Genomic DNA, 141,594 nt, shown 5'->3' on the forward strand with positions numbered 1-141,594 from the left:
ATTCAGGCTGAAAAAATTTCCTTCTGGTGACTTCAAAATAAAAACTGGAAATTCTTCCACTGAAATTATTCATTTTCAAATGGGATCTGTTTTATTATGTATTCTTTATTGAAAGCCAGCTTAGATCAGGTGACTATATTACCTGTATATGGTGAAAAATGTATCTGGAATAGGTAATTTGACATTAGAAAGTAATTTTTACATTTGAATAGGAAACAATTTTCTCCTTTTTGTTGATAACAAATGTTCACTGTTTATTTGAAATCTAATAAATCTCTATTCTGACCTCACCCACAGTTTGGCTACCACCATAGTTGAAACTGAAGCCTCAGCGGCAAAGGCCCTTTTCACGTTAGATCTCAAGATTATCTTTGAAGATTTCCCATGCTATTTGGATGGGTGAATATCATTAATGTGGAGCAGAAGAGGAACTGAAACTGAATAAAAGCTGCTCAGGTTGGTTAAATCTCTCTGTGTCTGAGGCCCAAAGCATCCCCCCCCCCCCCCGGAAGCCAGTAATAGCAACTCAATGCTGCCCCCTGATGTTTTCTCCTGGCCAAAATAACTTCAGATTCTGCTCTAAAATGGGCAGCCAAACATGTAAGTGGACTGACGTCACTAAAAATAACACTTTGAAATCACTGTTTGGATGCTTGAGAGCATTGACCAGTTCCGTTGCTTAACTGCTGTTTTAAATAACTTGGCCACTTCATCCCATTCTAATTTCCAGAATGGATTATTGTAATGTGTTCTATGTAGAGCTGCCTTTGAAGACAACTCAGGAACTACAATTGGTCCAAAATGCAGTGGCTGGGGATCCACTTAGATCTTCCATAACCCCTGGGACCTTCTGGCAAAAGGCAAGTAATGAATTAAAGTAGCAATAATAAGTATTCTGATCATTATTTATATTATTTTATTATATGTATTGTGTTTCAGTTTTACAACTTCTGTAAACCACCTGTGGATTTTTGGCTAAGTTGTGCAACTTTTAACTCTGTTTTTAAGTGGAAATTTTAGGTTTTCTTTCAAATCAAGAGACAAGACATCTGCACCAAAGTTAATGGAGCACAAGGTTTCTACATTAACGTTACCAAACGTGCCCATTTCCTGGGGACAGTCTACAAATCAGTCCCCATACAAAATCCACTGAAGTTGAAAAGTGTCCCTGGATTCATTGGGGGGGGGGGAAATCTGGTAACCTTATTCTACATGCAACTGGGGGGTGGGGAGTTGATTTGAGTTGGGCTGGGGTCTGAGCTTAGTTGAGGACAGTTCAGAATTGTGCTGGTTTCCATCCATAGAGCCCAAGGGTTGCTGGGTAAAGTGGCTCATAGTGTCCATGCATCTTCCTTGCCCCAGCAATGGTGCATGTGTTGTTAGAAGGCATTATGGCATGGTTAAAGAACAACAGCTAGCTGGGCTGAAACAGAGAGGGAGAGGGCTCCACCTTCTGGCTGACAGGAAATCCTCTCACCTGAACTAGGAAACCACACTGGGGTGTGCAAGTAGCTCAACCACAAAACCCTGAAGTGAGCTGAACAATGAAAGGTGCAAGCTAATACGTTCATTGTCCTGGATTCTTTTCAGATCAGATTCTGCGGTGGTTACTAGTGCTACCTAACCCCACTTTTGTGGTGACTGTGGGCTTTCAATTAGGGATAAATAATAGTGTTCATATCTCCCTTCTTTTCATGCATACATGGAGGTCTTACAGAACTGCCAATAAAGGCTTAAATTGTGGAAAGACCTTGGTGGCTGTTTCTGGGCACTCTGTCAGTGGAATGCTCGAGCCTCAAGGAAGGACATAGCTCATATAATCCGTTGAGATAATATTTCACTCCTAGTCACATCCCGGTTGTTACAGCTGAAGCCTACAAAAAGACTGAAAAGTTCTGGTTTGCATTGAATGCAAAATATTGATTAAAAACAGACAATCAGGACACGGTTTAACAATGCCTACAAGTCCCATAGCTTTCAGTGAAACTTCTGCATACTAAAATACACGCTGAATTTAATAAATGGGACTCTTCCCAGTATTGGGGACATTGGAGATTGGGATGATATGATCAAGGAAGAGAATGGCTTGACTGATGTACCAGATGGCCCACTTAGGAAGATGATCCATTAACTCAGAATAAACTCATTATCCCATTAAAAAGCAGGATTTTCAGTCCCTTGTTTTATAACTGTGATGAGTTGGCCTTGGTGTTTACACAGAATGGGCTGAATGATTAACTGTAAGCTATATGGACGCTATTAGGTCTGTTTGACAATCATAATGACCTAGGTTTGTTTGAGGAGCAGTATTGCCAAAGTGCTGGAGCTATTCCTGTACAAGGCGTTATGACAGCAGCACGACTGCTTTCGATCTTCTTGCTATATCGTATGGGACATGGGACATAGTCTGTTGCACTGGTAAAACAAAATCAGGCACAATTACTTTGTAATTGCTTCAAGGTATTTGATAAGCTGCTTTGCCTTAGCATAACCAATAATATATTCATGTAAATATTGGATGAAACTTGTAGTTAATCACATAGGACTTACATAGATCTTAAGAAGCAAATATCATGTCTGCTTGTATTGAAAGCCTCTGAAATGGATGTTGATTTGCATTTGCAAGGCAGCAATTCCACATTCATGCTCCCTATGCAATCTTTATACAAGTTACATAACAAAAATTCATTCCCTTCCTGGTTTATCCTCACAACCCAGTAAAGCAGGTTCAGCTGAGAGTGACTGAACCAAGGTTGGTTTCATAGTTAAGTGAGGATCTGAATGGCTCTACTTTTGGCATAAGACTTGAACCACTAGAACCACATCTGCTCAAATGTATACTGAGTTTCAATCAGCACTCAGCTCTCTAAGGAAGACCTCAGCTTTCCATGACATCAGAGCAGACAAGTCAATTGCATACTTCTGGGCTGTTGATTGTGGAACATGCTAGCAGGTTGTGAAAAGCGGCCTTTTTTCTATTGAAAATGCAGCTTTGAGTGGAAAATCTGCAATGTGATGTGCCATAATATTCCTAGCTCCACCCCCAGTTCTTGTGTTATCACTCTATTATGTTCCGACACCTTTGTGGTTGGGGTTGCAGGTTGAATAATAAGCTGGCTTGTGGACTGATGCAATCACATGACTCTGAATTCTAGGTGAAAAACAAGAATATTAGCTTTTCCAACTTTTACTTTCTTGCCCCAGCTAGCATGGCCAAGTCAGAGCTGTAGTCCAGCATAAACTGGAAGCAATAGTTTCCCTACAGTTTCTGGGACAGTGTAGTCCTTTGCCTCTTCCCTGTATTTACCAGCAAACTGATCAATTCAGCATAGCCTAGTCAAATCCAGTAACACTTTGCTCCAGACTATATTTCATCCCTCTGCAGATGCTTGGTCTTTAGAAATGCAAGTCTTGAGTTGCATAGCAATACTGGGCAGGTGGGAATTTCTCAGACAAGGGAAAAACCAAGTTAATTCAAGCACTTGAACTAGGGATGGGGTGTGTGTGTGTGTGTGTGTGTGTGTGTGTTTAGTAATTTGAGTTTATCAGGCAGCTTAAGGTAAAGTAAAGTATGCTACAGGTCTCCAGTTTTATTATTGATTTGCATGCTCAAGGTTGCACTCGTCCTCAACACTGAACTATTTTATCTTGGTTAATTCTTTGACTTTGCCACATTCCCATCTCTGAACTGCTGTTATAATATGAAATTGCTGAGCAGAAGCCAGCAATTGAAGGTCAAATGCTCTCAGTATTAAATGAAGTTAAACGAACTTCCTAGACGGTATAGGGTAAATGATTTCATATAGCAATTCTTATATAAGCAGTCTTGCTTTGAAAACTGTTAGGAATAATTCCATGTTAAGAGTAACATTTTGTATTTTAACTTACCAGCCATTTGTTCTATCCAAACACAGATGATCTGCTGTTTCTCCTAACTAGAGAAATCTTAATTCACTTCAAAGGAACAGTAATGCCACCTGGTGGTGGCTAACTCTACTGCAGGAAAAAACTTTACAATTGATTTATACCCTCCCACACAAAGAATACAGTGGTACCTTGGGTTACATACGCTTCAGGTTACAGACTCAGCTAACCCAGAAATAGTATCTCAGGTTAAGAACTTTGCTTCAGGATGAGAACAGAAATTGTGCTGCGACAGCAGCAGGAGGCCCCATTAGCCAAAGTGGTGCTTCAGGTTAAGAACAGTTTCAGGTTAAGAACGGACCTCCGCAACGAATTAAGTACTTAACCCGCGGTACCACTGTATTACTCAGAGTTTCTCATTCATAACCTGTAATCAGAGAGTGAACATCTGCAGTCAATATATCAAACTGTGGATGTTTGATGCCTATACACAATATTAATTATATTAATAATTTGCCAACTGGTACACAGAAATGAGTATACTTTACTCTGGGCCACAAAGTGAAAAAAGGGGACAAGGAACCTACAGAGACATAAAATATGACCTCCCAAGCTATTTTTTAAAAATAGACTAAAACTACCAAGTTTCAATTTAATCTTTGTTAACATTAGGACAGGACTTTATCCCAATTTCCATTACTTTGATAGCATCAATCACTTTTTAGAGTTTGGACACCCTTTTCTACATTTTTGAAGTATGCAGAGACCTTAAAAATACTTACTTTCTGGGCCAGACCACTTTTTAAAGAGTTTTTTTTTAAAAAAAGACCCACCATAGAACATCAGGAGTAATAATTATCAGAATTTTTCTCTCCTTACATGCTGTGATCCTGAAGAAAATCCCTCCCCTAAAGGAGATACTTGCATTTTGGAGAAAATTCCTGTTAGTGCCAAAAACTATTAGCCCCTTCCTGTGTACCTGATATTCTTTGCATTTTTTTGAAAAAACACCCTACATTAAATGCAAATACACATTTAACATGATGCCTTCATTGGGCCCTCTCTGCACCACAGTTCAGAGAAACAGAAGACTGGCTACCTTACTCACCCAAAGTAATGAGAATTTGTCCAACTAACAGCTGTCATCATCTTAATTTAAGGTATAAATTTGTATCATGTGTTTGTGCAAGTCCAAAGTATTAAGATAAATTTAAGTGGTTGTGTAGTAGACTGCGCTGACATAATGATCATTAAGTTATTCTCTTCTACCATTTACCAGATTGCAACTTACATTTGAATAACTTGAGCCTGTTTTTCCTTGACTGGCCTCATGTGACTCAAATCCCACTTATGCTGTGAACAATGAAATATAAATGATGAAAGACAGCTTTGGTTTCTTTTTTATTACATCAAATATCATACCAGCAGTATATAGCCTGCACAAAAATTAAGGTTGCACACCAAAATTCTTTAAATGTACAGTGCACTGATTTAGTCTCTTCGCAATGGAGTCATTTCTTCTTTAATTCCATCTTTTGTGATAATGCAGATTTTAAGTGCATCCCCAGTGTATACATCTCTTTCTGCAGCAGAAATAAAGACATCCTTGACTAACTGCAAAGCCTTCTCCAGAGACAAAGACACATGCTCCACATTCTGCAAGTTCTTGAGGCCAACCTTTCAAAAAGAAAGACATTTTAATTAACCTTTCTGTTCTCAGTTTCATTTGACAATTAAGATGAGGGCTACTTTGTTACAGGCCAGGTTTTGCCACTAAAAAAAATTAAATCAAAATAACATGTAAGGAAGTCATTTGGTAAATGATCACTACATTCATTTGGAGGCAGGGGCAGAATAAGGGAATAAATTAAAGGCCAAATTCGCACATTCACTTTGGCTGCAGTTGCTGGAAATCAACTCTTCATAAATGCCATGACATCAAAGTGTAAAGGTTACGGACAAATGATGATGAGATGACAACAGTTTCACATGTTCAAGGTAAGTGATGGATGCAAGCATTATCTGAATGCAGCTATGGCAAATAAAATAGTCATCCTCTCTGAATTAATAAAAAACAAACTGAAACAAGCACAAAGCACCAGTACAAATTGTTTCTTTTTTATTTAGGTGACCTTCTAATGCCTGTGGCATGATCATGCTTGGTCAGCCAGAGTAGCACTGCTTTATAGAATGGCAACTCTTTCAGGAACTCACAACCGAGCAAATGAAGTCCCCAGAGATGCTTATCAGCCCACCTGCTCACATAATACCTACATTAGTCATCAGTAGGCTAAGAGGAAAGAACCACCAAACTTGTCTAAAGCTATGTTGTCTGGGGTTCTGGAAGCAAATCCTAATGGTTCCAGGCTGCCAAGCAGGTAGCCATTTACAAGTTTGTTCTTGTGTATGGAAAATTAGTTTATTACTCTTAATTTTCTATCAGGTGAAAACTACTGTATGTCAAACATGGAGGCCATCAGAAGCACAGAAGAAACATTAAGTGCTTCAGAAACAATTCAACTACAATCAAACCTTGGTTCTTGAACAGCTTAGTTGGTGAACAAATCTGCTCCTGAACGCAGAAAACCCGGAAGTAAGTGTTCCAGTTTTCAAACGTTTTTCAGAAGCCAAACATCCGACACAGCTTCTGCTTCAGTGCAGGAAGCTCCTGCAGCCAATCGGAAGCCACGCCTTGGTTTTCAAATGGTTTTGGGAATCAAATGGACTTCCAGAATGGATTAAGTTTGAGAACCAAGGTTCCACTGTACTTCTATGTCTATGTAACCACTAACCAGAGAGTCATGTCTGAAATCTTACCTGGTTGTCCAGCAGAGGCTGCAGCATGGCACTAGCTGATCCACCAGCTTTGAAAGTATCTCTCTGGTAGGAGCCTACTGGATCAAAGCTGTACACTGCACCCTTTCCTTAAGAAGAAAAAGAAGCTGACGTTAGAATCACAAGCAACAACCATGAATAAGGTCTAATAGCTGGAGCAGACACGCACACAAAAGGCTATAGCAGCCACTTCAGTTTGGAACCAGATGATGTGGATTTGACAGAAAGAGTAATGAACTGTCATCTTAGATAAAAGTGGATGAGAAATTATATAGCTACCAAAGTATAACAAAATTAATCACACAATCCAAAAGAATGAACTCGAAACACAACCCAAAAGAATGAATTCCAAAAATCCAACAGGTATTGGCCCATTTCATATGCAACTCTAAGGCAAACCACAACTTGCCATGAATGAACATTGTGTGGGTTCCTGGAACAAAAAGTGCAGTTGCAGTGCTCCATCCCTGGCCCTGCTGCCACCATGCTACCTAGGGCTGAGCTATGATTTGTCTTAGCATTAAGTCTCAAGCTGTGCTTATGGTTTGTGGTAAACCATGAACTGTAAACCAAGAACAAACCTTAGTTTTCAGTTCATGATTTGTGTGGAGCATTTTAAATCAATGTACATTTTTTAAATCAATTTTTAAAACTATGGCCTGGTTCATACCTTATGCCAAGCCATTCTCTGCTTAGCCAATGTACGGTCGGTTTGAATGGAGGAGTGGCTACTCCAGACTGTTGCAGAGCAGTAGAAGGCTTGGGGCTTCATGGGCATGAATGTCATGGTTCCTGAAATTTGTTTTGATTGTGCAGATATAATTTCACGGCTATAATTCTACAGGATGTGTTGCTAGTGTGTGAAAACAAGCAAGATCCCAGGATCTCCAGGCATGCACCTCCAGATGGTGGAGACATCAGGCGCCATCCTGGAGCCCAGACATCTTCACTTTGTCACAAGCACCCGATAGCTAGGTGCAAAATACGTTTGGCGCCTAGCAAATTTTGAATGCTGCAAGAGAGACTTATATTTACTACTACTACTACTACTAATAATAATAATAATAATAATTTATTTATACCCCGCCCATCTGGCTGGGCTTCCCCAGCCACTCTGGGCGGCTTCCAAAAAATATTAAAATACTGTAATACATCAAACATTAAAAGCTTCCCTGTTTAGGGCTGCCTTCAGATGTCTTCTAAAAGTCTGGTAGTTGTTGTTCTCTTTGACATCTGGTGGGAGGGCGTTCCACAGGGTGGACGCCACTACCGAGAAGGCCCTCTGCCTGGTTGCCTGTAACTTGGCTTCTTGCAGTGAGGGAACCACCAGAAGGCCCTCAGTGTCCGGGTAAAACGATGGGGGTGGAGACGCTCCTTCAGATATACTGGAATTCAAATTAGACTTTACCTTCTTCATCTAATCCACCAATTATGTTGTAAACATAGTAAGGGAAGAATCTTCGAGAATACAGGATTGTAGAAAGCATGGCTGCAATAGCTCCAGCACTCATGGTCTTGTTATTGGAATGTTTGTACATCTGGAATCAAATGGCAAAATTGTTATAACAGAAACAAGTTCATGCTGAATGTTTCACTGAAATGAGCTGCAGAACAGGCAAGATGGTCAGATTCAGACTCCTACATAAGCAGGCTACTCTACTAACAGGCAAGAAAAACTAGTTATCATTAAAGGGTAAAGGAGTTCCTTAAAACATCTGGCAGCACCCAATGTTGTAACTGTACACTGGAACAGCCACATAAGTTTTATACACACCCCTAAGGTTAAAGAACAACAAAAACGCAAATTTGCTTTCTAATCCACAAGCTTCCACTGTTGTGCAGAGAAATTATATTTGATTCACCACTATGCCATAGGAATTTCTAAGCTTAAAACTATTTTCTTGGCAATTTTTTTTACTAGCGTTTGGCCGCCTCCATTTACAAACATATATAAATAAATATAATTTACCTTTAACCTTGCTTCAATAATTTTAGTAAGTGTAAGGCAGTCTCCATGAAATCCACTGCAACCAATGACCGTTGTATCTGTCCTGTACAAATGCAACATTAATATAATTTTAAGTAATCTTGACACGATGAATACTCTCAGATAAGATTTTTGTTAAAGTACCTTTAGTTGTCAATTATGACACGTATCAACTGTAAACAAAAACATCAAAGAATTCCTCTCATTCAAATTTTCATAAAGCAGTGTTGTACGAATTACAACTTTACTGCTTAACATGCAGAACCAGGACTGATTCAGTTGTGCATTGATACTGTTTTTATTCAACATGACGATAAGCAACTGTGCTCACTATCACATGGGCCCATGCAATTTGAATATAGTGCTACACACAACTGGAGCAATTATATGGAATGCATTCTTGTAAGATGTGATGGTGACGTACTAGCTGTGAAGGCCAAGTACAACTTACGTCTTCATAGGCCACATGCCACCACATACCAGTTGCTGGAGGCTTGTCAGCTTCTCAGAAGCATCTGGAAACACACGAACCTTTGGGTCTGATTTTGCAAAGCTTTGCTTACTGCTTACGTTTTTAACTCCATGTACTGGTGCCTGAGTGTACTTTGGTTCACTTGATACATTCTCCACCAGATCACAGGTTCTCGAAGACACCACAGAATCACATAAAGGAAAAGTGGCAGTAATGCACATCTGGACTAGCCCCAAGACTCTGCATAGCATATTATATAGCATATAGTAATTTGCACAAACCCTGCCATCTACAGAGAATACTATGGAGACAGTATTAACAAGTACCATCATCACAAAAGATCAACTGATGTTAATAGAAGGTTACAAGTCAAATGTTTATATCTAGGCAACTATTTAAGAACTGTTCTACTATAAAGCTAGCAACACAACCCTATGCAGAAGTAAGTCCTACTATGTTCAATGGGGCTCACTCCCAAGTAAGTGGATACATAGTATGCCAGCCTAAAACAATAAAACTAAGTCTACAATTCTATACCCACTTACCTAGGAGTATATCCTAATATGCTAAGAATGCATCCCCAGTTGGAACCTATGAGACATGTCTATTAAGAAAGCTAAAAGGCTATATATTTCATGCATCAAATTAAATGAGTTAATGCAAAAATGAGTGGTGAAGTTTGTGGTACTACTCATACCTAGCAAATTTCTTTTCTTTGCCCTGGAAAATTCTGAAGTAATATTATAGAAAACATTTTGGTTTTGTAGTCTGAAATGTCCATGATGTGCATAAGCATGTAATTGAGTGTTTTTCCTGTTTCACTTTAAAGAATATTACCCAAGAGAAGACATTGACAAAGTGAACCATGTTAGATAATGAAACTAAAACTACTTATTTAGAAAAGACTGGGCCTACCAATGTTCCAAGAGCTACTACAGCAGCACAATATTTTACTCGGAAGTAAATACTGCCATGTTCAATGGGGCTTACTCCATCGTAAGTGTACAGTGGTGCCTCGCAAGACGAAATTAATCCATTCCGCGAGTGTCTTCGTCTAGCAGTTTTTTCGTCTTGCGAAGCAACCCTATTAGCGGCTTAGCGCTATTAGCGGTTTAGCGGCTATTAGCGGTTTAGCGGCTATTAAAGGCATATCGGCTTAGCTGCTAAAAGGCTATTAGCGGCTTAGCGGCTTAGAAAAAGGGGGGGGGGAGCGAAAAATATCTCAAGACTCGCAAGACATTTTCGTCTTGCGAAGCAAGCCCATAGGGAAATGTGTCCTGCGAAGCAACTAAAAAACGGAAAACCCTTTCGTCTAGTGGGTTTTCCGTCTTGCGAGGCATTCATTTTGCGGGGCACCACTGTACTTAGGTTTGCAGCCCACGTGTACTCAAAAGCATGCCCTGAAACAACTTTTTGTGTACTTGAATAGCAGGCTCCCCCTCCGTTCCACACTGCAATGTGCTTTTAAACAGCTCTTTCATTTTCAAAAGCTGCTTGCCATGAAGGATGGAGGAACACAGCCAGAGAATTTCACCATTTTACCAGATGGCATATTAGATAAGATACAGCCATGTTAGGCAAAATCATTGTCAGCTAGTTATCATCCTTCTAGCTAAAAGTTTGAGATACTTGAGTTTATAAGAAATCAAATGAAGCTTATGGAAACACCAGGCTTCAGTGAAGTCCTGTTTCAAAAAGCAAAATTATAAAGAATTAAGTTAGCTGCAACAAAGACATGATGATCTTGATGATTATAGGGCAATTACAATTTTAGGTTCTCTCAAGTTAAACTTACAGTTTGTAGCATTTTGGACTGTCCCGGCTATGAATTGCATAGTCTTCACTCAGTCGGGTGTCTGAGGCAACAATAGAAAAGTCTTCACCAGCAATTGCCAATATAGTCCTTTAAGACAAAAAAAGGAACAAATGTTTCTGGGTACTTAGGATTTAGCAAACAATTCAGCTCAGCAACACAAAAACTAGAAATCCTACAAGTATTATAGATTTTGCTTTGTCGTTGTGATTGTTCCAATAAAAAACACATCTAACGAGTATTTGAAGACATAATTGCATAATGCATTGCAGTAATGCAACCTGCAGACTACCAGAGCATAGACAACAGAGGTTAGGCTATCTCTGTGCAGATAGGAGCACAGCTGGGCCATCAGATGAAGCTGATGTAAGCACTCTGTGTCACCAAGGCTACCTGAGCCTCAAGCGACAGCAATGGATTCAGGAATACCCCAAGTAAGGTACCCACTCTTTCAGCAGGAGTGTAATCCTGTCATTTATTGACTCTCGTCATTCTACCCTGAGTTATCGATCCACATTTATACCAGAGAATCAGATACAGGCAACCCCTGATTTGAACAGGGGTTGCATTCTGGGTCATTTGTGAATGTTAGTGGAGTGTGTGCAAGCATGCCACACTCCTGCCCAGATCCAAAAACAGCCTGCATATACGTGGTTGTGCATTCTTTGAAAGCACTCAAAACTGGAGTTTCACTGACATAGCAGCCAGATCTCAGCACTTTTGCTCAAAAACAGGATGCCAGACTAACAGAGAGTCTCCCCCCCCCCCCAAAAAAATCCCCTTGGTTATTGTTTTTCCTTAGTGCACTTGTACAACTGAAAAAATACTGACAGAACTCTGAATTAAAATAAAAAGAAAATCGGATATACGTAAGGTTAAGAGATGAAATACAACTGAGGGAATCGAGGAGGAGCCACCCTCACCAACGGGAAAACCTGAAAATCCATGAGAAAAAGGCTGGGCAGACTGGGAGGGTGGGATTAAAACTATTTTGTACAAGTCTTGATCTGGAAAAGCACACCGACTCTGTCGAGACCTTCGGGTGAGCATATGGAGGCCGTGATAACTGTGGGCTCTCACAGGAGGGCAGCGATTTGATGCTCTTGGTGATTGCATTCATCTTTAAAGCTGTCCTTAGTGTTTTAAACTTGGAAGCCGTCTTGAAGGGGGGGACGACGACTTTCTACGGCCCATAAGGCATAGCTGTCAACTTTTCCCTTTTCTTGCGAGGAATCCTATTCGGAATAAGGGAATTTCCCTTAAAAAAAGGGAAACGTAGCTGTGCCATAAGGTGGGGTCGGATTGTAATAAAACAAGCACGTCTCGAAGACATAAAAGCCAAACACTAGGAAGTAGGGCTGATCGCGTCCGCGAAGCAAAAACCGCCGTAATTTGGGCAGCCCGGACCGAGCAGCCGAGTACAAAAGGAGAGGACAGGAAGCGGTTGCCAGGCCGGCGGCCAGATACTCACCCGCCATTGAAGGTGTAAGGGGAGAAGCGGTGTTGCACCGCAGAGCCCTGCTTCGCCTCACAACCCAGGCCAAGCGCGGGCTCGGCGTAGCCTGCTGTCGACAGCATCGTTAGCTTCAGAAACCCCGCCGCTTCCCGGACTACTGCTGCTGCTGCTGTCTCACGGCAAAATGGCGTCTCCGGAAGGGAACCGGTTTCCCAAGCCCTCTCTGGGCGGGATCCTCGACGACTTCCGGCGTCGGCATCTGCACGTCACAGCGCCACCTGCAGGCGGGAGGCTGCTAGGACTCACAAGGGGGCAACGGAAGCGAAGGAGGGGGGATTCATTTCAAGCTTCAGACCCAAGCGCGCTTCCCGGGGAGAGAGGGCCTGAGGCGGCGGCGGCGGCGCTGGGGAGCCCGACTCCCATCCGCGCCAGCCAGCCTGGCCAATGTTCAGGAGTGAGGGCAGTTGAAAAGTGCAGCAACATCTTGCTTTCTCTTTCCCCAGTTTCGTGGGGGTTTTTTTTCTGCTTCTGCAGAAAAATAGGCTTGCAGTCAAACGGGAACACGGGAGTCATACACAGCACTGCGCTGAGGGTTGGAGGCCAGCGTAAGGGGGTCAGGAGCACCTTCGCTTTGCTTGGAATCCCTTCTTATCTGATCCTTGAGGCGTGCAGCAGGCGGCTTTGATCGCCGATGCCTCCTAGAGAGGAGCTGCGCTTGGCATCCCGATGCTCATACTCACCCCTCCTCCCCTTTATGCCCCTTTCCTCTTTGGGGCACGCCAGCCGCGCTCGGATTCTTTCGAACGCGCCTGCGCGTTCCTTCCGCTCATTTTTCTCCCCACCCCGCCTCCTGGCCGCTGTCGCCCTCAAGAAAGCTGGCGCCCGAGGTAACCGCCGAGCGGCGCAGCGGCTGCTTCGGATGACGCGAAAGAGGCGCGCCGCTCGATGAAGCGAGCGAAGGGGCACAGCTCGGCTCGGGAGAACTTCTGGAGCGGTAAGTTGCCGGTCCGCCAGTGTCGCCCTCGAGGGGAAGGGCAGCCCTGGGAAGGAGCCCAGAGCCGCTGGGCTGAGGGGGTCGGAGGAGGCGGCGCCGCTACGACTGTTCGTACCGCTACGGGCGGCAGGCAGGGCTTTCTCCTTCCCGCTCCCCCTTCCCGCCCTTCGGACCCGTAACGTCAGGACGAGGGTTTGGCGGGTCTGTGGGCCGCGAGTTGGGCCCGGTAGCCTCCCGCCCGCTTGCCTCGCTCCCGCTTTTCCCTCCAGCGGAAACGCGGCCGGCGGGGAGGGGCGCCCTTCTCGACACCTCTTTCCCGGCGGCTGCGGGATGGCCATGTCGCCGGTCTCCCGCCTCCGCCCGGCTGCGGTTTCTGCTGCCCGTGCGGTTTCCCAGTCCATGGGAACTAATGAGGAGGATCCTAGCTAGTGGCCCTAAGGTAGGTTGCTTCTTCTCGGCCACATGTGCTCCTCCTGCAGCTCCTCCCGATTCTGTGCATGCTCTCTGCTTGGAAGCAAGTCCCACTCCGCTGAATGGGGCTCTTGCACCGTTGTAGGAAGTGCTCAGAGGGAGAGAGGAGAATAATCACCTTTCTGGTTCTCTGCACGTTTTTCTGCAAGTCGTTTTGGCACACACGATTCCGAGAAGCACTCGATGATTCTGTGCAATTTAGGAAGCTGTCCTGGTCCTTTGCCATCCTAAAAATGTTTCGCAAGGAAGGGCCAGTGACATGTACGGTGGTTTGCTGCATTACTCTTTAACTAGTAGCAATGAGTCCAAAATGCCATAGTTTAACATACTTAATTGAAACAGGTTACATTTCCGTGGGCTCAAGATCACGGAATCATAGAATTGTAGGGTTGGAAGGGACACCGAGGATCATCTGGTCCAACTCCCTGCAGTGCCAGTCAGATGCACTGATCCATTGCGCCACAGAGATTGCTAGGCAGTTGTTGCTTAGGTTATAATCCTAAACTTACTGGCAGTTAAGTGCCATTTGAACTGTTGTAGTGTGTAATAGATATCAGTGAAACTCATCTATTGGGTGGTTGATGTCAGTCTCTTTAGAAAGATATTTAATTGTGAAACCTGCAGTGGGTACTTAACTGTCTTGAACTATTTCTCCAGCTCTTTCACATATATTCCTATACAAATATAACTTTCTCTAAACATATGAATAGAGGGAGCTGTAGACCACAAGGAGTGGTGATTGACTGTGCTCATTTTATAAGAGTTTATACATGTTTTTATTTCTGCTTAGATGTCAGTATTGTGTGTGTGCACTGTTAATGTATGTTGAATGTTTTTTGTATTTGATGAAAGTTATAAATAGAGGATGACAAAGTCAATTTGCAAACAGCTGTAATATGCAATGGTTGCACTCCTTTACACTCGCCTAATTCTTTCAATCTTAACGTGTTAAATGCTACCCACACTTATTATGTAGCAGTATAACAATAACTGTAGGTGTATCTGCAGCTGGAAAGATTATCCTGCTTTGACACTGATATATTTGTGGCATTTGGCAAGACTATTCTAATCCCTGGTGTAGTTCTGTGTCAGTGGAATAAAAATAGTGCTGTTTGGATGGCAGCCTTCAGTGAGTACTTCTATAAAACACTCCTTGAGGAAGCAAGGTTTGTATAGCTTCATTACTGAAGCAATATAGTCCATTCTGTAAAATAGCTTATTCAAAGTATTGATGTATGGAGGTGCTTCACAATGTTTCTGGGTTGTTTTTTACTAGGCCTTTAAGCTGTTGGTTTCTGGATAAAACAATCATTTCCTGGGATGTTGACAAATGATGCTACTAGACCGGGGTTTCCAGATTGCGGTCAGTGGACCACCAGTGGTCTGCGACATGTCTGCATTAATTACTCATACTGATTTTTATTTTTATTTTGCTGCCTTTATTTCTTATATTATATTAGATTGTATTACAACTTGAATTCTGTGGAGTTCAAATTGCAATAAAATACAGGCAAGGGGGAATAAATTAAAACACACACACACAAAATGCATAGTACCACACATTCCAGTTGCTACAGCAAGCAAAAAAATCATTAAGTGATCTGCCAAGGCCATAAATAATTTTCAAGTAGCCCATTGGCTGGGGTGGGGAAGCGCGGAATGGAAACCACTATACTAGACAGTGATGTTCTCGTGGTGTTCATAATCTAAGAGCAGCCATGCTGGAATCAAAGATCTGTGTACAGCAGCTTATTTTATCTAGTCACCAGCCAGATGCTTTTGGGAAGGCTGATGGAGGGCATGTAGGCATGTTGTCTCTTCTTCCAGGCCACTGTTATATTGCTGCCTCTCAGCCTGTATGATCCACATAGAAATGATTGGCTGATAGCCATTGATAGACTTGTCCCTCATAAACTACGGGTAGTTGAATCCTTCTTTAAAGCAAGCTGAGTTAATGCTGAGTTGTAGCAGTGAATTTCATTCAAGTACAGTACTAGTTTCTCATTTCACTGAATCTTCTTCCAATCAGTTTTTTTAAGGGTGTCCCAAACCCAAGTGTTAGGTGAACGAAATGAAATACACTCTTTCATTTTGTCCACACTATGCATACTTTTATAAATGTGTATTGTGCTGCACCTTTTACAGTTATACAATTTCTTCCCAAGATGCGACAATCAGAAACCTACACAGTAGTTCAAGTGAATATATGCAGCCATATACTTGTACCCATAAATTATAATATTGACAGTTTTTTAACTGACATTTAATATGCATACACGGAACATACGTTATTTCTTAATTCAATTTAAAGTACATTTGTTGTTGTATAGTCGTTTAGTCGTGTCTGACTCTTCGTGACCCCATGGCCCAGAACACGCCAGACACTTCTGTCTTCCACTGCCTCCCGCAGTTTGGCCAAACTCATGCTGGTAGCTTCGCGAACACTATCCAACCATCTCATCCTCTGTCGTCCCCTTCTCCTTGTGCCCTCCATCTTTCCCAACATCAGGGTCTTTTCCAGGGTGTCTTCTCTTCTCATGAGGTGGCCAAAGTATTGGAGCCTTAGCTTCACGATCTGTCCTTCTAGTGAGCACTCAGGGCTGATTTCCTTAAAAATAGATAGGTCTGATCTTCTTGCAGTCCATGGGACTCTCAAGAGTCTCCTCCAGCACCATAATTCAAAAGCATCAATTCTTTGGTGATCAGCCTTCTTTATGGTCCAGCTCTCACTTCCATACATCACTACTGGGAAAACCATAGGTTTAACTATACAAATCTTTGTTGGCAAGGTGATGTCTTTGCTTTTTAAGATGCTGTCTAGGTTTGCCATCGCTTTTCTCCCAAGAAGCAGGCATCTTTAAATTTCTTGGCTGCTGTTACCATCTGCAGTGATCATGGAGCCCAAGAAAGTAAAATCTCTCACTGCCTCCATTTCTTCCCCTTCTATTTGCCATGAGGTGATGGGCCCAGTGGCCATGATCTTCGTTTTTTTGATGTTGAGCTTCAAACCATATTTTGCGCTCTCCTCTTTCACCTTCATTAAAAAGTTCTTTAATTCCTCCTCACTTTCTGCCATCAAGGTTGTGTCATCTGCATATCTGAGGTTGTAGATATTTCTTCCGGCAATCTTAATTCCAGCTAGGGATTCATCCAGCCCAGCCTTTCGCATGATGAATTCTGCATATAAGTTAAATAAGCAGGGAGACAATATATAGCCTTGTCGTACTCCTTTCCCAATTTTGAACCAATCAGTTGTTCCATATCCAGTTCTAACTGTAGCTTCTTGTCCCACATAGAGATTTCTCAGGAGACAGATGAGGTGATCAGGCACTCCCATTTCTTTAAGAACTTGCCATAGTTTGCTGTGGTCGACACAGTCAAAGGCTTTTGCATAGTCAATGAAGCAGAAGTAGATGTCTTTCTGGAACTCTCTAGCTTTCTCCATAATCCAGGGCATGTTTGCAATTAATGTTAAAGCCAACATATTTCTACTTTCCTTTAGTAGGGAGTAGGTTTTATTGAAATCATTGGCCTTATTTCATAGTAAACAACCTTAGAATTGCATTTTTGCTCTCTTAAACTCACTCAGTTTTATTGTGCAGTTTTGATCTATTCTTTCCATGTAGGCGTTTTTGGAGTTTGCCAGCCTTTGGCCATAAGCAGTCATCAATAAACAATTATTAAGGGATAATGTTCTCTCAATACAGGTGCATGCACGTGACTTCTCAAAATAGTTTCACACTCAGTGATACAGCTAGACATTTTATTATTATGTTTCCTCACAATTTTTGATGTCTTATTTTATGTTCATTTCCAAATAACCCATAGCATGGATTTTTGCCTTTTTCTTTCCTGACATGCCCTGAGTTGGTTTCATTGAGCTGTGCAACACAACCCCAATATTTTTTCTGGTTAGACAACCAGCATTAGAAATGACACCTTAAACCTATGTTGTGGTTGCCACCACGGAATATCTAGGCACCATAGTTTTTTTTAGAATGAGACTTATTAATAATAATAATAATTCCATTTCTATGCCACTTTATATTTTAAAGAAAAAATCTCAAACAGGTTGATAACACATTAAAGCATCAACTAAAGCAATCCAGTATAAAGCAAATTCAAGTTTCAAGGAAAACATTTCAGATCCTTTTCTAACTGCTGCCTACTATTCAGCCAAGGGATATAATAATCAGTTTCAAGCTTTATTCCAAAAAGGATCTCTTGATGTAAAAGGTCACTGTCATGCCCCTTTTAGAGGAATGCTCTTTGAAGGGTGACCTTGAGCTCTCCAAGGCAAACATTCAGGAGAAGCATCCTGTATCAAGGGACTGCAAGGCAGAGCAGGGGGATGCAGGCACTTCAGGGGTCGCATCAACCCACCCTCCTCTCAAGTTAGCTAGCTATTTATTTCTATTTTCAGTGTGAAAAATGTTTATGTAATCTGATACTTATTATTTACTTGTTGCACTCCTGATTTTGGCTTTTTGCTTGTCCTGGCCAGGCTGGTGCAGTGGCTAGTATGTTGAGTTTGGACCTCCAAATCTTTTCTCAGATAATGAATGTCATCGAAAGAACTTGGGAATAACACTCTGTCTCAGCTGAAGCTCACCGTCTATGGGGTATACAAAGTAATAAAATAATAACCTCAGTTTGCTTATTACTTAACATTCTTTAAAAGTTCAGGTATGAACAGAATAGAAATTTTAAGTTGCAGTATTACTGGGTCAAAGAAGAAACCAAGTTGTAAGTACTTGATTTCTTTTTAGGTATCATTATTTTCCTTCCAAACTGAGCTATTTGGGTTGGGTAGCTAAACTGATCGTGTATTCTCCTTTGTCCTGCTTCAAAGGCAATTGTCATCACAGATCTCATCTGTCTGTTAGGCTTATGCTTTTTGCTTACTTCAAAAACCAATTTATTCAGTATGTGGGAGATCTGAAAGGGGATTTGTCATTGCAGATTCTTAGAACTGGCACCCAAAAGCTATTCTGCAAGCAGGCCCATGCATATAATACTGGAAGAAGCACACTTGACAGCATTGTTTGGACAACAGAAATACATTTTGTGACTATAAAATACAGCAGTGTTGTGTGTTTCTTAATTTTACTGCAAGGCATGCATTTCATTAAACTTGTTTCTCTCTTTCAGACTTATGATCCTCCTCTTAGACACTTGGAAGCTGAAGTCCTTTCAAATATGTCAAGACAGGCTGCATACCTTGTTGGGATGCTTTAGGAAGTGACTCTCAAGGCAGATGGTGTGAAACTGCTTTTCTGGACGGGGTTTCTGTAAATACTTGTCACTTGACTGGACACCGGACTGCTGCCATGGATCAAAACAACAGTTTACCACCCTACGCCCAGGGTTTAGCATCCCCTCAGGTAAAGATGTGCGAATTTTGCAGCTTATTAGGAAACACAGATTTCAAAATTATTTACCCAGTGAAAAGTGATGCAATGTTGTAGGCACTAGATCTTCCTCCTCTCATTATCTTTTTTCTCGGTGGGCTTGCTTCAAACTCTTTTGAATCACATCTTATCTATCTATCATCTATCTATCTATGCCTGCCTGCCAAGATTACAGGGTGGTTTTACCTCTCCCTTCTCACCACAGGCCGGAACATGCTCTGGCCCTACCTTTTGCTCTGCCTCTTCAGTGGCTTCAGTGAAAGGGTAGTTGGCAAAGGAGGCAAGAAATACCACTGGCCCTCATTACAGCCATTGCCCTAAGTGGCGGCATGCTTGCTGATGGAGCAGTCCCTGCCACAAACTTACTACAGCCTCCTTCAACGGTAGCCAAGAATGCTTTTCTTGGACCCTCTCTGTTTTTTTGACTCTCTGTAAGCCAGTTCCTTGGCAAGAGCTGAAAATATTGGAGGCACTTCTTCCCTTTTTCATTCTTGTGTATGCATGACATGTACAATTGAATTTATTTTAATTAGCTTCAACTAGTAATTCCCAAACTGTGTCCCAGGCATGGGGTACAGTGGTGCCCCGCAAGACGAATGCCTCGCAAGACAGAAAACCCGCTAGATGAAAGGGTTTTCCGTTTTTGAGTTGCTTCGCAGGACAAATTTCCCTATGGGCTTGCTTCGCAAGACGAAAATGTCTTGCGAGTCTTGAGATTTTTTTTCCGCTCCCCCCCCTTTTTCTAAGCCGCTAAGCCGCTAATAGTCTTTTAGCAGCTAAGCCGATAAGCCTTTAATAGCCGCTAATCCGCTAAGCCGCTAATAGGGTTGCTTCGCAAGACGAAAAAACCGCTAGACGAAGACACTCGCGGAACGGATTAATTTCGTCTTGCGAGGCACCACTGTATACTAGTGTGCCTTGAGAGATACATTTTGAAATAATAGATGCAATTCAGCACTGCACTCTTCTAGTTGTTCCACCTGCAAAAGCATTTCAGCTTGCTAGACAGAAAGATCCCACCTCTCTCTCCCAACCTCCCCAGAGCCAATGTTGGGGCACAAGGGGAAGTGGCGAGGAAGCACCATGATGCAAGCAGAAGTTCTTGTGCAGGGCTTCTGCTGATGGCACTGAGTAGGTGACTCCTGCCCAACTGCATGTTCTGAACCCAAAGCAGCTGCCCAGCAGGGGCTTCATTGCTTCATGTTTTTACTGCTCTGTTCTTCCCTTGATTTTATTTTGCTTTCTGGTGGGCATTCTCTAGTGGTGGGCAACTCCGACACCTCTCTACATTGTATTTGGATAATTCGGGCAGAAATATTTGGGACACTTACTTAGGAGCAAGCCTCACTGAACACAATTGGGCTTTCTTCTGAGTAAACATGCATAGGAATGTAGTGTCCGTCATCCCTGATGCAAAGACACAGAACTACCAGCCTCAGGGAAGGAATGCTGAAATGAAAGGGAAGCGCTCCTTTGAGTAGGTAGTTATTACTTTTACAGGTTCTGAAAATCAACCATTAAGGATATAAGAGCGCTGCATGCCTTTAATTTTAAGGGAAAGTTCCTCAGCCAGAGAGAAGCACTGACTTAAAAGTATCTCAGTGCTTATGAAAGCATATTTGAGAGCAATCCAGTTTTGATCTACCCCCCCCTTTCTTTATTATGGTAACTGAATGTCAATTTCAGTCCTATTATAAGAGTCCAAGTAAAATAAGGTGATAACAATGCCTTGGAGAATACACATGGTAATATACTCATTCTGGAGGATCCTAGCTACTGTTTCAGTGCAGTCCTGTGCACGTTTATTCAAAGGTAAAGCACACTGTGTCCAGTGGGTCTTACTCCCAGGTTAGTATGCATTGGATTGCACCGTTGGTATCAAAATAGAATTGGCTTTTTTAAAGCAACTTAACGAATACTTAATCCTCTTCTTGATGGTTCAAAAACATCTGTGGTCGGTAGCATTCTCTAATTCTCTTCTCTTTTTTTAGGGTGTGATGACTCCCGGCATCCCTATATTTAGTCCCATGATGCCCTATGGCACGGGGCTCACACCCCAACCTGTTCAAAGCACCAACAGTTTATCTATTCTGGAAGAGCAACAGAGGCAACAGCAGCAAGCAGCAGCACAACAGTCCACATCACAATCCACACAGGGTGCATCCGGTCAAACGCCGCAGCTCTTCCACTCACAGACACTTACTACAGCCCCTTTACCAGGAACCACACCTCTCTACCCCTCTCCGATGACCCCCATGACCCCAATAACTCCTGCAACACCTGCCTCTGAAAGCTCTGGGATTGTACCACAGCTACAGTGAGTGTGTAGTCTTCTCTTCTCCCTCCCGTGACCCTGCAATATTTTTAAATAGTGACTAAGCTCCTGTAACCTTCTGATCTTGGCTAGCAAATCTGTCTTTTTTGATTGACTAGGGCCAAGCAACTAGTGTTAAGCAGCAATAATAAAGTACCTTTTAATGGCAGCATCTTAACTAAAAACCTCTGAATAGTTGACATATCCCTCGCTTCTCGGACATCTCAAATAAGCCTCACAACATTTGCAAAAGATGCTCAGGCTTTAGCTCATGTTTTGGAATGTGGAACTTCTTAGGAATGTGACAGCTATAGAGTTCCTCTGCATGCCTGTGCTCTGAACTGGTTCACAGATGGGGAGTTCATGAGCACTCTCAATTGTTTGATTGTTCTTAGAGGCTATAAGGCAGGAGGTTCCCCTAATATGTTGACCATTAACTGTTAATGTACATCAATGTGGGACTGAGGGGGCTCCTGTCGTTTTACAATAGTTCAATTCTTTGTTGTGTTCAGAGACAATACGATAGCACCCTTCAAATATTTGTCACAGCTTTGATGGACCAAATGTATTTCCTGCTGTTCCAGAGGGTAGGACCCAAATCAATGGGTTCACTGTGCGAAAATGAAACAGTTCATTGGGGTGTAGTAGACTTTCCTTTGTTGGAGATTGAGTGTGTGTGTGTGTGTGTGTGTGTGTGTGAGAGAGAGAGAGAGAGAGAGAGAGAGAGAGAGAGAGAGACGACAGACAGACAGACTAATCTTGAAAATACATATTCATAATAACTGTAACCATATAAATCAGTAGGGTGTGTTTACATGAAAATTGGCACGAGACAGTAACTCAACTCACGAGTCAAAGTTATCCCGGTTGTAAATCTTACAAGGCTGAGTTGTGTCCTCGTATTCTAGTTACTACTTGCTTAAATGCAGTTGCATAGTAGGGGATACATTCAAAATTTGGAAAAAAATCTAGCTTGCCTAGCATGTCTTTGAATTGTCTTTAGGAATATTGTGTCTACAGTGAATCTTGGTTGCAAACTGGACCTCAAAACCATTGCCCTTCGTGCTCGAAATGCTGAATACAACCCCAAGGTAAGGTATAATGGCCCAAGGTAAGGTATAATGGAAAGTCGATAGCCATTACTTGATGCTTCTGTTTCTGATTGCCCATGGGTCCAGCATGAATCTCCTTTAGCTTTCTCATGGCTGGGGAGCCCCCAGTCTACAGGTCCCAAATTGGTCTCTGGGGCTGTTTCCCCAAACCAAGCCCACCTGCCCCACACCTGACATCATATGTCAGGAGTTGGACATAGGTAGTTCCACTAGAACAGATAATTCACCTGGTGGATCAAGTTTGGCAATTTCCTATCTTTACTCTTTAAAGAAGGTAAAACAATAAACCTAGCAGAATTGGTAGAAAGGATGCAAAAGTCACTTGCAAAGGTATTCCTAAAAGGGGAGTGACAATTTTTACCTCTCCAAAAGCTCCTTGGCAAAAGTAATATTTTGAGTTGTCCATTGCATATTGACCATATTCAGATGGTATGTGAAATCAGTTTAGTGTGTGAGGAGTGAGCCTTGAGCTCACATAATTCTCTCCCATTTGTTTCTCCTGGGATGACTGCAAGGAGTGGAGAAGCTTTCCTTCCCAGTTTTGCTTCTTCAGTTTGTGCTTTCTGAACTGACAAGCTGTCATTAATATTGACTATGGTTAGTTTGAAACAAGTCAACAGAGCCTGCAGGGGGTTAAATAAAAAAGGAAAAGGTCCATGAGGTTGTGGGGTATTTTATGGTGATGGGAAGGGAAGTATTTTTCCTAGTGTTTACCAGTTCATTTTAAAGGATTAGTGGTGGAGAATGCAGTCTTTCAACTGTCCAGGGGAGTTCTGCCCCTCTAAAGAATTGTTGGGGAAACCCAACTTCCTCTGCATATTTACTGGGGGTAGAGGCAAAAATGGATAAGACTGGCACTTCTGTTCTGGTAGATAACTGTTGCTCACATTTGGAGATTAGTCTCTATATAGTAAAAAATGACACTTTGTTGAAGAAAACTTTTTTTTTAGTGTTGAATCTAAGGAAGAACCTGCTACAATAAAAATGTTAAACACTTAATAAAAAAATAAAACACTTAAAACAATTTGTAGCAGAGTGAGTTTGCAGTACTCCTTGGAATATTTTTAACAAGCCTTCTGAATAGTCACATTTGGGCTGCAATTTGTGGCTTATATATCTTAAAGTGGAAATGAAGGCTGTTTATACAGCAAGATAAATAATCCCTTTTGGAATGTGAGGTCTATACGCTTATTCCTGAAGTAGTTGATTATAAATGCTTGCAAAATTATAAAGATGACTGGGGAGTGAATTATAATATAGAGGTTGTCGCAGCTTCAAAAATTACTTACTAATGTTTCTTGGGATTCTTGTAGTAACATCATTTTATTTATTTTTTTTTGTATTTCAGCGTTTTGCTGCTGTAATCATGAGAATAAGAGAGCCACGTACCACCGCCCTCATATTCAGTTCTGGGAAAATGGTGTGTACAGGGGCAAAGAGGTATGTGAGTCCATGGAGTATCTGCCCATTAATCTCAATGCCCAGTATAGTTTTATTCTCATTTCACTTGGGGGTTGGCAGTCCGGCTCCCCAAGCACATTTACTGCACACACATGCACCATATACAACATTTTGTTATTATTTACTTGGTAAATAATACTTGGTAAAATTAGTGTGACTTCTTTTTCCCCAGTGAGGAGCAGTCCAGGTTAGCTGCCAGGAAGTATGCCAGAGTTGTGCAGAAATTAGGCTTTCCAGCCAAATTCTTGGATTTTAAGATTCAGAATATGGTGGGCAGCTGTGATGTGAAATTCCCCATCAGGCTCGAAGGATTGGTACTTACGCATCAACAGTTTAGCAGGTAGGTAAAAGGTTATTGTACCCAAGTGGTGAATAAAACGTGCCACAAAATACAAGTGGATACGGCAACATATTCTCTTGTTATTATCTCCGCCATTTTAATTTTTTTTGTTAGTATGTTTAATCATTGCTTTGGATCTTCCATAGTATCCTGAATTAGGTGTATGCAAATGAGAAGGATTGCTTGTCAAGCTGTAGCCAATTTAGGACATTCTGTGGGTTGGATCCAGGTAAAAGTGCATAGCAGAAGGCTGGTTAATTTCCCCACACCTCTCACCAAAAACCTTCTCCATGAAGAAGGACAGGCATCCACAGAAATCGAGCAGAGGCACTTTCAGTGAGCACTGCTCACATTTGCAAAAGGTGCATGTATCCAGTTTTTGGAGATTTCCTATTCAGCAGGGTCCCCTGACCCCTGGGAGAAGCACTGAGTCAACTTCTGACAGTGTCCTACTGCACACTTTTCTCAGATCCAACCCTGTATCTATAAAGTTTTGTAGACAAGAATTACAGCACTTGAGACTTCTTCCATTTGCTAATATTTTATGATGTAATGATTTTATTGTATATAGCCGTATTTTAAATAAGCTGGTCGTTCACAGACAAGTGTCTCTCAAAAAGGGGGGAGGAATAGACTGGTCTCATGAAGTATTGAGGACTAATGGTGTACATTGCTAGCTGAGTAGCCAGAGAAATGAAATCTGTATGAAAACCTTTTTAAATGTCAGCTTCCCAGAAAGAGCTTGAAACAGGAGATGGTTCACCAGTTAGCTTAACAGGAGATGGTTCACCAGTTAACTTAAGCCATATTTTGTCATTCTTATACAAAATATGTCATATATTTTGCTGCAAATGTCTGCTTTGGTATATCAGCCACAAGATTTAGTAATAACAAAAATTAACTTGTGGCAAGAGAAATAAAATGACTTTCACTCACAGACATCTCAATCTCAATCAACCCACACTCTCAATCAACCCACACTTAAATGAAACCCAGTTTCATTTAAAGATTTTACCTGTTTATTCTTTTCTTCCAGTTATGAGCCAGAATTGTTTCCTGGTTTAATTTACAGAATGATCAAGCCAAGAATTGTCCTGCTTATATTTGTTTCTGGGAAGGTAGTTTTAACAGGTAAGTTACATATGACATTTCTGCATTGAGTTAAATTGTAGTGCCAACAGGGGTGCCTAATAGTAATGATTCCTTGAAAATCCAAATTATTTTAATGTTGGCATAGTCATTTTTTGAAGTGTTGGTGTTTTGGTATTGCAAATGTGCTACAACTTCTGTCGATGAACTCTTCTAAGAGTCTACAACTATGAACCAACTGCACAAATAAGAGATTTGAGCCATGCACGTCCTCCCTTTTCCTGTCCACATTACAGGACAGACACCCTGCCTCATGCTCTGTAAAAAAAAAAAGGGGGGGGGGTACATTGTAGTTTTTTTAAAAAAATGTGATTGTATAACTAATGCTTTTCCTTCTAGGTGCAAAAGTCAGAGCTGAAATCTACGAAGCATTTGAAAATATATATCCTATTTTAAAAGGATTCAGAAAGACAACGTAACAGTTCCTCATGCTCATCCAAGACGTTGGGGAACATTTTTAAAGTTACTGATTATGGCACAGCAGTAAAAGGAGACTTACAGACTGCAGCATCAGGCCTTGGAACATTTTCCCAGTTAGTGCCTAATTACCAGATCTCCATGGGGAGGGTGTTTGTGTTACGTCTATACTGAGTTACCGTGAGTTGCTTCACTCGGCTCTCCTTAGAGAAACAACTCGACTTATTTATATTTCTAGCTTTTAAACAGTTTTAACATCTATTTTTTAAAAAATCGGAAACCTTACGCTGGCAAATTGGTTAAACCGTGTTACTCAACATTTAACAGTTTTCTTACAGTATTCTTTCAACCATGAATTTTATAATCAGAAACTTTGATTCTACATTTTTAGACCACCTTTCACATTCCCTCTTTTCAGTATTCAGCAGGACAGAAAGTTGCTAATGAAAACTGATGGTTGTATATATATTCCTCTATTTGGGAAGCAATTTTTTGAGTTCTAAATGTATAAATACATGCTGCTTTTGAAAATTGGGGAAAGAATTTGAAGAGTAAAAGCCTGTGATTAACCTGATTGGCTTCTGCTGCTGTTTTAATGTGCTAAATGCATGCTTGTAGCTTTCAGTGTATTGAATTGGTTTTTATAAGATTTCTTAACAATCCAGTATTAAAGCAATGTGTTTTGCCTTTTAAATTACTTTCTGTGTGTTTCTTAAGTATCTTTTAAAAAAAAGTTTAGCATATAAGCTATAGCTTAGTTCACACATTTTCTGGAACTGGTGGTCAATTCATGTAGTGGTGGAGCAGGCTTGCAGCCCTATACGGATAAGAACAATTTCAAATGGGTAGCACCATTTAAACACCTGGTCATATGGAGCACCCAGTTACCTCCATGGTGGAGGGAAGTTTGTTCTTTTACTGAGCATAGGGGGATGCTTTGGAGAAATCTAGCTCTAAAATTAAAGGTATAAAAATAAGACTACTGTCTGAAAAATCTTACCTAGCTGCCAGCATGGCAAAGTTTCACTACAATATAATAAAGCTACCTTAGCTAATGGTTTTATTAAAACAAAAAGGCAACTGTTATCATCTCATCACTGGATAAGCTCTTGCTTCTTTTGTTTTATCCATGTTTTGTGTAGATGTCCCAAGGTAATAAACACAATTACAGGATTAGTTATAAAGTGAGATATTTTAATGATGCAGAGTTAAATGTCCTGCCATTTAAATTTTGTAGATATTAAATAGTGCTAGAAATATCTTGCTTCCAGACAAATTCTTCGGTATAGTGGTTGCCTCTATTACAGCTGTCGGCACACGTATAAATAGCTAGTGTTCCCCAGTCGATGCTTTCTCCAAGGCTGTCAGCTTTTAGGTGATTCAGAAGTTGCGGCATAATCTTAAACAAAACACAACAGAAATGTTAAGTTCCCTTTTAAGCTACATAGTACTTTTTCTGTACTACATAGTTTAGAAGGCACAGTGATCAATTCTTTATAGTCTTCAAATCTTAGCTTCCAGCCCCCACAAAAGCAACAGGATTAGTTGGGGTGGGGGGGAAAGAGAAAAATAGCACCATTCAAATACTTCAGCAAAATCTGTAGAAAATTTGCAGCGATTACCTGTCCTAAAAAGTTTATTTAGCACTTGGCCAATAAAGCAAGATGAGCGTCGCAACCCCAGAGTCGGCCATGACTGGACCTAATGGTCGGGGTCCCTTTACCTTTACGTTCTAGTCAACAACCCATTTTTAATTTAAGTAGACTATAGTTCCAAAATATTACACACACACACTTACTACACACAATTTAACCAGATTTCCATACCTGGAATTCAAATACTCTTTTACTACCACATAAACAGTTGGGGATGTCCGTCTCCTGAGGAATGTTTTCTGCAGAAATCCAGAGTGGGCCTTCTCCATCTCTACAGTATCTGATAATCTGAGATTAAGAGAGATCACAGATGGAGTTTTAAATTACATGGAAAGGCTCCAAGACTTCAGTCCCTTTAAAATTAATGAAACCTGAATTCAAGGTCCATTAATATCAATGTCAGTAAGTGCAATTTAATTTCTCTGAATTGGAGCAAAAGGTTATGAATGAAAATGAAATATATATGTCATCCCTTCTGTGAAACAATGCTGTGCTGCTGGTCACCCCACTCAAATCTTGTGCCTCCATGGCAATCATGTTAGCTTGTTTGCTCTACAACCTCTAGAACCAATCCTTGCTTTATTTCAGGATGCTAAGAATCAGAGACTTCAGAAAATGGAAGTCTTACTCAAATAAGAACATCCTTACAAAACAGTAAGAGATGAAAAGGAAGCATACTGCTGAAACCACTGATTAAAGTATAAATATGTCAAATACAGGCAACCAGCTATGGAGGCAGTTGAACCAATAATAACAAGGGTTTTAAGGAGATTGCTGAAAAGTTAATTAATGTGTCTTCACTGTGGAAGACTTGGGACAGAGGCAACTAGTGACAAGAGGTGAACTTCCAAGACTTCCTTCTCAAGAAATTAAAAACCACAAGGTCTGAATGGTTTCTAGTCAAAGGTTCTAAATGACATCCTCCTCTGGATCAATAAAAAGTTAAAGAAAGGGTAGCAGAAGGAATAAGCAACAGGTTGCACAATAAAGGGATGTAAGAAGTGAGGTCCTAATAATAATAATAATACTGGCTGGGTTTCCCCAGCCACTCTGGACGGCTTCCAATAAAAGATTAAAAATACATTAAAACATCAGACATTAAAAACAGGGCTGCCTTCAGATGTCTTTTAAAAGTAAGATAGTTGCTTATTTCCTTGACATCTGATGGGAGGGCATTCCACAGGGCGGGCACCACTACCAAGAAGGTCCTCTGCCTGGTTCCCTGTAACTTTGCTTCTTGCAGTGAGGGAACCGCCAGAAGGATCAAAGTTGGAACCTGTGCCTGTTCATAATTTTTCAGGGGCAGTGAAGTGGCTATGCTTGCTGACCAAATTATTCCGGTTGGTAAAAACAAAAAGGGATTGAACAGCTTGAAAAGGATCTCCAAACCAGATGAATGGGAAATAAAGTGGCAAATGCGGTTTGGTGAACAATGATGAACACTAGAGCAAAAAAATCCTTACTTTACACTGATGATGTGTTGTGAGCTGACAGTGACTGACCAGGAAAGGCGTCATGGTAGGTAGCTCAATAAAAATGTGTGTGGCAGCTGTTAAAAAAAGGCAAATACCACGGTAGGGAGCCTTAGGAAAGAATTCTGAAAACAAATCTAATATCACAATGCCTTTATAGAAATCTGGCTGCAACCACATTTTGAGAACCATACAGTTCTGTTTGTTGCATCTCAGAAAGAGATTGGGAGGCACACGTATGCCTCTGTCAGGAAGAAAAAGGAGAAATGTAAGATGATGATTATTAATAAATGTAGGAGTAACCAAAAATGGTCAGAGAACTGTAGCAGTTCCACTATAAGGAAAAGTTACAGAGTTGGCTCTTTTTAAATTAGAAAAAATGAGTAGGGCGAGGGAACATGATATGGTGTAAAACATGCATAGTGTGAAAGAACTGGATCAAGACATCTTTCTCCATCTCTCGTGATACTAGAACTTCATTCAATGAAGCTGAATGGTAAGACACAAACAGAAGTACTTCATCACACAGCACATAATTTAACTAAAAAAGAACTAGTTGGATATGCTATACAGTGGTACCTTGGTTTACAACCATAATCTGTTCTGGACGCCCATTTGTAAAACCAAAACAGGTTGTAACCCAAGGCGCGATTTCGCCAATGGGGCCTCCAAAAAAATTTTTGTTCATAATCCAAAAAATAATAATGGGTGGAATCCAAAAAAAGGTTGCAAACCGGGACACGCACTTCTGGGTTTGACGTGTTTGTAATCCAAAACGTATGCAAACCAAGGTACCACTGTATATAACAGCAGGAGAGAGCTATTCTCATGCCCAGCTCATGGGCGAGCTCTCCACTTCTGCCAATTTTATCATTTAAGTGGGTTTTTTTTAATGTAAAACAATATTACCATTTCTCTTAGGTAGCCACCCTAAGCGGTGCCACTACCTAATTCCCCTATTACTTCTAAGATTTCATTTGGGCCAGATTTCTGATCTTCACCACATATTTTAGTACTTTAGTGGCATGAAGACCTAGTGGTTAGAAAATTAAGCAACACTGACAGGATTCTAGGCTAAGTAACAAATGACAAACAGGCATTACTATTGAACTCATATTAAAAAAATAGAGGGAGCCACAGAAAAATGCATTTCAAAACCTGTTCTGGTTCCGAAGAAATTTTCTCTTTAAACTTCTGAAAAATCTTGTCATCTTGGGTTTCGTGTTTTGCCATTGCTTCCAATGAAGTCTCATCTAGAGAATCTGGTGCTTCATCTAAAACCCAAACAGATTAAAACTTTATAGTGTTAAAATCAGCAATACTATAGTTTTAATAAGCAAAAGTAAAATCTTCAGGAGGTTTGCATGAGAAATTAGAACAAAGTATGTTAAGATGAAGAGTCTGATTTTCATAGTGTAACTTGTTTAAAATATTCCTTTTTGTGAAATGTTTTTAAAAGAAAAGGCTGTGTCTTGCCAGGGAGATTATGCATGTAATCTTTTTCAAGTTTATGTACTTTTTGTTTATTGTTAATCTGTGTTACTTTTATACTATGCATTCCTTTGTTTGTCAAACGTTTCCTGATGACTAGAGCTTCTGCAGCCAATCAGAAGCCGCGTTTTGTTTTTCAAATGCTTTGGAAGTCGAACGGACTTCCAGAACAGATTCCGTTCGGCTTCCAAGGTACAACTGTAGTATAATTTAAAAATAGGTCTTGCAGCAAGGAAATTTATTCATACTACTTACCTGTATTGGCGGCAGGTGTCAATTCTTTTTTGTCCTGATCTTCCTCTTCTCCTTCACTGACATTGGAGGAGTCAGTTTCTTCAGGCTCTATCACAATTTCATACTCGGGGAAAAGAAATTTATGATCTGGAATAACAACATCCAGCTTACCTACAAAACAAGAACCCAAAATTATTTTGATCATTCTTTCCTATTCTATTTTGTATATCAGTCTATTTTCAAATGATTTCTTGGGGTTGGGGGGCAAACTTTAAAACTAGCAAAGACAAATATAGAATGAAATGGCCAGCAGAATAAAGCCAGAGCAGAAGGCACCATTTTTTAATACAAAGCTGCAGTGTCTCAATTTTTTGATTTCTTTAAAAACCCTGCTTGTCTCTAGAAGCAGAAATGTCCCCAAATTCAACAGTAACACCTCTAGCATTACTGTAGAGTTTTTATGTCATTCTACTCACAGAGACAAACAGGATTTTAAAGAAATTGAGGCACTGCAACTTTGCTTAAAAAAGAAACTTGTGCTGCTGGAGATGTCAAAGACCAAAAGTGGACTTTGCAGCAACGCCAGAAAATATGTAAAAACTATTTTGGCAAAAATTTCTGAATATAATAGAGGATATGATGTTTTAGAATTCGTAGGTGAATAACAACAACAACAACTACTGTGTCACCTCCTTCAGGCCAGACTGTAAAAGGCCTTGCACTACCCAGGAAAGCTCTGTTGGATGACACAATGAGGATGCAGCGGAGGCAGCAAAGTATACCTTCTTTGCTGCCTTCACTGCCATTTGGTAGGCTTGATGATGAGGCCTCACTAGTGTTTGATTGCATTTGACTGGAGTTTTGCTCCACTTGCGTTTGAGCTGTCTCCCAGCTTGCTTCCTCATCCTAAGCTATGGAGTGGTACCTCGGTTGTCGAATGTAATAAGACCGTTCAACTTCCAAAACGTTTGACAACCAAGGTGCAATGGGTGGTCGGTAAATTCCATTGAGAAAATGGAGAAATGCGCCTCGGAAGCCGTTGGACTTCCAAGGCGCATTCGAAACCCAAGGTTCCACTGTACCAGGAAGCCAAATGGGCTCCACAAAATGGGACAGGGTGCTGAAGGGCAATCATGTCAATGGCCATTAGGATATTCCAGAGACTGGCCAGGGCTTTGATATGAGCACCAGTTATATCAGCCAAAAAAATTCCCAGAGCAGTTTTAGAAATCCATTGGATTCATCAGCCGCCAAAGGCAGACAATCCTAATAGATACCCAGCCTCTGCAGAGAGAAAAAAGGTGCTAAAAGTCTAAATCTCAATAGGAAATGATTAGACCATGACCAGAGACTGATGCCAATAACCTCCACTTTCAGATAACCCTCTTCACAAGGTCCCGAGCGTGGCCTGCCACATGTGTTGGGCCAATAACATATTGGAACAGCTCCATGGCCGCTATGAAGCCCTGAGCCACTGTAGAGCCATTCACCTCATCATGGATGTTGAAATCCCCCCAAACCAGCAGTCTGTAAGCCTTCAACACCACCTGAGACTAGCTCTGTCAGCTTAGGCAGGCAGACTGCTGTGGAGCTAGGTGGACGGTAAACCAGCAGAATGCCAAATCTGTCCCAATTGCCCAATGCCAAGAACGTGCCCTCTAGTTCTCCTGCCCCCAAATAGACAGAGAGCCTGGAAAGAGCTAATTTCTATAGATCACAACAATACCCCCTCCCTGACCCTCACGTCTGCCCTGATGCTGTTCCAAATACTCTGGTGGACACAGCTGAGTAAGACCAACCACACCTTGCTAAGCCACCAAGGTATCAGTAATATAGACCAGATCAGCCTCCTCATCCAGAATAGGATAAGGGAGGTCTTCCTCAGAGCTAACTTGGCATTCAGGGCAGCAGCCGGGGACCGAAGGGCTGGCTAACAGGATGACTGCAATACCTCAGATTGGAGGACAGGCTGGCATACAGCACAATCACTAAGTACCTAGGCCGTGTGCCCCTTCCCCGGCCTGCCCCCACCTCCCATACCTCCCCCTACCCTGAAACATTGTGATTGCACCCCCCCTGCTCTCCCCAATTATAACAATTCTTCTTGGACTGCTTAATTCTGAAGTAATCAAAGCCGATCTTCAACTGATGGAGACCCTCCTCTAAATCAATGCAAATTTCTAGAGTTTCAAATTGCTTACCAGACTGCAAGCATGAAAGCTTATGCCCTGCTTTCCAGTCCTTAACTTGATGGTCCTTGCTACAGTAATGAGCCTTGTGGCATTTGGAGCATGTTTTGCTTCCTAAACACCCACAGACTCGGCACAGCTTTGTCCCACATTTTAGCTGTAGATTTGCACAAATTGGCTCTTCGTGGGGTGGCTCTTCCCGTGGTGGATCATAAGAGTAGGTGTCATTCTTCCTTGGTAATTGATTCCTAAAAACTTGAAAATAGAAAAAAATTATTAACTATCTGAAAGCAACAGTATGGATATATATTTTTTGTTTGCTCTCTCTGACCTGGCTATGTCAGAAACTATACAAGTTGCTACACTTCTCCTTAATCTTTACCGGAGGAGAGACCTCTTATTCCAAAGGATCCAAAGCTCCTTAAGGGAGGGAGAGATCCACTAATTTTGTAATATTGGCAGCATTTGAGTGTGGTATAACAGCATGCACAGCATGTATATAATCTGAGAGAAAATTCACTTCTCAGCAGTGTCAAACTACACACGCTCCAATTCTAGTTTAATAGTACCACACATTTCAGTTAGTACCTGAAAAATTTCTAGCCACCATCTGAGGTAAGACTCACACTGCTAATGTTTTCTTAAATCCGTTTTTGATGCTTTAATTGCTCCGTTCAACAGACCAGTTATGCCATGAAAGTATCAAGAGCAAGGCAAACATTGTCAGTTTAGGATCTCAGAGGTTGGTTGGTTGTCTCGCATTTTAAAAGGGCTGTTCTTGTCAATATCAAAGCCAGCCAAGAAGTACCAGAAAATACCTCCCTTTCCTTAGCTCCACTTCACCAGTTTTTTTATTTTGACATTTAATTCAAACATGGCGATTTATGGTGCTCTGAGATGCTCTCTAATGCATCTACAAGGGCAGCACTTTAAGGAAAGGGAAGAAACATTCCCATATGATATTTAACTGCTGACATGGGTTGTTGGTGAAAAAAAAGATTGCCTGACTCCCTTTATTTTAAAGAAAACTCTACCAAATGACATACACTGTATCCGTTCATCATTTCTATGCTGTAATCTTGTAGTTGGTTACTCACACAAAGATACTACGGATTTTAGTGGGGCCAACATGACATGTTCCCGAGCACAAGATTGAAGCCACTGACAAGTCTCTCCCCCCCCCCCCCATTTTCAATTTCTGTTATAAAGTTATAAGCTGGCTTTGTTTATTATTTTTGGACTTCCAGTTTTAGAACTCCTTCACAGCATTCTATTTAAGTAAGTTGTATTATGCCTGTTTATTGAACTTTACCTGTGCTTTTTTCTTTGTTTTAAACACTGATTTATTTTGATCGATGGATTGTTTTATTGACTGCTGTGTAGACTGCCTTGTGAACATCTGTGGTGAATAGCAGTCTATAAATAGTAGAAATAAATAAAACTAAATTTTTAGCTGTGTACCTAAGATACATTTGCGTTTATTTAGTGGAAATATTTACATCCCACCTCTTTACCAGATGTGCCGCAAGGCAGAAGCAAACCTGTAAGGATACACCTGACAAATATGAATCAGGGTGCACAGGATGTGAGCCAATGCAGACGTTACCACACATCTGTATCGTGACAAGTGGTAGGACTGAAGATGCCTTGAATAAGCAAATATAAGCAAACTCCTACACAGGGAGCTCAGCAGCAGGGAGCTGGGCAAAGAAAGCTGCATTTTTATTTGAAATGGGCTGTACAGTATCTGCTTCCCCCATGTTCGATCGCCATCATAAAGGTAGGGAAGAAGACCCCTGTCTGAAACCCAGGGGAGTCACTGCCATCACCTGTATATGATACAAGCTAGATGGGCCAGTGACTTGCCTTCGGCTAGGGCTGTAGTTCCCAATGTGGGGCACACGCCCCATTGAGGGGCAATTTGATTTTTAAGGGGGGGCAATTCAAAAATGAGTTATTAACAATGAATGGCCTTTTCGGCTTCCTCCACGTGAATAGGAGTTCACTTTTTGAATAATAAGAATTATGTCGCGGGGGGGGGGGTGCATCAGGATTTCAGAGATGCTTAGGTGAGGCATGGCCCAAAAAAGGTTGGGAACCACTGGACTAGGGCAACATTCCGTCTTCCTCAATGGAAGGGCCCAAATTTTAATAGGCACAAACAACAAAGAGCCCAGGGAAACAGCCGGTCCATCCAATAACTCCTTTCACCCCTAACCATTGGCCATGCTGGCCGGGGCTGCTGACAACCGCAGGTTCCCCAGTCGGGCCTTGAGGGCTTCAGCTGCAGTCCTAACTTGCACCGCTGGGTTTAAGGGGAGGGGACTGAGGACTTCCAGCATCTGCCTCATGCATGCCTTGACGCCCACAGCAGACCCGACCGAGGGCCCTTCAGACGACACGAGGCCCCTCTCTGCCCGCGCCCCTCACCTCTCAAGCAGCCCGGGGAGGGGCCGGCGAGGCGGTAGCAGGCGGGCCGGCGGCAGCCGAAGAGGAAGAGGCTCCTGTGGAAGGCGTCGGGCCGGCCTGGCCGAGGCGCGTAGAGCTGCAGCAGGAAGGCACGCGGCTCCCCGCACGCGCCGCACTGCAGCTCGGCGGGGCCCGGCAAGCCCGCCTCGCCCAGCCACGCCGGCCTGCCGCCCACTTTGCAAGGGAACTGCTCGCTGCGCAGCCGCCAGGCCGCCGCCTCCTCCGCGAAGCCCAGCTCGACTCGCCGCGAGGCCATGATGTCTCCTTCCCGGCCGAGGCGGTGGAAGCTAGCGGCAACGGAGACCGCCTGGCGAGGGGAAGCAACAGCGCCTCCGTTGGAGAGCAGAGGCACCTGCGGGGGTTGGGCTGGAGACGGTTCTTTCCAAAACGGCGCCTCCCTCCCCGCAGGACAGTCCTTCTTTAAAGTGGCGGGCAGCGGGGTGGTTTTCTTCCCAATTGGACCAGATTCACAAGACCCTCTGGTGGTGACAAAGAAGTGAGGTGGCTTCAAGCCCCACCGCCTGGAATTAAAGGGGTCAGAATCCTAGCTGGAGTATAATCGAACCGAATTCCTGCCCCCTTCCAGATCCAGAACAAACACGAGCTGGCTCTGGGCTGGCCTGATTTTTACTCCGAATCCTAATACTGAATCGGGTTGTGTTTTTTAATGTCGGAACTCTCCCAACCCCCAACCTCAAGGGCCTCATGGGCAGCTTTCTGAGAGCCACATGCCAGTTGTGGGCAAGGCAAAAAGCAAGGCGTGTGGGCAGCCTGAGCCAACATGAAGGAAGCTATGTTCGCAAGTTTGTCGGGTGGGTTGTGTTGCAGATGATACACACAGCATACTCCATCCGGGAAAGCAAGAAGCATTGCCGTTGGTCAAAGACACACTTCAGCCAGATAAAAGCTTTCAAGGAGGGGGCAGAGCATGGGCAGTGTGACCTAGCTGGGTAGGGGTGAGACCTGGGATAAACCCTAGAACTGGATAGGGACAAGTGGGCCACCAGGTTTTACACAGCTTCCTTTTCACCAGCTTTATGCAAAAGCAAATTTGCCTAACAAGCAGCGGCAGGTACCTTTAAATAATTGTGAAGAGAGGATATGGGCAAGTGGAGCTTGTAATGAAGAAAAGCTGCAATTAATAGAATCTCCTTTTCCATAGTTATCCAGGTACAGGAACTATGTCTTCTTCTAGATATGACCAACCCAAAGTATGTTCAGATGACCACATTATTAAGGTGCCAGTTACAGTCACTGTTGTGTCTATTAGATTTGGGGGGTGAGGATTCGTTTTTGGTCATATGAATTAGCTGCATGAAAGAGGAAGATAAATAGAGATACTGGGGCAAATGCTAGTCTTAACTCATGCAGTATCACATACTATACTGCAGCTGGGTCATGCTTCTTAGAGAAGGGGGATTGATCACCTTGGGGGGGGGGTGTACTGATCACTTCCCTGCAAGAACAGAATGGTGTTTCAAGTTCGTACTTGATGCACTGGATACTAGGTTAATACTTATGGTCATTGTACATTAAGGAACAGTTTGCATTATCACAAGAGCATGAAATTCAGTAACTATGAATACCTTCCACTTACTTCTCTTGTGGGACTGGCACTGTTTCCAATTTTATTTTCAATTCTTTTCAACATATAGCCATCCAAACCAGCACAAAGACAAGTCCCTTTTATCTTCTCTCCCCATCCCCATTTTTAAAATCAGAAATTATTTTGGTAATGGGACAAAATGTTAGCTTTCTTTTATAGTGCTCCCTCCCACTCCTGGCAAGCATATACTGTATAAACAGATAGTATCGTTGATGAGAGCAAAGGCTAAAAATCAGCCATTATCAGCGACTCACATTATTTCTAATAAACACACAATGAGTTTGCCCAATTTATGAAATATACCTAGTATGTATAGGACTGCATACTCATGTCTCCTCCCCACAACCAGACAAAGTTCAGGTCCTTCCCTTATTTAAGCTTTCCAGTGGAGAAGTTACATCCATACACCAACCCCCAGTAGTCTCAGCCAACACAACTGTAGCCCAGAACATCTGGAAGGCACCAGGTTGCAAAGGCTGCAGTAGGAAACCCTGTTATATTTGGTAACACACAGGCACATACTCATATATATAAATGTATATACCATTCATACATGAATAAAAGCGTAAGTGACAATATGCTTTTATAAAACCTTACAGCAAGAGAAGAAAAACAACGCAATGCACATTACACTGAAGTCATCAAATGTGCAACAGTTGAAAGCAGCAAAGTATTCCGTTCTTAGTTTTTAATACTTAAAAGTTGCAAAACCTGAAAAAACAGTTACAGCATTGACATTTTGTGAGAATTACATCCTTGAAAGGAATGAAATAATCTCTTCCTATGTACAACAACAGCCAATGATGCTTTTCCTTAAATATTGCTTTTAATGCTATGTCCTTAGTTGTTCAATCACATTTCTTCACAACAACAAAATAATTATATAAAAGCAACAATTTCCTTATGGCAAACATTTCAGACATTAACAGTGTCATTCTGTTAAATGCTAATTGGGTGAAGGAAGGAGTGACGTTTATTAAAAGAGAATGTTAATCATCAATGCTGACAAAGTTCTCTGAGTGGTGATGGAAATATTCTGGACGTCAGGAGTTTTCTCCCACAATTATGTAGCAGTAGTAACATTTCAAGGTGGGAAGTGTATCCTAAGTCTTCAGTTAGCATCCTGTTCATAATCTGCCTTACTTCCAGCCGTTCACAGTTTTAGTGTGCATAAGGCAAGCCACTCAAGCAGCTCAAATTAAAGTCTTGCAGCCATCGGTTTGCTTACAGGTATCCTAGATTCTGTAACAGGAATACAGAGTGCATTAGTTCTGAGAGAGAAACACTCTACCATTCCTTTACAAAAGCTGTTAAAAAAACCAAAAAGTTATGCAGGGAAAAGACTTGTTACAAAACTACCTCTCAGAATCGGAGCTTAGAAGGAAGCTCTGTTTTGGACTGGGAAAAGCAAAGGAGCCTCCATTATTGAACTGGGCAGGCAGGGCATGTTCAAGCAAAAACTACTTGCAGTCAGCTGCTACACCTCATACTAAATCCACTGATGTAATGCTAAGTCTTTGCCATCATTACTTCCATCACTTTTAAAATGTAAAGGTAAACTAAAGAATATCAGACATATACTCCTGAAAATGTTAAGCCAGGAGGCAATCAGCTGAAATGTAATAAAAAAACTCCTATTTGGCCGTAAATGCTGCTATGGAGAGTGTTAACATTTTGGAGACCATACATGATTCACTCTGTCTGTATTTCTGATGAACTATTGCTGGTCAGAGATGATCTTGACAAGGTGAGACTCTGTCAAGACAATATTGCAAGGGCCCAGTTTTCAGCATGCTACATTTTACATTTGAAAAACAGCTCCTACTCTTGCACGAAGTTTACAAACTGTTCAGCTACTGTTGACTTGGGAAATAACAAAAAGAGGAGAAGACACATGCAAAGTCTTTGGCAAAAAATCTCCGTCAGATTTCATAGTACTCTCCATTAGCAGAGACACTTACCAAACATTCCTGCGGTTTTACTTAGAGCTTCTTTCCTTACAATGTAAGTGAATCCATCACTCCTGGGGAGAAAAGGAAAGAACTGAGCCGTATAATTAATACATTCACTGTTGTGAGTCCAAGCCTACAGAAGCCCCTCCTGACTGAGATTAGACTGGCAGCCCTCCTTGCTGAATTTCTGGCACTGCTTAGTTGTGCAATCTCTGTATAATTTGTAAGAGACTTTATACCCCAACTTTCTTCTCAGAAAATTGTACTCACGTTTTCGTTCTTGATGCAACGCCTTGTCGCACGAGAGCTGCCAAAGCATTTTTCTGCATGTCTGAGGACAGGACATCATAACACTGTGTGCTTCCTAAACAGGAGAAAGGGGAACAATTAAAGCTTCAGTTCTTTTACCCCAAGTGCTAAGTAAAGAATTGCATCATCCAAAGACAAAACACACACCTGCCTCGAGAAGCTCAGAAGCAAAGCTTCGGACTCCAAATATAAACTGCTTCTCCATAAAGGTCTCATTCGATTCCTTTAAAAGGTACTTGCAGATTATCTAGTGGAGAGAAACCCATTAATGTATTTGGTTAAGAAGCACATTAATAAAAGGATCATCACTTTTGCATGAATAGTCATTGGAAAACTAAACTTGTAATAAAAATGTAACATTCTGAGTTGAAAAATATTTCATAGCAGTTTAAAGAGTTGATCTGCTTTCTAAAGAGCTACTTCCAAGGAGCAGCCAGATTGGATCTTCCCCCGCCCCCCTTTGGATGCTAAGTTCCTCATGCCATAGCTCTGTTTTTGAAAGCCACTTTGGGTTTCAAAGCAATTTTGTCATATGGCATTTGGGGGGGGGGGGAGATGATGCTGTCAGAACACCACAATAGTTCTTGTGAAATAAATATATGGGAACCCACACGAGGGCAGGGGGAGCAGAGCTGTAAGCGCTGTACAGAAGGGCTTCATTCCGCAGGTAATACCAATTTCAACTTGTTTATTCAATTTTTGTTTCCTTTAATAAATAACACCACCCAGTTAAATTTTAAATGTCAGCTCGATAAAGAGATACAAACCTAAGTGGGAGAGGACGTGTGTTTGTTTGACTTCTAGTAAAATCTGTGCTACAAGTTTTAACCTTTTTTCTTAGGATGCTTAGGGTGCGTGTAGGCCATTTGCTTTTTATAAACACCCACATGTTAAGATTTTCACCATAGACCCTTCTCATTTTCTGCTTTATATATTTATCTTTTTATCCTACCAAAGGCCCTGTCTGTGGGCCCCAGCATCAAAATATTAATAAATAAGTCACTCCCCACAAAAGGAATAGAAGACAGACTGGTGAAAATAACATTGCTGTTGATTTTGTACCTGGTAACCTTCCACAAAAGGCTTGAACATTGCTGTCAAGAAAGACATTATATTGTTTCCTTTCTCAGTAACGAAAACTTGCTGGGACGTGACTTGAACTGCATCACATTTTGTAAGCAAGAAACAACCTTCTTCAAAATCCTGGGGATTAAACAAAATTGGTTATGTTTTTTTAGTGGGTTTAATGCCATGCAGACAATTACAGATATTCAACACTTGTATTTCTCCAGTAAATAGGTCTAACGTATCTCAAGTCTGTTTCTAACTTTCAAATTATACCTAAATGGTATCTCAGTGAAAAGGTATTTCAGTTACTATGGTCACAGCAAAGACAGATGGTTTTTAACATTTTATGGCAGCTGACTCCTTTGTGATATCAAAACAGTAATATAGTTTTATTCTATAAAAATAATCTGATGCATGATAAAGTTAATTGCATACAGTGGAGTCTGGTTACACAAATCAAAACCAGTTTTTCAAGACAAGACAGCCAAGGCATACACACTCTGGAACTGGGCCTATAAAATTTCCTGCAGGCCCTCAAGTAGAGCAAGCATATGCATGTATTGTACAACCTGCCATCTGAAGAAAATAATATCTGTGTACTGGACTCTGGCGTACAAAAGCTGAGGCCACATATTTTGTCACTGTCTTGTCTGTAAGCAGACAAAATTCTGCAAACAACAGCACATGGGATGCACAACCAAAAGTTTTGAATTATGCCTCTAGGTTACATAATAACACTAATTGCAAACCAAACTTTAACTGTTGGAGAAATTAGTTAGAATGCATGCTTGTTAAATATATATGTATGAATTTCAGAATGGGAAATTTCATTTAAATCTTTGCTCCAAATTGCTTTAATTTAAACAATTCAATCTGCTTAACAGTAATTATAATCAGACAATCCACGTTGCCTGTATTATACCCCTGGATTTTTTAGCACCAAGTTAGCCCCAGCGGAACAGCTGTTCCCAGCCAGCAGCAGAAGCTAATTCTCAGTTTGCATTGCGCAACAACTGCAAATAGTCCTGCTTGTTTGAGCACTTTGCACACTACATCAAGATTCAAAGAGATGCTCCTTGAACATCTTAGAACCGAACACTCTGTACTCTTAGATGGCCAAGCATTCCTGAGTTTTTGTACCGAGAGTGCATGAAGTGCAGTTGAAGACCTGACCTTTCAAGAGGCAGGGCAAACAATTCATTATTGGGCTTACACAAGAGCAAACTGAACTACAGACTAGGTATGTAATTATGGCCGTATTAAGAACGGCACATGGAAGATAGATCAGAGAAAGTTTGGGCGGAACAGACTTCCCCTGTTAAAAACTAAAAAGAAGGAAGAAAATAATTGTGCATGCACTTCTAGCACAACCAGAATGGTCTTCCTCCGCACCATGATGGGACAGAACATAAATGTAAAGATAAAAGCAGCCCAAAACAAGGGGTGGGAGAGGGAAAACCACCCCAAGTGAGGAATAAGACACATCTGTATGGCAGGGATGGGGAACCTGTGATCCTCCAGATTGGACTACATCTCTCATCATCCATGCCCACTTCTTGTACTGGCTAGGGCTGATGGGAGTTGCAGTCCTAGAGGGCCACAGGTTTCCCATCTTTGCTCAGGGGATGTGAGTAGGGATAGTGAACTGACATGCTCCAGATATCTTAGAAGGACAGAACAGTGCAGCAAGGTCAATGATAAAATGCTGGTAATAGAGAAGCAAAGATAAATGTGGTGTGTGTTTGTGTACACACAAGGTGTATATGCCACCCATGAAAAATATATTTTAAGTTTCAGACCGTTAAAGTTTCAGACTGTTAGTTGTCAAGCTCTTTCAGGTGTATGTGTAAAAATTAGGTTGTGACATCTAGAATGAGGCTATAAGATGACATTACATAGCTTTGGTTTTACAGCAAAGGAAGTCATAACATCTTAAAACATTATAGATGATGTCATTTTATGAGAAGGAATAGAACAGGGATGAGGAACCTGTGGTCCTCCAAATGATGTTAGACTCCAACTCGCATCATCCCTGGCCTACTGGTGATGCTAGATGGGACTGATGGGAGTGGGTTTTAGCCATGTTGCTTCAAGGAAAAGAGGGACTAGCATATTGAAAACTCACTCAAAATTACAGCCAAAAATACTACCAACAGCAGATCATAACAGCTTCAAGATCCCTCTCTCTATTCACATTAGGCTTCACTATTTAGTGAAGTCATGAGAAACTCCTGTAGATATTAAGCTACCAGGACCGCACACAATACTTTACCTTCAGGGGTATTCCAGGAAAGAATATAAACTCGTCAGAGAAGACATCACGCCAGAAAGCAAAATTGCTATAGACTTCCTCTGGAAAACAAAATGCAACTGCCCATGAATAAACCCTTTTTTCAAAGTGTTTCACTATTAAAAGAGGATGTCTGCAAGGTGCTCATTTTTTAAGATAATAATGTATGTTAAACGATGGCATAAAAACTGAACATGTACACAAGAATGGCAGAGTCACTTGGAAATGGTAGGTGCCATCATCAGAAGCTACTTCTGCGCAAAGTCTACTGAAATGACAGGGGATTTCACAACCCAGAATTGTTGATGGATTGCGGTTAACCTTAACACTAAATTATGCAATGGAAGTTGTCAGGGCATGCACCATCCCCTTCAATCAACAGCTACTGGAGAATTAGTTCACCAGATAATGACAGTTCACTGGCACACGTCATAGCTGTTAAATTAAGGATGATCTGAAGCATGACCAAGTTAGTCAGGTCACGGGAAGTGGAGCTGCTATAACCACAGAGAGCCACTGGGCATTACCTTCATGAACTGCAAACTAATATAAGCTTCACATTTTATTTACACTAACTAGTCTGCATGCATGATGAACACTAGATCATGGTGAATAGGTATATTGGGTACATTAACTTGCCAGCTTCCAGTACAGCTTATAATATAGGAAAGCACTTTATAATTGTGCTAAATATCTGAGCAATCTATTTTTATATTTTAAGAAAGAGGGATAAGACATAAACCCTAATCCAGAGCACAGGAAAAGGAGCATGCACAAAATGCTCTTTATACCCTTTCCCAATCTGTAGCTCATCCAGACCTGCTCAGTCTAACCATACATAAAATGCTTGGGGAACAAGGGAATAGCTCCAAAAATCTCATCACAAGCCTGTTTAGCAAATGACATAACTGCATTATAGGAACAGATTTGTGGCTTTACAGATTTGCTATATTAGACAATGAATTTACCTTTTCTAGAACAGTGTGTCATTTGCAACGCGAGTGCTACAAGGGCTGGTCGCACAAAGACGTTGAGCAGCTGGTTCCTGTAGGACCCGCACATGAGGACGGCGAGCGCTTGCTTAAAGACAAGTTCTTCCGTAGCGCCAACTTCCATATCTTTGTCATTGAGAACCACTTGCCCGTTGACAAGGCTCACAATGTTGGAGTGTAGAGCAAGACTGGATCGCACCGCTTTGTTAGCACACAGATTATCTAGGAGAAGACAAATTGGGAATAAATGCCAAAACTGACACCATCTCTTATTTTAGCTTTGAATTTTTCAAAAAAAAATACCAAGGAAAGAGGCGGGAAAACTGAACTGTTTCAGCTAGTGATGGGCAAAATGCGCCTGTCTCATTCAGAGCAGGCTGTGCCTATCTTAGCCTTTTTTTGGAGAATCCTCAGAAGCAGTCGCCCAAGCGTTTTCTGACAATTCTTCCCAAAGGCTCAGAAGAGCTGGTCTAGGGGAGTTCCTCCGCTGAGCAACATAGGAAGCTGAGCCAGATCACTGGTCCATTGAGCTCAGCATGACTTACAGTGAATGTCAGCAGCTATCCAGCATTTCCAGACAGGTGACATTCCCACTCCTACCTGGAGATTTCAGGGGTTGAACCTGGCACCTTTTGCATGAAAAGCAAGTGCCTTGCCACTGAGCCACAACAGTTCCTTATGTTCCTACCTTCCTAGGTCCCACTATCACTAGCCCTACTTCCCACGCACTCGCAATTTTACTAAGTTGCTGGGACGGGGAGGTAGAGGAGGAGAAAAAACAAGCAGCTGGAGTGTCTTGCCAAAAAATTTCCTAAGTTTCCAGTTCTCTAACATGAAGGCTTCAGAAAATCTTTGGATCCTCCATTGCCAATGGGGACTCTGTTCAATGACTTAGGAAGAACAAACAACTGCAGTCCTCAGAATTCACACTGGTAATGCTGGAACAACTGTGAAGTGGTCTTTGGCTATTGTTCCCCTTCCGCAACCTCACCCTACAACTTGGTAAGTTTGAGAAAGGTTGGGGAAACAGGCGGATGAGAGAGCCAGCAGGTAACCATTCTGAGTAGAGGCAGAATTTGGAAGAGGGTGGAAGCTGGTAAGGACAAAGAGATTTCTAAACTGGCAACTTTAAAAAGGCATGCAATTATTATCTGCCTTCCTCGAACAGGAAAGTGGAAAATTATCCTATTTTCAGACGACACAAAGTTAAGTACCCTTCATATTCCACTGCACTGCAAAGTAGTAAAAGCAACCAGAGCTTCTTCAAAATTAAGAGAACCGCAGACTTATGATCAGGTGAAAGATGGAAATGTGAAAGTGGGAGAAAGAGAAGACCCCTGTTACCACAAGGTAAGAGCATCAATTGTATACTTTCAGCCTTTGTGAACCTTATTTATAGCGACCAATTAATAAATGACTTATGGAGGCAGGCAAACTACAAGAACCTCGTATTCCAGCTCAAAATTATGCTGGCTTCAAAGCTCAGGTATTTTTCATATTTGCATTTCCTTGTAGCATCATCTCTCCTGCCCTGAACCACATGGCTCCTTGAGCAGTCATGGCAAGACACTGGTATTGTATGTCTGCCATACAAAACTCAATTAGATTGCGTCCCATCCCAGCCTCAAGGCTCAAACAACACAAAATCAGCACAATTGGGTAGGGCCCTAGTGGGAGGGCTCTTGCTTAACCTTGCCTCATAGTTGTTGTGTGTGCATTTTGTGTTGATGGTTTTGTTTTGTTTTTAAAAACCTTGCTTTCTAGCATGTCTTGTTCTCTTTTATAATTGAGATGGTCACCACAAATATAAGTAACCTTTCCTGCAATTTTTAAATCTTTTTTATAATGAGGAAGGACAGTAATCATATGCTGTAGTAACATTATTCATGTATTTGGAGGGGGGTGCAGGAATCAGACTGATTTTAAAGTCCTAAAAGGAAAATTCTAGCCTCCCACTGTTCCCAAACACATAAAAAGTAACACAAGCTACATTGTTCTCAGAAAACGAAATGTGTGTACAATGTTCATTGCATACCAGGCCAATCAAGGAATCCTCCAAATGTCTGAGTTAAACCTTTTAGCCAAAGTGTCTTTTCAACAAGAAGCTGAAAATCTATGGCTGGTAAATTCTGGAGTAGGACAGCAGCAACTAATATCCATGGGCTCAGAACCATGTTTTCTATTTGTAGGAGTTCCATTTTGTAGGCTACATCACAGGCAAATTCCTGGATTTCCTCAGATGGCTTTTGTGGAATATGCCTAAAAGGAAAAGTGTAGTGAGCAAAGCCATTCAAAGTCTTGTATCCCCTTATAGATTCAGTTTGCTTTTGCGAAATTTCTTTTTGCAAAGGATATTCCATCCATCCCACAGGACCTCTGAGTGCCACTGAGTGAGGGACCTGTGAAATTGCATTTATTTTTTCATGGAATCCCCGCCCCCACCGGCAAGCAATACCTTCAGATCACTGATCACACCTGTCTGCCATTGACTGAACCATACAATTTAAAAGTCCAGTGCTTTTTTTCAGTGTTGTCATGGTGCAAAAACATGGATGCAAGGCATGGATCCTTATGGATCCACGTAATTTTATAAGGGATTTCATCAAAAACACTATCAAATCATAGGTCACAACTGCATCCACAGTGTTGTTGTCATCCTATGCAAAAGTACAGTGGTACCTCGGGTTACATACACTTCAGGTTACATATGCTTCAGGTTACAGACTCCGCTAACCCAGAAATAGTACCTCAGGTTAAGAACTTTGCTTCAGGATGAGAACAGAAATCGTGCTCTGGCGGCACGGCGGCAGCAGGAGGCTCCATTAGCTAAAGTGGTGTTTCAGGTTAAGAACGACCTCTGGAACGAATTAAGTACTTAACCTGAGGTACCACTGTAATGCAAAAGTAATGAAGGTTCCTGAGTATCTCTGGCTTGTTTTCCTGATACTGGGAAAAACTGGATCTGTGTTTTTGATAGTGAAGTCTACACATTTTTATTTGATTTTTTTTTATTCAAGAGGACCTGTATTCATTCAACTAGACCCAACTTTTACCTGAACCTCATAGAAAAAAACACAGTGAGAGCATGTGTGTGAGAGAGCGTGTGTGTGTGTGCATGCACACACATGCGCACACACACACACACACACACACACACACACACACACATAAATGCACACTTCCTCTGGAAAGGAAGTAACCTGGGGTTTGGAAGAAGAGAAACAACTCAAAAGGGTAGTGCCCATATGCCACTCTCGCAAAACTCCAAATGTGCCTAGGGGTCCCAAATGGTGGGTGAATAATAATAATAACAGCAGCAGCAACAACAACTGGGGGTGCTTACTTTCATCTGTAAAACGTAAGTAACAATATTTTGAAGTTCATATTAACAAAGTGAAGTATACTTATTAAACAGTATTTACATCTACAGGAAGTAATAAATGAGTTCAGGAATGCTTTATTTTGGGATCAGTATCCCCATGATGCATTCGCACTGTAATGCCCCTCAAACATTGAGATCTGACCAAAGCTGAAGGTAGGACCAATGAATGATCTAACAGACTTGTCTGATACAGTAAAATTATTACTAAATATTGTGATAAAAGGAGTAGCGTCACTACCCAGCTAATGAGCACTTTTAAATTTTACAGTGAAAAACAGACTCAGGCTAATTTCCCCCACAAGCCATTAAATATATATATATATATATATATATATATATATATATATATATATATGTATCATACACTGTAATACCTTGGAACCAAGTTAAATGAACAGGTATCGATTCTCCCAGCTGCCAATGACCTGAGTGATACAGGCTGTCCAAAGAATATGTGTATGCTTCCAAAATCTTCACTCAGGATTTTCCTAGCTTTCAAGAGTCCCTACAAAAGATAAAACTTGAGACATGTGCAAAGATACATGCAGATATACTACATTTATTATTTTATCATACCTTCTCCAGCATCAGTTTGCAATTTTTATGATTACCTTAGGATTCTTAGCCTATTCATCCTCACAACCTTGAGGTACATGACTATTTTTTTCTCTTCTATAGGAAGGAAACTGTGATTGAGGTAGGAAATTGCCCTTGACAGCCAGGCAATGTTTAAATGCAACCCTAAGTCATGGTTTGCATGCATCCGCCTCCTACAAGCACAGGTGCAAAAAGAGCACCAGAAGTTGCTGATTCTTTTACAGTTACCAGATTTTAACTATTGTTTGTTAAAATAAAGCAACTTCATAAAATATAGGTGGCAGCCAACTAAAATCTACTCAGAGTTGACCCATTAAAATTAATGGGCTTACCAAAATTAAAGTCAACCAATCTCATTGATTTAAATGGGTTTGCTTCAATTATGACGAATGATGGATGTAACCATATGGCTTGCAGTTAGCTTGTTTCAACAAACCATACTTAACCATCGTTTGTCCAGGTCTGGATGTCATGGCCGGCTAAGTTTAATTTAAAACAGAAGCAAAAGTTTCCAAATTCCTCCTTGTAGCCACATCAAAGGCGGAGAGAGTAACAAATGAGCCCAAGACTCGTGGTGACCAGTTCTTGTAACTGTCAACCATTGTGCCGCATTATGACCAAACAAGGCCACAGTGAATTTAAGGCCAAGCAAGATATGAACCCAGAATAAATGCCCAAGATTCCATCCATTGGACTACAATAATTTGAACCTGCTTTCTTACCGATGTAGATTCCTTTGGTTTAGGGACTCCTAAAAGTTCGCGTGCATAAAGGGATTCTTCCAATACCCTCTCGTAGCTGATACTGATTGGGACAAGGTAAATGTCAAACACTTCCCTTTTAAGGAAAGGATCCATCACAATATTGAGGAGACCTGTAAGAAGAAAATTATGTTATGTATGTAGTATGTAGTATGAAATAAATGCATAAAATTCATGTAAAAATTAAATCATGATTGTTTACAAAGCGCATAAGTTTATAGCATGCAATTTGTGCTGAACACATGGCTCACTTCTGAGCATAAATCGTCTAATTCTGCGACAAAGGCTGCAATTTTCTGACCAACATACCAAACTTTGGAGTCAAAGTCTTTGCTGTGCGGCTTCTTGTCCCCTCAAGATAAAATTCAACGGGAGCATATCCATTCTTTAGGACAAAAAAGACAAAAACATAACCATTAGCAAACACAAGGGAAATCTATTAACTCATTTTTAAGTAAGTTATCGAAGTGGTGTATCTTTTTTTTTAATTAAAAAATTAATGTTTTAAATAGCAGCTACTTGGGTCAAACAAAGTATAACCAAATGTGGCATCAACCACAAATAAAGAAATAAAGTAAACCTGAGCAAGTATTAAAACTCAACATAAAATTACAGTTATTTACCTTTAACATAGTTTTCACATATTCAGCAAACACAGCCCAGTAGAGTTTGTTACCACCAAATGTACGTCGCATGAAAAAGGCACCTGATTTTCGTAGCAGCTCACCGACCAGTTTCATTCCCAAGAAATCTAGCAGAGGCACAGAATAGAGTAGCAAAATCAATCGGTGTTTCAAAGTGGTAGTCCATTCAGAAAGCAGAATGCAAAACACACCCAGATTTGGCCAACCACTTATGTGGGTAGCGTATCAGAAACAAAATTCCAAAAATATATTTAGAGGGTATTATTTGGCAGCAAATTATATAGCATTCATAGGGTGGTATACAACTAAGTCATAGAATAAACATCTTAGGCTGTATCCAAGGCTCCTGTTCTGCTAGCGCAAAGGACATACACTAGTGGAATGGAACTTTCCCTTCTCTTTTGCCTGTAGCCCCCTATGGTCCCCCAAAATCTGCTGCAGAGGATTAGAAGATGCTTTGGAGAAGATGGGGGGTGGGGTGGAGCAAAGGAGAGAAACGTTCTGCCAGAACACATCCTTTGCACCACTGCAGGTCTGCTGGCACTCCTTTGGCTATGACCCAATGATTTCAATGGGCTTGCTATTGTAAGGGGTTTGTGTTATGGAAGCCTTGGTATTCTACCCTGGTTTTCTGTTGGTTGTGTCAGTGTACACAAGCCTTTGATAAATGACATGCATAATTGCATCTTATGTTTTAAATGCTTATAATTAAGCTTCAAGTGTATTAATGCTCCTACTTGTAATAGAGAGCTATCTTGAAGATCCGAAAGGGTGATCTTCACACTGGTGATCTCATTCACAGGTTTTCAAGAACAAAATCCACTACGATTTCCCTTGGGACGGGCTATTCTCCCTCCTACCGGGGGATCAAGGAATCCCTGCATTCATCAGTTCCCTCTCAGATTTTTGGCCTGACCTTGTGCAGCCTCCTTGCCAGTGGCGTAGCGTGGGGGGTGCAGGGGGGGCCGGCCGCACCGGGCGCAACATGTGGGGGGGCGCTCGCACTCGCAGCTCTCTGCCCCTACCTGGCTCACTCACTCTCTCTCACTGCAGTGCTGGCTGTGCGAATCCGATCCGAGCCGCTGGGTTGCCGCCCACTGTGGAGGGGGTGGGTGCCAGGCGTGCGGTGCGGAGAGAGAGCGAGGGACTATCTGGGTGAGGGACAGTGCAGCGGCCGCCCAGCGCAGCGCTGAGCACAGGAGAGAACCACACCAGACCAGACCAGGCAGCAGCAAGAAGAAGCTGGCAGCGGTGGCAGGTTAGGGGTTAGGGGGCGCAAATTACTTGCCTTGCCCCGGGTTAGGGGGCGCAAATTACTTGCCTTGCCCCGGGTGCTGACAACCCACGCTACGCCGCTGCTCCTTGCTGTACAAATCCATGGGGGATATTGCAAGCACAGTAACAGGACCAACACACACATTTATAGCAGTCTGATCCAAGCTCACGTTGGCCAATCCGGATTGCGGCATTACAAAATTCTGGCTATTTTAGGAATCTTTTGTTTAAAAGGAAATACTTGCCTATTCCTGCAGCAATGACAGGCAAAGCCAAGTCATAGGTGTACAGCACATAAGATAGTAAGAGAAAATCGATGTAGCTGCGATGACTGGGCAGCAGAACAACGGGATGCTCTTGTATTGCCTGTTGTAACTAACGAAGAACAAAATGCCATTTATCACTATGAAGGAATCTTGAGTTGTCTTTCTCTTTAATTTCAGCACATGGCCACAATATACAATTTCAGATTTTTCCTTAGAGAAGATGATTGATTAATAAACTAAGGCATCAACTTTTATGATGACATAAACATAACAGAAGCAAGGAAGTCAGACCTTAGAAGTTTTACATCAGCATTTCAATTACTCTGGGTTGCATGAAGTGGTTGTGTGAATGAAATCAGCTTGGCCCACACAAGGTTCACCTAATTACTTCTATGTAAGGCTGCTGTCCTAAGTATCGCCTACAGATTGCTTGGGGTTGCATAAAAAGATACCATGCATGCAAAGGCCTGCAGTAATACATTTTTTATATATTTAAAAGTTTTAAAAAGTAGGTAAAGGACCCCATGACGGTTAAGTCCAGTCAAATTTGACTATGGGGTGCAGCACTCATCTTGCTTTTCAGGCCAAGGGAGCCGGTGTTTGTCCACGGACAGCTTTCCGGATCATGTGGCCAGCACGCCTAAACCACTTCTGGTGCACGGAACACCGTGACAAGTGCCAGAGCTCATGGAAACGCCGTTTACCTTCCTGCTGCAGCAGTATCTATTTATCTACTTGCGCTGGTGTGCTTTCGAACTGCTATGTTGGCAGGAGCTAGGACAGAGCAACGGGAGCTCACTTCGCTGCGCAGATTCGAAAAACAACCTGTTGACTTGTAGAGTTATTGGGCCATTGATTCCAACCCCACATTAACATTGGCATGAAAATTCGTACAAACTCATGCTTGTTGACAGTTGCAAATCAAAAGCTGATACGAGGAAAAAAATGGAAAAGGCGCTTCTAGAAATAATTTCTTTTCCTTAGTTGTTTTTTATACATCTTAAGGTAAAGATCATGGATCCAAGGAGAACAAGGCTCCCAGTGGCTATTAGCTCTGATAGCTATGTGCCACCTCCAGGGTTGGAGGCAGTACGCCTCTGAACACCACCAGCTGCTGGGCAGCATTGCAGCATACATGTCCCTAGTGTGGGCTTTTCATAGGCATCTGGTTGACCACTGTGAGAACAGGAAGCTGGCCTAGATAGGCTTTTTGGTCTAATTACACAGGACTTGGTGATTTCCCTGTGAACATGGTAATTCTTGAATTATGGCTACAACCCAGGGGTTCTGAAAATGCCACCCCAGGGACAATCAATATGTCAAACTGTCACACTATAATGTGGTTACTACAGTCAGCATGGCCACACAGATTCATTCCGATTGTAATGGTGTCAAGAGTTCCAGCTGTTTCCATATGCCTTCATACACATACTTACTTTCTGCATGCCATCTTCATTCACACAGATGCTCTTGAAAAGGGATTTAAATATTTTGCTCAGTGTGAAAGCAAAAAACCGTATAGCTCCCATATGCATGCTATGCGCCATCTCGTCCAGAATTTCTGCTGCTTCTTCTTGTATGATGTCAGGTGATTCACCTGTCTCTTTCGATAGCTATGTGAAAGATGAAGAGCAGTAGTGAATAAAAACCAAATGTCTCTGACATTTTGAAGATTGTTTGGCACACAGTGGCCTATAATTGCTTTGTATGTGGCAAGTAAGAATTGTTGAAAAGGTTTACTCTCTTGCAGCAAGAACTACAAGTGCAGGTGCAAAGGAAATTACGCCTTGAGGATTTATCAGCTGTGTGACTAGCACAAATAAAATAGGGTAATCCTTTTCTTTTATGGAAATACAATTATGGGGAAAGCCCCACCTGTTGATAAAGTTATAAATCCCTGAAACAATCCATTTCAAAACACATATGAATTACACAAATCATGCAAAGGCCAATCCAATAAAACTCTCTCAGCTGAAAAGACCACCTCCACCTGAGTAAGACACAGAAAACAGTATAGATGATTATGCAATTTGAGGAATTTCTACTATAAGGGAAAGAAAAGAAACAAGATTATACCCTGAGAAAATCAAAGCAATAGCCTCATGGGTAGAAAAAAAACTGGCAGTAAACAAGGGTGCTGCTCAAAGAAGACCTACAAATACATTAACTTCTGAAGTAAGAATTTTTTACTCACGTATTTGATGACATATTGAACTTGTTCAGATTGCAGAACAATAGTTTTAATGGCACTTGGCTTACAGGGAGAAAGTTCTTTATAAACAACAGGTGTGTAGCATTTCATTGCATATCTGAGGTCACTGGATTGCCGCCTCTCTTCCAAGATATCTTCAAAATCATCTTTTTTCTTTGATGTGAGGTTTTTCTGCTGGGAACATAATGAATGAAGAATCAGACAGTAACTTAATCCATGCACAGAGCAATCTCATGCATATCTACTCCGAAGTTAATGTCAGGGAAGAGTTAGAAGTTTCCAGTTTATCAGAGGGAGAAAGCATTCCCCAAGGGGGGAAGGAGAGCAGTGAATCTAATAGAAGGGAGCAAGAGGAACAACAGGGAGGGACCGGCTGTTCCCAGGAAAGGCAAGGGTTAAGTTCTAGCTCAGATTCGGAGGAGGGGAGATACAGGCCAGCTCTAGCCAGGAGGTTAGAAAAAAGAGCGGGAAAGCGAAGGGAAAGGCGCCTTCGCCATTTTGAGGGTGGCTGGTCACGGAGAAGCAGAGCTCAGAAGGTATCTGAAATAAGTGACTCTGAGGAATAATAGTTAAGAACTGTTTATAAGATTATGTTGTTAATACACAATAAAAAGTTATAAAAGAACAAGAAGCGTTTGTGTGGTGATCTGAAGAGGACGACGACCAGTCCTGACAGTTAAGTCCTTATAAAGTCAATAGGACTTATTCCCTCATAACTGTGTATAGGACTGCAGCCTAAATAGCTTTCTGAGGTTTGTCAGAGAAAATGGTGTCATGACAGTAAAATGTACAATTAGCAACATCTCTGCTATCATGAAATCCTTTATCTCTGCTGTTATGAAATCCAATAACTTTACTGTCATGAAATCCCGTATCTCTGCTATCATGAAACCATTTTGTAATATTTGCTTTTATTTAATTAGAGTTCAACCTACACAAATGAGCCACAAGGCTTAACAGCTGAGTTTTACAATCAAGGAGCTGGCTGGCTGGTTTAAATTAGTATGGCAAATTCAGTTCTTCACATGGTCTTTATTGTCCATAAGGGTTGTCATCTGGTAACAAAGGCCGCTATGAAAATAGAAGGTACAATTGGCAATACTCCCCTTTTATACAAATATTAAAAGAGGATCAGAATCTAACTATAGTCTTAACAACCCAGTGCTACCCACAGTCCCCAAGCTCTCCAAATCATCCTTTGCATATCCACTTCCTTCTTGTCAATAGCATACACAAATCCTTTGGCTTCTAGCTCCCTCAATGTTATGCATTGCCTCTGTCCTATTTTCTCCCTCAATTCCATCTCCATTGTCAATTGTTTTCTTGAGTACCTCTTTATCTGTCCATCAGTTTTGTTCCATGTCCATTTGGTAGTCCGTCTCCCTCCCCACCATAGCATACAGCCCTTACTGACCTTAAGTGGAGTTTCTTCAGAGCTTTTCTCCACCCTGAAAGCGTTGAGGCAGCATTGTCCCATGGGCAGTTTGGAACATTCACAAGTTGGAATGTCCACACCAATTCAGCCAGTAACTGTCAGTGACCTCACTGCCACAAGTGTACTAAAAAAACAAATGCACTGATTTCTACAAACAGGAGAACTGTGCATTTCAAATTGTTGTGTGTGTCAGTGAAAGAAGATTTACAGATTAACCTGCATCCCTTGGGAAGGCACAGTAGCTCAGTGGGAGAGTGCACATACTGGATAGAGAAGATCCCTAAGTGCAAACAGTGGCATTCCCAGTTAAGAGGATCCCAGACAGCAGAGCTGGGAGAAGATCCTTGCCTAAAACCTTGGACAACCAGGCAGAATCGATAGTACCAGGCTAGATGCATCAGTGGTGTGACTATATAAGGATGCTTCAAATGTGTCCATATATACATTATCCAATAGTGGCTTCTTCAACCCAGCATGAGATGCATACGTACTCACAAGTGCTGCTCACACTGTTGAGCCCCCAGTATCTTCAGGTCTGTGTTGATGAACTGAAGTATACCCAACATAGGTGTATGGCTCTGTTCTGCATCTGTAGGAATTCTTACACTAGCACTTGGGGCACATGGTTAGGAAGGGGTGGCAGAGGACTAAGACTGCAATCTTCTACAAGCTTCCTTGGGAGCAAGTCCTACTGAACTCAGTCTGAGTAGACCTAAATAGGATTGCTCTGTCAGTCTTCCTGTTTCAGACAAAAACAACACTGCACAAGAGACATACTGGAGGCAAAACTTGCTACTGCTATAGAAAATCCCTACTGATTTGCTTATTCGATGAAAAAAGGCTCCAGCATAGAATCATAGAATTGTAGAGTTGGGTCATCTAGTCCAAACCCCTGCAATGCAGGAATAAATAAAATTGTACGCATAACACATGTGACACATCCCAATGCAATCTGAAAGAAATGGATTTGCGAAAAGCCAGCCTAGATGACTGGATCCATTAAAGCACCACCATACTGCCATTAACATAAAGACAGGACCAAGGCAAGGCAGTACAGAGGTGCTACATTAACAACTTTCCTGGCTTGCTGTAGTTTAAGCCTTTGACATTAAGCTCCCTATTCCAGGATGACAGTAGTCACAAATACCACCCCACTCAGCTTCTTTTTTGTGGGAATTTTCTTTGACAGAGCACTGAGAACAAGGAATTATAAATAAGTGGAGTTTGCAATTAAAAAATCCAAAGATACAGAACTAGCTGTAAGGAGTGCAAGTTTCTTTGGTTACTACAGATTTATCTGTTACCAAACGGACAAACTATTCTCATGAGAATGCATCCTTCCCTATTCTCAATTGGTTCTGAGCAGTGTTTGAAACTCAGATATGAAAGCTAGGAGCTAAATGGCACCTTAAACCTAGGTTATGGGCGCAACAACAGAATGTCTAGGTGCACTTTTTTATAACAAAAATACAAAGCTGAAAATGAATGAACTGCAGCTAAAATATTTTCACATGGTCTAGTCCTTCCCCTGCCAACCCCCCCCCCCCCAATATTCTTAAGAGGGTCTCTTCTCCAGTCTTCATACAGTAGCTGGAAGTGGGGAGGCAGAAAAAAGCCCTCCTTTCCTTCCACTCTGCAGTTTTAATCTGAAATCATAGGTGTAGTACTGCGCCCAGAGCTCAGAAACTGCTCACGTAAATGAAATTCCCTGTCACAAAAGGCACCTAGAACAATGGGAGTTTCAAACACTGCTTCTGAGATGTGGTTGGCAGTACTACATTACAAGTTAGGATTTCTACCAATTATAAGCACTGGTCTGTACAGGTATCTCCTCCTACATTTCAAGGGAAGGCGAATTTTTAGCATCTTGATAAGCCAGCTATTTGAAGGACTGTTGCAAGAGTACATACAAGTTCAAGTGTAACAAAACTGATTGAAACATACTACCGCAAAATTCAGCAATACCTGCAGCACTAGTTTATGTTCTGCAGCAGGACAGGGACTGTAGGAAGAAAATGCACACACTTCCCTTTCAAGACAGTACTGTCCACCTTCCTTTGACGCAGTAAAAAAACACCTTGTGATCAAAGAAGCAGCCTGGATTCCCATTCCTGTGCAATCCCTGCTGCCTGAGATTGCTCAAATCAGTTGTGTCCACATAGCTCAGGTTTATTCCCTGCTCTTGGCGAAGGAAAAGAGGCTTACAGGCTTTACAGTAGATGAGGGAAGGCGGTGGGGCGACAGCCAAAGTGACAGTTCAGTGGAGCTTCCTCCCAGGTTAAAAACACTTATTTACCCTAGCAACCAAACTCACAGCCCTGCCACACACAGAGCCTATCTTCAAGCGACCATGCCAAAAAGGCTTCAACATATTAATATCTCTTGTCTAAACGGACAACGATTCTTTCTTTCGGGATATCAGCGCCCATGCACAAAAGACCTTGCACTTCTGTGTTGTGACAGCCCAGTAAGCATGTCTGGCACATGAGCAGGCGGGCTCCACGTGAGAGCTGCCTGCTGTTTATGGCGTGGAGCGGTGGCCCCCGAACAGCTGTCAGGCAGGCAGCAATGCAGCAGGTGCAGTTCCCCGCCTTCCTTTCCCCGTGTCCCAGCACTAAAAGAGCATGCACCCTGACGAACTGCAACCTGCCTGTCATCGCGCGGACCTTCTGCCCACGATCAAGAGACTCACGCGGAGAGGTCAGCGAGGGGCGGCCGCGCCTCCCTCCCAGCCCTGACGAGGAAGCAGGGCCCGGCCGCTCTCCTTTTCCCATGGGGCTTCCCAGCACACAATGCCGCCCCACCCTCCCTAGCCACGGAGCAGCAGCCACGGAGGAGCTGAGGGGACAGGAGGCACTTACCGAGTACATGGGGGTCCCTCGCCGGACGGCGCCACTGACTGCAGCCGCCATGGCCAGCTTCTCCTGCCGGCAGCCGTTGCCTGGCTAAGCCCTCTCCTTCCCAGCTGGCTCCCTCCTCCGGGGGCCGGCAGAGCCCATGAACCCGCCCCTGCGCCCGTCCTCCTCGCCTCCCCGCCCGGCGGCTCTTCCAGCGCGGACTTCAGGAGGAGGGAGTAAGGAGAGAGGGGATGGGCGGAAGTGCTCTGTGGGCGCCGCCATCTTGCCGGGGTGGTGGCCGAGCGAGGACAAACCTCCTCCTACGGCGCGTTGCGGATGGACTAAGTGAGCCGGCGAGGAGGAGGAGGAGGAGGAGGAGGAGGAGGACTCGAGCATGGCGGCGACCCCGGCGGCTGGATGCGAGCTGAAGCCGGGGGAGGACGACAGGGAGGAGAAGGGCTCCGCCTCGGTCAGCTGCCTGCTCGACGCCGTCTTGAGCTCCTTGTACGACTTCGGTGCGTGAATGGTCGCGTGCGGGGAGTTGGCGCTTTGCAAGTTGCTCCAGACTCACCACCCTCCTCACCCCCGGAAACTTCTTGCAAGCGTCTCTCTCAGACTCGGGCTGCTCTCGTTTCTTCGGCACATGCTACTTTCAGACGTTACAAAATTCCCGTGCAGCGCTTCCCGGGCCACATGCACACCATGCCTTTAGGAGCAGCGGTCCTGGCTTCCCACCCGCAAGGATTTTGGGAGCTGTAGTTTTAAGGGTGCTGAGAGTTGTTAGGACTCCCCTCTCTCCGAGCTCCCTACTCCCCTCTCTCCGAGCTCCCTACTCCCCTCTCTCCGAGCTCCCTAGGAAGACGAGGGACTGACTGTTAAACTACTCTGAGAATTGTAGCTCTGGGGCTTCCTGACCCTTCTCAGCACCCTTCACAAACTACAGCTCCCAGGATTGTTGAGGGGAAGCCATGACTTGAAAGTGGTCTCATGCATGGTGCTTTAAGTGTATGGTGTAATTGTGGACCCAGTGTATAGGGAATCACGTGTGGTGCTTGGCTGGGGTTTGTTCCGTTTTGCCATCCCTGCTATTAGGCAGATACATGGAGGATGGCTTTTAATCTCCACTGTGAAAGGCAGTATGCTTCTAAACAGGAGTTGTTTTGATCCGGTCCTGCTGTGTGCTTCCCACGAGAATCTGGTTGGCCACTGTGAGAACAGGATGCTGGACTATTTGGGCCATTGGCCAGATCCAGCAGAGTCATTCTTATGCTCTTACTTTGGTTTTACTTCTGGAAAACAGCTGAGTCTTCTTCAGCACTTTTGCAAAGGCATGCTGCTTCAGTGGAGCATTAGAACTTCTTTTAGAAAGCAGGCAGCTTATGATACGGCTTAAACTAATTGGTTGCTACTAGAATTGTTAAAACAATAAAGTAGTAAAGCAGATACTAGTTCAGCAAAGATGTTTGCAACTCCAAATCCAGCAGGCCAGAGTGGATCAAAACTGGTGTAGGAAAGTAATCAAAATTGCCACCTCAGGAACCTCTCTGAGGCTTTTTAGTTCAGTGTCACAATGTCAAAACACAGGGTGGTGGTTAAGGTCTCTCTTCCTTAACCACAATCTATATTCATTGTTGTCCTATGGTAACAGGTCACTCCCTGATTTCATAGGTTCCAAAATAAATGGTCTTTTCATATTTTCCTTCAGGGCCCAGTGGCGTAGCGTGGGGGGTGCATGGGGGGGCGGCCGCACCAGGCGCAACATCTGGGGGGGCGTGCTCGCACTCGCAGCTCTCTGCCCCTACCTGGCTCACTCTCTCTCACTGCAGTGCTGGCTGTGCGAATCCGATCCGAGCCGCTGGGTCGCCGCCCACTGTGGAGGGGGTGGGTGCCAGGCGTGCGGTGCGGAGAGAGAGCGAGGGACTATCTGGGGGAGGGACAGTGCAGCAGCCGCCCAGCACAGCGCTGAGCGCAGGAGAGAACCACACCAGACCAGACCAGGCAGCAGCAAGAAGAAGCTGGCAGCGGCGGCAGGTTAGGGGGCGCAAATTACTTGCCTTGCCCCGGGTTAGGGGGCGCAAATTACTTGCCTTGCCCCGGGTGCTGACAACCCACGCTACGCCGCTGCCAGGGCCCCATCCACTTATAGATTCCCTGCACTTAAAACTAAAACATTTTTTAAAATTAAAGCGGGAGAGATTTTGTGTGTGTTTCCTACATGCTTTGTGGATGTGATCTCTCTAAATAGTAAACATTCATTTTATATTTAAAAAATGATGTGGTATCCAAAATCATTCCAATGCCTTTGTTCCAATGCCTCTGCTAACCATTGTTCACTTTTAAACCACAGGTGAATCATTACCGGATGGGGGTGGAAAGAAAAAGAGCAAAAAGAGAAATTCAAATGAGAAGTTAACATTGGCGGTCAGCAAAACTCAAGTGGAAAATAAAAGCATAATTCCTGAATCTGGTGCAGTACCTTTTGGTAAGAAGAATAGTGCTTCCAGTTTCTTTGAGAGTCTGAAAGATGAACTGGCTTATGACTGTATTCATCAGAAAAGCACTATCCCCAAATCCAGTTCCCCTGATGCTGATACATTTAAATCTGCTCGGTTGGGAAACACATCAGAGATTGAAGTTGTGACATTTCATGGTCGACCTAGAAAGAAGAAAGCTAAACTTGAAATTGCTGAAGATGGTGGTTCTAAGGTAAAGTTAACCAGATTTCAGATCAGACCAACTACAGGTTCTTATTCACTCCAGTTGACTAAATGAGTGGCTGTTTACAAGCCTGTTTCCGTCTACAGAACTCTAAACAAGTTGCCCTAAGCATGTTCACTTAGTAAATAAGACTTACTGGAAACATTTGGACAAACATATCTCAGCTTAAACCTTTTGCCCATGCATGCTGTTCCATTGTTTCTCGTTCATACAACTAGTCAAACCAAGAAGCCGCTAATTAAACACATTGTTCTGTTTTGTCTGAACCAGGGAGCTGTGTTTTGCAGCTTTGGAACAATCAAAGATATTAAGACAACTGTAAACCATAGTTTTATCATCTGGCTTGTTCCGAAGCCAATACAGTAACTATTGGTTCCCTGAGAACCTTTGGTTAATCAGACGCCTCCTGGTTTGACTGCTTGCACTGTGAAGGGAGGGGCAAAGCAGCTGTATGAGCAGGCATAAGTATCTGAAAAGGAGCAAGGCCACTGTGTTTAGTGGGACACATTTCATAATAAATGGGCTCAGGATTGCAGCCAAACAGAACTGAAAGTACTCTAGCATAAGCTGTAGATAAGACTGTAAATCTACATGGTTTGCTTTTATGTGTATATTTTGGAATTGTGACAAAATTTGAAACCTCAAGGATACTTGTTTTATAGAATAAAGGCGAAATAACAGGTATAAGTACTGGCAGAACTCATGTATGTTTTATTAGTATATTTGTAAAATCCTGTGGATAAATAAGATAGTGGAATCGGTTATGAATCTCTTTATGGCCTCTGAAATGAAATTCTGCTCCTAATCTTATTTCTTTAGAAGGATGGCTTTTAAAAGTATGAAATCTGGGCTAAAAAACTCAGTTGGTTGGTATAACAGTAGCCTTTATATAATGTTCTGGAATTATATGTTTAATGGTAATATAAGACACTCCCCAGGTCTTTTCTTTTTTTTTAAGAGGATAATAACAATTTACTATTTATATGCCGCCCATCTGACTGGGTTCCTCCAGCCACTTTGGGCAGCTTCCAACAAATTAAAACACAATACGACATCAAACAGATGTCTTCTAAAAGTCAGATAGTTTATTTCCTTGCTACAGTGGAATTTTTAGGTTTATATCAGCTGTAAAGGTTTTGGGGTTTTTTTTGCTGAGTCAGGATTTTGGTTTATCTACTTCTGTGTTAATTCTTCATGCAATAAAGTACTATCTTATTTTACAGTGTTACCCACACTCAAGACTTCTGTGGTCCTATGCTAGATTCTGACCCATTTTTAGCAATGTTTGCATTAGACATTCCAGTTCCACTCCACTTCTTTCTTGTATCTCACGCTGCTGGTACAGTAGCCTCCTACTGAAACTGGCTTCTGATTGGTGGTTCAACAAGATGTCATGATGGGTGCTGGATTGCCAAACACAAGCATTGTGTAGTAATTAAGTCTAAGTTGCATGGTTTCATTCCCAGAATTTTATCATCAGTTTTTGGGTGTATAGACATGTTCTATAGACAAGTGCTTAGGGCTCTTGCAGTACTGGTTTACGTCATGTGAATGTTGCAAGGAGCTTTGTAAAAGATAGAATGAGCATTGTAATTAAATTAGAACAACAGTTGAACTCCTGAAAGCATCTGTGTGCATGATGACTATTGTCTTCTAAAAAGAAAAATAATTGTGCCAGTTTTGACACTGCAGAATCTCTTTACATGTTTGAAAATTAATAGAGTATATATTTGGTAATGTCTCTATCTGTGAACCATGTATCCTGACCCACGTCATTGCTAACAGGGCATATTGATAAGAGAGCCCAGTGATGCTTTCATTATATTCATTCATTGTCTGTCTACTTCCTAAGGCTATGAGAAGGTAGCATGTTTTATTTAATATCATAAAAGCCTTGAAAGATATATTACCTTTATTCCCATTTTACAGATGACCTACTGAGGCCATGAGATCATGACTTGCCAGCAGTCTAAGGCACAGCAGATATTTAAATTAGACTCTAGGCCAAAGTGCTGTATTGTATTGATCTGGTGCATAGATAAACAAGCTATCATTCAAGTTATCATTACATGGCTGTTGTTCAAGTTGTAACTTCACTTCTCTGTCTCTGGGCAAACAGAACAAAACTTCAGCATTTATGCACCTCCCACAAGCACATATAAAGTGTGCTCATTTGACAGAAGAAATTGATTAGGACTCGGTTATTGGGTTAGGGGTTTTTAATTTATCTCTCCCTTAATCTGAACAAATTCTAGGTTCAAAAAATGTGATGGGAAATTGCAGCAAGAATTCTTATTTTTGCAATCTATTTATTTTTGCAATTTATTAAAAATAGATTTTACACAGTAAATACTACCCTCAAATTCCGAACAGAGTGAATGAAATGTTTACCAATATCCCACCAGAATGCCTCTTAATTGCTTTCTAGCAGCTGTAAACCTGGGCTCAGGTAGACATCCGCTGGAAATATGTTACATAAAATTGATTCATCCCCTGCTGATCTTGCAGCGAAGGTACTCTAACCAAAACAAATGAAGCAAGGCGTTCTCTGACCTAAAAAATATAGGGCTGTAGCACTTTGCAGTGGTTCAAGTCCTATTTGATGAGCATCCAAAGGTCTTTTAACAAGACTTGCCATTACGTCTGGCCACCTCCTGATGTGAGGGTGCAGGTTATTTGAAAACATTTGCAGATGCAGTTGAGATCTTAGCAACCCCAACAACCAGGCTTTTATGTTTTGTCGAAAATAAGAGCTATGGTAAAAAATAAATAAATCTCAGGGCAGGTTTTGACTGGGGGGAAATGCTTAAACAGTTCAAGTTTGTAAACTGTTTTGTAACCACTGGTGCTGTTTGTGCAGACATTGAGGAATGTGAATGAACTGACTATTATGAGAATAGGCAAAACACCTTCTGCTCTCCTTTCTTGCATGAAACGGACAGAACAGGTTCTACATATCTGTAGACATAACAACGGCATTTTTGAATAGAACTGACTCCCAATGCAATGTGAGTAAAAAATGGGCAGAGGGCTTCCCTGAAACCACATGGCACTGGTTGAGACATGGAATTGCAGAAGACTATTGTTGTTGTTTAATCGTTTAGTCATGTCTGACTCTTCGTGACCCCATGGACCAGAGCACGCAAGGCACTCCTGTCTTCCACTGCCTCCCGCAGTTTAGTCAAACTCATGCTGGTAGCTTGGAGAACACTATCCAACCATCTCGTCCTCTGTCGTCCCCTTCTCCTTGTGCCCTCCATCTTTCCCAACATCAGGGTCTTTTCCAGGGAGTCTTCTCTTCTCATGAGGTGGCCAAAGTATTGGAGCCTCAGCTTCACAATCTGTCCTTCCAGTGAGCACTCAGGGCTGATTTCCTTAAGAATGGATAGGTTTGTCCTTCTTGCAGTCCATGGGACTCTCAAGAGTCTCCTCCAGCACCATAATTCAAAATCATCAATTCTTCGGCGATCAGCCTTCTTTATGGTCCAGCTCTCACTTCCATACATCACTACTGGGAAAACCATAGCTTTAACTATACAGACCTTTGTTGGCAAGGTGATGTCTCTGCTTTTTAAGATGCTGTCTAGGTTGGTCATTGCTTTTCTCCCATGAAGCAGGCGTCTTTTAATTTCGTGACTGCTGTCACCATCTGCAGTGATCATGGAGCCCAAGACTATTACAAAGGTGCTATGTGATCTTGTCATTCCTTTTGGGGATGGGTGGGTGTGTTTGGCCTATCTTGTTGATAAGGTTAAATACTTCCACCCACAACGAACAGAGACTAGATTTCCTCCAGTGTAAGGCATACAAACAGAACATCCTGGGAGGGCAAACATTTTGCTGTTTGTATCCCGGAAAATGAGACCCACAGAGTAGGAAATGGTGATGGTGGCTCTGAATTACACAGTCCTTTAGTTTGAACAACATGCCAAATGGTATTTAACTAAGTTGGCTCATGTCAAGTTTGTGGTCAACCAAGACTCCTAGATCCTTTTCACATGTACTGCTCTCAAGCCAGGTGTCACCCATCTTGTATTTGTGCCTCTCATTTTTTTTGTCCAAGTGCAATACTTTACATTTCTCCCTGTTAAAATTCACCTTGTTTGTTTTTGCCCAGTTCTCTAAGAGTACAATGGGCAGAGAAGCACTTTTCACAGTCTTCATGTTTCAGTATACTAAGTTAACTTTTTAAAACACTTGTTTGTCAAGGTTACAGATATCAAACAAAGGACGTAATTCAAGCAAATTTGAAGTGACATTTTGTGTTAAACTTTATATATTCTGTTAAGTAAAAGTTATAGATTTTCTTTTTCTTTTGTTGGAGCTGTGCCAGAAGCATGCAAATCAATGTGCTGGAAATGCATGTGCTATTTTAGCTCTGCAGCACAATCCTACATGCCTTCTCAAAAGTAAGTCCCACGGATCTCAACTCAGCTTACTTCCAAGAAATTATCTGTAGGATTAAAGACTTAATATGTTTGCTTAAATAAAGAATCAGTTGTTCTCTTTTAGTAAGAGCTGTATTATAGCTCTTAATCAAAAGCTGTCCAAAATAAAAGTTTACGCTTTTATGCCATAACCCTGGAATCATGTGACTCTGCAACCACTGCCATAATCTAGTTGTGTGGCAAAATGCACTTCGTTTCAAAATGCTGTTTTGTATTTTTTTTAAATAGGCAGAATTGACTGTTCAAGAAAACCATGCCGCTGACCAAGAATTTAACTTGGAAAAAGTAAGTCTTCATTGTTTTTCTGTTTCAATGCATGCAGATGGCTGATGTCTCAAAGAGACTGCAGATAAATCTGTATTGGGTATTGAATTATGAAATGCTTTATCCCTAAATGATTGCTCTACCAGTGTTCAACGTGCACAGTATTTTGATGGTTGCTAGAAAAAGGTGGTTGTATACCTGTAGGGATCCTGGGTTGTCAGAATGCCATAGTGACAGTCTCTATGTCAAAAAGAAAATCGATTAAACCTCCAAAATGAAACAGGGCACACATAAATGGGAGTTCCTTCTACAGGTATAAAGGTTCCCTGTGTTGCCCAAACTAATCTTGCAATTTTCTTTTAGGCTTCTAGGGGATTTGTGTGGGATTTGGAAAGGGCATGCACAGAACTCTGAAAAAGAAAATCCATGAAAATGTGCTCTGGGAGTGGGGGAGAGAGAATTAGGCTGAGCTATGTTCAGTAGGCCCATTCCCAAATAAGTGGACATAGATTTGCAGCCAAATGCAATTTATTTGATACTGGTAGCAAGTTGTCTTCCATGTTTGGTTATATTTGAGATCAAGAGATGTTTGTGAAGAAAAATTGCTCTTGCAAACCCCAGAGGGAGAAATGCCCATAGAAGTGGTGGATAATTCCATCAAATGCCTCATTCTCCTCATACTGCGTTTTAGTTTTGCCAAATGTTGGTATCCTATACTGTTCCTCTGAAAACACGATTGTGTCATGCTAATCATGCGCTTTTAGTTCTTTTGAAGATGCTGTTAACCATTTTTGTAATGTGCTAGGCCCGTTTGGAAGTGCACCGGTTTGGAATCACTGGTTTTGAGAAAAAAGAGCAGCGAGTTATGGAACAAGAACGTGCAATCATGTTGGGAGCAAAGGTATTGTGTCTCTTTCTCTGCTGAGCTATAAAAAGAGGACATAATTCTTCCCACCACAAGACTCTGGATAGAACTTGGCATGGCAGTTGCACACCCAAGAGATCACTGCCAAACAGCTGGAAGGTAGTAGCATTAGGGATTTTCCAGAGAAGGCAAGAGCAGGAGAGTGAGTACAGTGGTGCCCCGCAAGACGAATGCCTCGCAAGACGGAAAACCCGCTAGACGAAAGGGTTTTCCGTTTTGGAGGTGCTTCGCAAAACAAATTTCCTATGTGCTTGCTTCACAAGACGAAAATGTCTTGCGAGTTCCTGTGGGGTTTTTTTCCTTTCCCCCCCCTTTTTCCCAAGCCGCTAAACCGCTTATCAGCTGATCGGCTAAGCCGCTTATCAGCTGATCGTTAAGCCGCTTATCAGCTTATCGTTAAGCCGCTTAACAGCCCGCTAAGCCGCTAATACTGTAGCGCTAATCCGCTAAACCGCTAATGGGCTTGCTTCGCAAGACGAAAAAACCCGCAAGACGAAGAGACTCGCGGAACGGATTCTTTTCGTCTTGCGAGGCACCACTGTATTGAACTTTTCCTCTGCCTGCCACTACCTTCAGCCCTTACCTGCCACCCCTGCTCCAGTTTTCCTTCCAGTCACTGAGCCTGCAGGCAAGGGGAAAATGGTAGGGCTCTCTGTCTTCTGTTTTTCTGCTGGAAACCACTCCTCACATCACCACTACTGCTATTAGGCAAGAAGGTAAAGGTAAAGGGACCCCTGACCATTAGGTCCAGTTGTGGCCGACTCTGGGGTTGCGGTGCTCATCTCACTTTACTGGCCGAGGGAGCCGGCGTACAGCTTCCGGGTCATGTGGCCAGCATGACTAAGCCGCTTCTGGCGAACCAGAGCAGCGCACGGAAACGCCGTTTACCTTCCCGCCAGAGCGGTACCTATTTATCTACTTGCACTTCCTGCTTTCAAACTGCTAGGTTGGCAGGAGCTGGGACTGAACAACAGGAGCTCGCCCTGTTGCGGGGATTCGAACCGCCGACCTTCTGATCAGCAAGCCCTAGGCTCTGTGGTTTAACCCACAGCGCCACCCGTGTCCCTTGTTAGGAAAGAACTCTAGAATAAAAACTTATTCTGGTATTGCAAGCTCAACACACCCAGAGCTGAGTTTGAACCAGGGGTTGTAAAGGGCTGAACTCTAGAATCAGTTTTTATTCTAGAGTTCAGTCCCTGGTTCAAACTCAGCTCTGGTTGTGTTGAGCTTTCAATACCGGCAATGCATTTGCTTCTAACTGGGAAAATAGTGGGTGGGGGTTCTTGGTTGCATTTCTGGCAAAACAGTCCCCAGTTCATTTTTTAAAACGTTTCGGTGATATGAGTCAGAAGGCTGGAAACCAAGCCAATCCACACATCCCAGAAAGTCATACCTGTGTTAGTAAAGGGGGCCTGTTTTAATGGCATCCCCAAAGTTAAATAATCAAATTCAGATGTTTTAATATTTAAAGAAGCCAAGAATCCTCTTTTGGAGAAGGTTGCACCATCTGTTAAGTTTCTGCTTCAGACTGCCTTTACCTTTTGTATTGATTTGCATGTTGGTGAAATGAGTCATTTTTGAAATTGTTGCAGCCTCCTAAAAAGCAGTATTTGAACTACAAGATTCTGCAGCAGAAAATCAAAGAAATGAAAGCAGCAAAGAAGGAAGAAAACATGACGGTTTGTGTCAAATGTTTCCTATGAAAACAAAATGCAAAGTCCAGCAGCCACTTGCTGGATAAAAGTTCAGGTTTCCACAAGGATCAACATTGGAAAATCTAGTGTGGGGGTTTCTGATGAAGCCACACCAGTGCCCACAGTTGGATAATAACTGTGTCATGTGCCTGGCATAGTGGCTGTTCTAATCAACACTCGTTGCAATTGGGAGCCATGTTTGATTGACTCCGGAGACTACTGGCTAGCTGCTAATGTATACTTACTGCTTTTCATTAACAGGAAAATAAACCTAATTCTCTCAAGAGGCAGAAGAAAAAAGGGCCCGAAGAAAGGTGAGACAGTATTTACGGAACTATATCAATGAGTAGTAAAAGAAACTGGATCTGTTTTCAGCTTTGCTAATGAAGACACAGTAACCGAATGTCAGGCTAGGAACCATAAAAATGCTCAAGGCGTGTGCAAGGGCCTAGGCTTTCCCTGGGGGAATGACTTCTTTTGCACATAATGCTAATTCATAACTAACTGCTAAGGAAATGCACCTTGGTGAATCTTGGATTCACATATATCCCTGCCCCCCTTCTGCTCTCCCCCCTGTAGCCGCAAGGACATAAGAAGGATCTGCTTTTAAATTAACCAGTGTTCTTCATTATGTCTGAAGTTGAGGGAACTCTGGTTTGTTCAAATCGAGGATGGAGGACCTTTTCGAGCCAAAGGGTTGCATACCCTTCTGGGTAGCTTGCTGGGGACCACATATCAGTGGCGAGTGGGCCCAGAAGTAAAAGTGGATGAAACAAAGAGTGTCAATTCACCTTTGTACACTAGAGTAATTTCTAAATGCACTCAACTCATCCCTCTCTGTCCTCAATCCAGGGAGGCAAGGGGCATTGCCCAGGTTCAAGGAAACGTTCTAAGCAGGCAAAAATACTCAAGGAGGGTGTTTAGGGACAAGCGGGAGTGTGGCTGGGGAGGGAACATGACCTGAGGAGAGTCCTGAGGGCCATACAGACAGGCTTCAAGGGCCACATACAGACCCTGGCTCAAGGCTCCCAAACACTGGTTTAAATGAAAATTGGTTTTATCAGGCCAAGATCAAACCATTGTTTATGATCCTTGCTAGTAAGCCACACTTTAAACTAACCAGCATTTCCCAAGTCTGGACATAACAGGAAACTCTAGCTAGATAACAAGTGGATATTTCCACTGTCCTCCGCATGGCAACTCTAGGAGAGGAGGAGCATGTGAGCCTGGTGCTCTTTGCTTCTTATGCACCACGCCCTGAACTATGGATTAATATTGTATGCAAAATGGGTCATTGACTATTTCTTAGAACTGCAGCCTTCTATGCCATTTCACAATCTGCTTTTAGTCCTTTTAGTTTCAAAAGTGAATTTCCATGTTACATAGAGAGCTGTAACATGGGACATGTAGAACTAATTACAGGAATCTTTGGATCCTGAACTAAATTTTTTCCTTTAAGAATAGAAGAATACAAAACAGGTTTTGTTTGGTTTTGAACACACTACTGTGATCTCCTCAGTATAAAACTTTGATAGTTTGTTTTCTGCCAATCTTTTCGCATCCTAAACAGGTAGTAATTTTAGCTACATTGTTGTATTTGGATTTAAAGCATACCTATCTTAAAACATTTCTTGTGAAACCTAAAAGTGGTTAGTATTTTCGTTAGCATCTGATGATACTTTTCTTTTAAAAGCAGAAAATCGAAAAAGAAGAAAAAGCAGAGTATGTTACCAACGGGGCAGGTTGGAACTTTTAAAAACGGCACTCTCATACTTCGAAGTTCTGACATAAAGAAAATAAAGTCTTCTAAAGTCATTAAGTAACGTCACTGCATCATGTTCAAATGGAAAATGAAATGGATAAACTTTGTAGCAAAATAAACTTTTTTTAAAAAAACTTTTCTTTAATCTTTTTATGATCTCTTATTGCTTACCACTCTGATGTCGCATTGAAGAAGGGTAGTTTAAAATCTTTGTAATAAATAAATAAAAATGTTCTTATTCTGAAATTTTGATAAACAAATTTGATAAATTTTGATTGGCGTCCCAGTGAACTTGAAAAAAACAACAGCACCATTGTCTACTGTTTTGCAATATTAAAATGGAAAGGATACGTTGCTGTAAGGATTGTTAAGGAAATTGTTATACAGTTTAACAAACTAATTTAGAAATCTGTAATTAAGAAGAGGGTAAATTTTACAGCCTAACTGCTAATAACTCAGAGCTATGTCATCCTCTATATTTGTGTATTGGATCTCAGAAAGAAATGCATCCACAATGAATGTCCTGTGTTGTCCAGAGTTAATCTCTCACCGCAGTAGATGTTGATGCTCCTCTGGAGTATCAGAGGAGTTGTGTGAACATGTTGTATGAACGTTTCTTGCACCTCTTTCATAGGAGCTTAGAAATTAAGGGTCCTAGCAAGCTGTGCCTGTGACCACTCCACTTCCTGGTATTGGCGTACAAAGACCGAGCACCAGTGTAATCTGTCTTCTGAATAGTAAAGGGTGTTGAGTCCCTGCAGAAAAGATTCCAATCTGAATCTTTTCAAGGATTTCTGGATCAGTATTTCTGAAGTGTTAGCCAGTGCTGCTATTGTCTCTCACAATGGCAAAGTCGCAACCGAAATGTGGCATTCTCCTTGTGGGCCAAGTTCCATGCTGGGCTTCAGTGAACACAGTTTCACAGCTTGAATAGCTGTCTGTGTTTAACTCATAAAGAGACCGTGATTTCAGACTCGTCTGCAATTCGATGAGCCCATTTAAGGGAGCTCGTCTGCTTCTTAAACATACATAATTGTTTGCATTTCTTGCCTGCCTAAGCCAGTCAGAAACACTTAGCCTACAATTATGCTTTACTTTCCAAGTCAAGATCAACAGCAACCAACAATAAAACCACAACCTTTCTCCAGTTGTCTGCAAAGCAGCTGTTTTCAGTGGAACTCTGCCAGGTTCCAACATTTCCTCTCTTCCCCGGTTGTCCTGTTTCAGACTTTCCCCTCAAGTATGCCTCATCTCTTTCCTATGGAGGAGAACAGTGGTAGTGGGGAGCTATGAACAATGGGCCTGACTCCTTTAAAAAGCAAATCAAGAAAGCCAGTGGATTCACTAGCAGAAACTGACAGTATAGAAAGAAGCCAGTCTGAGGGCCAAACTAGAAGGGACCTGCATAGTTTGCCACTGAACGTGTTCTTTGCTTAATAAATAGCCGAAAAGAACATAAGGTAAGGTAAAGGTAAAGGTAAAGGCCCCTGGACGGTTAAGTCCAGTCAAAGGCGACTATGGGGTTGCAATGCTCATCTCGCTTTCTGGCCAAGGGAGCCGGCGTTTGTCCACAGACAGCTTTCTGGGTCATGTGGCCAGCATGACTAAACCGCTTTTGGTGCAACGGAATACAGTGACGGAAACCAGAGCACACGGAAACGCTGTTTACCTTCCTGCCACAATGGTAACTATTTACTTGCACTGGCGTGCTTTCAAACTGCTAGGTTGGCAGGAGCTGAGACAGAGCAACAGGAGCTCACTTGGTTGCGGGGATTCGAACCACCGACCTTCTAATCAGCATGCCCAAGGGGCTCAGTGGTTTAGACAGGCCATTGGCCCATTGAGTGCAGCATCCTCTTCTCATAGTGGCCAACCAAATGCCTGTGAAAAAATAGTGCAGAGGCTGAGACAGACTGGGACTATGGCCTGAGGAGGGGCTCACACTTGCAAAGGAAGGAAACTGAGGAAGTTATTGAAACTTAATGCCCAGCCAATACAAATTCTGTGCTAAGAAAAATCCTCTTGTTTACCTGGATGGGGTGATGTAGAAACTTCTGGCTTTCTGTGTCGTTCAACAGAGGTAAGAGTCGCTCAGCCCAATTTCCCCCCCTGGTCCCATCCACTTCTGGCATCTGGATGGTTGTCCATGAGGGAATGTGGCACTCAGTCTTGCAAGAGGTTCCCCACCCTTGCTGTATATACTGCTTTCAGCTTCCCTTTAAGAAACGCTGGGATACAAATAAGGTCAAGTTTCCAATATCAGAGCTGTTGTTTTTATTAGGTTTTTTTTAAGAGTTTCAGCAAGTGAGGGCAATGTGACAATTTTATTGGGTACTCTTAACAGGCAGCTGCTCACCAGGGTTTCAGACAGGTCTCTCCCAACCCTACCTGGGAATAGAACGGCGGACATTCTGCTCCACCACTGAGCTACAACCCTTCATCAATGACAGTGCTTTGTTGCTAACTAAATCTTGCTGGGAGATTACATGCATGCAACTGTATTTTAGCAGAAAATAAAGGAGACGGTGTCAATGGGTTTGTTGGCAGTGTAATAAGAATTTATTTAAAATTTGTAAAACAGCATAAACTCATACTTTATGTTTTCCAAAAGGGGCAAATACACAAAAGTTTTGACTTGGAGACAATAAGACAAAAATTGTTTTGTTTCCAATTGAAAAAATACAAACTTTGCTACAGGTAGAAAAATTAGAAAAAGTTAAATTTTTCCCCTTACGTGATCTGGTGACATATGTACATTCCACCAGATCTAAGGATATTAACTAGGCTACACGACAGAAACAAAAAGGTCATGATTAGGGAAGAAAACAAGAGTAAATAAATGTATTCTTTACTTAAGCAAACATGAACATAACATGTGACTTTCTTTCCAATTGTTTTTGCCAACATTTAAATTAACGTCTTCCATGCTTTTTTATAACAACTTGAGAAAAAACAGCAGTTCTACCTCATGCATTAATTCTATAACATTTTCATCATACCGTGTCTTCAGGCTGTGCTTCCATTCACTATTTTTTAACAGCTTGGTATTTTTATTGACAGCATTTACCTAACACAGGGTTGTCAACTCCCATGAAACTGAGAAGGGGTTCTGGGTCCTTTAATATTGCATAGCAAAAAATAAATTCTGCTGATTGGCCCTTCCTTGTGAGAGGGAAGCAATGAAAAATATCTGTACCTATTGACTTTTTTCTGTCATGCAGGTATCAATGGCAAAGAATCGGCTTTGAATGCCAACTCTTGGCAAGCCTTCGGACTTTTTACTATTACTCTCCAAGGAGAAATATCAAGCTGGTATGAGTCTGAGGAGCATGGATGTTCCCTGCCTTCTCCTTCTGTTCATTGTGAAAGGAAAGTAAGGAGAATGCCAGGCTGCACTTTGTCTTTTGGGAACATGGTGTGTTTCTGGGCACCCAATCATCTCCTCTCATTCTTTCCTGTAACAGAGTGGGTGTCACAGGGTGGGGACAGAAAAGCTCGTACCAGTTTGAGGTTTCACTTTGGAAATTCACAAGTAAACAAGCTTATTGTCTTAAGACAATAAGTACTCTCAAAGGACAATGTAAATGTATGGTGATGACTACTGTTGTGCAATTTTAAAAGATTAGTGTAATCTTCCATGTGGGAAGAATTTTTAATCTTTGCATGCTCTTGGCCATTTCTAATAGAATGTTCTGTGTCACATCGATAGACTTTTCCCAACAATGGTGTTTAAAAGCCCTTCCGCATGACAATAACGCAGGTACATGAAGTTCCTGTGCAAAGACTTTCTGGAAGTGATCATGTGATTGGTTTCAAGGTCACTGATCTGTTTATAACAGCTATTACAACACCTCTCAATTTGAAATTAAATGTTGCATCCAGTGAGCTCACACTTCTGACATGTTTATTACAGTCTCTTTGCCTGCACTCACAGAAGAGCATGGAAGTCATCATACATAAGAGTTTAAGGACAGTGGAAGAGCCCTGCCACATCAGGCCAAAATCTCACCTATCCCTCCAGCTTGTTCTCACAGTGGCCAGATGCCTGTGGGAAGTTCATAAGCAGGATTTGAGTGCAGCAGCACTATCCCCACGTCTGATTCCCAGCAAGTGATATTCAGAGACAGACCACTGATAGATAGCACTGGAGGTAGAACATAGCCATTTGCATGACAACATTAAAGAGAGTGATAACAAGGCAAAGCCTTGATCATGCCATCAGCGGGATCATGCCATCCTCATTGGTGTTGACATGTAACAGGGCCTTTTCAGTAGTGGTCCCCCATATGTGGAATGCACTTCCTATTGGGGTAGATCTGTCCCCAGCATTATTTCTGGAGCAATTTGGAAACATGCCTGCATACCTGGACATTTGGAGGCTGAAGAACCCTGTTCCTGGCACTCCTTGTATCACTGGACAAAACAATGTTTTCAATTGTAACCGTTTTTATAATGTTTTAACCGGTGCTATTTTTCTAGAAAAAGAGGTGCTGGAACTCACCATGAATACTTCCCTTGTTCTCTTACAATGGCAATGGTGCCCACCTGAGAAGTGCCGGAAATGAGTTTTGGTGAATTCCGGCCCAAATAAAGCTCTGATTGCAACTGTTCTATAATCCTTTCTTTAAGGAAAAGTATGGCTGTGTTTGTTACTCTGGGCTCCTTTGGGAGCCAGGGCAAGGTATAAATTAAATAAATAAAGCTAGTGCCACATTTAAAATCTGTTGCCGCTTGCTATATGCAAGATAAGATTCTCTCCCCAACTCCGCAGGGCAGGGCAGATTTTCAAGTACTCACAATTTCCCACAACAGGGAATATGTGCTGCGGCCAAAAGGAGTCCAGTACTGTATATGGAACGGAAGCTGGTCCATAGTCCTTAGATTACTACACCACAGTCTGGCTGAGAGTGTTCATTCAAGTGTTATCCATGCAGATGGAGACCAACAAAATTACCTTCTTTGGATCTCTATGCAGCAGGTAACACTTGAAATGCAGTTGCCCCATGGATGGCTTGCCTTGTGCAGAGAGCCTCTCTGCCAGAGTACTTAGCGTGCTGGAATGAACAATTTGAGCCAGACATGTAGATTGATGGGTCTGATCATGTTGGGTTTTTATTTCTCATCAAATTGCCACTCTCTTTCCTGACCAGGATGTGTGAAAGGAACTACTGGGGGGTGGGTGGGGTTGTTGCTTTTAGAGAAATCTCCTGAATGCGGTAGATTTATCCAGCCCTAGGTTAGAAACCCACTGAAATAATTAAATTAGACTGTGTGAGGATGTAGATATCATGGTGTTTGTGGAATTCTAGAGAAGCCTGGCTATGCGTATTTCATTTTAAATCAATTTGTGCTTGGTTTTGCTGCCCTGTTTGATTCTGAAATAAATATTGTCAATAAAAATAGGTAACTGCTCATTAAAAAAGAAAGAAAGAAAGAAAGGTTAAACATTAGCAATAACAAGCCACCTCCACTATATTCTTGTATTGATTGGGTTTGGTAATTTAAACTGTGGAAGGACTCACTGAGGTTACGAGGTGACTTTATGACTACACTCTACTGCACTTCCTACAATTAATGTTTCAATTTTTCTATTCAAGGATGCTGTAAAGGTAGCTCAAAACCCAGGGTTAGACTTTACAGAACTGTACCATAACTCTGCCTCATCATCCTTGCATGCAAGCTGTGGGTAGGGGAAAAAATACAGAAGAATCCAACTGAGATTTCTTGTGCATTTCTGCCTCTTGAAGTCTAAGGGCCAGGCTAGAGCTGACATTCATTGTGTGAATGTAATTAATATGTAAATAGCAGCTGCAGGGAAGCCTGAGCAGCTTCAGTATTGCAGGAGTTGGGAAGGGAGAGTTCATCAAACATTGTCTCTCCAAAGCTGCTGCTTGCGTTTCAAGGGAAGCTTCCATGTACACCAATGGAGGGCTCCTCTAAGTTGCAAATTTCAGTTTCCATGTCTGTCTGTATGTATATGGAAGGACCATGACAGGAGAGAAAGAGAATCTCCTTCTCCCGAGCTCACGTGAACCCAAGGCTACACAGGCTTCCCAGCCCTCCCTGGGCTGCTAGTTGCACAACAAACAACGTACACACTGATTACATTCATGCAATATATAGTGTGGTCCCCAGTTTCAATGTACACCTCTCCCCTGAAACACACCCATAACCTAAGAATCCCACAAGCCTTGTGGAGGCTCAAGTTTTGTGATTTCAGCCACCTAAAAAAGAGGTGTGGGTGGGTGGGTGTGAAACAGGCTTCCATGCACATGTGACTCAGTCTGGAACACCTACCTCATATATTATGCTCTGAGTGTGGTGGAGGAGCGAGACATATTTCAGTTCTTCCTCCACCGCACAGAGAGGATTGCCGATCTGGTAGATGTACGGATCAGGCTCAAGCTGCAGGCAAATCAGAGCTGGCGTTGTGTACATCTAGAATATGGATTGCACCGGATAGCAAACTGCAGTGCCTTGCATTGTGGTGGGTGGCGGAGCCATAATCTCTTAAAACTTATTGTCCATATTAAAAGAGGAGGATAAAAGTCAAAACAACACACTTTGTCTTTCTCTAAAACACCTAAAAAACTTGGAAACCAAGTGTGTTCCCCCCCCCCTTTTCGTTTTGCGGAACAAGTCTTTAAAAAAATCTACAGCACTACAATGGAATGTGACCACGAATCAATAACTGACTACGCCGGTACATTACAATGCATTATATACACTAAGATGGATTGGTATGTATACATAATACATTACATTACATATTAATATCTCCTCTTAAAACTCTGATATAGCTTATTTCACCTTCCCCCCTCCCCTCAGTCCAATATATTTTGGCTATAATCCAAGGTAAATTAGACACTTTTAAGCCCATGGTGGCTTTAGGTAAACTGTCGAACTGTGGCCTTTCTCTTTATACTTTGTTCTTTCATTAATACAGTCAGGACTCAGGAGGGACATGCTCTCTGGCCTGCCTTCTAAATCTGAAAAAATCCAATTTGCAAGTCGGACCTGAATAGGTCAACTCAGGCGGTAACTCTACCCTCTTACCTGGAAGAAGCCCCACTGAACTCAATGAAACTTACTTCTGAGTAAACACCACTGTCCTTTCTGCAGTACATGGGAAGCTGCCTTAAACTGAGTCCATTCTCCAGCTCAGTATTGTCTACACCAAGTGACAGTGACTTTCCAGGGGAGATGGGGAATTATCCCCAGCCCTACCTGGAGATGCCAGAATTTGAATCTGGGACCTTCTGCATGCAAAGCAGATGCTCTACCACTGAGCTATGTCCCTTCAGACAAAGATTTCTTTTTCCTAAAGAGAAAACAGTTTCCCGCAAGGCGGGGAGATGGAATGAATGACGTATAGAATGAAATCAGCAAAAGTAGGGTTTTCTATTTTAAAAATCTGTCAGTAGGAAGGAAACCATTGAGCAACTGCATATCATTTTTTCTTCTAATTAATTGCAGCAGTATAAAATGGGGCCGTTTTGTCAGGGAAAGTTATGAAGGCGGAAGAATGACAATGGATAGTTCTCTACACTGCACAGTAAGTAAAAGGCTTTTCATCATTCCTGAAACATCTCTCTCTCTTCCTCCTGACCCCCACAATTGATAAAGACAACTGAGTAATGTGGATTCATCAGTTGAGGTCTTCAAAGGGGATGGAGGAAAATTTGGGGGGCCACTCCTTCAAAGATTCAAAGTTATTACATAAAAAGAAACAGCTAGAGAAGCGGGAAGCTAATGGTGGGTCTGCAATGTCATAAAGCAGGGTTGCTAATTTTTGAGAAAAAATACTGTAGCCAGTAGCAAAAGCTTTGTAGCAGTTGTCTGAAATAATTATATGAATAAAAGTCAGCAACAGCATTTTCCTTTAGTGTAAATGCACAAATTGCGTAGTCCATGCTTGCATACTAATAATCAGATAGCTGAGCTGGGTTATTAGTGTATGTTTTCCTGCAGGGACCCTCTGTTGCAATTCATTCTAGCTTATACGATTTATCATTGCCTTTTTTCGTCCTCCTGTTGTTCTTGTTCCCACAGCTGCATAGCTGGGAACTGAGGGAAGCCCAGTTGTGCAAGCAGAAGTCCTTGCACGTGGCTTCCGCTGACAGTGCTTCTTAGGTGAATCCAGCCTAACATATTTTTAACAGCTCTTTTTAGTACTTCCTATGTTACATGCTTTTTGTATGCACCAGAAATATTTAAAGGGTACACCTAAAAATGCAAAAGCTGCAAACTCATTCCTATGAAATGGCCCTTAGTTTTGATAAAAGGGAGGTGGAGATTCTGTCTAGTTTATTCTTCCCTTAGAATCCGAGAAAGAACAGAAATGGAGAGGATTATTCACTTCTCCACAGCAAGGAAGAATCCCCCTTCCAATTGCATGCATTGCCTTCAGTCTTCTAAGCTTGTGGTACACCTTTTTTTTTAGTCACAATCTACAAGAAAAGTCTAGTGCAAGTGCACCACACCAATTTATGGTGCCATATCTATATATACACAGAGAGAAATTATAAAAAAAGAACTCTGCAACAGGTGTATAAAAATGATTTCAAATCCCTTTAAAAATTGGATTGCAAGAATTTAAATTGCAAGGGATCATTGAAAGTGAAGATAGAAGCTCAATCTAACACTAACAAGCAGTGCTGCTTTACTGCTAATAAGAAAAGCCCAGTGTTCTCGGTATCAAGGTTGTATAACAAGGAATATATTACTGAAATGTGGCACTAACATTCAACTGTGATTCCGAAATATTTTACTAAATGGGACTAATACCAATGGGATTACTGGGTTTCTTGGGCCTATCTGTTGGCTTTAGGCTGGATCAGAAACAGAACCCTCTTAGTCTTTTGCATCACCTTATTCCCAATGCTCACCTCTGGCCCATAAAGCTGTTGTGATTCACAGGAGCAAAATGGCTGCCCAGCCATTTGGGAATCATGGCCGTATGATGTATTTCCAAAGAAGTACTGTATAATAAGTCATTACTATCTGTACAAGTTCTAAATTCAGACAAGGCTTAGGTCACAGTGAGCAGGGTCCATAAGATGTTAGGTGAGGTAGGCTTGATGCTGAACCCTTTGATAACTTTTAAACAAGAAATTCAATAAATAGAACAGCATTTGTCGCTACTGTCAATATATCACAGTCATATAGAAGTATCTTAAAATTAAAGTAGCATAATAAAAAGAGCTACATCTTAACAGAAAGCACCTTTGCTTGCAGGCTTAAGAGGGGAAATTACACATTTTCACGGGGTTGGTTGGATCCAAATGCTTCCTTCCTCCAATGGAAATAACTTGCTGTAATGGAATGAGTTTCCCCCCCATCAGTGGAAGGACTCTTTCCAGACCATTCTGTCAGAGAAAGGGAACCTTTCTGTCCAACCCACTGGTATTCTTTCCTTGGCAGTCTTAGTGTCTGTTTGCTACTTGCAAGACTGGAGGAAACAGGGATTGAAAGAAAAAGTTGGAATTGCATGGAAATGTTTAACTGGTGGTTCCCCCCATTTCTTCACCATGAGATTCCTAATTCTCCCACTTCTTAATCCTTCCCCAATAACTCTCCACTGTTATAGTACTCTCTGCATACATGCATGGAAAGCTCATTTGAGGTGCGTATGAAGTTCCACATCGAATCACAGAAACTATGATAGGGATGCATTTGGATCAATGCACATGAGATGCTGTTGTGTAGTAGTTCTAGGAATTGTGTGAAGCCCAATCACTGAATCCTTGCAGCAGTATAAGCATGATAATCACAAATTCAGTTGATGCATTAAATTCAGTTTCCATGTCAAATGCACACCCCTGTGCACCACAGATTTCCATGTAATATACCTGTATGAATAATAAATAACGACTAGAACTCCACATGTACGATGAGTGGAGGATGCCTACCATGCTGTTCTGAACAGTAAATGTCTGCATGCAATGGCATGCCTAGTCTCCATGGTTCTGAGGTGCTGATTTTCAGGGCCACATTTGATTTCAGCAGAAGTGTCACAGCAATGTATTTTTACAATGCAATGTATGAGCTAGAATGTCATAGGCAACTCCCATTATCTCTGATGTTCAGAAATGTATGCTGGAGATAATGTGTTTTGCTAATTATTATACCCATGGACTCACATACTGCAGATGCTGGGATGACTCCTGGCCCAATTTAACATCTGAACTAGCCAAGGTTTTCTTTTAAAAAAAAACAAAAAACAAATAAACCACATGCTACATATCAGTATGTCCCATATCTGAGGTGTTATTCAAGGCAGAAAGCTGGATTTGGAATGTATAAAATTCTTATACAGTCGTACTTTGAAAGTCGAATGGAATCCATTCCAGAAGTCCTTTCGACTTCCAAAACATTCGAAAACCAAAGCGTAGCTTCTGGACTTCTCGGAAGCTGTGGAAGCCCTGTCGGACATTCAACTTCCAAAATTAGTTCACAAAGCAGAACAGGTTTGCAACATTGGGCAGCCAAAACATTCGGGAACTGAGCTGTTCGATTTCCAAGGTACAACTGTATTAACTAAGGGCACATAATTATATCAGTGTTATAGCAGATGAGCAGAATGTTCTTGTGATATATCCATTTCTGGTGTCCTTAATTTCAGACTGCCGGTCAGGGACTGGGTGTCTTTCCTGCTTCCCGGCAAAACATATTCCCCATGCATATAAAACTAGCATATCAGGGAGATGGTTTTAGGTAAGAGGTGGGGAAGGGGTAGTTCATCATATATTGCTCAACTACATCTCCCATCATCCCTGACCATTGGCTATAGTAGCTAAGGCTAATGGGAGTTGGAGTCCAACAGCATTTAGAAGGTTACCGTTTCCCCACCCCTGTTCTACGCTAGAGTTTTACCTGGCTCTTTCTGTGGAAGACCATTTCAGCATTCCTCCCCAACTCCTGCAACAACACCTGCATCACCTGGGACTTCTGTTGGCATGTGTTGCTTTTTAACAGGAGGAGAGCATGTGTATTAGCCTAGATGCACATCTAAATGTACAAAGAGTGATAGCATCATTAGAAAGGTAAATAATTGGTAAAATAATACTCTGAAAGAACATATGGTGAAGTTATGTAAGAACTTGATTGAGCAAGGCCTCATCTTCATCCAGACTAAAGTAATGGCTGCATGATGTTGATAATACTAACCATCTCATCACAGACTGGAACATTTGCTACCCTATGGCAGGATTTCAACAATATTTCCTTGCATCATAGATCATGGTACATGAAACATGGAACAAGGACTGAGTGCTCCTTCCTCCACCTCTTGAAATCTGCCTTCAGTACTTAGTTCCTGGCTTGGTATTAAACCAGAGTCCTCTATTATGTCTGATCAGAGGAACTGTGACTTAGGACTCAGCTACATAAGTAAAAAAAAAAAAAAGGAAAAAGGAAAAAAAGCAATATAAATGTGTTATAACACTGAGACACCATATGGTGCTGTAGAGTTCGATTCTTTGGCAATGTGATTTCCCATTATGAGCTTTACAACACATTTTCCAGAAACAGTTTTTTGATGTGTCTAGATCCAGCCTTAATCTCATTAACTAACCAGGTTTAGTATCCTAGTTAATTAATTGTGATTAACCCAGATTTCCCTGGTTCAGACGTACAGTAATGGGGAACTCTGGCTTAATGTCAAACCAATAATTAAGTGCTGAAGCTGGCATATAGAGAGGAGGGGTAAAGAAAGAAGGAGTAGCCCACTTTGACCATGGTTTATGAAGCCAAGAAAAAATGTCTGAACCTGGCCACTAGACCTCATACTAAATACATATTTGCATTTAAAGTACATCAGGGATAGGTAACTACTGGGATCACAGAAGCAGGGTGGAGAGATGCATCCTTCCTAAAATCATTCCTTTGAAGCTGCTCTTTGAGCTGGGAGCAACCCACCCACCCTGGCTGCCAATGAATAGCACCACATCAGCTAATTTTATTATTTTTTAAGTGTGCTAAATGCACAGACACAGTTAATGTCACATCTAGTTTGGCCCTAAAAACGAAGTTGTTGCTACGTGCTGAGAGATTGACTCAGCTGGCATCTCAGATAGCCATGAAACAACTTCAAAAAGGGCTTAACTGCAATCCAACAAATACTTGTGGAAGAATATGTATGAGTGATAAGTTAAGCAAAGTCCATTTTGCTAGACTGGAAGAAGGAGGATATGAATGGTATATGGTTTAGTGGTTTTGTTAATTAAGTCCTGTTGAATAATAGAATATTGACTAGAAAGGTGGAGTGGGGGACATAGGTAAAAGAAGAGGATCTAAAATCACATAAAGATGTTAAAGATTTATTATTATTTTACTGAGTAGATATGGGAACTCTGCTTTGTTGCCCCACATGTTCTTATCTGTGTTTTAATGAGTGAATCTCTTCCAGAGATCTGCTCTGTTTGCAAATCATTTGATTATATTCTCAACCACAAAGTCACAAATCATGAAGTTACATTAGTGCTGCATGAGCTTCAGTCAAGTGCTGCAAGCAGCTACACCAGTGCAGAGGTCTGGTAGCATTATTCTGCAGCAATCAGTTTGAGGCCTGCAGCATATATTGCTTTAAAAATGGTAAGTCCTTGCTCACAGTGGAATCACTGAGAATTATGCTACTGACCTCAGTGGGATCACAAACAATTTCATTCCTGTTTCATCATGCCCAAATCTGGAGGATGCCTCAGAGGTCACTTAGTCCAAATCCCACCAGTGGGACTGGGTCCTTTATATCCAAACAGTACCTACAGTATTTGGACTGTTATCATCCACATTCAGAGACCGGAATGGAAAACAATAACAACAATGAATTTAATCCCAGTCTAATCAATGGTGATAAAGTACTTTTCACTTTCTCTGGCATGTGCCACTTGAGTGGCTAAAGGAAAAATGGATGAAAAGGAAAATGAGGCATTTTTTGATATTAAAAAAATCCACTTATGTGATTGACTTTAGATGGGCAGACCAATCAGGTTTCACGCACTGCTAATGCACAGGAAATTTGGTGATGCAAGCACTCTCAGAAGGCTGTAACATTTTGAAATGCATGTAGACAAAAAACAGCGTTAGGTTACTTAAGTCTAATAACCAATTCTGATTTTGATCTAAATGACGAATGCTTCGTATATATTTATGCCAAAATCTATTTAGAAAGATTATAAAATCCAGCTCAGATTTACGTAAGAGGAGCTCAGTTGCTCGGCAGCTTTGGTGGTCTGACAGTCTGAGGTACCTCGAGTCCTGTGTGCAGAGTCACCTGCGAGGAGAAAAAAACGAAAGAAGACTGAAAACTTGAAGATGAAGCAGGAAACCTTCAACTATACCATGAGTTTGATAGCATAGGAACTAGTCAACGTGGAAGGGCTTCTCATCAGTTTAAAAAGACAGTTCTGACCACTTGAAGTTGCCCTTTTGACAAATTAGAACTCCCTCCCTCCCCCTCACAAGTAGACAAGGGGAGCCAACATAATGGTTGGACTCCCAAATCCCATCAGCTCCAGACAGCACAGTCGATGGTCAGGGAAGATGGCAGTTGTTAGCCTGTTATATGTGAAGAGCACCACTCTGACTACTGCTGTTCCAGGCAATTGCTAAGTAGAAACATTTTGTGGAATACTTTCACAGCCTTAGTTAGCTATGGAGTCTCCATGCATTGTGTGGAGAAACTCCATAACCTTGCCAGACTAGAGAAGCTCCTTAGCCTCAGGCCTGAAAATGCTGTGTGGGTCAGAAGTTAGTCTAAAGCAGACTTTCTCAACTGGGGTTCCATGGAAACCCAGGGTTCTGTGAGAGGTCGCTAGGAGTTACCTCCTCTCATCTCTTTCCTGACACAACAATGAACGTTATTGGACAACATTGCCACTCCCTCACCCTTTCTGCACATGCATGCTTCTGTTCCCCCATGATTCACCCATGAAAATGGCAGGAAAGATCTGTATGCAGGTATACAGCCCCACATTTCACTTTACTCCTGAGTTAATGGGGTTGCAAGCAGATTTTTTTCTGGAAGCAATTAACGTGGAATTGAGTGCTAAACTCTCACTATATCCCACTAGATTTCTGGAAGAGTCTTTTATATCAGGGGTTGGCAAGGTTTACCTTGCCTGGGCCGGTTCACTCCAGTGGAGATCCCTCTGTGGGCCGGATTGCGCGCGGGGACTCGCCGAGCGGGCGGCTCGGTTCGGGGGTAGGTTAAACTACCCCCTTGGGCTGCTTGTGGCCCATGGGCCTTAGGTTGCTGACCCCTGTTTTATATCATGTGAAAGCTCAAATATAGTGTGGAAATTAGAAGTTAGGGAAGTGTCAGAGAAACAGAATACACTGCTTGTGTGAATGCAGCCCAAATGACTGCCTGCCCTGCCCACACCCAGAATCACCTCAGTTAAGGGGGAATTTATACAGGATATATAAAGAGTGTCTGGTAGACCTTTATCTACAGTGGTACCTTGGTTGTCAAACTTAATCCATTCCGGAAGTCTGTTTGACTCCCGGAACTGTTCAAAAACCAAGGCACGGCTTCCAATTTGCTGCAGGAGCTTCCTGCATTCAATCGGAAGCCGTGGAAGCCACATCGGACGTTTGGCTTCCAAGAACGTTTAAAAAACGGAACACTTACTTCTGTGTTTTCGGCGTTTGGGAGCCAAAATGTACACATACCAAGGCATTCGAGAACCAACACACGACTGTGTTTCCTTTAACTAGTTAGATTTTCTTCATCCAAAACTTCTGACTTTCATGCAGTTTGTGCCAGTCCACCAACAAATAATACTGTACTACTTGACTGGGCTATTTGGATAAAGGAAATTGTACCGCCCATTCTCTGATTTTGATTCTGGTTACTCCCAGACAACCTGGTTTTGTTTTGTTTTATAGCTTTCATCCTGATTTGTTTGCACAAAGTTTGTGGGGAAGTTATATGAAAGGGGCAGGTTTGTTGAAGAAAAGGATCAAATCTGCTTTAATTGTACAACCTACCGTAAGTTTGTCTATTTGCAATTGAATGTGTCAGTAAGCAATTGAATCCCTACAGAAAAATGACCAGAGTTTGAAATGGCTCCAGCTTATACAGAAAGATTGGCAATGTACATGAAATGTACATGGTGTGGAGTGAGAGCAGAACTTGGGAGACCAGGACTCAAATCTCCACCCAGCCATGAAGCTGACTGGGTGACGGTGGGCCAGTCACCATCTCTTGGCCTAACCCACCTCAAAGAATTGTTATAGGGATAAAATGAGGAGGGGACGAACTATGTATGCTACTAGGAGCTCCTCTGAGGAAAGGTGGGATACCAAAGCAAATAAATAAATCTGTGGGAAAATTAAGTTTACCTGCACGTTTCGGTTGAGGCTTAATGCAGGCATGAAGACACCCTCCACATTTTCAAATGCTGGAGGTCCCTGCTGTTGCCCATTTATGTAAAAGGTCAGGGTGTGCTTGTTGAGGTCCAGAAGAACTCCCACAGTTGCACCTTTTGAAACACCCCCTTCTGTTCTAAGGATCAGAGACAAAAATGCCTATGTTAGCTATATTACCTTAATGTATTGTACTTCATGCAGGAATCTCTTACGAAATCACAGGAAAAGAATGAAATAATCATTACTATTTTGTAGAGTTGAACCTGAAAGAAATATTGGCCCACAATTTCCTAAATTTGAAACTGCTGAACTACAATTTTACAAATCTTAATTTGCAGTGTTGGATATGACCCCACGTAACACTATTTGGGTTTGAGGTTTGCAGGGCCATCTTTAGCATATGTGCCACCGGGGTGTAAAGATCCGCCCAGCGCCCCCAAATTTAGTTTAGCTGCCCCCAAATTAATTTTTATTGAGCTTTTTCGGGGAGGGGGGGAGCCAAAGTTGTTGACCTTCTTTTAGGGGGGGCGAACTCAAAGTTGTTTAGCTTTTTTGGGGGGAATCGCTCACTGTAACAACAATGCAGCAGAAAAAAATGCTTTTGTTTCCTGACTCGTTGGGAATATTTGACGTGACGGAGGAGGGGGTGGGGACTTTCGCTCCATTGCTTTTCACTGCCGCCGATCGAGAGGCAAATGTATACAGTAGGTATACATTTGGTGCCCCCCAGAATTCGGCGCCCGGCTGCCCTGCACCCCTTGGACCCCCGGGTAAAGACGGCCCTGGTGGTTTGTAAAACACTGTTGGTGCTCCGATTTCAACCCTTCATTTAAATGCAATGCAAGAAACTAATTTCAAATGCCAGGATTTCTAATTAAAGTTGATACATGTTTCCATGATCAACATTATCTGTATCAAGGGGGTAAAAAGTATAACGTTTTGTGAAAAGAAAATTCTACGCAACTAAGTCATATGTATGCTTTCAAATTTGTATGAAAATGTATGTAAGTGGCAAGGCTACAGAAATAGAAAAGGTCAATTTTAGGGCAACCACAGGGCACCATTCCCTAGAACAGCCCTCAAGCTGCGACAATCAACAGCTGCTCTTTGCTCAATCCCTGCTAGAAGAAGTTGTACCTGTGGCACATCTGCCTTCCTCAGAATTCTTAAAACTGAACCAAGGCCCTGTTCCCTTCTAAAATAAGATCACTCCAATTTTGTATTATATTAAACTAATACGCAGAGGTATTTGTGTTGTTTCTGTTGTGCTTACTGTTATTATTATTAGTTTTTGATTGAAAGTAAACAGGGAAGAACTACATGCATATGTTTCCAACCGACCTGGCCATCATGAAAATATGTTGCTTAAATGAAATAGGAACTCAAAGGCTATGAGACTAGCTCCTAGTAAATCTGTGTTTGTTACTAATAACTCTTGATAAGGTGACAGGAACAGCTGCTTAAACGGCAGGATCAAACTATGCTTATGGATTCAGCCAACTACTACATGCAAGACTGATTTGACATTACGGTAATGTGTTTTTCCTCAGGGAAGGTAGGCTAGCCCAACACTATAGCGTATAGAACCACTGAGCCAGAAATTTCCTGAATATGTGCATTGACCACACACACTTATGCTTTGTTAATGTCACTGGAGTTTTGCAACAGAATTACATCCTGACATGCAAGGCATAATCTTAGCATCAGTTTCAAGCAAATCTACAGCCAAAAGGGAAAACAAAACTCTTCTGGTTCTCTGTGAAGTTGACTAACAATTTCTAACTCATATGAAAAATGTCATGAGTGACATAGTATTTGCTTAAATTCAACATCAATGGAAGTTGAATGTAAAAACATGTATTCTGCAGGGGGAATAATTGTTATTAACCAGCTTTGAAAAGAAGCTATATCAGCCTCCTTCTTTAGCAGAATACATAGGGACATCGAAATATAATCTTAAATTTCAATTCAAAGTGTTGGTGCTGAGCTTCAAAGCCCTAAACGGCCTTGACCCAGTATACCTGAAGGAGCGTATCCACCCCCATCGTTCAGCCCAGACACTGAGGTCCAGCTCCGAGGGCCTTCTGGTGGTTCCCTCACTGTGAGAAGTGAGGTTCCAGGGAACCAGGCAGAGGGCCTTCTCGGTAGTGGCGCCCACCCTGTGGAACGCTCTCCCATCAGATGTCAAGGAAATAAAAAACTATCTGACTTTTAAAAGACATCTGAAGGCAGCCCTATTTAGGGAAGTTTTTAATGTTTGATGTTTTATTGTGTTTCTAATATTCTGTTGTGAGCCGCCCAGAGTGGCTAGGGAAACCCAGCCAGATGGGCAGGGTATAAATAAATTATTATTATTATTTTATTATTATTATCCAAACTATTGGTCCATCCATCTCAGTATTGTCTACTCTGACTGGCAGCAGCTCTCCAGGATTTCAGACAGGGAATCTCTGCCAGCCCTACCTGTAGATCAGGCATGGCCAAACTTGGCCCTCCAGATGCTTTGGGACTAAAACTCCCATCATCCCTAGCTAATGGGACCAGTGGTCAGGGATGATGGGAATTGTACTCCCAAATCATCTGGAGGGCTAAGTTTGGTCATGCCTGCTGTAGATGCTGGGGAATTAACCCAGGATCTTCTGCATGTAAAGCAGATGCTCTACTACTGAGGTATGGCTTTTCACTCTTCAATGGATACAGGAGAGTGAAGAAAACAACACACATATTTAAACAAGTTTGACTACTGTTGGAACAGTTATGCATAACATCATTATAAAAAGAGGAGAGGACCACAGTAAGAAACTAAGTAAACAATGGGTTGGAAAGGCATAGTTAAAGGGTGAGTAGTATGGTCACTAAGGGATGCGGGTGGCGCTGTGGGTTAAACCACAAAGTCTAGGAGTTGCAGATCAGAAGGTCAGCGGTTCGAATCCCCACGACGGGGTGACCTCCCGTTGTTCGGTCCCTGCTCCTGCCAACCTAGCAGTTCGAAAGCACGTCAAAGTGCAAGTAGATAAATAGGTACCACTGTGGCAGGAAGGTAAACGGCGTTTCCGTGCACTGTTCTGGTTCGCCAGAAGCGGCTTAGTCATGCTGGCCTCATGACCCGGAAGCTGTATGTCAGCTCCCTTGGCCAATAAAGCAAGATGAGTGCTGCAACCCCAGAGTCGTCCGCGACTGGACCTAATGGTCAGGGGTCCCTTTACCTTTATTATGTCACTAGATCAGTTTAAACGAAACTATTGTGTAGTACTGAAGTCCTGCAAGGATGCACCTTTGTTTGACATTTTTTATTATTGTCCTCCTTGAATAAAGAAATTAGGAGAGGTGGGGGGAGGGGGAAAGTACCATTGAATAAATAGGACTCCAGCCATGCTTCTCTGTCTCCAAGCCCTTATTCATAACACTAAGTCTTAGGGGATTGTGCAATGTTTATGGTAAATTACTATGATCACAAGGGAGGATGTTAAGACTACTTTCCATTAGCATAAGAGGGAATGTGAAGTAATAATTACATCAGGATTAAGAGAGATTGTGGAAAAAAGTATTGTAAACTACTATAATTAACATTCGTGCATTAATCAGTGCGTGGTTCTTTTGCGAAATATCATTGTAGTAATATTCTTTGGTTGAAATATCAGATGATAAAGTTCACCGATGTGATGAATGGTGAAACATTAATTTTAATGAGCACACATGTCAAATACATTTTGATCTTCAGTGGTTTCAATTTTTTTCAATTAAGTGACAATGGTTTTGATCTTAAGTTTATTTAGTAAAGTTTACAGGGGGTAGTTTTCTGCCCCCTCTTGCCACCTGATGCTGTGGAAAAGCAACTTGTGAGAGTCTAGACCCTCCCTCAACAACATGGTATAGGACAGGGAGGTCTACTGGAAGGGGGGGGTTCACCCAAAATTGGACAGAGCCTTGTTAAGGAAGTCAACAAGATAAAAAATTATAACATATCCTACAGTTTTGACATTTGTATTTACCGTATGTATGACATTGTACTGACAGCTCAGAATCCTTTGGTAATAGATTTATTAATAGCAGTAAAAACTGTAAATAACAGAAACTGATTAATACCAAATACTCCCACCAAAAAGTAGTGGCTGGCAAAGGTAGGACAAACCACTCAGCTGTCTAGATTGGGTGAAACTGTCGGACTGAAAGATCGTAAGCAAATTATGGGGGTGTGTGAGTGTGCTAAGAGCATCCCATGGCTGCTAGAAGCAAAAATTATGGTCTTGACATTAATGTATTTAGTTGCTTCTGTCTGATCACTGTTTTGTGATATTCTGTAATTTATCTTGAGTAAAGGCAATAGCACTCAATTTGTATATTTATAATAATATAATATAATATAATAATATAATATAATATAATATAATATAATATAATATAATATAATAATATAATATAATATAATATAATATAATATAATATAATATAATAATTTTAAAATGAATAATAATCTGAAAAAGTATTTCCCTTCTGTGTCCTCCACAGAATAGCTTTTTATTAAGCTTTGGTGATATTTCATAAAATAGATTGTGTGCCTATAATCCAGTATGCCTGAGAATACATTAATAAAGTAGGTTTCTAGGGCAATGAGTGAGTGCTGCCATTTTGTCACAACACAACATGGCCTGAAAGCAGCACAGTGTTCTAAATTTAGTAGAGATTAACATTATTTCCTCTTTAAATCTAATCAGGGTTTTAAAGGGGCAGATATCTGAGCCTTTGATGTGTATTGTTTTTGGGGAAAACATTACTCTCGGCAGGTTTAAAATTATTCTGAGAAAAGAAATGGAAACATGCTCATTGTCTTTAGGAACTTTTGAGCAGATCTCAAGCCTATTTTTCCATCCTATAAATGGGTTGCAAACTGATAAGAAACCCTTCAAGCCATTCATCCTACTTTCTCTCCAGTATTTGTGACCCTGCTATGCCAGTGTAATATGCAATATGCAGGTTGTCTAAAATAAATGCAATTAATCTATCTGTTCCTGAGCAGTGGATCATAAGTCTTGGGCTCATGAAAGAAGGGACCAGGATGGCATTTCATTTCCACCTCACACGTTAAACATATGCTAAAGTTCTGGATCTAGTGGAATTCCATTCCTGAAATATAGAATCAGCATTCCAGGGCTAGTAGAGGGGGGAAAGGCTGGAGTTAATCATAGCTAAGCTGCTTGGCTCAACAACGAGGAAATGGATAATAGACAGGATTTGACAGAATGGTAAGGATCCCCAAGCAAGCTTTATTGATTATTCTTTTTGTGGGTACTGTGGGCAGAGAAGCTGGACAAGGGCTCGGGTTTGGTGAAATCAAAGTCAAGTCTTTATCAGGCTACTGGTGTAGCATAGTGCTCAGGAAAGTGAACTACAAGTCTAGGAGACCCTGGCTTGATTCTCATCTCTGCCATAAATTCACTAGATGGCCTTAGAAAAGCCAATTTCCCGCAGTCTTAAGTACTATCATCTGCAATATAGGGGGCTGATAGCACTAACCTTACAGGGTTGTAGTAAGGACTGCAACTAGATAATCTATGTGATGGGCGTAGAATACTTGAAAGTGTCACATATAAATGGTAAATATGAGCTGCTGCTGCTGCTGCTGCTGCTGCTGTTGTTTAGCAGGGCTATCCTTATTTTCTCCCTTTACATCAATTTTTCGTTATGTTCTAAGACAATGTTAAGTGATTCACAGTTTCTCCATTCAAATCTTAGGTGTCACATTATTTTCTCCACATTTTAAAATGGGCATAGCAAAGATGGATAAAATCCCAGCATGCAGCAGGAAAGATTAAAAAAAAACCTTATTGAGAAGAATGCCACAGGAAGCGTTTAAATTAGTGAAGCACTAATTCAGACACTGCACTGAAAAGCTTCTCCTTTAGCAGGATCTAGCAATGCCATCGCTGATCCAACTGTGGGAGGGATGTTTTTAATGGATTTCTCATTCTTCTTGGTTTTAATGTCTCTACTCTATGTGGGGTTTATTGACTATTTGTTTGGCTGTAGGTCACTTTGGGTTGCCCTGGGCAAGATAAAGCAACTGACCATTTTAATAAATGAACAAAGAAACAATGCCTGAATCTCGCTGCAGATTTTACCACCACTGAGAGCCTTTCTTTGACTCTTTATAGCAGCACAAGCAAAATTGTACCTTGACCTCTGTGCAGATAGTCATTCCACACATGGATGTATGTGTGGTGTACGCATGTTCAGGAACACAGACGCTGACCACACCCCCTTGCCATGCTCAGTCTCCATGCACTGGGCAACCACTCTAATCAGGGGGTGGTTATGTGCATCCATGCCAACATGTGCAGGCTCTGAATTTATAGTTCATACCCTCAATTTGCCAAGGATACAAATTGTGTGTACATAGCCTATGCACTTTTATGCAAATATCATCTCCAACATAAGGGAGTCAGGCGTATGAGGTGGGGAGGCCAACAGACATGTTTCTGCCACACACACAAGGCCTCACTTGCCCAGCTGCTTTCCCTGATTAGGTATAACATGCAAACCAACATTTATTGTAAAGAGGATAATATATAGCCTTTATAATGATCTTCAAATATCTGAAAGTTTCCAGAACTAAGATGGAGCACAGTTTTTCCACTGGCGCAGAAATTAGCAGCCAACTTACACAACGCCTCTAAATATGGGTTGGCTCAGTAGCAGTTCAGATTCCGAGGAAATCATCACCAGGTTGCTTCACCATGTGCCCTTTCCTCATAGGGGAGTTGCTCCATCCCATTGATCAACTGGATAGCCATCTTTTGAACCTTTTCCAACTTTCCAACTTAATCCATTCCAGGAGTCCGTTCGACTCCCAAAACGGTTCAGGAACCAAGGTGAGGCTTCTGATTGGCTGCAGGAGCTTCTTGCGGCCAATTGGAAGCCACAGAAGCCACATCGGATGTTCGTCTTCCAAAAAAAATGTTCATTTGGGAGCGGGAATGTTCGGCTCCCAAGGGGTTTGGGAGCTGAGGTTCCACTGGATCTTTTTTGTGGTGAGGTGAGGTGAAGTGACCAGAAATGTATTCAGTATTCCAAATGTATAATGCAATTTTCACTATTATGCACATTTATACATACATTTTACCCTGGTATATGCATTTTTGAGTACATTATTTTGCTGGAGAACTGCATTGGAAAATCTAGAGAAGTGCAGATTTCAAAGGATGACTGTGTTTCAGTTCATGTATTCTTTCAGAAACTGTGAATTAGGCAAGTTTGTGTTTAAGTGAGAAATGAATCAGATTTCTGCCCCATCCACACTTCCAAATTAGAGCTTGGTTGAAGAGAAAAATGATTGGAGTAGAGACTGTCTTGAGGTAATATTTTGGTGGGGAAGTTTAGTACACGCCACTTGGGTGTCCTTATTGTCAGTCTCCTCTCCATTCGCTGATTTATATGTGATTGAAGCAGGCCCAGGTTTAAATTAAGTGGCTGCTCATATTGCATCTAGCTTGGTCCATAGATGCCATAAAAAATAATGAAGTTATAATGTCAACAAATGTCAACAGAACTACACAGCAATAAGCTTCTGATTTATGGGGAAAGTTTGCAATGTCTAGAATTGAAATGCTGGAAGGGTTCCCAAAAGCCCTCTCTCTTGAGAAGTGACTTCCTGAGGGGGGAAAGTTCCACATGCACATGAGAAAATGTCTTTGGATGCTTACCGATTGGTGTGAGAATTGCAGTGCATGAACCAGCTGCGGTTGTTGTCAACGTACATAGCCCATGCCTTGTCATCCTTTCCTAGCATCATGTCCTTGACAACGTTGATTCTAGCAATTCCAAAGGCTGGATCTGGATGGTTATCGTAACGGTCTACATGCAGTTCCCAATAGTGGATTCCCTTTGAGAAAGCTGCTGTGCCCAGGATGACGCGGTCATCATAGCTACTGCAAGTAGCAGTCTGGTTGTCGTTTGAAAGGACTATGTCCCGATGGGCTGAAGAGGGATCAAATGTAAACCAGGCCACTATTGAGAAAGAAAGTGTAGACGGATTAGAAGAATGCCACAAAGGCACTGGTTTGTTACACCCTATCTTGGAAGAGTAGCACCGGATCAGCAGGTGAAGACGACAGATTGTGGCCTGGCTACCCTGAGTTCCATGATGGAAGACAGGTAGGATACAAATGTACTAAGTCTGAGCGACTCTTTTCCTTCTGGGAAACATTCCAGGGCCACATGCCAGTGGTAGTTTGAGTCGATGGCAAAAGAGGGCAGAGCAACAGAAGAAGAGAAGAAGAGTTTGGATTTGATATCCCGCTTTATCACTACCCGAAGGAGTCTCAAAGCGGCTAACAATCTCCTTTCCCTTCCTCCCCCACAACAAACACTCTGTGAGGTGAGTGAGGCTGAGAGACTTCAGAGAAGTGTGACTAGCCCAAGGTCACCCAGCAGCTGCACAAGTCTACCACTCTTAACCACTACACCACACTGGCATACGCCTCAATTGTCCCACTTTAAGCAGGACATCCTGGTATTACAGAAACCATCCCAGCTTCTGATTGTATCCTGGGATGTCCGTTTGACTCCCACGAGAGTGCAGCCCCAAAAGACGCCTATTCTGGGAAGCTGTGTTCTCGCACAAGTCACCTGGCTCCCGTTGAGAGTGGGGGCCCCAAAAGATGTGTGTTTGGGGGGACTGCAGCCCCCAAAGTCATGTGTTCCAGTTTTCCTCTGTGGCACGTTGGACGGCATGACAAAGTTTACTTTTGCACTGGAGTCTAGTTCTTACACAGACCTCTCTTTATCCTCTATCCAGGCAAGCAAGAAGCAGGATCAAAATCCAATGACATTTTGCTGCCAGGCAAAAAGGAGTAATAGTAATAGTAATTTATTATTTGGAGGGGGTGCAAAGCATGGGAGGGGAGAGGGGCTGTGGCTGGGGGTGTCTTAGGGAGAGTCCCAAAGGCCAGGTAGACAAGTCCAGGAGGCACCTTTGGCTCCTAGGCTTGAGGATCCCTATCCCTGCAGTAAATAAATAAATCACATTTAATTTCCATTGATTTCAGTAACTGAGAGCTAAGGATGTTATGCTGAAGTCCATACAGACAACCAATCTATTCAACTATATCCCTCAACATAACTTGGTCTCTTTTATCACCTTCGTCAAGTGATAAGGAGAATTTTTATTACACATCAACTGCCAATGTATGGTAATATGCATGATAATATGTACAACAAAATGGTTTCTTATATTTATTAATTTATTGCATTTATATCCCACCTCCCCCCCCCCCCCCGGAGCAAATCTAGTGATGAAAATGTGTGGCATTACATGACATCATTGTGAAATATCAATCAATCAATTTCTTTATTCGACCGATAGTCAGAATTAAAACATTACACAATAATTATAAACTATAACATCATAAGTTACATAAGGTACATAAGTAAGGTAGGGCCACAGTACTAGACCTCTCACAGATAACCCACGTCAAAGCATTCAATTATACGTTTCCGACACTTGAGTGCCAGGAAAAGAAATTTAGCCACTGACAAGGTTGTTTTCCCAGAAGACTTATTTAGCAGATATGCTGTCTGCTTTCCTCTTTGTCAGGAACTGAGCTGGGGTAAGTATGGAGTTATAAGATACTGTCTTAAATCGTTGTAGAAGGGACAGCTCAATAAAATGTGCTCTGTGGATTCTACCTCACCCAATGCACAGTGGCATAATCTCTGGTCATATGGGACTCCTCCATATCTTCCCTTCAGGACCGCCGAGTCAAGAACATTCAGCCTAGCCGCAGTAAATAGTCTGCGGTATTCCACGTAGTGGATATCCGCCAGGTAGCGAGCTGGAGCAGCCCGATACAACTGCTCCCCCAGAAACAACCCAGGTTTCACACGGGCTATGTCCTCCTGTCTGGCAATATCCCTTAATCTTTGCGCGATCACCGCCTTTGCGTGGCTATACGTCATGGACTCTATATAAAGGGAGGACAACCCACACTTCTGCACTTCCTCCACTATCTCCCCTTCCCATGGAGATTTAAAGTTATCCCTCAGAATCAAGGGGGCCAAACCCACCGGTCTGAAACAGAGCTTGAGCCATAGCCATAACTTCGCTTTCAGGGCCACATACCTAAAGGCTTGACAACCGGTTTCCAGTCTCATGATCGCACCTGCCACAGAGGGGGGGATCCTGAGTATGGCCCTGAGGAATTGGGTTTGGATAGATTCCAATTTTTCAAAATCCCTACGTGAGCCCAAGGCAATGCCCACCAGCAGAAGAGGGAGGACTTTCATTTTAAAGAGACGTAAGGCAACATTGACAGTTTGTGCCTGTTTCTTGGAGTACAGGGTTCTAATCATCAGGGCTGCTTTGGATGCGTTCGAGGCTCATTGTGAAATATTGCATGACATCATTGTGCTGCAGATTCCCCTGTTCTTACTCTGATTTCATTGGCTGGTTCTTGTGAAGCCACAGAAATTCACAATGTGGTAGCTTCATTCTATATCACTACCAGAAAGTATTAAGAGTTAAGGTTTCTGTTTCTGGCAGCAGCTACACATCTGCTAGAATGTCTAATTCTAGCCTTAGCAACTAGCTTTGTTGTACGACACTGAACATCCCGGTTGAGCTACATAAATAATAAATAGGCAAATCTTCATCTTCTCACAATCCAAAATTGTTCATCTTGGGAATTTAGCTGCAACTTATCCCTTCGCTCAGGCTTGCATATTTTGCTCTATCAGTGGCCAGGTTGATTACAAATTATGATCATCTGAAGTCTTTTTAAAAAAAGAAAAGAGATTCTTGGGAACAAATGGTTTTTCCTGACATAGTTTGGCAACATGAATATGAAGAGAGGATGAGATTAACATGTGTTTTGTGATTCATGACAGTTAAGTATCATTAATCAATATTAATTTCTTCGGTTGCCCATATGGAAAGCAAGTGTAATTACAGAGAACCGAAGCCTGAATTAACATCCATATTTTATAAGACATTGCTAGGAAATTATTTCCACAGAGAGAAAATGTAATTAAGCTCTGGAATTCATCACTGATATATAATTAGGGAAAGGGGGCTGTAAAAGCAATGGACATCTCCATTTTCTACAGAAGTAGCTTCTAGCTTTTAGGTGCCAATGGTTTAAGGGTCTATGTACAGTTTTCAGTTCCATAAACTTCATCATCTTTCTAGTTTCATAGGACCACTTTTTCCCTCACCCTGTTGCAAATGGTATTAAACGTTAAGAGTTTAAAGCATTAGTTAATAAGGTAGTGAAATTAACTGATTTCCCACAATGAAAAATGATTTATTTATTTATTTTTTAATTATTATTATTTTAAAAAACCCCACACAATATTTTCTACAAACTATGTGTGTGCCACACAATACTCCTTTTCTCACTAACCCTGAGTGGGCCACTTTGACAGGTGGGTGAGGCTGCTACCTATCAATTGCATGGTGTCATATGACTTTACATGACAATTTCAAAAGAAGAATCAGCAACACACTATGAAATTGAACAAAAATATTCATCTGTAGGTGCTGCTTGAATAAGCTGCATCTTGAAAACGAACAAAATGATGAAAAGAAGAATCTACACTGTTCCTGATTTTTCCTTTCCAGCTCTAATTCAATGCTTTTTGAATTTGATGCTTTTTCTGTTGTTTAATGATGGTTAAAAAGTTCAAAGATTTACTGAGATTTAGTTCAGTCAATATTTTGGTCTGGCCCTGGACATATTCAAAGCATTAACTGTGGGATAACCAACCTAATATACATGATACGCTTAAATCTAATTAACACATGAAGGGGTTAATGCTATAGAGTAATCTGCCCTGCCAGGCTTTGCTCGGTCACTCTACCTCTCCTTGGGCGGAAGGTAATCAAGCCTACTGTTGTATTTCATTCTACCAGAAAAACGTGTAAAGAGTGTGAGCTGGTTGCTCCAAGCTCAGACTCCATTATTGTGTTCCTACTGTAACTTGGCCAAGTTTCACTGTCTGTGTTTTCTGAATGCTTATTGAAAAGCAGATGAATTTGACCTTTGGAGAGTTTATAAGTAAACCATTTTAAACTTATCAAACATGTGATCTTCTTCTATGCTGGGGAAGTGCGGAACTTTGGAAGAGGGGAGTTTTAGAACTCACGATGATATATTTTAAAGGTCTAACAGCCTATATTTCCATGCTTTACTTTGCTGCATATTTTGTGATTTTAAATCCCTGCTGGGGTTCTTTCACCAAAGAGTACTGGGTATCCAGGGAATTCTCCTTTTATACCTATTTTTTCCTTGCCAACTAACATTAATAGGTCTATCGAATTGTGGGACATTCTCAGTCCATGTTAGAGCAAAGTACAAAGTGTGAAAGCACCTACATAAATGCAGTGATGCTTATGGAAGCTGAGCAAGCCCAATCTTAATTAGGTTTCACTGTAACCAAGTTTCCTGTCACCTAATTGCGTGCCGTTGACCCACACAACACACCAACAGCTTCTATTCACACACAGCAAGGCTCAGCAGTTCATCTGGACTCTATAACTGAGTTGGAAACAGTTGTTCCGAAAACTACCAGAATCTCAAAGCTTCCATAGATTTTAGACAAAGAGAAATCTTTAGAAGTAACTTTACATATCTTTAAAGTTACTCACCATCAGAAGTCTGTAAAACAACAGTCTTGCTATAAGGGCCCACTCCTGATGAATTAAAGGCTTTGACTCTTGCATTGTATGTACTGTTGAAATGAAGGCCATCAATAGTGCATAGGGTCTCCTTACCAACATACACTTCCTAGACAAGGAGAAAGGCAGCAACTGAGTTCACCAAATTCTTTTAAACCTGGGATCTTTCCTAATAAGACCCTTCAAAGTAAACCGCATGTAATTTTTTGTTGCAAAACAATTAATCTCAGCAATGTTGCGACCATGCAAGGAGAATTTGCAGTACTAGGGGGCTTGCCCCTGCTTGCACCACTTGCCAGTCCAATCTCCCTCTCTCCCTAAACCCCATCCCCTTAGATTAGGGAAGGGAATCTTTTTTTTGGTTTCGTGGACCCCATCATTATCTGGATTGGTTATCTGACTGGTGCCTAAAAACAGATAATGATCACACCCTGACAAGACATTCCACAAACAGCAAGCCAGCACTGAAAAACATGATTCATATCATCACCCTCTGCTCTATAGTTTGTTAAGGATGCTCTGTCAGGGGATCCCAGGATTGTTTGGAGGAAGCTGTGACCATTAAAGTGGTATAATTGTCCTGTTAATATAGCCAAAATTGGCTAAAATGTATAGAAAGAGAGACAGAAAATGTTGGAAATGTAAAGAAGTAGATGGGGACTGTTTTCATATGTGGTGGACTTGTGACAAGGGAATCAATCTACAATGAACTTAAAAAGATATTCAAGTACACTTTCCCCAAAAGACCAGAAGCATTTTTGCTAGGTCTAGTGGGAAGAGAGATTAAAATAAAAGATCAGAATTTGTTTATGTATGTCACAACCACCACAAGAACTCTACTGGCCCAAAAATGGGAAACACAAGATTTACCAACCATCCAGGAGTGGCAGGTGAAGATGACAGATTTTGCGGAACTTGCCAAATTGACAGGGAAAATCCGGACCCAAGAGGACCAGAGATACTATAACAATTGGAGTAAATTCATTGAATATTTAAAGGAGAACCATAAAAGCTTAAAGACACTAGCAAGACTGGAATAATACCTTCAATGTAATAGTAGGGATATGAGAATAATATACGCAATAAGATTGTGGTGTATATACCAGCTATGGGGAGGGAGGGAAGTCAAGACTCGGTGGAGTCAAAGGGATTATATTGTGATAATAAGAATTGTTGGGAAAAGATCATATGAAGAAAATAATAAAAAATTATTTGGGGGGCGGGAATTGTCCTTTTAATATATGATGTGGATGTGACCTTATTCTTCTGTCATGGGGAAGGGAATGGTCATCTTCAGGGACAGGTTAAGACTGGATTGAAAAGATTTTCAATTTGATACTAAACGCCAGTAGGCAATACAAGCAGTTGTTTAAGGATGCCAAACATAAATCAACGAGGAACGAAGGTCTCACTCGGAATTGGCCACCGTCTCCGTCATCGAGTTCCAAGATGTAACCCTCCACTGGGTTATGGCTAAAAGGTGGCATCCTCCAGGCGAGGGTCACACTGTTGTTTCGAGTGCAGCACTTCTCCAGCTGCAGGAGTGGGACTGGCGGCACTGAAACAGAAACTAAGCACCGATTAGTGCAACTCTGCCCTCACCCGTGTGACAAGCAGCAAAATCCACACACATCGCAACTGGCATTGCAGTTGCAGCTCTCTTGGCACTTAACACTCAGGGGAACATTTCTGGAGCAACAATCCCGAGGATTGCAGTTTTATGACCAATTAACACTGCCTTGTGCTTGTTTGTTTTTAACCATAAGGAATATCCATATCTGGGAAAGCGGTGAACAGTGAATCTTTGGCAAAGTCACCATCTGATTACTTCACTGAACATCCAGTTTGTTCAAGATCCCACCTCTCAACTCATCTCTTGGCTTTCTTTTCTTTTCTTTTCTTTTCTTTTCTTATTTGGAAGCAGAATGGTTATCCATAGCCTGAACACAGAATAATGCAATTGGGCATTGGTGTGCATTCGGCACTCACTATTCACCTAGGGGACGCGGGTGGCGCTGTGGGTTAAACCACAGAGCCTAGGATTTGCCGATCAGAAGGTCGGCGGTTCGAATCCCCGTGATGGGGTGAGCTCCCATTGCTCGGTCCCTGCTCCTGCCAACCTAGCATTTCGAAAGCACGTCAAAGTGCAAGTAGATAAATCGGTACCGCTCCAGCGGGAAGGTAAACGCCGTTTCCGTGCGCTGCTCTGGTTCGGCAGAAGCAGCTTAGTCGTGCTGGCCACATGATCCGGAAGCTGTACGCCGGCTCCCTCGGCCAATAAAGTGAGATGAGCGCCACAACCCCAGAGTCGGCCATGAATGGACCTAATGGTCAGGGGTCCCTTTACCTTTATTCACCTAGAACTTGCATCTCTATAATTGAACCATACATTCTTCTACTAAAGACTAATGTTCTTGTGTTATTAACTTTTATTTTACTTCTGCTCATAACTGTTGCAGCACTTTATCTCTGAAACCCTTGCTTTTACTGATTGCCTGAAGGGAAAATGTCACCTTGGTTGATACTAACTAGGCTGGCATTTCGATTGGTATAAATCAGATTTGTGTAACCCACAGGCCACATATGCCCTCTAACTTCCCACATTCTCACTACAAAAGAGTTTAGGGATTTAATGTAAATACCTGTAGGTGACATTCCAGTTAAGCTTGCTATCTACAGTGGACTCAGCTATACAGCTGCAAATAAAACGTTTTAAGTGTGTTTTAAGTGCAATATACAATGTGACACTAGATGGCGTGGTGAGCCTTATGGAAAATTCAATGTATTTTTTTAAAAACCCTTTTTCAAAAAAAGCATTTTCAGAGTGGTTTTGATATGTGTCTAGATTCCACCAGACAGGATTTCCACACCAGCAAGGCCGAGGGGGTGTGTGTGTCTACATTGTCTCCCAGTACATTTCCGGGCACAATTCAAAGTGTTGGTGCTGACCTTTAAAGCCCTAAATGGCCTCAGTCTAGTATACCTGAAGGAGTGTCTCCACCCCCATCGTTCAGCACTGAGGTCCAGCGCCGAGGGCCTTCTGGCAGTTCCCTCACTGCGAGAAGCAAAATTACAGGGAACCAGGCAGAGCGCCTTCTCGGTCGTGGGGCCCGCCCTATGGAACACCCTCCCATCAGATGTCAAATAAATAAACAACTATCTGACTTTTAGAAGACATCTGAAGGCAGCCCTGTTTAGGGAAGCTTTTAATATTTGATGAATTATTGTATTTTGATATTTTGCAGGAAGCCGCTCAGAGTGGCTGGGGAAACCCAGCCAGATGGACAGGGTATAAATAAATACCGGTAAATTATTGTTATTGTTATTGTTATTGTTATTGTTATTATTGTCTGGGCAGCCCAGGACCTCCATATACACTGCCCAGGCTTGCATCCAAGGGAAGCTCACTTCAGTGCTGTTACACAGTGGTTTGACTTCATCTACGGAGCTGTACTCCATCGTCTCGCGAGGAAGATGGATGACAACAACAGTATATAGGTTCTGTTTGAAGAGCAGGCCCAGAACATAAGACTTAATAAGGACAGGCAGAACTATGCTGGCTCCCCTGGCCATGTGACAAGGTATAACTCAGCTGGTGGGGCACATAATGCTGTCTAGACATTTGGGTAAAAAAAATCAGCCTGCAAGCTCTTTAGCAGACATGCTGCCTCGAGAGGTGCATGAAGTTCTGGGTGGTGTTCAACTAAAGTTTACTCAAGAGTTAGACCCATTGAAATTAATGAACATAGAAGTCAAAGAATCATAGAGGTGGAAGGGATTCCAAGGGTCATCTAGTCCAACCCCTGCAATGCAGGAATCCTACCCACAGCCATCCCTGGGTGGGCTTGAACCACCAACTTTCTGGTTAACAGCCAGACACACTGAGCCATTGTGCCACCTGATGAACATGACCACGTTACAGCCATTAATGTCAGTTGGTTTACTCTGAGTAATTTTTTTTACTATCACCCAAGGTTTAGAAGCCTAGCCAGTAAGAGTCCCAGTTTTGAAATCTTTGGTGCCTTATAGCTAGTAAAATAGCTACTGTGAATATCTACAGTATCAATAGGTTGTGAATATCTACAGTAGCTGTTTTAAGAATTGTGTTACTAATAGGTAATAATTCAAGATTTCTCTAACATAACATTACTAATTAATCTGTTCCTAGAGCAATGCTAAAGAAGCTCTTCTTTTCTGTATTATTGATGAAATTATACTTTTGGAGAGGAAGAGTTATTTCACCAATGGCAAGAAATGCACACACATTTTAATACAGTCTGATCCTCATTTTCCTTCTCCTTAGTAGAAAACATAGCATAGCTAAGGGCAGACATTCATCTCTCAGTAAGGTTGAATAAGGACAGAAGCTTGTTAAAAGCATTTCATGACTTCATTCTGCCATTTATAATAATCCACCATTTAAATATATATTATTCATTTAAGCTTAAAGTTGTCCTAGTACAACATAGACATCCCTGGACAGCCTAACTACTAGAAAACCATCACAGAACATCTGCACCCATTCCTGTCCCCTGGTTTCTTCATTCTAACTTCCCAGACAACTCACATTCCACCCAAGCTTTTTGTACAAATTGCACGTACAAAATTGCAACTGCCATGCCATAGAAACCCAACTCACTGTACCCATGATTACCACTCTCGCCAAGAGAGAGTGATGAGAAGAGGCAGGCATCTAAGACATCTTTACCCCACTCCCTATGGAGCCTTTTGGATACTTGGTGTGTCCTTTTCAGAAAGCATCCACTAAACTCAGGAACAGCACATATGGGTTTTTTAAAAAAGGAAAACAGCCCATGCAGGCAATAGCTTATGAATCCAAGAGCTGGAAGTGGCAAATTTAACATCTCTGCTGCTTTGGCCCTTCTAGGTCTTAGCTTCAGACCTAGAAGGCAGCAGCACTGGGAGAGAGATGGACACACATCCCAACATAATATGGGGCAAATTGGATATAGATGGTTTGTCACTGAAGAAAGGAAGCACAGCATCCCTCTTTATGCCTAAACATACAAGAAGACACCTGTTATAATGGAAATATTACAGTCCAAATTCTTGCCCTGGCAAATAAGGTAAAGGTAAAGGGACCCCTGACCATTAGGTCCAGTCGTGGCTGACTCTGGGGTTGCGGTGCTCATCTCGCTTTACTGGCTGAGGGAGCCAGCGTACAGCTTCCGGGTCGTGTGGGCACGGAAATGCCGTTTACCTTCCCGCCGGAGCGGTACCTATTTATCTACTTTCACTTTGACGTGCTTTCAAACTGCTAGGTTGGCAGGAGCAGGGACCGAACAACGGGAGCTCACCCCGTTGCGGGAATTCGAACCACCGACCTTCTGATCGGCAAGCCCTAGGCTCTGTGGTTTAACCCACAGCGCCACTCGCGTCCCTTACACTGGCAAATAGAAGCTATCAAATAATAATAAAATACATCCAAATTGAGACCAGGTTCTTTTGCAATTATACAATCTAAGAGAGACTTCACCTTAAATTCTCCTCATCTGCATATTCTTTTCTGGGTTTTTAAATTTTTGATGTTGCAATTTGCTGATGTTCTTTCAGTGGCTTCATTAATATAACCCATTTAGTTTAGGAAACAATACCCTTTTGGGGAGCATATTTTTGCCTTTAACTACTTTCCTAAATTCAAGCATTTTTCTGTTGTTCCTCAAGGATTTAGCTGTCAAATTAACTGACCTAATTGCTTTAGATTGAGCCTTTAGAGTTCAGAATTAAGCCAACTGAAATCAAATGAGCTTTGGATGAACAAGGATAAAAATTTACCAATGATTCTTGTAAAGATGAACAGTGCTGGTAACATCATTTACCTATGAACCATGCAATTCCTTCCAGCAGAAATCTCCTAGCAGTCTTCTGTGGTGCATCAAAGGAAATTGACCCATTGTTGTCTTTCATTTGATTTCATTTTTGTTTGTCCCTCTTTGTTCCTGTGCTGATCTTTGGGCACTTGCAATATGCACATTCCCATAAAAAGCAGCTCAAAAGAATCATCAGGCTGGAGCAGCCACTCATGAGTAGCTTTCATCCTAAGTAGGGGCTCTAGCCTGCTCTTCCAAGCAGCAGAATTGCAAAAACAATCTTTCTGGGCAATGCCTGTTCAGAATGCCAAAAGGGATACTGAAGAGAAGCTGCTAGGTTTTGTAGGCATTCACTCTCTTTGTACAAAATACAAATGGAGTATCATAACTGAGGGGGATAATTTGCAGAAAGGTGCAGGCTGCACCAGCTGATCCAATGTCCTCCTGGGACATAGCCTCCAAGGGCCACAGTCCTTAGGGTTCTGAATTCACACCTCCATTGTTTTAGCATATGCTGGCTCAAATGGGATAAATCAGGGACAAGTTTACGCAATAGAATTTGCCTATCAAATGATACACCAGCTCAAAGAGCTGTTATTATTTGTTTATTTCATAAAATTGGTACGCCACTTGATTGTAAAAAAAGCTTGTTGTTGCATTACCCACCCTTCACCCTAAGGTCCCAGTGCGGGTTACAACATTGCTTATACAGCTATAATGTGTCTATGTGTCTTTGACAATGGAAAAGTTTCACCTGTGCCTCTGGAAACTGCTTAATATGCCCTATGCTCATAATAAACGAGGCTGTGAGTTCACAAGGTTTCTCCCTTTCATATAGATTATCCTCAGAGCATTCATCATTTGCCATGTCCACATGACGCTCTCGTCTTTCTCAAAATTTTACGCTACAGCAGAAAGGAAATTTGAAATTAACGATTTCTACATCTGAATTTTGAATCCAAAATTTGAATGCATTATCATTCACATATTCTCTCTGTGTGTATATATAAATTGCTAGGCTCAAATAGCAAATGCAGTAAGCTATAGGCTATCAACTACTGTCAGAATTTAGAAACATAGGAAGCTGCTTGAGTCAGACTTTTGGTCCATCTAGCTCCCTTTTGTCTAAACTGACTGGGTTTCAGACTGGGGACATGCCCAGTTCTATTTGGAGGTTCCAGGGACTGAATTTGGGACCTTCTGCAGGCAAAGCAGATGCTGAATCACTGAATTGCAGCATTTTCCCTGTTGTCAAATGTTAAACCTTAACAATTTTCAAACATCAAATCTTGTTGGATGACAGCTGCCAATTAAGGCGAAAAATCACAATACTATTTCACATCAGACAATACTATTGCATACTACATACAATTTCACATCAGCTATCAATACAAATACTTATACCGGCACGTGATAACTGACCAAACTGTCAAATGGTAATGATCACTGCATATCATGCAGCGAATACACTGAAATGCTTTATGATTCCATGTGAGCTATGAAATTCTGAACTCAAATACTAAAGCAAAATGGCAAATATTGAAATCAGATATTATTAGATGTAAAACACAGGCATCAAATATCAAAATGTACAAACAGAACATACTGGAGAATATTTAGTACCCAAATCTACTCAGAAGAATTTTGGGGAACAAATTAATGTCAACTCTAGATGAATATGGTTCTTTCACACATTTTAAGAATAATGCAGCCTACGAATGAGGGCAAGCATGATTGTATGGGTAATTGAAATGACTTCTGCTGTTGATCTGCAATGCTCCAAAATGGGGCAAGGCTATTTTTTTTTATAAAGTTACAGTTATGTCAGTAAATGTCTTCACTTAAGAAAAGAACAGATGGCCCAGTCTGAAGCTTTTCATATTCTCAGATGTCTAACATTATCTATTACTACTGTCTGAGCTTGTTAGAGTCACAGGAAGAGGAAAGGGTTTTCTCATCACACAAATGCTTGGTTACATCTGGGTAAGAAATTCCCATCTTTGAGGCCCATCGGAGGTGCCTCACTGTCACCCGCTGCTTTTTGAAATCCTGGTGTAAAAGAGAGAAAGAGAGAGAAAGAAAAGCAATCTACAAAAGCTCACCCCTACATTTCATCTGAATGAAGTCCAGCTGATGAATTGACTGCAACAATGGCTCGCTATCCAGAGTGAGATCAAATTCAGCAGATACTTTGGGTTCCAGAGCTCCTTTGACCCACTGCTCCTGAGACACTTGAACACGTTTGATTAAAGCATCTGAAATCTGAAAGGGAAACATTTAATGCCCAAGCTATAAAATAATCATTTTAAATTGATTGTGACTCAAGCAAATTGTGAGTACAGGTGCTCTATATAGGACACTCTAGGGCTGGCCCAGAATTGTGTCCTCAGCTTTTGTTGTAGCCACCAAGTCTTGAACAGCGCACAGCAATTCTTTTTGCCTGTGTACATGGAACAATCCATTATGAGAAAAACATGGGAGAGATTAAACTAATGCAAATGGACCAGTCTCAGAGGAGTCCACTTATCCCTGGCTTCTGCCATTGAAATGGATGGCGTATCCCATGTTTGAATGCACAAGACCTGTGCATGCATCAGAGGGCACTTCCAGATTCTCACTATCTTTGAGTGGGATTCAGTCACATATTGGAAAATTCCAGTTGCACAATTCCAGTTGATTGGGAGGTCTTGTGCAACAAACCTGCTTCTGCAAATTATAGAATTTTTGTGATAAGGAAAGTGGTTGGGGAAGATGCATTGGAAAGTTTGGACTAATGCTTGATTCAACATTGTCGAACCTCTCTCTGAACAAATTAGGGTAAGTGCTCACTAAATTTTCAGCATCTTCTAACCTGCTTCCAAACAAATCAGGATGAATGCTTAATGAGCGAGCACACGTGGGGCTTCAGAAGTACAATACTTCATTATTATTTTCTCATTAATCACAACATTAAGAGGCAACATACCTGTAAAAACCCAGAAGGGTCATTTTCTTTGATTACTTCAAGACAATATTCCATAAGCCCTGTAGACTGGCGCAGCTTCAGAGTACAGTGGTTTATCTGGTCCCAAACAACCTGGGGAGGGGAAATTCCATGTATAGTAGATAATCCTCTGGGCTTTCACTGAATTAAATAACTTATTTTGGAAGCAACAGCAGGAAAGCAAAGGCTCTTGCAGCCATATGGACACCACCTCATCTGCATCAGTGCCACTGAGTTGTCATTACTTAGCCCTAGCTCTTTATAAGAATTTCATCATAATTTTAATGGTGCTAAATAATTTGGATAATTCATGGTTAGGACAATCCATTAAAGAAATTAAAAATAAAATACATATAAAAAATGGAAGTTCTATGCTCAGAGACCAGCCACCATTGGATACAGATAGGCCAACTCAATATATCTTTTCTTTATCTATCCTGGTGTAAGCCTGGTTGCAGTAGCAGTGGGGAATGGCCAGGGAGCATTTTCAGGGAAGAATCAGCAGACAAAGTAAGGGGTGAACACACTGGTTTCCACCACAGCCATCAACCTTCTCCTACAATGTCCTGCATGTCCTTGACTTGACATAAATGTGGTTTTAGAGTTCATTTGCCATGATAACATACGGCCCTCATTCTAATGGGGCTTGATCTTGGGGCAGTACCCAGCAGATGGTATCTCAAATAAGCCTACACATTTATGGTTGTTGTCAAATGAAATTTCCACTCACCTTTAACTTGTGTTCACGCTCTTTGGTAACTTTTGTGAGCAGTTTTGCTTTCTGACGAGTCAAAGCGTCAACCAAGGCATCACACTGAGCCACCAGACAGGCTTCATAGTCCAAGCCATTTTCCTTGAAGACAAAAAAAACCCCACATTTCCTTCTACAACCGAAAGCCTCTTTTACTCAATGCATTGCCAGTGTTTCATCTTCCTGGGGATTTTTTTTTTTTTTTTAATGAGGATTTGGCAGCATGCTGTTTGTGTGATTCATTACAAGTCGTGACATTAATAACAGCTTGTTGTAAAAGTTCTGTGGGGATGCTATCAAAATGGTTATGCTGGAACATTGAAAAAGTCTAAATCTTTAGCATATTTAATTTTTTGCAGTTCTGGGAAATGTTACTATAAAATGGTTCGGCATCATGGGGAGGATATGCACAACTCCCATTCATTTCAATGGGACTTGTTTGCATAGAGAGTTTCTGGTGAACTGTCCCCACCGTCTCCAAATTTGTTTTCAAAGGTGTCATTGCAATCTGAAATTCATTTGTAGCTGCACAGTGTACAAGCGGAAAATAATTCAGTTTGAGACAAAACAGCTGACAATCAATGTATTGTTTCAGTACATGGGCATGTGTATTGCTGTAAAGTCATGAAAGAAAGAAACACGTAGCTTCAATTCTACTGAGCCTGACTGAAGTCTTAGGAACTTATGCCTGAGTAAGTATGAACAGCTTTCCAGCTTTGTAAAATCAAAATAATAGTTTCTTCTCCAGAGCTCTTCATTAGGTTAGATGGGAAACATAACAAATGTGTTGGGTATGTGTGTCTGTGTGAACAGGATTTAAAAAATTTTATTTGGCTGATGTTATTGGATTAACATTTTACAAAGGTGACCAAATAAGCAACTTCTAAAAAGCAAAAGTTGGGCAGGATTGGAACCAAAGAAACCTTTATAAACCAAACCAACACTCAGATTCTACACACAGTTGCCTAGAAGCAAATGCCCATTGGTTTCAAAAGTGTTTACTTCTAAATAAGTGTGCATAGGAGTGTGCCCTAAAATAATGCAGTTTTCTTTCTTTATCCTTTTTGCAAAAAATGCCTATTCCTCCAACATTAATTTAAAAGATATATATGGCAATGAACAGCATAAAATCCACAATAAAATTACATTCATAACCAAGCACAAAATTCATCAATAATCAGTAGATCAGATTAACAGATAGATATAGTTGGATCACCATTCAGGAACTGCCTGGGTAAACACATGAGTATTAAGCAGGTACCTAAATGCCAATACTGTAGGTGCTATAGGATTGTCAGTACTGATGTTCATTGGAAGCTTGAATTGATTATCATTACAATCTGTTTAAATGGTGATCGCTATAATTCATTCTATCAATGCATTTGGGACACAACCTAGCACAGAGTTAGGTGTTGTGCTGGATTGCGACACAGTTAGCCATATAGTCCTATTAAAATAAAACAAAAACTACAAAACATGTTTAATATCTGCCTGTTTAGTTACTGCAGTTTGATATGAAATCCAAAACAGCTAGAATTCTGTAATTATTACCTGTATCTGCTGTAGTATATTTTTCAGCTGAACCAGAAATTCCTTTGCTTCCTTTGCTTTATCTGAAATGCCATTTAAAGCCTGAGACAGTTGTGCCTGTAAGGGGGGAAAAGTCCAGTGACGCCAAGTATAAAACAGATAATCTTTATTCTTTACAGGTTATTCCTAAAACAGTTACTTTATCTAACATTTTAGTGCTTGCTATCATTAGGTTTTTATTTATAGGAGAGAGAAAATGAACCCCTTAAAGTAGTGAGCAAGTTATGTGTCTAATCAAGACAGATTGCCTTTATGAACTCTTTTCACTCTTTTCAACTCCTTTCATTATGAACTCTTTTGGTCCTCTAGTCACTCTAAAGGACTCTCTTTACATGCTTAGGCTGTGATCCTGTGCACAAGTACCCGGGAAGCAGCTCTGCTATACACAGTAGGACTTACTTCCAACTGCACAAAATTGTATGTTCAGAGTCATTCTTAACAGAATTTTGCAAACTGTTGTTTTTCCTTTCAGGATTATAACATATGGGATTATTAATCTGTACTGACTTGCTTTCTCATGAGAAAAGCACTAATCTGGACTCAGCAGTGGAGTGGGGTGGAGCTGCTGAGCCACCCTTCTGACACCGGTGTCACTGCTGCTTATCTAGATGTGGCTGGGGCAGGGCAGGGTGACGGCAAGGTTGGGACTGCAAAAGTCCCCTGGCAGAATAGCTGATATCGATCCAGCATGCCTGCTGGTGCACCTGCATAACCCAAACCTCACTGCTACCCTGCCCTAGTTCCTTCCCTCGTCTCCAAAGCCACCCTTTACTCACCATAGTCACCACTCCCCTCCTTACCCATCTCTAAAGACATCACTCCCACTCCCTGTAAGCCTTGCCAAAGCTAAGCCTCCCTTTACAACTCGCCAAAGCGATTCCATCTCTAGACCTTGCCAAACTTTCCACTTGTTGACTGGAGCCACCTGCCTGCATGCTTCAGCTGCCCAGCCTCTTGCTTGCATCCATCTCCAGGGGAAAAAAAAGTTAACAACAGCAACAACACGTGCAAACATCAAATCAATTCAAATCCAGGAGAGATACAAACTAGAATAAAGGTTTTAAAAGGCATGTTGCAAGAGGAAAACCTTTGGCAGGCTACAAAAATGCAATGGAGATGACACCCGCCTGATGCACAGGGAGTTCCAAAGGGTAGATGCCTCCACACTAAAGGCTATCCAAACCCTTGTAAACTATCATGCAGCCCACAAGTTCCTTCACAATAATGGAAAGAAGCTAAATTGCCCCATGTTGTAAATGCCATTGACTAAAGCCATTAAGAATTCCTGACTCTGGCTATTTTCCCAAGATTTTTCTTAACCAGAATCTGTCAATAGTATAGCATACAAGGACAGGTTCCTTATTGATTTTACAAATAAGCATTAATCCTACTATTCCTTCTCAGATAAAAGTTCATTGTTTATTCTGTATGTAATAGCAACAGCAGATTAATATTGATCTTCCCTCACCTGATCTGGTTGCTGACTGAAGCTTACAAATTGCTGAGAATGGGAAGTTTCAGGACTTTGGAGGCCCACATTCTAAAACAGAGAGATTAATTCCTAAGCCCACGGAGGGCTGGTTCACAAACGGAAATGGGTAGCCCCATCCAAATGCAATTCCTCCCATGAGAGCTGCTTTGGATCAGCCCAGCTTCCAACTATTCCAGCATTCTGCTTCCAACAGAAGCTTCTAGGATGATTAAACTCACAAGCAAGGCATGAAGACGTGACATCCCATTGTCTGTCCAGAGCAAATCCTGCCAATAACCAGTAACTACTTAGTTCAATGGCAATTCCTCAGGCAATTCCTCTCCCCAGTTCTGTGCACGTGCACTTCCCCTTAACCTGATACTCCTGGACTGAATTCTGGGGAAATCTACTCCTCCATTAACACTATTCAATGACTGAATACGATTTACTGGGTTAAGTTGTGGGTATGCAGCCAATGATGCAGCATTAGAAGTTCGCTGGGTGCCAGGCACATTTTGCTCCTGGCTATCAGTCACCTGTGACAAAGTGAAGATGCCTGGGTGCCAGGATGGCGCCTGATGTCTCCACCATCTGGAGGTGCATGCCTGGGGATCCTAGGATCTTGACTGTTTTCACATATTAGCAACACATCCTGTGGAATTCTATCTGTTATATTTTATCTGCACAATCAGAATGAATTCCAGAAACTAAAACGTTGTATTGATATAACTTTTGAGTCATCTGGCCCCAAAATTGGCAACTAGGTGTTCTGTGCTGGTGACGGTAACCCTGGTTTAAGGAGACATTTGGTGTCTAGCTTATATAACTAAGGTTCTAACACTGCTTACTTCTCTCAAACTACTACTCTCAAGAGCTCAAAAAACATTGGGTTATAATTAAATCGGTATTTGCACTTTTATTTGACTTTTATTAGACCAACATTTTTACTGGACCAGCTTCTTAACTTTTAATTAGATGCTGCCTTCTTGTTGTACAGTGGTACCTCTGGTTAAGAACTTAATTTGTTCTGGAGGTCTGTCCTTAACCTGAAACTGTTCTTAACATGAGGTACCACTTTAGCTAATGGGGCCTCCTGCTGCCGCTGCACCGCTGCCACGTTATTTCTGTTCTCATCCTGAAGCAAAGTTCTTAACCCGAGGTACTATTTCTGGGTTAGCGGAGTCTGTAACCTGAAGTATCTGTAACCTGAAGCGTCTGTAACCCGAGCTACCACTGTATATACATATGTATGTGGGAAAACTGCACACACCCAGATGTATTTGCTATTGTTTGGTATTTTCTGCTATACAGTGTATCCCCATCCTCATCCATTTTTCTAGGAATAGCACTCCTTTTTCATGAGAAGAGGGGGGAAAGTCCTAATTTCCCCAGGTCTAAAAAGGAACATGAACAAATGCATTTGTTCTCCACCAAACTGCACAAGTGACTGGAACAAAGAAAGGAGCCTTGTACTGTCTGCTCATCTAGTTCATTAATGTATGCTACACTGACCTGGAGATGCCAATAAACTTGAAACAACCAGCACAAAACCCCAAGGTGGAATTCAACATTGTGTTATTACAACCATTCAATCAGTGCAAGTATTTCTGCTTGTCCAACTAAACCATCTCCTCTTTCCCTTCCCCTGTGCAATGGACTGGGGGTTCTCTCGACCTTCCCATAACCAACTGGGGGGCACAAGGGAGCAGGTGGGAGAAGAGGACAGAAAGCCCCAGTTGCCCTGGCAGGACTCCTTGCTTTGGCTCCTGCTAGTGCAACTACTTAGTTGAATCTGGTCCCTATTATCAAAACCAGCACAATAAAATACAGTGGTACCTTGGGTTACATGCGCTTCAGGTTACATTCGCTTCAGGTTACAGACTCTGCTAACCCAGAAATAGTACCTCAGGTTAAGAACTTTGCTTCAGGATGAGAACAGAAATCGTGCTCTGCCAGTGCGGCGGCAGCGGAAGGCCCCATTAGCTAAAGTGGTGCTTCAGGTTAAGAACAGTTTCAGGTTAAGAACGGACCTCCGGAACGAATTAAGTACTTAACCTGAGGTACCACTGTACTATACAGTGGTGCCTCGCAAGACGAAATTAATCCGTTCCGCGAGTCTCTTCGTCTTGCAGTTTTTTCGTCTTGCGAAGCACGGCTATTAGCGGCTTAGCGGCTATTAATGGCTTAGCGGCTATTAACGGCTTAGCGGCTTAGCGGCTATTAACGGCTTAGTGGCTTAGCGGCTTTAAGAAAAAGGAAACAAACTCGAAAGAACTTGCAAGACATTTCGTCTTGCGAAGCAAGCCCATAGGGAAATTCGTCTTGCGGAACGACTCAAAAAACGCAAAACCCTTTCGTCTAGCGAATTTTTCGTCTTGCGAGGCATTCGTCTTGCGGGGCACCACTGTATACAATACAGAACTAAAACAACCATCAAACCAACTCATCAAAACTGCTAACCATAACACAGGAACTTAAAACCAAATCTTAAAAGGCCTGGATGAACAGACAAGTCTTAATCTGGCACCAAAAAGGCAGCGGTGTTGGTGTCTTGGCCAGCTGCAACATGGTACACACAATAAAAAAGAAGCATTTGGGAGGAGTCACCAACAACTTAAATTACACCTTGCGTAACAATTGATAAGAACAGTATTTTCAAAGGTGTGGGATGAAATGCTTTATTGATCAATGCACCATTTCAAATAATCACTCAACTTAATTCTAAAACTATGAGCACGAAGACAGTGTAACTTGTAACTTGTAGGTACAGTGTTTTTATTTCTCTTTGCATCAGGTTTCCCCTAATGCTGTTTCATCCTTTTTGTTGTAAATACTGGAAAGAAAATAAGCACACAATTAACTAATTTTTGTGATAATAGTGATTATCTTGTGCTCCTATAAGTGTTAATTATCCTAGTGCAATATCCTTGGCAGGATGTAAATGTGACGTCAGGGAGCCAACATCCTCACTGACTGTTCTCTTCCAAGCGAATAGCATGTTAAAGCCACATATTTAAAACTGGCTGCAGCAGGATATTTGCATGCTGCAATTCTCCGTAATTTACAGCCTCCTGAGCCCCATAATAGTGGCTAAATCATAAATCAAAGTGCCATGGGCTGAATTGGACTGCACATTTCATCAGGTTTTATGAGTTCCTGCATGGATAAGGCTGTGGGAGGAGGTAGAGTGCGTTCACCCATCATGAGCATATGCTACTTGCAACTATTTTGCAAACTGATTCCTCCTCCTGCCCATATGTCTAGGAAGCCAGCCTTTTTGTCATGCTTGAATCATCTTTTGAATAATCTGGGGAGCCATTTAGCAAGCAGATCTAGTGCAATGTCTCCACATGGTGCAGTTCAAAATAGCTCCAGTTTGCCTATGAAGATTTAAATAGTAGGTGGGCAGTCTAAACGATCAAGGGAAATTATTTTGACTGTTCCAATTTATTGAACAAATACCTTGCCCCACAGGCACCCTGGCTATGTAGCCTCCCATCCACTTTTGCACACTGTAGTCTGAATAATGTAGACTATGCAGTTAAGAGTTTTGGGGTACAGTGGATTCTGACCAGGAAGACCAAGTCAGAGAAGATCAGGGGTTCTTTAACTATGGCATGGCCCCAGTGCTTCCTGGTGATCCCCAAGATCATACTAAAAATAACAGAGGCAAATGTTGAAAGAGCCTGAAGAGGAATAGTTCCAGTCTTATAATATAAACTGAAAAGCAGCTGCCTCTGCTTCTTCAGCAGCGCAAGTGGTTGCTGTAAAGAGGTCAACCAACTGGGTAGAAAAAATAGTCAATGGGTGTTGTTGAGTACTGAGCTACATGAGCCAGAAATCTTCACTCACTACTGGAGTTCCTACTTAATTCATTTAAGAAATTGATTCAAACATTTGGGAAGGTCATATGCCACAATCCTCAGGGGACTGAATCACCTCAGAATATATGAAGCAGATGTATTTTTGAATGCAACTAAATAAAAATCTTCCTGCCCAATGTTACCACATGAGAGAAAAGAATAGAGTAGCAGCATTCAAGCCATCCCACAGGAACATAACTGTCACAGTTCCCTGAGAGCTCTGATGTATAAATGTATAATGTATGCATAATTTAATAACAGAAAGCGCTTCACCCAAGTGCAATGTGAATAATCAATAAATACTTTGTAGGCCTTTATTTTCAGCAAGGATGAATGGACATAATTGGCTTTCAGCTCAATCTCAAGAGCTTCATGTTCTACTCAAAAGTAAAGAAAATACAACTGTATTTAATAGAAATAATACAAATGCCATGCTCTTATCTATGAAATCTATGTCCTGTGATATCAAAACTGAAATGAATTGGTTTAAACCCTAAAATTTTATTGAATGGCTAATAGTTGAATGCGTAGTAAATAGTAAATAAAAATAACAAAGCAGAAGGGAATACTTGATTACGCTTATTCACTTACCTAGGATTCTTTATTCCCATAATTTAAGAGCCAAGAAAATAACATTTTATCCTGCAACTTTAATACAGCTTGGTTTTTCAACAGACTTGTAGAATGGAAATGAAATCCAGAGTAGTGATGTGTGAACGAAAATTGCATTAACTGTGTTGTTGTTGTTTTTTTAAAAAAATGTTGCCGGAAACCTACAAGGAAATTTTCCATATTCTCTTCCCTCACTCTGAATAAACACCTATTGCTTTTCTTAGCAAACATCCCCCAAAAACCAAATTACAATGAATACATTCCTACTATAACACTTAGTTGTTTCAGGATGGTCACTCTGAACTATTCTGCTGCTGCAAAGTGGTTTATAAAGCTATTAGTAGAAGTTTCCCGAGAGTGGAAAGCACAGGCAAGTTGCACAGCAGATTAGTAAGAGGGGTCTAGTCAGGTATCTCTAATATAATGTTATTTGTCTCTCACCAAGGTGGCCTTGAAGAAGTCACTATCCATTAGCCCCATCATAGGGCGGTGCTGGACTCCCATTCTCTTCAACCAGGCCGTTGGCTGATTAGATCTGATACCCTTTTAAATGTGTTGTGGGAGCGGGTGGGAAGGGGACAAGGGTTATTGGTTTATTCTTGTTCTTGTTTTTATTATGTATTTTGTGGGGTTTTGATTTTTTTTTTCTTGTTGTGAGTGATCCAAAAAAAGATGAAGGGTGGTATACAGATTTAGTAAATAAATAAATAAATATAATAAACAATAATAACCATCCATGGCTTTTTGCTATGCTGACCAGAGCTGATGGGAGTCCAACAACATCTGGACATCTACAAGTTTCCTACCTTTCTTTGTCCATTGTTCTTCATCTTTAGAATGGGAGAAAGGGTTGTTAGAATGGTAAATACAATGGCAATAGTACAGAACTGTGCAACTTTAAAAAAAAAAATTGTACTGTAATGCTTTGGGAAGAACCTTGGAGGAGATCTTGGGATGCACTCAAAGTTCACTTCATGTAGTTCAGCTGTCCCTCAATACACTTTAAGAGCTGGTTCATACAGCAATTCGGACCATTATACAGAACAGCAGCAAATTTCTAGAAGAAGAAGTAGCAGAGCTCTATTCAGCCAGGACTCAAGACATGTTGTGCTGCAGTGACCCTGCTCCCTAGGGTTGGGTTTACTCAATGGTGTTGGGAAAGACGGGACCCTTTTGTTTAAAACCTGTACATGTACATTACTGGCATTCAAAAAAAATTTCCACCTAGGGGTGAAATAAATACCTGCTGAAAGTGATTTATAGGGTGGGCCTTCACCACTCTTTCAGTGCCAATTTATCTATAGCGTTGGGATTCTCATCTGCTGTAGCGATTGCTAGTTCAGTTCTAGAGGGCGGTAATGGCTCCTTACGAAAGAACCGGGAGTCAATGGCCGGTTGTGATCTGGCGTGACACGCTCCAGCCTTTGCCAGCAGGCGGTGCAGGCGAGCGAGCTGTAGAGCAAAGATCAGGACCTCTCCTTGCCTTACCTTGTGCTGCTTCCACATGGCCCCCAAGGCCTTCACCTCGTGCTTGGTGTGCTTGCCTTCTTCCAGGCACTGGTAGCAGACGGGAGTCCGGCAGGTCACGCAGTACATGCTGTAGTTCTCCAGCTCGTGATCCGCGCAGGTCGGGGGCTTGCGCGCAGCCCCGGGCGCTTTGCTACCCCCGCCGCCTCCACCAGCTGCTCCGCCCGCTCCGCTCGGGGCTCCCTGCTGGCTGGGCGGAGGGACCAAGCGGTGCTTGGCAAAAGGCCCCCGGGACGGGTGGCACTTGACCTGGCAAGAGGCGCAGTAGAGCACCTCGCATTGCTCGCACATCACGGCGGCCGGCTCGGGGGGGCTGCGGTCGCACAGCTGGCACTTGGCGGCGGCCGAGGCGGCGGCCCGGCCCTGCTGGTAGCGCTGCACGATGGCCTCCAGGAGCCGGTTGCGCTGGAAGCCGCGTAGGCCGCGATGGTCCAGCGAGGCGCTGCGGTGGCATTGCGGGCAGGTCAGCGAGGAGCTGGTGCCTCCACCCCGAGGGGCTGCCGCCGCCGAGGAGCCCGGAGGAGGTGGCACCAGGGGCAGAACCCGCACCCCGTTGGGAGACTTAAGGCTCGGGGTGTAGGAGCCGTAGCCGCTGTCGGTCTCGCTGTGCAGGCTCAGCTTGTCCGCATGATCCACGCCGCCGCCGCCGCCGCCCCCTCCGCCTGCTCCGCTGCCCCCTCCGGCCCCGCAGTCGTAGTCGAGAGAGGCTGGTCCGGAGGCTCCGGCCCCGGCTCCCGGCGCTGCCGCAGGGCCCCGGGGGTGCAGCATGGCGGGCAGATGTTGCTCGGTCTCCGGCGTCTGCACGGCGATGGTTCGGGCGCAAGGCAGGCAGACATTGTGCGAGCAGGGCAAGATGATGGGCTCCCGGAACAGTGAGCCGCACACGGGACATTTCAGCTCCTCTTCCATGGCTGCGGGTGGCTTTGTCTCCAAACAGCGAGAGCGGGCTGGGATGGAACCGATCAGCGCAAATACAGCGGGGTACAGTCAGCCTTATTGCTGCTCTTCCGGGAGCCCTTTCCCTCCATGTTCCACAGTAGCCGCTGTCTCTTCCTGCTGCTGTTCTTGCAGCTGGAAAGATGTCGGAGAGGAGTCAGCTTTCAGCACCGCGGCAGGATGGACAGCTCCTTGCTGAGCGGATGTTGCTGAGTTCAGCACCGCGGCGCGGATAGACTGCTTTCCCAGCTGTGTTGCTCTAGCTCGGTTCAGCACCACGATGGAGTTGGACAGCTCCTTTGGGTTGAGTTCAATAGCGCTGATGGGGTTGGCCGGCTCTTCCTGATGTACAGCTGCTGAGTTCTGCACGCACAGGGGAGCTGGAGGCGGGGGTCTTTTCCAGGCGCTGTAGCTGCTGCCGCAGCGGGACTGACCTTGCCTAGTTGCAGCCAAAGGGGTGGAAGACAGCTATTGTTTATTGCAAAGGAATTTCCTTGCCCTTGGTGTATGCAGTTAGCATAGTAGTCGGCTAGCTGGAATTCGTGTTGCATAGATTAAAGGGGAGACAGAAGGGGAAAGAACCGTGAAGGGGGCGGGAATAGCTTTTTCAGCAAATAGGTGATCGCTTGCTATGTGACTGAAAGGAGAGAATGAGTTTTATTTAAAGGGAGATGTCTTTATACGATAAAAATCCATTATTTATAGACAGGATTGAACATAGTGGGGGTTTCTTTATCTCTAATAGCGTGCTTTCCCCCTGAGGGAAGACGGGGATGTTCAAATGAGGAAGCTTGAAAGAAGAGAGCAAGCTGCAAATATATTTTCCTTTCCACATCCTTTATCATGCTGGAACACAAATTCCAACCACAAAATATTGCACACTGTTAACAAGAAGAATGAAATAGATTTTATTATTATTATTATTATTATTATTATTATTATTGATGGTACACAGGCTGAATTGTGATTGGATAGTGGCATTCCACACACATACAAAAGATGATGTTGGAAGTAGGAAAAAAACCCCTGCACCACTCCACTAGCAACCGAATCCAAATTTGCTTCAAAAATAAATCAGAGTTGACAGCTGAGTGTTTTGTGAGTTGGAAATAACCATCATTACAAGGATGCACTAGCAGTGGGAAATCCCATCTGTTTTTTCTTTGCTCTACATATGTTTAGGATAATAGAAAGATGGAATGCTAGAATAAAACAGAGATGATAAAAAGCCATTATTTTGTGACTTGGAAGAGATTATAATGGTTTGTAACCCAAGTAGCAATGGTATAGAAAATAAACTGGGTAGGTTGCTCCAAGACCCTTTTTAGAAATAAATAGTCTTACACTTTGCTTACTTAAGTGCGTATGGATGTTTTGAAATATACTTGAAACCAAGGGGAACAAAAGGTGAAAGATTACCAAGGATTACCAAGAAACTGTATAAAACCAGAATTGGCTGGAATGCTGTTTTAAATGCAACACATTTTATTTTCCCTTTAAATCTGTTTCTCTACTACCCAGATCTGAGCTAGTGGCATATATGGCTAAAGAGGAAGGGCCAAAAAAGAGTAAAGAAGCAATACGTATATGTTATAGAGGTGGGTTAATAATTAGTGCCTTGGAATGCAAAATAAATCATTTCAGTCCTGGAATCCAGCCAAAATACTAACTACAGCTAGTTAGCATGGCTTTCTCAATATTTGGCCATCTCTCCACTGTCTTATTGATATGTCAGCATGAATATGTCCATGAAAAAAATATGGGAGATTCTGAAGCATCTAAGATCCAAAGGTGGTTTGAAGGTGTTGAAACACTTCAGAATGTCCCAGAGTTTTCTTACATATATGTATTATTAACTACAATCATCGCCATCACCATCACTCTGATTCAAAATGTTTCATTAGTTTAAGAAACAGCTTGTTGCATGGTGCAGGGGCTATGGTCAGAAGGGAATTTTGTAATGTCCACAGCTGTGGAGATCCTGTTCTATGGATCACGACTTCTGCCTGGGGTATATTTTGATAACTGATGGGCCAATTGCTGGTTGAAACAGAAAATGAAAAACTGTCTCAACTCTGTTCATCCTACAACTTTAAGTACCAGTTTAAGAGACATTAAAATACAGCAGGTGCCTGCACAATTACCTGAGCACTACACATTTAGCATATTCTCCTGTGCATGAGATCACAGTATGAGATCTTGCACATTAATTTTGACATAGATAACATGATAGAATTTCCAGGTGAATTGTGCCTACCTTGGTTGCAGGAGGTGCCTATTTTAGTTAATTAGGGGTGTCTAGCAATGTGTGTCCCAAGCAGCTTACTAAACTGGAGCCACCACAGAGCAATTATTACTGTGTGTTTAACACTACTCACATTTTTAACTATTTCAGTCAAATCCTCAGATGGTTATTAGAGTGTTTTCCAACTGTTTCACAGTATAAACTTGCTTATATCATTGTATTAATGGACCTACAAGAAACATGCCATTATGCTTGTTCTTTGATCATATTCTCATACAGGATTTGATCTAAGGTGTAAACTCATTGTTACATATAAAAGTTCCTGCTGCAAAACAGAGTTTCTTTCTACCTACAATTGTATGGAAGAAGCAAGGTCTAATGTCTTATTCTGGAAGTAGCTATATTCTCTTACTTCCAGTGCAAACTTGCACCGGCAAATGAATGTAGAAAGATGGTGCAAGAGAGGCAGAGGTGAACTGCTCTGCCACATTTGCTTCTCATATGATGTTTCTGCCAATACCATAACTGCTATAGCAGGGAGCAATGGGACCATAAATATGGAAAAGTTACAGCTAATTGCACTTAGGAGGTAGAAGAAAAAGGGGGTAGGAAAAAACCCCCAGAAATAATTTCTCTCTCAAAAGCAGACTACAAAAGCTTGGGATGCAAGGAGAGCACCACTTACCTCTCCTTGCATTGTCTGAAATAGCACCTTCCTCCTTGGGGTGAGCAATAGCCAATCTTCTGGGCCCTATCTTGGCAACAAGATTCAGCCAACAACAACGGATTCTCCCATTTCACCAGTTCTTCTTCTGAGAAACTCCTCTGAACCAGTTAATAAATAAGCTCTCACTACAAATCCAAACTATGCTTGGCAGATCCCACGTAGATAGGATAGTGCCTAGGGCTAGGTTAATGCTAAAGGCAGATTGTGAGCCCTATAAATTAATATGGGACATGAAGAAGTTGCAAGGGATCAGATGGTCTCCTAAATGCCCATTGGTCCTCTGGTGTTGAAGTATGCTTGTTTGCTGGCTAATATGGGTTGTCTCAAACCTAGACAGCATCTCAAACCTAGACAGCATCCCAAACCTAGACAGCGTCCTAAAAAGTAGAGACATCACCTTGCCAACAAAGCTCCGTATAGTAAAAGCTATGGTTTTCCCAGTAGTGATGTATGGAAATGAAAGCTGGACCATAAAGAAGGCTGATCACCGAAGAATTGATGCTTTTGAATTATGGTGCTGGAGGAGACTCTTGAGAGTCCCATGGACTGCAAAAAGATCAAACTGATCCATTCTGAAGGAAATCAGCCCTGAGTGCTCACTGGAAGGACAGATTGTGAAGCTGAGGCTTCAATACTTTGGCCACCTCATGAGAAGAGAAGACTCCCTGGGAAAGACCCTGATGTTGGGAAAGATGGAGGGCACAAGGAGAAGGGGATGACAGAGGACAAGATGGTTGAATAGTGTTCTCAAAGCTACCAGCATGAATTTGACCAAACTGTGGGAGGCAGTGGAAGACAGAAGTGCCTGGCGTGCTCTGGTCCATGGGGTCACGAAGACTAAACTAAATGACTAAACAACAACAACATGGGTTGTCTAACTTGACAGAAGGTGGCCATCTTTGAAGAATACTTCTGTTTGATCTTAAACTTATAACCCACCTTTCTAACCTAGTATCAAGCATAGTCAGTCAGACAGAGGGCCTTCTCGGTAGTGGCACCCGCCCTGTGGAACGCCCTCCCTTCAGATGTGAAGGAAATAAGCAGCTATCTTCTTTTTAAAAGACATCTGAAGGCAGCCCTGTTTAGGGAAGTTTTTAATATTTAATGCTGTATTGTTTTTAACACTTGATTGGAAGCCGCCCAGAGTGGCTAGGGAAATTCAGCCAGATGGGCAGGGTATAAATAATAAATTATTATTGTTGTTGTTGTTGTTGTTGTTGTTGTTGTTGTCTACAACTGATAAACATTTCAATACACAATAAATACAATAAAACTGTATTTCTCTAAGCCTCTGCTTTATCTAATGAGACACGTCACACCTGCCTTTTGGCAAGTAATATAACATTGCACACCACCCCAATCTCCAAGCAGTGAGAGATTCCAAGGGTTCCAAGCATTTCACCTGGGTTTGTGTTCCCTTTGGAATGAGGTAAAGTGGAGATGATGGTGTCTTTATGACATACGGTTTATTTACACACACACACATATACAACCTGAGCCTGTGAGGAGGGGTTCACAGCATTAACGGCCCAAGAGGCTCTTGCTTCTTCCATAGCGACAGCCTTGGATTCAAACAGAAATCAAACATCACTCTTGTTCTATCTTCCCAGCTTGCTGATTTGCCTCTAGCTTACATCACTCCCAACTCTCAACTCTGGCTTTGTCCTTCTAACTATTCCCAGGTTGGGGGAGGGGCCCCCAACCATTTGCTGTCTCGCACAGAGTCCCTTCCTTTGTTCCCCTTAATGGCCCATCACCTCACTGGGAAGCTATTTTAGCTAATCCAGGAATTAGAAGGGATGCCCAAGCAACTGAAGAGTCTTGGCACACAGCCTACTTTCTCCCACCAAAACTCATATAACATATGTGAATGTTGTTAATGTACAATAGAATGCAAGGTAGCTATTTTCAGGTCAAATGTATATTCTAGTTAAAGCAGATGTTACATTCAAACCAGGGGAACTTCCAAATTTTTACTTCATCCTGCAGTGAATCTGGCTATGTCTAACCATATCTGCTTGTAGTTTATGGCTCTGGAAAGAGAACTTATGGCATAATGAATATATTTTAAATAAATGAATCTCTCATGCTGTCAAGATTATTTTTCTCTATTTTTTGGCTGTACCTTCATTCAAGGTACTTTCCAGATTTTTAGAGGTCAGTTGTTATACATTTAGGCCTTGGCATAATGACAGCTGGGGTGGAACAATTTAGTATGTTGAACATTTTTCTTGCTTTATTTATCTCTCTATAGCTTTTATTTCAAGGAATCCAAGAAACAACTACATTCTCAGTCAGCAAAATGGGTTGGCAATGGAAGTGTCATGACAGACTGTGGAGCAAGAACTTCCCCGCACTTGGCAAGTAGATACACAATTATCATTCCATTAGAAACACAGAGGTGAAGAATTACCATCCTGCTGTCATGTTTAATGCTCCAGGGGCCAGAAGTGAAATTAATGAAGCCAAGGAGAAGGAATGCCCTTCTAGCCTAAGAAAATGCTGCCTGTAATCCCCAGAGAACCTCTCATACCCACTATGAGGCTTACAGTCATACTGAAGAGCCAGAAGTAGCTTTCTTGAGGCTAGGTTGCTTTGTAACCTAGATTGCTACCGTGGAGGCCCAGGTTCATTAATTTCTTCTAGCTACCCACACAAACCCAGAGAGAACACTCAGGACAAGTTCAAATAATCAAATCTGGTGTCAGGAGGAGGGGATGCAGTCTGCAAAGAGGGTATGTCCTTTAGGAAAAGGGCATTTCCATGCCATGTTTGCAGCTCTACATTTTACAAATGGGAAAGCTGAGTGGGAATGGTTTATCTTAGGCCAAGCAGAGAATACAGGACTGAGAAAGGACATAAAGGCAGACCTTCTTTGTTCCAATCCAATACTATCCACTCTCCAAAGAACTCATAGTGAAAAAATAAAAGGCATGTGTATGAATAATTTTAAAAGTGTTTAATACTTTCATTTCCAGTTCCTTATCCTAACCTTTCAGCTCCTTGCCTGGTGTTTCTTTCTCTAATATCTTTTTCACATATGTGAAATGATTTTAGGTGATTTTATCAAATGAATGTTTCATAGCTCCGTTGGTTAGAGCATGGTGCTGGTGATGCCAAGGTTGCAAGTTCAATCCCTGCATGGGACAGCTGCATATTCCTGCATTGCAAGGGGTTGGACTAGATGATCCTCAGGGTCCCTTCCAACTCTACATTTCTATGATTCAAAACTTAGGAACCTAAGAATAAATTTGCTGGATCAGAGCAAAAGGCATAACAAGTCCAGCATCCTCTTTTCAGAGTGCCCACCTTGATGTCTATGGGCAGCCTTTGTGAACGCAACAGCATTCTCCCCATTTGTGATACCCAGCAGCTGGTATTCAGAGGCATACTCTGATGCTGGAGGTATAACATATCCATCAAGGCGATTGTACAAAGAATGCACAGAAATCACTAAGTGATTTATTGTATTTATACCCCACCTTTTTTCTAAGGAGCTCAAGGTGCTATACATGGTTCTCCCCCTCATTTAATCCCCATAATAACCCTATGAGGTAAGTTAGGCTGGTCCAAGATCCCTCAGTGAATTTCATGGCTGAGTGGGGATTTGAACCTTGGTATCCCAGATCCTAGCCTAACACCCTAACCACTATGCCACACTGACTCTTGGTGACTACACCACACTGACTCTCAAGTTGTCAGTGAGTCTCCAAACCTATTTATTTCAGTGAACACAACTCTTCTTTTCCACACAATTCGTGGCCACTGTGTTTAACACCAATAGAATTACATTCACAGTTACAACCCGTATTACTTCTCATCTTTCCCCATCCATTCCCCCTCTGGTTTAGCATTGCATTTCCTTATAAAATATAAAGGGTATAAAAAGAAGAGAAATACTTCACATTGGGTGTATTACTTTACTTCACATTGGGTGTACTGCTTTACTTATGAGAGTCTATATGTCTTCTTTCCTGTTTTAGAAAGGAACTTTGATCTGATACCTTGCCTGAAGTCCCCACTTCTGGTAGTCAAAGCTTTGAACCTGAATCTCTGCTTGAGAAATGCTTTTCTATTGTTAGATTACTGCCATCAGATGAAGTCATTCACACACATCAGGATAATGAAACTGAAGGAAAAGCCACAGGAAGGAGATAGAGATACAATTTGAACAAAAGATCAAGTATACAGCAGATAAGACACTTTCATACTCATGGTGCAACGACAGAATGACCCAAGGAACCCAGTTGTCTTACTCAATGAATTTTGTCCTTTATGTTCTCCTTTGAATCTGTCTCTTTTTCCTTCAGTCTTTTCCCATCATGTCTTGCAGTGTCTTCCTGACTTCTTCTTCTTGACTTTTTTCTGATCCATTTCTCTTCACTTTGCCCCCTCCCCAACATGGATCAACATGAATTTAAATTATTAATTACTGCAATCTTTGACAAAATCATGAGTTCCAATTTGCATGTTACTTTGCTTGGGTATGCTGGCTTAAATTTATCTAGGAAACTGATGAGCAAAGCAGCATTTTTAAGGGCAATTCATACAATCGGTTTACAGGAATAGGACTTAACAGCTTTTTGCACGAGCAGCTATCATTTAGGTGATGTCATGATCACAGATCCATTACCAAGGATTATTCTTATCATATCAACCCATCAAGTAAAGCATTAGACTAGGACAAGATGAGAAAGATGGTCCTCGATAGTGGGTTGTGATAATGTGTTTTCTTCAAGGGCTTTTCTTTCTGAGAGTCAGAACTCCAAGGGAGCACTGATAAAAAAGGAGAAAATTGAGAACTCTTGCCCTTGAAGAAGAAACACTGCAGAAATGTTTGGGGAAATCTTAATTTCTCCACTCAGAGACTGTGGGTTGCCTCTCTGTCTTTTCTCTGTTGTTGCCTTCCTTGACATTTTTGGTGCTGCCCCTCTCTTGCTGTACTGGGTGTGCTGACTTTGACTGCCTTATGCAGAACACACAATGTTACATTGATTGTGAATGGCTTGTACAATGCACATAACAGGGATTCAGGGAAGAAGAAGCAGTAGCTATATATACCATAACAGATGTGCTTGGCGTAGAACAGCTACAGAGATGTGAAGGCCCAGAAAAAGAAAAGAAAGAAGAAATTCTCCCCCCTCACCAGGGATTCGTGTCTCTAGGAAGATTGAATTTTTAAATATTTTGCTGCCTTAAGCAAGTGCTATTTTCAAGGTCAGTCCTTTATAGGACATTGGGTACTTCCATTGAGCAAGTACTAATGAATGAGAGTCATGCAGGAGCACAAGGTGTGCTCCTTGTACAATCTGTGGCAAATGCTGGTACAGTGGTACCTTGGGTCACAGACGCTTCAGGTTACAGACTCCGCTGACCCAGAAATAGTACCCCGGGTTAAGAACTTTGCTTCAGGATGAGAACAGAAATCGTGCTCCAGCAGCGTGGCGGCAGCTGGAGGCCCCGTTAGCTAAAGTGGTGCTTCAGGTTAAGAACAGTTTCAGGTTAAGAATGGATCTCCGGAATGAATTAAGTACTTAACCTGAGGTACCACTGTATGTAGGGACGCGGGTGGCGCTGTGGGTTAAACCACAGAGCCTAGGACTTGCTGATCAGAAGGTCAGCAGTTCAATCCCCACGAGGGGGTAAGCTCCCGTTGCTTGGTCCCTGCTCCTGCCAACCTAGCAGTTCGAAAGCATGTCAAAGTGCAAGTAGATAAATAGGTACCACTCCAGCGGGAAGGTAAACGGCGTTTCTGTGCACTGCTCTGGTTCACCAGAAGCGACTTAGTCATGCTGGCCACATGACCCAGAAGCTGTACGCCGGCTCCCTTGGCCAATAAAGTGAGATGAGTGCCGCAACCCCAAAGTCGGTCACGACTGGACCTAATGCTCAGGGGTCCCTTTACCTTTACCTTTACCTTTACCACTGTATTAGGGATAAGCAAATGTATACAGTTGGAGTAGGTAGTGGACACAGGCTGCAAACACTCCATGAATTTAATGCACATGACGTCCACACCCACCCACAAGAATCCCAGAAACTTGCTCAGTAGACTGAAGCTACCCCAATAACCCCCTGACAGCAGCACTGTTGTTGTTTATTGGCAGGGATGATGTGGTGAAGAGGTCAGGGCTGACTGGCTGAACCTGCAGGAATGCTGGATTGGCTCTGCCAGAAAACCCATGCAATTCCTGCTGTCCTGCTGCTTCTTGGTAAACAGCAGTGGCACTGCTAACAGAAAGGGATTGGTGTGACTTCAGCCCACTACTCCTGGACCAAACACTTTACCTTGGGTACAAATCAGAACTTCACATATATGAGACTTCCTATCTCCCTATTGCTTGTAATGGATAAATATTGAACGGTCATAAATCCTTTACCTGTTCACATATTTGGATGAAATTTTAAAACACAGTCACCCCTCTTGAGTATATACAACCTTCCTAATTTCAGACAAACAGGTTCAGGCATTTTTGTGTTGGGCACACATGTTTCATTTTTTTTTAAGGCAGCAATCTATATTTTGTTTATTTTATGGCTGAATTGGATGAAATATGTAGAAATTTGTGGAAGGCTCTTCTGAAGGGGTGAATACCATCAGTTTTATACAGGTTTTTTTTTGGGGGGGGGAGTTAGAAAAAAGGATTCCCCTTTTCCTCTTTTTTGTTTTGGGGGAAAACAGCATACATAACAGACATTATGAGGTACCCCTAGGTCAGAAACCTGCCCAATTTCAGAATGATAGGTAGTGGAGGTTTTATGCCAGCTGCCTTTGAAGTTGACCAAGGGGTGGGGGACTAAAAAGGGATTTACTTACCTCCCTGATTTTTGTGTGCGGGGGGGGGGTGTATATTAAAATGCTAAACATCATAGAGTATTACAAGTCCTTAAACTGGTAATCTGTAAAATTTCAGAAGGATTTGGTACAGGGATTAAGGAGTTAAGATGAATAAGAAAGTTTGCAGGCTGTGGGGTTGGGTTTTTCCCCCAGTTGACAACAGTTAAGTTTCTTCGTTCTACACCAAAGTACAGCAATCAAATGGAAAAAGGAGAGCCCTACAAAAAACTGTAAGTTGGTTGTAAGTTAGAGCTCTCAGTCAGAAACTTACACTCCCACCTTCCCCCCTATCCTTCTGTAGTAGGAATGGACAACCTGTGGGCTTCCAGATGCTGCTAAACTACAACACTAGTATCCATAGGCATTGATCATGCTGGCCAGGGCTGATAGAAGTTGTAGTTTGGGGAAACGTAATGATTTTAAAGAGACAGACAGTCTGAGTCTGCTTGAGTTCCGTAGGTTTTCCAAAGCAGCCCCAATGGGGCTTCAGAGGCAGCCAAATTTAGCTTGGGACAGTTTGTGGGACGCCTGTTTCAGAAGAGTCTCGAGTCTCTCCAAATCTGCTGCTCAGGATTCATTTGAACCAAATATACGCCCCAGGTATATATAGACCAATGAAATATATTGTTAGGAGCCTTTGCTATTCATTTTGTTTTTCTGTCAAATATGTAGCAGTAAGCAACTGTTGGATTGGGGGGGGAATCAAGTACTTGTATATGAATTTGAGTCATGTTTTTAATATTTCTTTGTGGTTTGAGTGTTTGATAGAGGAACCTCCCTTTTCCCGTTTTTATACAGCTCTTGCGGCATCTGCTGTCCTTGCACAGGATGAAGCATGTAATCCTCAGAGTTGGCTCAGATTAAGTAGTTGTTAGGAGACAAATAAGGATTTAGCCCTCCTCTTACTTCATCATGCTCAAGTCCCTACCCTGATACATGTGCATAACGTATCATAGTCACCAGGTACCTTATTTAAACATGCATATATATATATATATATATATATATATATATATATATGTAGAATGGTCATATATTAGGAAATGCTCATTTTTATGTCATGCTTATGTCTAATAGTAATATGAATTCATTCTTTTACTAATGAGTGCCCCAAAATGTTGTGCGTTCTTACCAAATCTCATGATATATGCAACATGCTACAAAATATACAGGCATGAATATAGGAAAGCATTCATACAATTTAAATACTACAAATCTCATAATATACAAGTGACCAAGAAATGTATAGTGTTGGCATCTGGAGGCTTTAATAATACAATGTAGAAGGAGTTGCAGTGCAGATACAGTGGAACAAATGTCAGAGAGATTATTTGCAGAAAACTGCTGTATAAGGCTCCTAAAATGGAGCTGGAAATGGGATTTCTCCTGCAGATTGAGCACTAGCCATGGTGCAATTGACAATTTTTGCACTGAATAAACTGATTCCCATGGTTATCCAAAAAGCAGCTCCTTGTCTCAGCCTCACTTACCATTGTGGGGGGTGGGCACTAGACTACCAACCTTGGCCTTGGCCTGCTCTTTGCCTACAATGAGCACTTCCCTAGGCTTGCACCTGAATTCCTGATACTGCTCTCAAAAAGAAAGCACTAAAATTCAGATCTTCTCTGCTGACATCTTCCTCTGAGACACTGGATTTCTTACAATAACCCTCTGTCCCTTTAAACTGTTTTCATATTTACTTTTTATGTCTGCCAGGAATTGGGGGGGGGGGGGGAGGAGAGAGAGAGAGAGAATGAAGAACTGCTGAAGGGACCAGATAAGAGATTTAATTGCCACCAGACACTGTTCTACCCCAAACTGCATTGGCTGGCAAGCTGCCCACAAATCCTTCAGACATCCCTGGGTGCATAATTTCACTGAATGGGAGCTGTATTTTCAGAAAGGGTGGGTAAGCTGAAGAAATCGTGCTTTAAGTGTAGGAAATCCTGCCTGTGCAGGAGTTGGAATTAGATAAGTCAGCTTCCTTATGCTCTCTAAGGAGTTTTTATTTCAGCTTTTAAAATCTTGGTGTTTATTCTATATGCAGCAATGACTAGCACAATGATCCAAGCCTTGAATGATACATACTGGAAGGGACAGAATGCTAAACCTCCTTTGGGCTGACGGAGCACAACTCCAAACCAGTATCAACTCCATAGCAACTCTATAAAATGTAAAGAGATGGGCTATCCAATCACAGATCTGTGTTGTCTCATCCAGTCAGGCCTTTATATTCTCCACTTTGTCTCACAAGCCTCCTTTTGATCCTATGCAAGGCGAGTGACCCTATGATTTAATTGGATGTTGAAGCTTTAGAGTTTTCTCAATATTTCTACCTACAACTTAACCTTTCTGGTCAGTCGGATGCTCATTTTCTCCTAATTTTCCTTCCCATTAACCATCACTTTCATCCTTTTCTACATCTTGTCCCTTTGAACTTAAGTCACCTATCTTTTTCTGCTTGGAAAAGGCAGCAAAATGCCTTTCCTGCTGGTCTGACTACAGCAGACATGACTAGAGAACTAAATGACTACTCCCAGCTTGCCCAGTTGCATAGAAAATCTTGACTACCCTAATAGAAAAGGATATGCTGAAATCCTGCATATACTTAGTGGGACTTGCATCAAAGTATGGATACTTACCGTAGTTTTGGATTGTAAGTATTCTAACAGTACAATCCTATGCATGCCCACTCAGAAGAAAGCTATTGAATTTTGAGGCTTATAATGGCAGAACTCTGTCCAACCCCACCTTACTTCCATGTACATTTCATGAAAAAGAACAACCTAGTTTTGTTTTAACTCTGTGTGTACATAGCCTATGAATTAGCCCTAAGAGAAACTATTAATGACAAAATAGCATCTTGTGCTAAGAGCTAATAAAACATGAAATGGACTAAGTCTGAAATCCTATACATCAGGGGGTCAGCAAACTTTTTTAGCAGGGGGCCGGTCCACTGTCCCTCAGACCTTGGGGGGGCGGGCGGACTCTATTTGGGGGGGGGCGGAATGATGCAAGAGCACCACGAGCCCTGGTGGTTGCTTACCTGTGTCTTGCGAGCGACAGGGGCTGCCGCCACTAGCAGAACAATGAGTGGCACGCAAAAGGGCTCCGGAGAGGGGCTGCTTAAAATGGTAGCCACTCAAGAGCTGCTGCTGCTGGCAGCAACAAAGCCCAGCCCTCTTCCTTCTCTAGGCAGGGCGGGGAGAAGCCAGGAGGGAGGGAGGGAGGAGGCGCTGCCGCCATGTAAGGGAAAGACCGTGCGTGCTGGCAATCCACGCGGCAATTCCTGGACCATACGCAGGCCAGATCCAGAAGGCAATTGGGCCTGATCTGGCCCGCGGTCCTTAGTTTGCCTACCCATGCCATACATACTTACTTGGGCACAAGCACTTTTGAATTCAATGGCTTACATCTGAGTAGACATATACAGGATTGTGCTGTAAGTTACTTACTTAAACAATAGTGTGTGTGGTGGCAGGAGGTAGAGGTACTCAGGCACTGGATTGTAAATTTATTTTTATTTTTAAAGACCTCTTCTTCCATGTCCCACACTCCTGCTTTCAGTTTCTGTTGCGATCTGATTCTTCCTCTCATCATCTCTATTGTGGTTGTCTGCACAGCATGCAGCATGCTGTTGGTGCTTATTAATGTTATATTACGACAGTCATTTCTGTATGCTGCTCTTCCAACCCCCAACCACCAGCTGTTGTGCCTTGGACAAGACTCCCCTTGTGCTAAGCTCTCTTCCCTCTCATCACTGCTATCTGTGCTAGTCTCTACTCTGATTTTCTAGCTGCTTGCCAGCTCTTTTTTACTGTCCATCTGTAGCTAGACTCTTTTCTTACCAGAGAGACAATAAAGGTAGGGGGCAAACACATGTGAATAATGAAACAATGAAAGCCCTCTCAGGACTGCAGATGGGCTCCTGCCCCTTGGCTATAAATCCTTTTCATGGTGAATCTTAGAGATGCAGAACAAGAGCAGAGAAACCTTCAGAGCCTGCCCTAGCCAAAAAAGCAGCCCTCCCTGTTCCTCATGTTAAAAAGAACCCACACATACACTATACAAAGGAATATAAGCCTCACCACCCCACCCCACCCCTCCTCTCCCCCCTCTTCTTCCCCAACCTTATACTGTACTCAACACTAATGTCACAACAAATGTAGCTGATTTGTAAGAATGACTGTACAACATGAAAAAAGAGACAAGGCGTGTACTTTTGTAAACCAAGAAAATCTTTAATAAAAATTAAATTTTAAAAAAGAACAATGTATATTTTAGAAATAGGAATCCAGCCTTCCTCTGTGATACAGGGAAGAAAGGAAGGTTTTGTGCAACAGTAGTGGTAGGTTGAGTGATTCATGAGATAGGAATTGATTTTGTAAAACTGATTGAGATGGGGATTAATCTACAGTGATGGCAATGTTATTTGCAAAGAGAAAATGGAATCTCTTATACATTAATGTATAGATACCTATAAAATGCTCAGTGTTGATTCTATTGAGCAAGGAGATTACTGCTTTGTGAATGTGATTGATTGAATAATGGTGGGGTGAAGATTGGAAGGGTGCAGAGATCTGAACAAGGAAAATATTTTGCTTAGTTGCAATAATTCCCCTACGTTCCTCTGGGATTTAGGATCAAGATGTTCATAGTAACTTTACTGAAAAGGATTGCATGGAGAGCGAGCTATATACTTTATTTAAAATATTTCTATCCACTTTTAGGTTTGTTGAGGGCCAACAGTAGAAATCAAAACAACCTTTTTAACAACAAACAAACAAACAACAAACAAACAAACAAACAAACAAAGTAGAGCCAGGAAATAAATAATTGAAAGTAGCATTAGCAATAAAAAGTAGCATCCCCCACCCCAGAAACTAGCTGTGGCCAGTGTCACAGCTGTTTAATGCACATCATGAAGAATGCTTTAACCTGAAGAAAAATAGTAACGCTCAGAAACAGCCATACATGCATTATTCTTTGCCATTGTCTTATACTTTGCTATTATTCTGTATATGGTTCTGTATTTATGGAATCCTTCTTGAGATGTTGGCTACCAAAAAGTCAGCTGATAAATATTTTGAAGGAAGGAAGGAAGGAAGGAAGGAAGGAAGGAAGGAAGGAAGGAAAAATACAATACAATACAATACCAGGGCCTTTTCCCTGGTGGTGCCCCATCTATGGCTTGCCCTCCTCAAGAAGGCTCACCTGGCACCTGTGCTGTTTTCTTTTTTGTACCAAGTAAAGACATTTCTGTTCTCAGAGTCTTTTAACTACATTTTTTTGGATTTTGTCCTAAAGCTGGCCCTTTTGGCTTGTGTTTACGCAAACCTTTAAGCTACTGTTCCAAACTGTTTGAATATTTTTTTATTGTTGGGACTATTATTATTTTATTGGTCTTCATTTCTTGTGAACTTCCTAGAGACACACAATTGAATAGGTTGCATAAAAGCAGAAATGCTAAGGTTTAATTTATCTGTTTTAATTTTAGATTCTTACACATACAACACACACATATTATTCAGTTATGCTACAATATTTTAATCCTTTGTATGGTTTAGATTTTTTAAATAAAATCAAGCATTTACCAGAAATCTGTTGTGAAAAATAATTTGACTCTTAGCTGAAGTTTATAGCTGCCACATTATTATACGTAATAAATATTATTTTTAGTGCACTCCTTCTCTCTTTATATGCATCATTTCATTGACAAGATTACAATTTAGCACTCTTTCCTCTGCTTAATCATTTGTTTCTCACTTATTGTTTTTGACATCAATAACAAAAGGCACAAAACGCTTCATTCTTGCTGGGTGAGTTAACACATGGGGCCTGGTCTAAAGTAATCAGTCCATAACGCTATTGCAAATTGAGATGAGAGGAGCTGCCTAAAGGGAATTGAAATTAGCTAAGACATGCTGTTGTTGCCATCTATGAAGATCAGGGGAGGGATGCAAGGGGAGAGGTGAACCAACACATTGGCAGAGATTCCAATGTGAACCAACACAGTCATTTGAAAAGGATTGCCAGGGGACTAAAGGCTTTTCTGGCCCAAGCTGTCAGACCTCATGTCACATTAATGCAGTTGGCTGAAAGAAAGTGGGTACTGGGAAGGAAGAGGATATAAGAATAAAGTCCTCCATTAGCAGGTATATTTTGCTTTTCCTTCTTCAGTAGCCATGTTACTACAGTGGCTGAGACATAAACTTCCTATTCTGGAAGAAGTAAAAGTAGTAGTAGTAGTAGTAGTAGTAGTAGTAGTAGAAGAAGAAAAAGAAGAAGAATCTGTTGATTCTTCTTGATCCCTTAGCAGCTTTTGATACCACCAACAATGGCATTTCCTGGACTGGCTCTGTGGGTTGAGAGCAAGAGGCACTGCATTATGATTGTTCCATCCCTACCTGCAGGGCCAGTTCCAGAAAGCAGCATTGGGTGACTACTTCTTGGCTCCTTGGTGCTTGCTCTGTGCAGTCCCACAGAATACCACCTTGTCCCAAATGCTTTTTCAACATCTATATTGAGCCACTGGAGCTATCATTAGGGAATTTGGAGCAGCGTATCATCAGCACACTGTTTATAACCAGGAGTATTTCTCTGCCTCATCTGAGCCAGGTGTGGCTGTGCAAATCCTAGATCTTGAAGCAGCATTGGGAGGGACAAGGGCCAATAAGCTGGAGCTAAATCCAGGCAAGAATGATGCTGTGGGTGGGCAGCTCCCAAGCTCAGGAATCAGAGTTTGCCTGTTCTGGCTGGGGTTGTAGTCTCCCTACAGGATCAGATACGCAGTCTGGAGGTAGTCTTTCATTCATCACTGTTGCTGGAAGCTCTGGTGAGCTTAGCAGCCAGGAATACCTTTCATCAGTTTTGGCTGTTCCTGGATAATGTTCCTGAACATTGTGGCTTACCACAATGATCCATGTATTGGTAGCCTCAAGACTGATTATTGCAATGTACTGTATGTAGGGGATTTCCTTACGGTTGGCCCTGAAGCTGCAACTGATGCAGAACTTGGTGGTTTGGTTGCTGAGTGAGGTGGCCTGTGGACATTTACATTTTTGCTGTTCAAGGAGCTGCATTGGTAGCCAATTTGCTACTGAACCAGATTTAAGGTGTTGCTATTAACATATAAGGCCCAGTTACCTGAGAAAATACCTTCCTCCACATAGGCCTGACCTCTGCAGATCTAAACTTCCAGGCTCCTTCACCACCTGTGAAGGCATGTACTGTAGCCACCAGGGGGCAGGCCTTTTCTACTGTGGTGCCCAGCCTTTAGATAGAATCACCTCCACCAGGAAGCAAGGCAGATGCCATGTCTTGGTTGAACTTTCATTAACAGACTTTTTGTGAATATTTTAATTGACTTGTTTATGCTACTAAGGGTGCTGTACTGTTGTAAATGGACTTTCAATGTACTGTAAAATTTGGGTTTTAATTTTTGTGTTTTTGTTTTGGTATTCTTGTTGCACACCGTCCTGAGCTGTTGTTTGTAATGAAGTATATAAATGCTTTTAATCATAAATAATTGTGACAGAGAAGTCCAGGGCTGTTAAAATGATTTATCAGCTGGCTTTGTCCAAGGACAGTTGTGCTTAACACAGAAGGTCTTATAGTTACTGCTGGGACATAAATAAGCAGGTAATGCATCAATAAAAGATACATGTCTCTTGTCCCATAGAAGTTGTATCAGAAAGAATATTTCCACCAGCTGTATGCTTCTTCCATCATTCAAAGTTCTGGGGTAAATTCATAACCTGCACTGGGTGGAATTTTCTCTTCCAGCTATATTATACCAACAAGCATATATATGCACATTAAAAATGGGGCTGCTACAAGCCAGTGGTGCCATGCAGTGATGTCCTATGCATGCTTACTCAGAGTTGTTCAACTGTAAGTATACAAAAGATTGCAACCTAAGTACCACAATTTCAGAGAAGCTAGAGAATTTACCCTCATACCACCGTTTCCAAAAGTGCCCTGGTGGGACAATCTTGCTTTAAAACCTTTTGATAATCCATACTGTATCGTTTAACGATTGTGTGGAAACTGCAGAAGTATCCAGGATCAAGCTCATTATAATAAAAATAAACCTTGGACCTTTGCTGCAGCAGCTGCTAAATTGTAGAATATTTCCCACATCCTCTGACCATGGAAATTTGGCAAGCCCACTTTCCTTGTGCATTCAAGGTTATTAACCCGGATACATTCACATGATTTAAAGAATAATTTAAACTATGTTGTTATGCTGGGCTATTTTTGAGGAGATTTCACCCCTCCCATACCCAAGAATCTCCTGATCATCTCCTGATGGTCTCTGCTGACTCTCCAGAGAGCAGGAGGCGTGTCCTGCCTATCTACTTATTCTGCCCAGCAACATATCTGTGTGTGTGTGAGAGAGAGAGTCAGTCAGTCAGTGTATCGGAGAGAGTGAGAGTGTTGGAGATCCTAGAGATAAGATTGCTGTTAGAGCAGCTGCAGACTCTCAGTGTAGCATTGATTTATGCTTAGAATATTCAGCTCTGTATATAGTTTTGTATCATAGTTGTAGTTATAGAATAAAAGGAAGATATTCTACAGAGCTGCTCTCCGAGTGGTTTATACTCTGCAAGACTCTGCAAAACTCTGCTGCGCAACGACTGTATTATTGAGACAGTGAATCCGGTGCTCTCAGCTCTGAGCTGTGAGTCCACAGCATTGTGACCGTTTCCTGTGAGAAGTAGGTCTCTGGCGGTGCTACCCAGCTCGCCTAGCCCAGTCGGGGTTGAGGTGCAAGAGTCCAGTTGGTGCACTGGCTCTAGGGCGATGCTGACAATTTTATTGTTATTGATGGGTTGTTGTTGTTGTTGTTTGCTTTATTCTTTAATCCTAAAAGTTGGGATATACAGAAGATAAATAGATAGTTCAATACCTACCCACCCACCCTTGTTTTATGGAATCCAAGGGGGATTTTCCACCCAGTATGACTAGCACTCCTGGTGAGCTCCTGGTCATGTTGTGGAATAATGAGACAAGTAGAGACGTTGACACAATCACTCCTAAATGTGTACTCTAAGTGCAAGGAGCCTGAGAGGCTCCTGGCTTTCTTAGGGACAATGAGCAATGAAATGGGCTTGTACTGTAGATGTCTAAAGATTGGGTTACCTACAACCAAATTGCACTCACTATATGGCAGTGGTGGAGGCAAAGAAGGTGTACTTCTCCACCACAGTGAACTGTCCAGCAGAGCTTTCTTGAGTGGTGAGTGGACTACTCAAATCTAGCCTTCAAGTAGCAACAGTTCACCACTCGGTGCTGTGATACATTTGTGAAGCACTTTGAGTTCAATATAACTTGACACCATGGTTGTTGCAGAACTGAAGAGGTAATTAGACAACTGTCTGAATGAGATTTGTGGGATCAATTATTGCAGCATGAGGATCATAGAATCATAGAGTTGGAAGAGACCACAAGGGCCATCGAGTCCAACCCCCTGCCAAGCAGGATGTAGACCAAATGTTTTCAGGGGTTAGGCAAATCACATGCTCTCTTGACCCTTGCCCAACATGGCTGGTAAGATCTAGCAAAGAGGAACTGAGTGGGTCCATAGAGTGATTAAAGCCTTGTTACAGGGGAGAATCATACCACTCTGTTCTTCAGAGCAGTCAGCATGACTCCTCCTGAAAAGGCCCTCCCTGGACCTTGAGTTATTAGACAACTAATGCCCAGTCAAACACCCTTGCCTAAGAAATGGATGTGGCAGGACATGTCTGGATGAAGAGGACTACATGGACTCCTTTCAGTCTGGCTTCAGGCCTGGGTATGCACTGAAACAGCCTTAGTGGCTTTAAATGATTACATTTATCTGGGAATGTTGCCCTGTTAATTCTTCTTTATATCTTGGAGGTATTTGCCAACAGTGTCCTTCTGGAGTGTTTCTGCAGATTGGAAGTTTGCACCTGTGTGTTACAGTGGTTCCACTCCTATCTGCAGAAAGTAGCATTTGGGGACACCTGCTGGTTTCCTTGGAGTTTATGCTGCAGGGTCCCACATAGTTTTAGTCTCCCCCCCTCTTGCTGTTCAACATCTATGTGAAGCTGCAGGGAACTGTCATCCAGAGATGTGGGGTGTCATCAGTATGTGGGTAACAACTAAGATCTCTTCATTCCATCTGAATCAGGGAAGTCTGTGCAAGTGTTTGACAGATGCCTGGAGGCAGTGGTGATCCAATAAACTGAGGCTGAATTCTGATAAGATAGAGACACTATGGATAGGAGACTCTTTGAGTTCAGGAATTAGGGAGATGGCCTGTTCTGGAAGGGGCTGAAGGAACGGCTAAATAGCTTAGGGCTATCCTCAATTCAAAGCTGTCGCTAGAGGCACTGGTGGCCTTGGTAGAAACAAGTTTGTTTGTCATCTGTGACTGTTCCTGGACAGGGATAGCCTACCCTCAGTTATCAATGCTGTAATAATGTTATGAATGGATTATTCAATGCACTCTATGTTGGGCTGCCCTTGAAGATGGTTCAGAGGCTGCAGCTTGTGCAGACTGTGGTTACGCAGCAGTTAAGCAGGGCAGCTAGATGAGATCACATAACACTGACAGCATTGCTGTGGCTGTCCTCTTCCCAACCCCCTTCCTCACTTCCTACTCTCCCAGTTACTCCCACTGCTCCACTTATTAGGCAGCAGCAAGAGTGTGTTCATTTTCTCTCTCTTTTTCTGGACAGCTGGGTGCTGTCTGCAAGTGTCCACTATGAAATACCTCTGAGCCCAAACGGGGCCAAGAGCATTCTGGAGATATTAGCATGCTGGTGGTTGGAGGTCAGCACTTTGCTTTGAAGTGAGCCCAACTCCAAGAGGTGCTTTTTTTAAAAGGGAGACACAGGGAGCCTCAGCTGGCATCTGTGGGCCCTAGGCTTACAGCAACTGCTCCAATTCACCAGACATTTCTCCATAAAATATGACAAGGCAGTGGCGTAGCGTGGGTTGTCAGCACCCGGGGCAAGGCAAGTAATTTGCGCCCCCTAATCCGTGGATTTTAGTAGGGGCAGAGAGCTGCGAGTGCGAGCGCGCCCCCCCCAGATGTTGCGCCCGGTGCGGCCGGCCCCCCCTGCACCCCCCACGCTACGCCACTGTGACAAGGGGCAGTTAAACATCACCCTTGGAATCATTTACCTTGGGCCCTGAATCTATGATGCACAAGAGCTGCAGTAAATTTGAAAAGGAGGGAAAACCTTTTGTAAACTGTAACTCAAATTTATGATTAAATTCCCTCCCCCCCCCAATATTTATAAGTGAGCTGTCTGCTTCAGCTTTTGTTTTCTGTCTTGAGGCCAGGAAATCTGTGTAGACATGAAAGACTGCATTTGTTTGTTTGTTTGTTTGTTTGTTTGCCCGAGGGATTTATTTGACACAAGTTTGAATCCAACATTCTAATAACTGGTTCTAATAACTAATCCTAATAAAAGAATTACCTATTTTTCAAGAAAGGGCTGTATGCACAGGAAAGCTGCAACTGGGGCTTTGATGTTTTATTCACAGCCATGCACAAAGAGAAAAGTTTGGCTTGCTTTAAAAAGCAGCTTGTCTTTTCAGTGGTCAATGTCTTAGGACTACTTTTAATTTATTACTCAACAGTAACACTAAATGCACACGTGCAGCATAGAGCCATATCCATGCATGCTTTACATTTTAATGTATGCCTTGAAATTTGTGTGTGCATAATAAAAGGCACTATCTGAATCAGCTTCCATTAGATGCTACTTCTTATCTGAGACAAATGCAGCTACCAAGACAAGATAAATTAAGGGACTGTCTATGCAAATAATTTAGCTAGCTTCCTCTGTGAAGGGAAAAGCACAGCAGCTGTGACATGATTCCAAAGCCGGCACATTTCCAAAACACACAGAGAGAGCCCAAACCAAGTCCACGTCAGAAGAAAAAAATACATAACCCAGAATGAACCGACATGTCTGCATATGGAAGTGATAGGACTGAGGATAACCAACCTTTAATTCTTAAAAGAACACTTTCCCCCTCAATATATAATTTGGGAATGTTAACTGATATTTAAATCTGACTATTAGCAACATAAATATATAGATAGCTGACAGTGATTAAAATAATGAAGTGTGTTTTGTTTCTTTTAAACAGATTTATTCCCTTTTATATTTTTAAAAATTGTTTTTAAGTTTCATTCATTTGATTTTTTTCTCTTCTGTTTTTAATATTTTGTTGGGAGCCGTCCAGAGTGGCTGGTGCAGCCCAGACAGATGGGTGGCATATAAATATAATTATTGTTATTATTGCTCTTGTTGTTCTTGTTGTTTCAATTGCAGCATTAAGCACCTGCTGAAATTTCATCTATTGAAATGAATAAGGCTTGAAACTGCTTAACTTCAGCTGGATCAAGATCATGAGTTTTAATGACAGGTACTGTAGAGCTGCATGGCTCTGTTCCACAATATACATGGTGTTGCTTCAGTTGAAACAGCACAAAACACTGTTTGTGCTGCTCCAGATGAAATAACTTCTCTGGATCAAGCCATTAGTCCTAATGCACACAAACCAACTCAAATTAAGTGCTTCAGCATAACTGGACTTAGGATAACAGTCTCTGTTTTGGGGAACCAATCATCCTTCTACTCCTTTATGGGTCAGCAGTTACCTTGTTCTGTAAAATTTAATTTCTGGCATGTAATTTATCTACAGATTTAAGAGATTACGCTTCTACCTCAGATAACCTCTGCTCAGCATAGAAGCCTGGTCCTTGCTACAGACCTCCCTGAAGAGAAAAGTCTGCTCAGTGTCACTAGGATAATGAGACAAATACCTTTTTAAACCCTGCAGCTCTTATCTTTTTGCTCATCTACTTTCGGTAATCAGATTCTCCAAGTCTGCTACTGTAAATCAACCTGTACTGTTGACAGCAAAGAAGCTCGTTGCGGCATAGCTAGCAAACTAGGTCCTGCAATAGCTGTCATTTTGAAGAGGAAAATAGCTGGTTTCCACCAAAGGTTCTGGAAGGGGGAGACAATTCCAGGAAGATTTGAAACATCGCTTAGAGTTGTGTTCAGTTGAGTCTTGCTCAGACCCATTGAAATTGATTAAGTTAAGTTAGTCATGTCCATTAACTTCAGTGGATCTGCTCTAGGCGGGACTAGCATTGTAGGACTAGCATTGATTACCACCCATAATGTTTGCATTTCCAAAATAGCAAAAGAGGCTTAGTTAGAACTGTTAAATGACCAATTCCTAATATTGTGATTAGATTTTGTGCTGTCACTATGCAGTGGTGTGTCCCGTCCCCGCCCCTTTCCTTCTGAAAGTAGGGCAGGCATTTTTTATTATTATTTCTTGACTATTTTCTGGTTTGTTTTTTAAAAAAAACAGGAAGTACAAATGATAAAAAGCCATGAAACAGAACATCATACAAACAGCAAAAAAAGCCCATCTGAACTCAGAATTTTAAAACCATTACAGTACATGGGTAATCCCCCCACCCCAGTCAGAAACCAGAGTTCTGACCATAGGATGTTATCTATCTCCTCCCTTCCAACTCTATGCCTATGAGGTGTGTACAGGTTTGAAGCAGCAAAGAACACTGCTGCTGCAAAGCTATGCTATGCACACTTTCCTGGGAGTAGTTCAGTGGAATACAGTAGGACTTACTGGGCAAACGTACATAGAACTGTACTGTATAAACAGTAAAGAGACTATTTAATGACATTGATAGAACTGCCACCAGCTTCCTCTCAAAACAGGAAAGAGACTAAGTTTGAGTTGAAGAACCATATTCCTGAAACCACCCAACTCTTCAAATACTTCAAATACATTGGTAATGTATGGCTCACAACATTTTTATGGTGTGAAAAATTCCATTTCCATTCAGAACAAGATAATCCTTCAATAAAAGCAATCTCGTTTAATACAATGAAACTGAATTTCCAACGCTGGCAGAGAATTAAGGTATTTAGAAAATAAAAGTGTGTGCAAGATGCCTAATAATTTATTTGGCAGAGTGTTATCAGGTCTTGAAAAAAAATTAAAGGGGAAAGTGGGATGGAGAGAATGTGTGTGTTCAGTTACTTTTCCCTGCCTCCTGATCTCCAATTTGCATGTCTTGAAATTATCCTAGTTGGTCATGATGCTGTAATTACTAGTTTGGCCCTTGAACTAAGTAAATATATATTATGTAAAGAATGTTCTTCTACTGTCTTAATCTAAGGAGATGGGGGGGCCAAGATAGCATAGCAAGAAGGCAGGAAGGATACAGATATGCTAACTGGGGTTTTTGATGGCTCATTTGCCTCTATACTAACAAACTCACTTGAAATAAAGCTCTTTGTCTCACACTCTTGACTCAGCTCTAGCTGGCTATCAATAAAGCTGGCTCCACAGACAAGAGATTTGGACAAAATTTGTTTGGACTAAATTAATAGTACAATGATGCCACCTGTTATCAAAACTTGGATAAAGACAGTGCTTGGCAGGCCCTTTAAAGTGAAATGTCCCATAATTCTTGTGCTACAACAGAAAGCGATCTCGTCTTACAGAAAGACTGCACTCGGAACACGCCCTACTTCTTGATCTTCAAGTTCATGAGGGATCAAGTGTGCGCAGTCCCATGTTGCTTTGGTTCTATAGTTTGCTTCTGCTAGGTCACCTAAAATTTCTGTAGTAACCCTGGATCTGAGGGTCATTTCCCAAGGGTGGGAAGAGACCAGCAACAACTCCTACTTGCCAAGAGGCTGAGGAGGAGGAGACAGATCTGGCTTCCAAGAAGCCTGCGGCATTGGCAGCAGCAGCGAGCAATGAATTATTTGGAGCCTGAATTTGCTGCCCCTGTAGATCTTGCCTTTTAAAGTGGTCCCCTCAACTTGCCTCATGGGTGGGCCGGCCCTGAACCCTACACAAAACAGAAGACATGATAACATGTCTAGGCATGAATGTCAAATTTTCAGACACCCTGGATTTTTCCTGTAATTCTCCTGGCTCCTTGGAATTCAATATGATGCACCAATCTCAGGTATAGTATTGCACAGAATGGAAAAAGCTAATTAACTTTTGCCTTCAAAATCTTTACTGCATCATGTTTACGGTTACCAAAAAGTCAGACAAGGAGAAAGGTACAGTATATATCCCTTGCTATGC

The 141,594-nt window shown here is 42.0% G+C and overlaps 6 protein-coding genes across 14 annotated transcripts; 2 read left to right on the plus strand and 4 right to left on the minus strand.

The window, feature by feature from the left end:
• Positions 1-5,252: 5,252 nt before the first annotated feature.
• Positions 5,253-12,628, minus strand: PSMB1 (proteasome 20S subunit beta 1). Its single transcript, XM_080998659.1, has 6 exons — positions 12,443-12,628; positions 10,954-11,061; positions 8,669-8,750; positions 8,108-8,237; positions 6,682-6,788; positions 5,253-5,541 (listed from the first exon to the last, which is right to left on the minus strand). The coding sequence occupies exons 1-6, from the start codon at positions 12,547-12,549 to the stop codon at positions 5,356-5,358; spliced, it is 720 nt and encodes a 239-aa protein (XP_080854785.1). The 5' UTR covers positions 12,550-12,628; the 3' UTR covers positions 5,253-5,355.
• Positions 12,629-13,255: 627 nt separating this feature from the next.
• Positions 13,256-26,790, plus strand: TBP (TATA-box binding protein). Of its 2 annotated transcripts, none has more exons than XM_080998657.1 (8): positions 13,256-13,421; positions 19,044-19,276; positions 21,295-21,620; positions 22,621-22,708; positions 24,078-24,169; positions 24,363-24,530; positions 25,567-25,661; positions 26,019-26,790. In XM_080998657.1, exons 2-8 carry the CDS (start codon positions 19,223-19,225, stop codon positions 26,096-26,098), a joined length of 903 nt encoding a protein of 300 aa, XP_080854783.1. In that variant the 5' UTR covers positions 13,256-13,421; positions 19,044-19,222; the 3' UTR covers positions 26,099-26,790. The 2 variants fall into 2 exon arrangements, with proteins under 2 accessions (XP_080854783.1, XP_080854784.1); XM_080998658.1 differs by lacking the exon at positions 13,256-13,421 and adding an exon at positions 13,434-13,860.
• A 479-nt stretch (positions 26,791-27,269) lies between these two features.
• PDCD2 (programmed cell death 2) lies at positions 27,270-35,951 on the minus strand. The gene is made up of 6 exons (XM_080998654.1): positions 35,568-35,951; positions 33,150-33,392; positions 30,970-31,119; positions 30,382-30,497; positions 27,923-28,039; positions 27,270-27,495 (listed from the first exon to the last, which is right to left on the minus strand). Exons 1-6 carry the CDS (start codon positions 35,860-35,862, stop codon positions 27,337-27,339), a joined length of 1,080 nt encoding a protein of 359 aa, XP_080854780.1. The 5' UTR covers positions 35,863-35,951; the 3' UTR covers positions 27,270-27,336.
• A 1,934-nt stretch (positions 35,952-37,885) lies between these two features.
• On the minus strand, positions 37,886-57,444 carry GNPAT (glyceronephosphate O-acyltransferase). 4 transcript variants are annotated; one of them, XM_080998636.1, is made up of 16 exons: positions 57,257-57,444; positions 52,943-53,134; positions 52,185-52,361; positions 50,728-50,857; positions 49,187-49,314; positions 48,873-48,948; positions 48,525-48,676; positions 47,580-47,710; positions 45,859-46,082; positions 43,800-44,045; positions 42,814-42,893; positions 40,536-40,676; positions 39,621-39,720; positions 39,435-39,528; positions 39,174-39,235; positions 37,886-38,454 (listed from the first exon to the last, which is right to left on the minus strand). In XM_080998636.1, the coding sequence occupies exons 1-16, from the start codon at positions 57,305-57,307 to the stop codon at positions 38,411-38,413; spliced, it is 2,028 nt and encodes a 675-aa protein (XP_080854762.1). In that variant the 5' UTR covers positions 57,308-57,444; the 3' UTR covers positions 37,886-38,410. The 4 variants fall into 4 exon arrangements, with proteins under 4 accessions (XP_080854762.1, XP_080854763.1, XP_080854761.1 ...); XM_080998637.1 differs by having other exon boundaries at positions 52,943-53,131; positions 57,257-57,443; XM_080998635.1 differs by lacking the exon at positions 57,257-57,444 and adding an exon at positions 54,375-54,524 and having other exon boundaries at positions 52,943-53,131.
• A 55-nt stretch (positions 57,445-57,499) lies between these two features.
• Positions 57,500-69,289, plus strand: FSAF1 (40S small subunit processome assembly factor 1). 2 transcript variants are annotated; one of them, XM_080998655.1, is made up of 7 exons: positions 57,500-57,747; positions 59,580-59,938; positions 64,627-64,683; positions 65,468-65,563; positions 67,180-67,266; positions 67,543-67,595; positions 68,975-69,289. In XM_080998655.1, exons 1-7 carry the CDS (start codon positions 57,627-57,629, stop codon positions 69,102-69,104), a joined length of 903 nt encoding a protein of 300 aa, XP_080854781.1. In that variant the 5' UTR covers positions 57,500-57,626; the 3' UTR covers positions 69,105-69,289. The 2 variants fall into 2 exon arrangements, with proteins under 2 accessions (XP_080854781.1, XP_080854782.1); XM_080998656.1 differs by having other exon boundaries at positions 57,501-57,747; positions 68,978-69,289.
• A 4,386-nt stretch (positions 69,290-73,675) lies between these two features.
• TRIM67 (tripartite motif containing 67) lies at positions 73,676-117,539 on the minus strand. Of its 4 annotated transcripts, none has more exons than XM_080998629.1 (10): positions 115,675-117,539; positions 108,202-108,297; positions 106,630-106,752; positions 105,882-105,992; positions 105,025-105,178; positions 98,498-98,643; positions 97,056-97,194; positions 92,116-92,419; positions 84,389-84,551; positions 73,676-82,316 (listed from the first exon to the last, which is right to left on the minus strand). In XM_080998629.1, the coding sequence occupies exons 1-10, from the start codon at positions 116,620-116,622 to the stop codon at positions 82,251-82,253; spliced, it is 2,250 nt and encodes a 749-aa protein (XP_080854755.1). In that variant the 5' UTR covers positions 116,623-117,539; the 3' UTR covers positions 73,676-82,250. The 4 variants fall into 4 exon arrangements, with proteins under 4 accessions (XP_080854755.1, XP_080854753.1, XP_080854754.1 ...); XM_080998627.1 differs by having other exon boundaries at positions 98,498-98,655; XM_080998628.1 differs by having other exon boundaries at positions 105,019-105,178.
• Positions 117,540-141,594: the final 24,055 nt, after the last annotated feature.

The sequence above is a fragment of the Podarcis pityusensis genome (assembly GCF_964106645.2).
Source record: "Podarcis pityusensis genome assembly, chromosome: 3".
In the NCBI taxonomy this organism is placed as follows: domain Eukaryota; kingdom Metazoa; phylum Chordata; class Lepidosauria; order Squamata; family Lacertidae; genus Podarcis; species Podarcis pityusensis.

Bases quoted from the DNA above. Each gene is read 5' to 3' on its own strand.
- PSMB1 (XM_080998659.1), bottom strand. From the start codon at position 12,549: ATGCTGTCGACAGCAGGCTACGCCGAGCCCGCGCTTGGCCTGGGTTGT. The intron at 11,062-12,442 runs GTGAGTATCTGG...TTTGTCTTAAAG, and splicing joins CCTTACACCTTCAATGGCGG to GACTATATTGGCAATTGCTG. The intron at 5,542-6,681 runs GTAAGATTTCAG...TCTTTTTGAAAG, and splicing joins AGCCTCTGCTGGACAACCAG to GTTGGCCTCAAGAACTTGCA.
- TRIM67 (XM_080998626.1), bottom strand. From the start codon at position 116,622: ATGGAAGAGGAGCTGAAATGTCCCGTGTGCGGCTCACTGTTCCGGGAG. The intron at 92,420-97,055 runs GTGAGTAACTTT...CTTTCTCAATAG, and splicing joins TGTTTTACAGACTTCTGATG to TGGCCTGGTTTACATTTGAT. The intron at 84,552-92,115 runs GTAAGCATCCAA...TCTGATCCTTAG, and splicing joins TGCAATTCTCACACCAATCG to AACAGAAGGGGGTGTTTCAA.
- FSAF1 (XM_080998655.1), top strand. From the start codon at position 57,627: ATGGCGGCGACCCCGGCGGCTGGATGCGAGCTGAAGCCGGGGGAGGAC. The intron at 57,748-59,579 runs GTGCGTGAATGG...TTTAAACCACAG, and splicing joins GAGCTCCTTGTACGACTTCG to GTGAATCATTACCGGATGGG. The intron at 67,267-67,542 runs GTTTGTGTCAAA...TTTCATTAACAG, and splicing joins AGAAGGAAGAAAACATGACG to GAAAATAAACCTAATTCTCT.
- GNPAT (XM_080998634.1), bottom strand. From the start codon at position 54,437: ATGGGACAATGCTGCCTCAACGCTTTCAGGGTGGAGAAAAGCTCTGAA. The intron at 53,135-54,374 runs GTCAGTAAGGGC...TTATGTTCCCAG, and splicing joins CTGAAGAAACTCCACTTAAG to CAGAAAAACCTCACATCAAA. The intron at 42,894-43,799 runs GTAAATTCATTG...TTTGTTTTCCAG, and splicing joins GACACACTGTTCTAGAAAAG to AGGAAGTCTATAGCAATTTT.
- TBP (XM_080998657.1), top strand. From the start codon at position 19,223: ATGGATCAAAACAACAGTTTACCACCCTACGCCCAGGGTTTAGCATCC. The intron at 19,277-21,294 runs GTAAAGATGTGC...CTCTTTTTTTAG, and splicing joins AGGGTTTAGCATCCCCTCAG to GGTGTGATGACTCCCGGCAT. The intron at 24,170-24,362 runs GTATGTGAGTCC...CTTTTTCCCCAG, and splicing joins GTGTGTACAGGGGCAAAGAG to TGAGGAGCAGTCCAGGTTAG.
- PDCD2 (XM_080998654.1), bottom strand. From the start codon at position 35,862: ATGGCCTCGCGGCGAGTCGAGCTGGGCTTCGCGGAGGAGGCGGCGGCC. The intron at 33,393-35,567 runs GTGAGGGGCGCG...TCTATTTTCAAG, and splicing joins CTCCCCGGGCTGCTTGAGAG to TTTTTAGGAATCAATTACCA. The intron at 27,496-27,922 runs GTATGGAAATCT...GTTTTGTTTAAG, and splicing joins AAAGAGTATTTGAATTCCAG to ATTATGCCGCAACTTCTGAA.